Here is a 121,896-nt window from a genome sequence, read left to right on the forward strand (position 1 = left end):
ATTGAATGCATTAACTGAGCACTTACTTTGTGCCAGCTGGGCATTACTACCCCATTGTAAAGATGACAGCGAAGCTCTGAGAAAGCGGCTTGTCCAAACATGACTGTGGGCCAATAATTGACAAGAGACAGGGCTGAACCTTCCACTGCTGTTTTGCTCCCCCTGCCTGGGTAAGAAAAGGCCTGGGTGCCGCCTGAGAGCGGCTGTGGCACCTGGACCCTCCCCTAAAACCAGAGGCAGACACAGGCACAGTGGTCCACTGCTCTGCCCGAGCTGTCCCCGGCTCTCCCGGCTGCAGACAGGGCCGCGTGGAAGGGCTGCTGCAGCCTCTCTCCTGCGCCTCTCCTTCCTCTTGGTTTGGAAGCGGCTCCCCTCCCGTTCTCAGTGTGAACACCGGGGAGAAGGGGGGAGGCGGGGACTGGAGGGCATGGGGGGTACCCTGTTCCCTCGCATCGCCCATAATGAGCTCAGCCAGCCCCTCATGGGTTCATTAACCAGGACCACCAGACGGAATGGGAGCCCCAGCTGGCAGTCGGGCCAAGCAGGCTGCCTGACACACCATGAAAGTCTAATTAGGGCGTTGGCCAGGCCAGGGCAGCTGGAGCGGGCCCTGTGCGCGATGCTAATGTGACGGCAGGGCCCTCTCGGCTTCTGGAAGCGGAGAGTCCCTAGGGGCGGGCTGGACTCGCCCTTTGACCCCAGGGCACTGACCCCTGGCTGCCTCTTTGGAGCCCAGCGCGCAGGGCCTGTGCTGTGCTCCGGGTCCTTCGTCCTGGCTGTCCCGGGAAGCCTTGCCTTGCTGTCTTAAAGATCCTTCATTGAAGAGCGTCCACCTACCTGCCGAGGCCGCGGGGGCAGGTCCTGTCGTTTGTTCCCACTGCCGTGGGCCCAGTGCTGGGCAGAGCTGGGTGTTTGTGAGTGGGTGGCAGGGACGGAGGGAGAGGGTTTACTTGCTCTGTAAGGCCCATTCTGGCTGAGAGATGGGGTACAGGGAGGGAATTGATTTGCCAAGATCTTACAGCAAACTAGGCGCAGAACCGGGTCAGGAACTCAGGCCCTGTGACTCGAGTCCAGTGTTCCTCCTTTTGCTCGGTGGGCCGCGTCTCTCTCAGGCCCCGGCTGTGCCCTGTCCACCTGGGCAGCTGGAGAACGTGCCGCGGCCCAGGGAGCACTGTGTTCGGGGCTGGGCTCACCTGGGCCGAGTTCCACGCTGCACATCACTCAAAGAAAGGCTCAGACGATGGCTCTGAGGGTTTCCCTGGGGCAGGCTGAGCAGTTAGAGAACAGTAACATCACATTTCTTCTCTAACGTCACATATTTCAATTCTAACAAACGTTTTGCAAAGCACTCTGACATCTTGGCTCTCAGGATGATAACCCAGAGAAGTAGAGAGGGAACCAGTGGTTTTATGTCAAGCAAACCGAGCAACAGAAAAGCTGAGTGGCGTATTTTACCAGTGACACAACAGCGAGCCGTTGAGCTTGAAAATCCAGACTGCCTGACTTTCAGCTCGGGCTCCCCTCGCCATGAAGCCACGTGCTCCTTCATTTATTTGAAATGTGTGCATTGGGGACCTCTTGTTTCCTGGACTGTGCACAAAGATACATGAGATGCGGTCCCTGCTCTCAGATACTGAGAGACAAGAGCAGGGCTTGGGGGACGCCTGCTAGTTGGTATGGTTGGGGGGGCACCAGTCCCCACGGCCACGCCCCTTGGACCCTGTACCTGCTTGCCTCAGCCCTCAGCATTTAGCTGTCACTCCTTCTGGAAATCTTCCTTGGTTCTGACCTGGTGCCTGTATGCTCTAATGTGCTTATTTACTTGTTTATTCAACCAGTGTTCACTGAGCATCCCCCACGTGGCAGACGGTGGCTTCACAATGGTGGACGGCACAGACTGGGTTCCTGCCATGTGGAGTTTACCATCCAGTGCAGGAGAGACGTGAAGAATAAGACATAAAGCAAATAAAAGAAAGACGAACTATAACCAAGTGATTGCTATAATGGGAGTAAATATAATGCAACAAGTTCTGCTGCTCTATTCTGCGCAACAGCCATACCCCCACATTTAATATATCTCGTGATTTAATGGGTCAAGGAATTGGAAAGGGCTCAGCTGGGCTATATTTGTGCTTTCTGTAGGGCATTGACTGGAATGGTTCAGTGACACTCAGCCGGCGGCTGGTCCATTCTGGAGGGTCCCAGATAGCTGTACTCACATGCCTGGGGCTTTGGTGGGGACAGCTCTGCTGGGCCACCTTCCCCTCCAGCCAGGCCTCAGACTTTGGACAGGTAGCTCAGGGCTCCCAGAGAGCAGGGTGGTAGCTGCAGTCATCTTAAACACTAGGCATGGAGCTGGCATAGTGTCACCCCTAGATTCTATGGGCCAAAGCCGTCTTAGCCCCAGCTCAGCTTTGGGGGAGAGGAAGTCAAGCCCTCCTCTCGTTGGAGCAGTGTCATGGGGCTGGCAGCTGTCTCTCTTCCAACACACTGAGCCAGGATTGTGGTCGGGGGAGGCCTCCGGAGGGAGTGGTGCTCAGGCTGAGCCCTGAGAAATGAGGAGGAGCAGCCGTGGGACAGTGTGTGGGGCGGGCCAGGTGGCTGGGGCTGGAGAGTGAGGGGAGAGTGGGAAGCAGGGAGTCGCACGATGCCGTTTATAGTTTTCAAAGACCACCCTGGATGGAGGGGGGAAAACGGAGCCGAGGAGACCAGCAGGGGTGGAGTGTAGCTCTCTAGGTGGGAGGTGGCCTGGGTGCCACAGAGCGGATGGGAGAAGTGACCGGACACTGGGGAGTCTCGCAGAGAAGGACTGGGGGGAAACTGAGGAAACAAGGATGTCTCCTGTTTCTGGCTTGAGCTGGGCAGGACTTGGGGAGGGGGCGAGGCAAAAGCTATGGCTCTGTGGTTGTCATTGTCTGTTTACTTGTCTGTCCCTCTGTGGACAGCCACTGGGCTGCAAGCTCTGAGGTAGCAGAGGGGGTGACTGTTGACCCGGGGTCCCTAGCAGCCAGCACAAGGCTTGGCACGTGGTTGTCACTAAAGGTTTGTTGAATAAATGAACAAATCAATGGAACCCAAATGCTAATTAGCGTTGCTTGGGGGGAGGCCAGGCATGAGGGCACATTTGTCTTTTGGAGGCCTTAGGAGCTTGGTGAGGCCATGTCACCCACTCGTGTGCCTGGCACCCGGTGCTGTGCTGCCGGGAGGACAGAGTGTGGACTCACAGTGGCCCCCGTCTGCGGCGTGGGGCCAGCAGCAGGCTGGAGCTAGAGTGCTAGTTTGTAAAGCGTGGTGCTGGCCCCAGTGTCGCACCACACGGGGACTTGTCAGAAATGCAGAATCAGGGTCTCACCCAGACCTGCTGGATCAGAGACTGTGATGCTGGGCCCAGCAGTCTGCTTTGACAAGCTCTCCAGGGGACTCTGGTGACTCTTTGCCCAGCGTGATGATTCTGTGGGTGACGCGTGGTTCACGACTCGCTTTCGGGCTGTGCCGGCTTTCCCTCCCCGTCACCAGCACAGAATCCACCATCCACGGCCCTCTGGGAGCCAGGCCTGTCCCGAGCTCGCCTTTTCCTCCCGCAGGCCTGGCTCCCAGAGCCTTTCCTCAGCTCTGCGCCAGAGAGGGCCGCACGTGTGGGGCCCGGAAACCGGCCTCTCGGGGCAGGGGGATGTTCTCAGCTAAAATGAGCGGGTCGCTCCGTGAAGACAGAGGTTTCCTGGGACTGAGACTTTTTCCTCCTCCAGCGGAGTGTTTTCTAAAACAAGATTTTGAGATGTTTGGTTGAGAGAGAGGAGGAAAAGAAGGAAGCCTCTGAGAAGTTTTGCAATAATTAACCCTGCTGACTTCTTTCTGAAAGCCGTTCAACCACAGAATTCCCCGTCCCCATGATATTTGTTAATGTTTCACAAAGTAGCACTCGTTGAGACCTTGTGTGACAAACTGCTCCAGACAGAAGTTGGATTACCTCCCCTCTGGAGAAGTGACACTCCATGCAAATAGTGCTTGTATTTGGGGTGGCAGAGCCCCCTCCTGACTCAGTTTTGATCCCCCTCACTTCCCAGGGGACATATCTGATGAAAATGCCCCATCCACAGGGTTAAACCATCCAGAGGCTTAAATGTTTGCTGCTATTTGAACTGCTGTGAAAAAAAGCAACAGGGAATTCTGTTCAAATATGTTCAAAATGTTTGGGGAGAGTCAGAATTTGGAAAGTGCTGGGAGGTGCTTGGCTAGTGAGTGAATAATATTCCATGCAAATATGCAAAGGAGACTTGGAGCATCCTTCAGCTTCCCAGTTGGGAGGGAGGATTCCTTCCAGGGAACAGCTAACTTCCTATCCAGGAAACACCACTTCTTATTGGGGATAAAACATCACAGAGTTTTTTTCACAGATGTAGCATTTCTCTAAAAAGATGCTGTAATTTAGACTTGGCCTTCTAGGCGATTCCTAAAAAGAGAAACATTTTTTTCGGTAGCACATAAATCGAGCATATACATAAATGGGCAAAGGATTTGAATTAAAAGGTTTGCTCAGAATGGGGTGGGGATGGAGAAAGCCCTCAGGTGGGGCTTGCGTGTCCACTCGTAGCTGTCCCTGTGACTGTGGTCAGGATCTCGCCAGCACTGCTTTGAGCATTGCTCCTCTCCCCTCTCAGTGCTCCGGCTGGACCCTTGCCGATCGTTCCGTGCCTGAGCTGTGCAGGTTGTTTAACCTTCCCAGTATCCTTCACATCCACGTCACCGTGGGCCACGTGCTCTGCTAGACATCCCGCATGCCTCGTCTCATTGCACCTTCCTGGAAAAGGGGATCTGTGAGGCAGCTGCTGTGTTTATCTTTCTAGTTCAAAATACTGAGGTTTTGAGAAATTAACTAATTTGCCCAGAGGGACACAGGGGTAGGTGGCAGAGCTAGGATTCTAATCTTGGTATATCTGACTCCGAAATGTGAAACTGCATCCAGCTGCTGCCTTCGGGCAGGTCCCCTCACCTTTCTGGGTTGGTGCAGGGTTTCCTGACCCGTCCGTCCAGACCACATCCGCCTGGAGTGTGCCTCGGGGGCTCCCTCCTCCGCTCCGGTCAGCTCCTGCCCCACAAAGGCCGGGGCAGGGCTCACCTCCCCTGTGAAGCTGCCCTTGATCCCAGGACCACGGTCAGCTGCCCTCTGGCTCCCACGGGAGTCGTGTGTCGCTCTCATGGGGCTCGGGTCAGAATTTCAGGGAATGAGCCAGTTCGCGTATCTGGGTGTCCCACCTCAGTCGGCTGGAAGGCAAGGGGCTGTTGGCTAGTCTCTCTCTGATGCTCTATCAAAGTTCTGTGAATGAATAACTGAAAAGACCAAGACACTACCAAATGCTTTCTTTAAATATGTGATAAAAAGAGACTAATTTTGTGTAGCCTCTCGAGAGAAGTGAGGTCCAAGGATAGCACTGTCAGAGAAGCAGAATTTAACTCAACTTTAAGGAGCCTTCCCACAGCCAGAGCTGTCCACCAGTGAGAGGGCTGCCTCGGCGGGTAGTGAGTTCCTCGTGCAGAGGGGTGTACGCAGAGGCCCGGTATTCTAGGGGGGCATTTCTGTAACATGATGGATGGTCAAGAGGAGAGAGAGAGAGATTATTGATGACACGTGAACCATAAATATTGAAATATCTTTTCAATTCTCTCTCAGTCTTTCTGGTGGCCTTGGAAAGAAAGTCTCGGTTTGGTACTAGTGTGTTGTTAACACCTTTGTAATCTCCCTTTTGACAAATAGAGAACGGGCTTCAGGCGTCAGCACCTGCCTAAAATTGAATATACTGTTTTGTTTTCCTTGAATTTCCTTTTTCAGTTACCTTCTATTTATGGAAAGTGAAGCTTTTTTTTTTTTTAAACTAAGACTAGGGAAATTCTTTGTAAATAAATGTATTTAAGTAAAAAAACGACAATCCACAGAGATATATTAAGCACGGTGGTATGCAGGAAGGGCAAAAATCCCACAGCCGGCGTAAGATCGCCCCTAGGGCCCCTTCCAGATCCCCCCGGAAAGTGAACCTCTTCCCTCTCTGCCTTCTCCATCCTCCACCTTCCTTCTCTCATCGCTGGGAGGGATTTTAAGACAGCAGGCTGAGCCTAAAGAGTGGACGGTGCGCCGGCTTCGGCCCCCTTTTCTCTCTGCGGTTTTTCCAGCCGTCTCTTTCCCTGATCCCACAGCAGCTTCCCTGGAATCCTCAGAGACTAGAACCAGCAACTTCCGAAGCATTAACGAGGACGCGGTTTATTTATATGTGTATATGCTTGACACACACATACATGTGCATATCATCCTTTATACTAAAAATGAAAAACAGATGTTGTAATACAGGAGATTGTAACAAGCAGTACTGTGCAGGGGTTTAGTTTTGACTCAATTCTGTTAGGCACGTAGGAGAACAGTGACCTTTGAAGATTATATAGGATCTTACACTTTGCAAATTCCTCCCCCAGCCTTTAGCTGCTTAAATCCTCCCAGAATCCTGCTGGGGGTTGGGGCAGTCAGGGAAGGTGTCATCATCCCCATCTGACAGGCAAGGGACCTAAAGGCCAGGCGGGTGAGCCCTAGCTTAGCATCCACAGCTGACAGGGCAAAGAACTGGCCAGAGGAGCCATGGGTCAGGGCCCTTTCCTCTGCCCCATGCTGCACACACCACATGGTGCACGCATTTTGCAGGTGGATAAACCAAGGCAAAGGGAGCTTGCAAGGAAAGAGAAGTTGAGGTTGACCCCTCAAGCCTGTGTTACGGCAGCCCTAGAAAACCAGCACGCGGCTCAGTGTGCGTCTTCTCCTTCAAGACCCTGGCTGTGCCACCTGTCCAGTCTTGTCTCCACCCCTCATCCCGTCCCCTCTGACCTCTGGCCACACTCACCTTTTCTCAGAAAGTTCTAGAAGATGCTCACGCACATGGGGCCTTCACTCTTCTTGCTGAGAATGTTCTTCCTTGTCCCTGTGCCACGTTAAAGCCTATTCGGCCTTCTGGTCCTAGCTCTGGAAGGATTTTCACCTATTCAGCAAATATTTTCTGAGGGCCGACTGTGTGCCCTGCCTGGGCACCAGAGACCAGCGGTGGGTAGGACAGACGTGTGCTCGAGGAAGTGAACAGGCAAGTGTCAGGTTCCACAGTGCTGCAAGGACAGTGAGCCAGGGCTGTGTGGGTGCCAGGGGGCCCCAGCAGGAGCAGCAGCTCAGGTAAGGGCTCAGTGCCGGGAGGGAGCAGCCCGGTCCCCTGGTGCCCACCTCCGCCTTCCCCAGGGGAGGCCCGTCATAGACTCTCGAGGCTCCACACATGTCTCCTTCGGAGCCCTTCTGGCCATTGCTGTTTTCTCCTTATTTATGTGATTATTGGCTGTTATCTGAGGCCCCCCCTAGACCGTAAGCTCCACGAGGCAGGACATGTGGCTCCCTTCGCTTTCCATTGCCTGGTGCAGAGCAGGCACATAGTTACTGTTTGCTGAATTCGTGACTCACGCTACAAGCAAGTGCAATGAGTTCTGGATCCTGCTTGGGGCAGCTTGGGTAGCAGGAGGTTAACCACACCTTTCTGGCCCTGGAGCTAATTGAGGCCGCACTTTTCAGGGGCAGCTGTGCCCGGCAGCAGGCCGAGCAAGCCGAGTGTCAGACGTGAGCAGGTCCCAAAGGCAGCAGGAAGTCGGCAGCAGGGACTGGCTCCCGGGGGGCGGTGTCGGCTACAGGACTTGCCTTCCTCCCAGTGGGACGAGGAGCCCAGGCCAGTGGCTGTGGATTCATCCGCAACGTGGGGCTTTTCAGGCTTGGAAATGGGTTCTGTTTGCTAAGCGGAATTTTCCGGGCCCCAGCCGAGAAGCTGGAGAAGCCGGCTCACTGCTAATGTCATTTTCCCAACTCACCGGCTTGGCAGAGCCTGGCTTCTCTAGCTGCAGTCTGTTGGAACCTCATACCCAGCTCCCCTAGCCAAAGAAAGAAAGCTGTGACTCACCAGAAATGTTCATTGCCATTTTCTGGCCATAAAAAAATAAAATATATACATATATATGCAAAAGTTCTAACATTACGTCTTAGCTCAGCAGCTTCTGCCTGCTGGGCTGACGCTTGGATGCAAGATTGGAAAAACAGAGGATGTTCAAAATGTGCCTTAGCTGAGAGCGCTGGCCCGGGTTCATTTGGACGTCATCTTCCAGAAACGAGGCTGCGGAAGACAAAAATGGCTGCTGGCACGGAGAGCTGGATCTCAGGGCAAAGGGGTTCCACTTTCAAAAGGGACAAATGACCCCCCCCAAAAGGGGGAAGGGCAGAGGCTGAAGGTCCCTGAAGGTTGGTGTCCAGCTTTGCTGCCCTGGCCTGGGTGCTCCTTCCTGCCAGGCCCAGCACCATGGGGGTGGAGGGTGGGATGGAGCACACCACCGTGCTCAGAGGAGACCTCTCCGGCCTCACCCTGTGCCACCCCCTCCGCCTTGCTTCTTGCTGCAGCCACCCGGGCCTCCACTCGGTTCCTCAAAGGCACCAAGCTCCCGGCCCGCAAGGAGCCTTTGACCATTCTGTTCCCTCTGCCTGGAACCCTCTCTCCCAGCCCCCTTCACTAGCGCCCTCCAGCTCCTCCCTTGGAGCCCAGCTTAGTGACCCCTTCCTCAGGGACATGTCAGCGAGCCCCCAAAATCAGGCCAGCCCCCTTGCTACGGCACCAGGCTCCCCCCACCCCAGCACCTCTGCCATCCTAGCTCTGCCCACATTTGTGGGGCTCCCGAGGGCTGTCTGTCCCCCCACCAGGCCGGCCGCTCTGTGGAGCCAGAAACTGTCTGTTGTGCTCAAGACTGTGTCCCTGGGGTCTGGTCCTTATAAAATATACGACAAAAATGTGCCGAATGGGTGAGCTGCGGGAGAATGGCCACGGAGCTCTTTTCTGCTGTTTAGCCCCAGGGCGAACACCACCACTGAGCAGCCCGGCTCCAGGGGTCAGGCCACCTGCACAAAGTCCCACAGCTAGAATGGCAGACACACGTCCACCCCCTGTCCAGGTGTCTTTCTGTTCCTCTGTGCTGGGTCCCACCTGCCGCCCTTCCCTCTCCTCTGGCGTGGCGAGAGCCTGGTGCGACTGTGGCCGGGGCCACGGGTGCCAGCTTTCCACAGGTCACCCAGCCTTTAGTCTGCAAGTGAGCTGCCCTGCAGCAGGGGAGCCAGGGCTGTGAGAAGCGGGAAGCCGACCCAGCAGTCCCCCTGCGGGTGGGACGCGGGCCGGGAGCAGGGTCTCCCAGAGAAGGCACATCGCTGTGCTGCCCTCTTCCAGGTAACCGGGCGGGAGGAGCCGCGCTGGCCCACCCTGCCCCAGCCCTCCGGCCGCAGCCTTGCCAGCCTTCCTGGGGGCTCGCCCCTCCTGCCACGTGGCCACAGCATCTGTAAAGCGCTCCGTGTCATTCCGTGGTTTCAAGTATTGTCCGGTTTCCGCACTTGCCTCTCTAGCCCAGAGATCTCCATCAGGACGTTGCACAGCCTTTAGGCTCATCACGTTCAACTTGAACTCGCCATCTGCCCTCCCTGCCCCACCCGTCTCGACAGAGGCCCCCCTGCTCTCCCAGGTGCCCAGACCAGAAACTCGGCAGTCACCCTGGACATCTCTGTCTCTCCCTGCTCCCGGCCCGGGCCTGTCCAGTCGGTGCCCAGTCCCGCCAGCTCCCTGCCGAGTAGCTCTCCAACCTCTCCTGGCCCCCGGGAGCCCACGCTTTGCGCTGCGGTGGGTGCAGGTTCGAGGTGCAATTCTACCCTTTCACTCGGCTGCTCTAAACCCTTCAGGAGCTCCCTGGCGACCTCAGGATGAAGCTCAAACTCTAACGGGACTTAGAGGCCCTTTGCCAAGTGGCCCCTGCCTGGGTCTCCAACTCTACCTGTCACCCTCCCCCCACCCTGGAACACCATGCTTGGGCCCCTCACTACACCCAGCTCACCAGCGTTCCCTCCCCTGCTTCCCTCTGCCTTTGGTCACCAAGTTTCTCCACCTAGAGAGCTCCTCCCTGTGAAATTCCAACCCAGCCTTAGTTCCAGTCTAGAATGTGCTTTCTCCAGGAAGCCATGTCCGCTCCAGACCCTCCTCCCCACGGCTGCATCTATGAGGCTGTGTCTTTGCTTTCTGACCCACCCACGTGCATCTCCCTTACTCAAGAGGAGGGCTTGAGGGGCAGGGGCTTGCAGCGCTGGTTCCTGCTGCCTCGGCGGGCCCTAGCCGTGCCCAGCGCACACACGCAGGCAGTGAGTGAACGAAAGCCGGAAGGAACCAGGGCCTTTCCTCTTCCCCACGCTACTCACTGCAACCAAACAAGTCCTCAGCTGCTTTTGGGTACCTTCCTCCTCCTGCAATTCCGTCTCAGCCTGCCCTGCCTCCCGGCCACAGCTCTGACAAGGCCAGCACTGTCCTTTCTGCCCTTCCTCTTACCTCGTCTGTCTGGTCAGGTGACCTAATTCCTGGTCCCCAGACTGTCCCAGCACTCCCCCACCCTTTCCAGATGGCTTGTCTTTTCCTTCCCTCTGAAACTCACCTTCTAGCTGTGATTTCCATGAATTTTGCACATTTAATTCCCTGTTGCTGTTCACTTCTTGCATCCCAGGTTGAGCTAAGCCCCTGAAGTAATTTAGGTAACAGCTCAATTATCTCATCTCTCCTTTACTCTAATCTTTCATTTTCATCGCCACCTAGGAGGTGGTGAAAAACGAGATGAGCGATGTGTTTTCTCCCCAGACCTGCTTCTCCCCTGCAGTTCTTATCTCAGTTCATGTCATCAGCACCCACCCAGTCCCTGAGCGCCAAACCTCAGAAGCGCCATCTGCTCCTTCCCCCTCGCTCTCCTGCTTCCAGGAAGTCTCCAAGATGTTCCGCGTTCCTGTTGAGGAGTCTCTCAAGCGCAGCCTTCACTGCCACAAGGCCACATCTTTCTTCTGAACTAAGGTTACCTCCTGACTGTCCTCCTGCCTCCAGCCCCTGTCTGTGCCCACACCCATCCCCCCCCCTCCAATCCACCCTCAAGGATCTTCATAAAACACACTTTGGTTATATCCTGCCTCTGCCTAAGTAACTTCCACGAGTCCTCGCTGCCTACAGCGGGCATTCTTAACTCTGGCTGCACAGTAGAACCTTCTAGACTGTGTTTACAAAATACCAATACCAAACTCCCCAGAGATGCTGACACCTGGGTATTGGTGTTTTTAAAAAAATTCCCAGGCGATTCTAGCATGAAGGGCAAGTTGAGAACTATGTGGCTTAGAAGATGAAGTCCCAACCTGTTATCCTGGCAGTTGGTGCCCCCCACAATCGGACCTGTAACCCATCTCCCCAGCCTCATGTCCTGTAGTGGTCCACTAACATACTCAGAATTCCAGCTCTCCTGAGATAAATCACTGTATTCGTACCCACGGTTCCCTCTATCTATAATTCCATTCTCTCTCGGCCCCTCCAACCATTTGGGAAACTCCTACACATCCTTAAAGACCCAGCACAAATATGAGCTTTTCTCAAGGGTCTCTCTTCCCCAGTATCTACTATGTGGCAGGCACGTTGCTGGGCGCTGGATGTGCTGACTGCATCAGAAACAGTCCCTGCTCTCAAAGACCTCGCAAAGGGGCGAGGGCAGGAAGCCCCTTAAAGTTGTCAGGCTTGAGTATGCATCCGAATCCCCTGTGCTGGGCCCATCCCCAGGGTTTCTGCTTCAGCAGTCTGGGGTGGCCTTGAGAGCGTGTATCTCCAACAAGTTCCCAAGCGATGCCGATGCTGCTGGCTCAGGGACCACACTTTGAGAACCGCTGTTTGGCGTGGGCTGAGGGGAGTGCCCGGTGGGGAGGTGACTGAAGCTGAGCTGCCAGGGGGAGCAGGAGCAGTGGTGAGAGGAGCAGGGCTGCGGCACGCAGGTGGAGGGAAGGGCGTGTCCGCCGGAAGGCCCCTTGGGAACAAAAGCACCTTGGTGCCTGGTGCCCAGGACACCCTGGGTGGGAGGGCACCTTCTCCCGCTGCTCTGCGTGGGCCTGGGCTCTAGACCTGCACCACCTTCCGCTCCAATTCCTTTCTGCTCCTCAGCCACTGGACAGGAGCCCCTCCCGGGCAAGGCCTGTGTCACAGCCACTGTGGCTGTCCAGAGCCCACCCAAGGCCTGACACAGTAAATGCTGGGGGATTCTGGCTGGAGTTGGACTTTGGTGTTCTGGCTCTTTCTCTGGGCTACAAGCCAAGGAGAAATCTGTTTCTCCCACAGCAGTGTGTGTTAAGGCTTCATCTTCCTCCATTTTCCTCAGACAGTTCCTAGCATATCTGTCTTCTGTCTAAACCAAATGCCTTTCTCCCAAATTCCTGCCACCAAAATAGATTTTTTAGCCCATTTGGTGACAGAAAGAAAACTTCCTCCAAGTCAAGTGGTCCCACCTCACTCCCTTCCCAAGCCCCAGGAGTTGGGGAGAGCCTGGGGGGGAGGGCCAGAGGCCCTCGGGGCTGCACCCTGTGGCAATGCCGCCTGGCTCTGGGGAGGTGGCTGCGGGCATAGCGAGAATCAGAACTGCCTTCCTCAAAAACGCTGAGCGGGAGGCTGTGTTTCCTGAGAGCAGAGCCTTGGCCAGCTCCGGGAGGTGGCGCACGCTCAGGACGGGGAACAAGGCTGGCCTGGGGGCACCCTGGGGCAGCCACCCTCGGTGGTGGATGGGCCTGTCCCTGCCTTGCCAACATCCCTTTCCACACTGGGGGGTGGAGTCAAGGAAAGACTCGGGGACTCCAGCTCAGATACTGTGTGTGGCAGGATGGGGTTATTGGTTTGATGTTGGTTTTGTTTTTTAATATCCTTCCTGTTCCTGGAGAATAGAGTATATACACCCTTTCCTGAGGGGGTCTTTGCACAGTACAGAGAGTCTCCAACTTAATCACGGTTTGGCGTACGACATTTCGACTTTACCATGATACAAAAGCAGTCTGCATTCAGTAGAAGCCACATTTTGAGTACCCATACAACCATTCTGTTTTTCACTTTCAGTACGGTATTCAATAAATTACGTGAGATATTCAACACTTTTTTATAAAATAAGCTTTATTTTAGATGATTGTGCCCAACTATAGGCTAATGTAAGCATTCTGAGTATGTCTAAGGTAGGCTCGGCTAAGCTATGATGTCCAGTAGGTTAGGTGTATAAAATGCATTTCCGACTTAGGATCAACTTACGATAGGTTTGTAGAGATGTAACCCCATCGTAAGTCGAGGGCATGTGTATAGACAAGACAGATCTCAGGTTTCACTGGTATCCCAAGGTTTGGGAAACAGTGGTGTGAGGATCCGTGGTTCTCAGACTTGAGTGAGCATCAGAATCCCCCAGAGGGCTTGTGACAGCCCAGCTTGCCGGGTGCACCCGGAGTGTTGGTCAGCAGGTTTGCAGTGGGGCCGGGGAGTCTGCATTTCTAACAAGTTGCAGGTACTGCTGATGTGGCTGGTCGGGGGAGCACACTTTGAGAGCCTCTGTTTTAGCATCATACCAGCCAGAGTATGCTATGTCACGGCAGGACAAAGGTTTAGTTGTCTTGTATGTACTTACTTGTGTTTTCCTTAACCCCTTCTCCCGAACAGAACCTGAACTCCCCAGGCCCCTCTCCCGCCAGCTCTGTGGAGGGGCAAAGGCACGTGTTTCCAAGAGGCCAAGAGACAGAAGCCGATCCCTGGGGAAAGGCAAATGGATTAAGAGCCTGAGAAGATTGCAGGGGACAGGGGAGACAGGATGAGGAAGTGTTCACTTTTTGTTCTTTGCATTGCATAAATCTAGAAATCATGCAAGTATTTCAAACACAATAGGCTTAGTATTTCTTGGTCCCAGGGGAGGCAGCCTCTTCCCAGAAAGGAGGGTGTGTGGAGCAAGTGCCACATTCAGTGGGGTGGGGGACAGCACAGGACTTAGAGGCAAAGACCTGGGTTCTGCCCCAGGCTGCTCTGTGACCTTGAAGGATCACTTCAGCTGTTGTAGCCTATTTCCCCAGCTGTAAAACGAATAAAAATAAAACCGACCTTGAAGGGGTGCCATGAGAGTCAGAAGACCCAAGGTGGGTAACAACGTAAAAACCACCACGTGGATGACAGTTGCAATGTAGCCGACCTGAGCTGTCTTGGTTTCCGCAGGAAGGACCAGTACCTCCTCTCGCCCGTGAACTGTTGGTATCTGGTTCTGCATCAGACCCGGCGGGAAAGCCGAGATCATGCCACCCTCAATGACATCTTCATGAACAATGTCATCGTCCGCCTCTCCCAGATCAGTGAGGATGTCATCAGACTCTTCAAAAAGGTGGGCAAGTGGACCACCCCACCTGTCCCAGTTCTCTGCCCCAGGCTGGCCATGGCAACACTATGCCAGCCAGGGGGGGATGTGGTCTGGGGACAAGGGACCAGGAGGGCAAGTGTGTTGAAGGGTGCAGGGGCCGAGGGCTGGACTTGGCACTCCAGCCCTGAGCTTGAACCCTGGATATGCCTTTTAAAGACTGTGTGGTCTCAGCTACTTCAGCAACTACTGCCGCAGAAGTGAAAACCTTTGCGTGGTTAGGTGAGTAGTACACATTCCCTGCAGGCAATTGGAACAATGGAGATGAGCACAAACACAAAAATTAAAATCACCTGAAATGTTGTCACTCACAGACAATCACTTTGATGTCCTAGGAATTTCTTCTTTATACATACACATGCAAATACATTTTCTATGAGTGCTTATATTTATACATTTTCTAGTGTACACATACATTTTCCAAATGAGATCATATTGCATTTATGATTTTACTGATTGGGTTACCTAACAAATTGTGTAACATTCTATTACACTAGTTTCCCACGCCAATAAATATATTTCTGTTATATAACATTTTGAATGATAATATAGTATTTCATTATATAGATGTTCCCTAATTTAACTAATCTCTTATGGTTGAACACTTTTAGGTTATTTCTGTTATTTTACTCTTACAAATAATGCTGCTGCGAGCTTGTTTGTCACGTCCACGTCACTTTCTTAGAATCAGTTTCTGCAATGGGAATTTCAGCATCAAAATTTGCTCATTTTTAAGACTTTTGACAGAGTACCCCATCACTTTATATGAGAAAGGTCGTACCCCTACAAACGTCCAGAAACCTAGTGTGGAAGGAGCAGTCATTTCTCATGCCCCCGAGGTTTCTGTGTTCTGAGCTCCTGGCACAGTGCCTGGCACATGGCTAGGTGCTGTGTGAATGTTTGGAGAATGGAACTCATGTCTGCAAACTTCAGTTTCCTGCCTGTGCAATGGGCAAGTCATTTAGCTTTTGTGAACCTCATGCTCTTTGTCTGTCCAATGGGGTTAAGGTCAGCCACTTCCCAGGGGCAATGTGAGGGTGAAACAAATGAGGCAAGAGAAGGAGAGAGGCATTACTGCAAAGTGGTTTGGAGTGTGGCCTCTGAGTCCAGAATTCTTAAATTCAGGACTCTGGTTCATAGTCCTGGTTCCATCATTTGTTAGCGGTGTGTCTTTGGGCTTGTTAGTTCAACTCTCTGTGCCTCAGTTTCCTCATTTGTGAAATGAGGACGGACATAGAGACCCACAGGGCTGCTGGAAGGATTAACAGGGTTGTCATCCCCACTTACATCGTGGAGAGCAGCACCTGGCACCTAGTGAGCGCCCAGGGAAAGCTGGCTGTTATTATGCAAATGTAAGGGACTATTGTTACTAAAAGAATCTAGAACCAATTTTAGGGGTTTGGTGACCTGGGATTGTTAGAAGCACAAGGAAAGGGACAAGTTGATTTAAAATATAATCATCTCTCCATCGTCTGTGTTTGAATTGTCCACTTTGAGGATTACTTTGATAGCAAAATTATAATCACAGGCTAATTTCCTCCTGCCACACAATACGCCTCTGGTTTCCCCTGGGGCTGTGTTTATGAACATGGTCTAAGTTTAATATTTTCCTAAGCAAACATAATTAGGAAGGTAAATACAGCACAAAAAAAAAAAATTACGCAGTGCTTTGCAAAGCCAAGCTGAAGCGACGCAGACATGTGCAAGTTTGGGCTGCCGGTCCCGTTCCCAGCCCCCGCCTGCCGCTGCTGTCACGTCTTCTTTCCTGGGTGGGAGTGACTCACAGAGAAAGGGTCATCAGGGCCTTTAGGAAATGAAGGGTCTTTTTCCTGAGCTGAGCCCTGGGACAGGCGAGATAAATCTTTTCAGTTCTCATTTAGGCTGACAGCAGCCTGACTGGTGATGGAGGTTAACAGGGCGGAAAATAATGAAAAAGTGTCTACAGCTGAGCTCCTGGCTGCCTCGTTACCAGGCCTGCGCCTGGGAAACAAAGGGAACGACCGGCCACAGCGGCCGGCAGGGAGACGGGACAGAGCGAGGCCGGCCGACTTAGCACAGCTCGGCCCTTTGTGTCGTGTTGGTTGTGTCTCATCGCAGACGCAGGCCTGCTCTTTAGAATATTAGCTCCTGCAGGCCCCGAAACAACCGTGGAGGCTGGGCCCTGGTCACACTGGGGAACGAGTGGCATCCTTGCTCACCGCATGTGACAGGTGACGGTGAAGCCTCCCAAAGCTGCAAGAAAGACCCAGAGTGGCGGCTTTGGGCCCCTTGTCATCCCCAGCAGGAGGCAGCGTGGCTGGGCTTTTGGGAGTTTGTCTCAGAACTGCCTCTCAGCGACCACCCTGGGCAGGTCTCTCTGAGCCTCAGTTTCCTCATCAGAGTAATGAGATGCTAACGGTGCCTGCTTCGTGGGGCTGCTTTGACGGGTAGAGGTAGGTTAAGTGTCCAGCACAGGCCTGGTATTCAGTAGGTGCTCATTAAATGGTAGCCCGCCAGTGATCCCTAAGAATGGAACCCCCTGTGCGTGCCTGAGCTGCGGCCCTAGTGCTCAGTGGGTCCTTGATGACCCTGCCAAGTCCCTGCCCCCGCAGCAAGTGGGCGTGGCCCCCAGGCCAGGGGTCCGTCCTGTGCCTGTCTTCTGGCTGGGGCTTGACTTCATAATTCTCCATTTTCCCCTTTTGCCGCGGAATCTGTTCCTAGAGGCAGCACCTCAAATTCCAGATTCCATGCACGTGGTCCCGCTTTAAGTGTGAGCGTTGTGAGATGTGGATCAGCCGTAGGCAGATGGACCGGTGGAGATCTGAGAGGCATCTTTGGCGATCGGGGACACTTACACTTGCCCGCAGCGGAAACCCAGCTCACCCTGCTTTAAGGAACAAAGGGATCTGGCCAGTTCCCCTGGCTTCAGGCATGGGGCCGGCTCCAGGAGCATAAAGGCTGTTATCAGAACTCCTGGAGGTCCTGACTCTTCCTCTGCTGGAAAAGCCTGTTTTGTCACCTCTCCATGTCTTCTCCTCTGTGTTACCTTCTTTCACGTGTCAACTCTTCGGCCTCATGTCTGATTCTTCTCTGCTCTCTTAGTGGAGAGGTGGGAAGTGGGGCAGAGAGGTGAGAATGAATTCACAGTGGAGGTGACCCTGGAGTTGGGTGTTGAAGGATGAATAGGAGTCTGCCGAGTGGAGAAAGGAGGTTGGGAGCTCAGGGTCTGGAGAAAGGCAAGAGCACTGTGGGTAGAGTATGTCATGAGGGAGGCCAAAGGCAACTCAGGACAGAGGCTGCAGAGTGGCCATCCACAGCTGAATGGGGCTCTGGAGTGCGATCTTTGTGGCCTTCACTATGTTAAGAAAAATCAACATTTAAAATTTTAGAGATTTCACATAAAATCGGGATTTTGTGTTTCTCTTACAAAAACAGAAGCTCCGACAATACCAGATAGGCATGGGCCCATACTTGGCAGGAGTTAGCTGTGGCTGAGTAGCTGCCAGCCCCGCCAGGCTGGGCACGTTCTCTGCCCTGGCCCCCGTCCCTGCTGTTGTCCGGAGGGTCACATCTACTTGGCTCCTTTGTTTTACTGTCTCTGGCCTTTGCGCATTTGGGTTTGTGGACCATCTTTAAACATGCTGTAACAGTGGCTCTTAAGTTCTAGCATGCACCAGAGTCACCTGGAGGGCTTGTTAAAGCAACCTGCTGGGCCCCAGTCTCACAATTTCCGATTCAGTAGGTCCAAGCTGGAGCCTGAGAATCTGCATTTCTAACAGATTCCCAGGTGCCGCCGCTGCTGCTGCTTTGGGGACCACACATGGAGAATGGCTCCTTGTCCGACATCCTTGTTTTGCCTATGAGGAAACTGAGGCCAACATCTGGTAAGTGCAGAGGTGGCCTCAAAATCAGGTTTTCGACTCCAGCTCCAAATCCACTACCCCGTGTGCTGCGCCCGCCGGGGGTTCAGGCTGCATCCCAGTTGCTCCCTGTCTGCCCCTAACCGTTTCTGAGGCTGGGCCTGGAAGCCCATTCCGTTTCCAGCCTCATTCTGTTTTCTTCAGCCTCCTTAACAATAGCTGTCCATTATTCTATGCTCTGATGCCTGCAGAATTTAATTACTTGCCCTGGTCGTGATGTGAATTTGATTGTTGGAAGCTGTGGTGTTTGGGAGGAAGCGCTAATGAGGAAAGACTCTCAGCAGAGAAGAGAGGGCATGCGGGGGGCTTGTGTTTGAAAGCAGCCATTCACTGTGTGGCAACAAGGACTTGGTCTGGAGTGAGCTTTTTCGTTCCCGCCTCGAAGATGTCCATCGCATTTCATAAATAAATCAGGGCTTTTTGTGTCCAATAATTGCCTTGCTTTGAAATCGAGATCAAAAGCACCAGTGGCCTTGGATTCAAAGCCAAGTTTAATTTTTATTTTTCGGTTGCAGGGGAGAGTGAGGGTTTGCATGCTGGAGGGTCAGCTACGAGGCCTGCATGGAGAGACAGAAAGAGAGAGAGCGCGCAGTGGGCGCTCTGCCAGGGCGTGAGCAGCCTTCAGCCAATCTGCGCTGTCTCCCAGGGAGATGAAGTCGGGAATGCTGGCTCTGCCAGCACAGCCTGCTAAGCTGGTCATCAGCGGGCATTCCCAACTCTTACAATAAACATAGATTAGTGCTATCGTGACAGTAGGTAAACAACAATTACAGATAACAAACAACGAGGGAGTGTTTGCTGTGTCAGGCTCCGGACTAAGCATTCTGTATACATTTAATTCTTCAAACCTAAGAGAAAGATGCTGCCATTACCCCATTTTACAGATGAGGAAACTGATGCCAAGAAAAGCAGAGCTGGGGTTAGAATCCAGACGTGCCGACCCCGGCACCCAGACTCAGCAGTAAAGGCAGGTGCCAAAGAAGATGCAGAATGAACCAGATGCCGTGCCCTCCCCCTCCTTCAAGGACCTCAGTGTAGTATGGAAGCCAAGGCAGGAACGGTGGGGAGGGATGGTCATCACCACGGGAGTTCGTGCAGAGGGGGAGAACCTCTAATCAGAGGGAGGCAGCACTGGGAGTGAGCCTCAAAGGGCTGGGCTCTGTCACAGCGGGGGTTTGCCGGGAAGCGGGCTTTGAGACGGCCTTTCCCTTGCAGGGGCATCTCAGGGAGGACTCTCGGGCCTCCCACCTGTAGAAGGAAGGGGCTGAAAGAAGCTGCTGGCAAATGGAAAAGCTGGGCTGTAGCGCAGTCTCAGGGAAGGCCTCAGCCTGGACCCGCGGAGACCAGGGGTGGCCCTCAGCGTTGTTCCGAGCTGCGGCGGGGCGGCTGGGCCTTGGCACCTTCACGCTGACGGGCCGTTGATGTGGGCTGCCTGGAGAAGGCAGTGTGGGCGTGGGCAGTTGCCTCTTCAGCCAAGGCAGGTCCACAGAGGGCTGGGGCATCTGTCGGCAGCACTCCCTGCAGCTGGGGGGATAAGTTCCCCAGTCCTGAGGGGGACCTGAGTGGTGTGTCATAGTGTCCACTACAGATAGGCAGAGATTTGGGGAAAGTGAGAGACAGAATCCAGGCCAAAGCGAGGCCAGTGGGCAGAAAAGTCTGGGTCCTGTATCGTGAACAGGTAGGCAGTCTAGTGCAGTGGTTAGGGTTAGGGGGCAGGCTCTGACTTAGCCTCTGTTTTGCCACTTTCCAGCTGTGAGAGCTCAGTCTAATCTCTAAAACTCTGAGTTTTGTCATTTAATAACCTCCTTCATTAGGAGGTTATAAAGATTAAGAAATGATATAAAATGCCTGCCTGGGGCACGGTAAGCAATCAATAAATGTTTAGCTATTATTAGGATGGTTATTGGGACTTGGAGAAGGAACATAGTGAGAACTAAGATTGGGGATGGGAAGAAGGGAGATTTTATTCAGGGTTCACAGGTTAAACAGAGGGTCAGAAATAAGGAAATATGCTCAGGAACCCACTCACAAAGTAGTTCTAAGAGGTGGTGGTCTTGTCTCTTCTGTAACCTCTCATTTCTTTTTCTTGCCTTATTGCATTTATTGGCTGGGACCTTCCTCCAGCACTGTGCACAGGGAAGTGGCATCTTTGGCTTTTAAAAGGTGTGCTTCTAGCTCGTCACCATTTGAGACAAAAACTCTTAGCAAATTAGGAACAAATAAGAACTCCCTTAGCCTGACAAAGGGTATTTATCAAAACCAACAGCAAATCATACTTCCTGCTGACAAGAGCCAGCAAAATGGCTGCTTATAAGATTAATATACTAAAATGAATAATGCTTCTGAGTGCCGGCCACATCCAATTAGAAAATGTCATTTAAATGCATACGTTATAAAGCAAGAATGACTGAAAATTGATGCCATTGAGGCTACAAATTAGCTGCATCCCAGAAGTTTTGATAAGCGATGCTGTCATTGTCATCCAGATATAAATATTTCATAATTTTCATTACAATTTCTTCTTTGCCCATGAATTATTCAGAATTAGGTTTGTATTTTTTTTTTATAGTTTTAAAGATTATTTTAAAGCTTTCTGCTTGTTTTTAATTTCTAAATTTATCACAGCATAATAAGAAAATTAAGTCAATAAGGATTTTTTTTTTCAGTAATTGTTGGAGCATCAGCCTTATTAGATGTCAAGACTTCCTCTAAAGTGACAGTCAGAGGCACTAAAGCAGGGCTGGACAAATGACCGACAGGACAGAAAGGAGCCCAGAAACAGACCCTCCGTAGACGGAGCTCCGTGTGGGCAGTGGCATGTTGCCAAGCAGAGGGCACAGGATGACTATGTAGTAAACAGGGCTAATTCAACTGGTCATTTGTCCTTTTCTTATTATTTGTAGGAACTGATTTTATACATACACCACACACACACACACACACACACACACACACGCACACACATATACTGTTTTCATATGTAAAAAAATAAGGACCCCACTTCAGTTTACAAAAATATATTTTAGAGAGAGAAAAGCCAAAGGTACAAAGTAACACTTCAAAACTTTTGGAAGAAAATGCAAGAGATTATAGTTAAAACCTTGGGGTAGGTACAGGTTGCTTAAAGAAAACATTAAAAAGCACAAACCATAAAAAAATCGATAAATTCCATCATACAAAAATTTTAAAATCTTCCATACTACAAAAATAAATAAATAAATGGAAATACAGAAAGACAAAGAGAAGATATTTGGGATACAGAGAATTAATAGAGGGCTAATGCCCAGAATATAAAATCAGCTCCTACAAATTAATAAGAAAAGGGCAAACAACCCAACAGAAACATAGGTAAGAGATGCAAATGGGAAAGTCACAGAAAGTGAAATATAAATGGTCAAAAATATAAGAAAAGACATTCATACTTACTAGTAATCAGCAGAAGGTGAAATAAAACAAAATAAGCTACAACTTGACTCCCAGTCAATTGGTGAAACAATCCCTAAGTGCTGGCAAGGATGAGGGGCATCGGGAACTCTCTTGTGTTCCTGGAAAACTTGTAAATTGGTCCAGCCCTTTTGGAGAACAATTAGGTGGCGTCTGGTAACAGTGAAGGAAGAGGTGCAGGCCCTGCAACCCAGCAATTCCACTTCTGGGCATAACTTATTAATAGTATAACTGCACAGACACATACAACTTTGTATGAGGATATTTGCTGCAGTGGTGTTTGTAGTAGAGAAACGGAGAAATAACCTAAGTGTCTGTCATGAAGGAAATGGTTAAATAAGCTGTGGATAGTCATACAGTGGAATATTATAGAATGGTTAAGATGAAGGAACTAGATTTGCAAGTATCAATGTGAAGAAAACCTGAAAACATAATGTCGGGTGAAAAAAGCAAGGTACAATATGATATTTTTATAAAATTTAGAACATAGGTGAATAGTTTATATTGTTCATGTTGTTAGACACCTGGCTGAAATAAAGCTATACAAGTGTGGGCGGTGTGAGAATATACACCAGCCTCGGGGCAGTACCTGAGGAAAGAGGGAGAAAGGAAATAGACCAGCAACACTTCAACTGTATCTATAACACTTTGTTTCCTAAAAATAGTTTTGAACCAAAAATGGCAAAATCTTAATAGTTCTCTAATTTGAGTGGCATGTTTGTGGGTGTCTGTTGTTGTTCTCTCTACTTTTATGCATGTTTTAGACATTGGAAAAGTTGAAGTTAAAGGTGAAAATAAGGAAAGGCAGATTGGAGATGGTTAAGAAGGCCTTTGGGTGTCACACTGAGAAGCTGGGCTTTATTTTCTAGACATTAGAGATCAATTGATGGTTCTTGAATAGGGGGTGGAGTGATCAGAGCCAAGTTTAAGGATGATTAATTTGATTTGAGGGGTTTGATGGCTTTGAAAAGAGAGATGTTGGACTAAGGGAGAGCACTTACATGTTATCATACATATACACTTGCATACGTATTAGTGGTGATAGGTAATGATGCCTGGATCAGGGAGGTTGATATAGGAATAGGAAGGAAGGGATGGATGGATGAGTGGATGGATGGAGGGGTAAGCAGATGGGTCGATGGATACATGGATGAAAGAATGGATGAGTAGATGTGTGGATGAATGGATGAGTGAGGAGATGGGAGGATGGATGGATGGATGAGGAGATGGGTGGATGGATGGATGGATGGGGAGATGGGTGGATGGATGGATGGATGTGGAGATCGGTGGATGGATGGATGGATGTAGAGGTGGGTGAATGGATGGATGGATGAGGAGATGGGTGGATGGATGGATGGATGGGGAGATGGGTGGACAGATGGATGGATGGGTGGATGGATGGATGGGTAGATGGATGGATGGATTGGTGAGTAGATGGGTGGATGGATGGATGCATTGGTGAGGAGATGGGTGGATGGGTAAATGAGTGGAAAGGTGGTGGATAGATGGGGGAATACATGGGTAGAGACCATGTATTGAATGTATTTGAAATGCCAATGCAATCCTCATTCATATCCTATCCACAAACAATTCAAGTGAAACAGAATATGAGGTTATGAAATGACAAGGAAGTTAAAGTGATGTCTCTAATCAGTGGTTCAGCAGTAATAAGTGATCAACAATGTTTTGAATCCAATAAATAGGCCTAACAACATCCATAGCCACCTTGAAGGTAATGTAGAGAGGGAGAAAACAGCTGAAACCTGAGCAGTTTCAGGTTTTCATAGGTATTCGTTTTTCAGGAAGGCGGCCTTGTCACTTTCCACAACATGCAGGCTGTCACCCCTACCCTCAATCGTTAGCTTCTTAAGAGTCTCACAGCACAAAAAAAAAAAAAAAAAAAAATATATATATATATACACACACACACACACACACACACACACACACACAACACACTATATATATATATATGTATATATATATATATATATATATATAAAAATAGTAGTCTGTCCAGAAAGTATCCAGCATTGTTAATATTTATGTTACGTGGCTGGATGCTTTCTGGACAGACCTCGTATATATATGTGTCCATCAGAAACACAGTCAAGAAGGGTTACAGGTTACTCCTGGGTATGTTCTGGGCCCACAGAGATTCAGCCCAACATTCCACACCGTCCCCATCCACCTCGACCTAGAAGTCGGGGGGCGGGGCCAGGACTGAGTCTCAGATAACAGGAGATTCTGCAAAATGGCCCTGGGCACTGTATGGTACCTGATATTTATGGTGATCTAAAGCAGAGCCTTGTAAATATCAGTGTGCTTCCTATACTAAGGCAGAGACATACCCATGTTTTGGAATAATTTTTGAATGTTTGGGAAAAAAAACAACTTAAAGGCACTCGGAGTGCTAGCTTGCCCAATGGAGGCGACAGAGTGGGATGGTTGAGAATGTCACAAGCTCTATGACCCTGGGCAAATTACTCACCTTTCCTGAGCCTCTGTGTCCTAATCTTCAAAGTAGGGTCAATAATAGTGCCTCCCTGTTAAGGGCTAACACTAGGCTTAAATGAGGTATTGTCTAATAAATCAGTTAGCATTGTTCCTGGCACATGTTAAGAGATCAAGAAACAATAGCTATTATTATTATCCATAATGAAAAGTATTAGTAGTAGTAATAGCACTAAGCATTGACTCTAGTGATAATAAGTATATCATTGATAATAACATTTAGTATTATTCACAGAGATCCAGAAACTCCTAGCCTGATGACATCAGGTCACTTGTTCTAGCGATTCCTTGGACTTCTCAGGCCTGCTAGTTAAAGCAATTCTGAAAATGCAGCTTTCAGCATAAAGTGGGTCCCAAAGCGGCACTGGGGGTAACTGCAGGGCAAGAGGCTGCAGGGCGCGTCGCTGGGCTCCTGGGTGCGTCAGGGGCCACCAGTGCCAAGAACATCCAGGTGGTTCCAGGGCCTTCCTGCTTCCTTGCGGTCCGATATCCAGTCCCAGGTTTACATGGATCCTGGATGTTGGTTTTTCAGAAGATGGAGCGTTGGCACGTCCCTCGACACCCATGCAGCCTCTCACCCCTACCCTCAATCGTTGATTCAGGACTTGAATCTGCATTCCAGCTTCTTGAAAAAAATGAGTAGATGACAGCATTTGGAGTTGTAGCAACAGGGGACGTAAATTAGTGTGGGAAGGGCAGGAAAATAAGGCAGGTGTCCAGGAGCAGGGAGAGGGAGGAGAAGAAGGACAAGGCTGGGGACAGAGGGTGGGCAGAGACTAGGCTAAGGATGGCACTTGGGGCAGCAGTTGGCAACAAGACAGAGAGCCGCAGCCCGGTTACCGCACCCTAAGCCGAGCGGGAGTAGGAGCGCGCCCTGGGCTGTCGGCGCCGCCATGTGCGGGTGCACGCTGACCCTCCAGGACTGGCTGGGGAAGCCGGGTCCCTCTGAGACACGCCTTTTAAGCTTTGCTTTGGAAATAGAAACCCAATCGCTTTGGGCTGGGGCTTACGTACATCACATAGTTAAACAGGGAACGTCTGCGGGTCTCAAGTTTTGTGATTTGGTGAGAAAATAAGCCGGAGTGTGGAAAAGCAGGGGTGGGACCTGTCATGATTTAGGACTGACAGAGACAAAACCTTTTTTGGTGTTCTTTAGTTGTGTTTGTTTCCTATTCTTTGTTTGGAACCCCAGCACTAGGAAAACCCTAGAATGCCCCAAAAGTAACCCAGCATAAGAACATCTATTCAAGCAGAGGGAGAAACATGAGCCAGGCATGGCTGTGGCAGGACGGGGTGAGGCAGGAGGCCCGATGTGGGGGACTGAGGGTTACGAAGGCATCCACCTCACTCTCTGCCTTACCGGGTTTCAAAGGATTGTTTAGGATGATCTCCTTTGGAGAAATGAAAAGGTATATGTATGGGGGGGAGATTATTGTCATTAAAACCCAGCATTTTTAGATGGTATTATTATTTTCTTAGACATAGAGGGTGACATTAGCACTGGAAATGGCCCATCCTTGAGTTAGTTTGAGAGAGATAGATGGACACAGGCCCTTTGAAAAAGAACTTTTCAGATACAGCTCTTAAAGTCCTGGGACCTACAATAAGGTCTGTGAGAGTTTTCCCTCCAAACTGAAAACAAAATCAAGTCACACAGGGCAAGATTCTCATGGCAAAGGAATTGATTTCTCTCAGAACTGTGTTATGTCAAGAAAAATTTTGTCAGCTGGTCCCATCTTGACACGAATGAATATTTGTTTGTTTTTCGCAAAGACATAAGGACCAAAGATAACCACCTTTTACTCCTCTCTTGTACTGCTTCAGTGCATCAATGAGCTTAGCCACAGGCATTTATAGAGCTCCTTTTGTATGCAAGTCTCTGTGATCAGCTTTATAGGAAACGCTCTGAAGCCAGAGTTCTGGCCCGTAAGGAAATGAATCCTTTCACAGGAACTGTGTGAAAGCTGGTGCTTGGTGGAGAGTTTCCAGAAAGCTTTCTCACTCAGTGGTTGTTTTGGTATATTCAAACTGATATAAACATGGATCATGTCAAGTATTCTTTCAAATAAGCAAAAGTGAAAATGTATTGGATCCTGTAAACTGACGAAGTCCAGAGGTAAATCTTGTGTAGGCACCACTGGATCTGGGGACTGAAAGGCTCTGGCTCTGCTGTGGCAGGCGAGGGGGCTGCAGGCCGTGCAAGACTCCTGCCATCCTTTCTTGGCAGCCCCAGAGGAGAGATGATCTGAGAGTGTGGCTATGAGAAAGCTCCCAGGGAACATTTCTATTGGCTCAGCCTCGGCACATGTCTGCCTCCCATCCAATCACTGGAGACAAGGCACTGGAGCATGCTGGGCGGTGCCCGTCCCGTGCCTGGTGGGCCATCTTGTGTGGCCAGGCAAGCAGGGCCCAGGCCCACCCACAGCTCATCTTCTGTTATCAGAAGAAGGAGGAGGGAGAAGCAAAGGATGGCTGTCGTGACTGGCCTATTTCTAGCAGGGCAGGTGGGACAAAGAGGACTAGACATGCTTGCAAGTGGGGGCAAGGGCCAGGGGTGCAGGTTCCTGCGCAGGTGATGAGAAAGTACACTGGACAGCTATGTGGTGTCCAGAGGGCGTGCCTGCCTAGCAGTCTGGACTCGTCCCTGCTGCAGCATTGCGATGGCTTCTCTTGACCTGTGTATCCTCGTCCTGGGCCCTGGGAAGCAGACCATGGTAAGTCACTGAGTGCCAGCTCTGCGGTCAGACCCACCAAAGCCGAACTGGGGCTCTGCTGCTTACTTTCCAGCCGTGGGCGAGTTGCCTCGCTCAACCCTTCTAGCCTCTGGCCCTCCCTTATCTGTCAAGGTAGCACTTATCTTAAAAGTTTAAATTAGATAATGTGTGGAGGTGACTTTGCACGATATTTAACAAATGTCAACTGCTCCCTAAGTGCTAGCTGCTGTTGAGCAGGGACCGTGTCTCATTTGGCCTTGTGTCTTTCGTGTTTATTTGAGGCCAGTATCTCTTAAGTATTCAGTAAATGCCTACGTAAACTGAACCAAAGCCAGTGAGGAACCGACCACAGACACACCAGAGGCCATCTCCTCCCCTGAGAGACCACACTGGGGTCTGGGTCATAAACTCAAATGCCTCCGCGGGCCAGATGGGGACGTGTCCACGCCAAGAGCACAGCCCTATCCGCAGGAGCCGCCATGCTTGAAACAGGGCTCAATGTTGCTGGATCTTCCAGTGTTTCCAGAGAAGCTGAAAATCAGGACTTGTGAGGGAAATACCCTGACTTTTAAATGCTGGGAAAGGATCCAGATTTTCTGAATGGCCAAAAAAAACCCCAAAAACCTCATGTCTGCAGGGAGAGAAGCTGCCGCTTGGAGGCCTTGCTCTAAGGCAGGATTTCTCATTGGGGGATGATTTTGTCCCCTGGGGAACACTTGGCAATGTCTGGAGATATTATAATTTTGGTTGTCACAGCCTGGGGTTGCGGGGAGGGAATGCTACTGGCATCCAGGGGACAGAGGCCAGGGATGGGACTAAACGTCCTACAAGGCACAGGACAGCCCCCACCACAAAGGGTGACCCGGCCCTGAGGGAGGTTAGCTGCTATTAGCTGCGGGCAGAAGAAAGGGGCAAAGGAGCCAGGCAGGGCCGGGGACACCTGCCCTCGCGGTGGCTGGTCCTTGACGTGGGTCCCCCCATCTCACAGCCTATTTGGGTCTGAAGGACAGGGCGGTGGTCTCTCCACCTGGAGGAGCCAGGGCTGCCGTGGCGGAGCCTCCTGGGCTCCGTGTCACCATTTTCTGCAGAGCACACACTTCCTATGTGTGAGGGAAGCAGCCTGCCACTCCTGACCTCCGCAGGCACGAAAGTCATGTGAAAAATGTGGACAGCGCGTGCTCGTATGGGGCCACATGGGTCCCCAGGGGCTGGGTGTGGTGGTCTGCTAGAGATCGTCAGGGTTTTGGCCTCCTGTTCCTGGTGGAATGTTTGGTTTGGGTCCCTCATTCAGTAGTTTCTGGAACCATAACTGATAATGTTTCCCTTCCCCAAACCAATCCCAACCAAAAAACATAATGCCTTTGAGTGCTGTGCCGTTCAGCAACTATTTGCTGAGCACCTACCCTGTGGCCAGCGGGGTGAGCAGAGGTGCGGGCAGGCTCCACCTGGCGGCTTCCCATCCTGTTGGGGAAACACAAGAACCAGCTCCCCAGGCCCTCCCCATGCAAACCACCCTCTGTAACCTGGTGTCCTCACCCTCCCGGAGCACAGCCCTGATTGTCACAGACGCCGCTCGGAGACCTCCGGTGGCTCCCACTTGCGCTCTGGGTGAAGCCTGCTCTCCTCCGGCCTCCGTGAGCTGCCCAGCCTCCACCTCGAGCTCGTCTCCTGCGTGGTGAGAAGGCCCTGCCAGTGCTCCCGTCCTCTCCATTGCTTCACCCACGTCATGTCCCTTCGCTCCCTCCGGCCCTTTCTGCCCCCTGCCTTAGAGATATCTGTGCTCTTCTCTCTCCACTTCACCCAGCTGGCAGGTTCTTAGGGGAAGAGTTAATAAACAACTCAATTTTATATTCCCTTCTCTGGGCAACTTCCTAGCCTTGTCCTTGGTGGCTCGGGGGTGTTAATGCAGCCTGTACTTCTATTTCCCAGGGACTTTATTTGTGCCTCATGTGGTGCCAGGTGCTGCGTATGTGTTATTTCTTTTCATCCTCATGGGGACTCCATCCTGTGACATCATCCCACTTTTACAGATAAGGAAACTAAGGCTTTGAGGAATTGTCACTTCATTCATTCAAAGATTCATTCAACAAACATATTTAGTGAGCACCCACTATGTGGCAGGCTCCGGAGCATTACAGGGGTGCATGAATGGGGAAGCAAGATTTTGCTGATTGGTTCCCCCAAGAAGCAGACCCTGAGACATCTGAATTTAGCATCTAGGAGAGTGATTAGGAAGTGTGCTTGGGATCAGCCCCTTGGGAGAGCAGGGGAGGTAGCAGGGGAGGTGGATGGGATGCAGGCAGCTTCAGAGAAGCCTTAGCCAGCTCAGCAGGGCGTTCTAAGGATGGAACACCCTGCACAGCTGTCTGGGTTAGGACAGGGAGAGGCAGGCCCCTGTGTCCCACACTGACCGGTCTTTGGGTGAGGGCCACACCCAGAAGGAATGTCACCTTGTCCTCTGAGGCCATCCCTAAAGGGCGCTCTCAGCTGAGGGCTGTCTGCCCCCAGCAGTCCCAGCAGCTGGGAGTTCTGAGCCTCCATCGCCAGAGGAAGTCTCTTTGCCCTCGTGGGGCTGACACTCAAGCGGGGTGGGGGAGGGGGAACAAATGATAAATGAATAAACAAGTAAACAAGCAAGATCATGTTCAAGTGCAGCGAGGACATAGCAAAGTACTCATTTTACAGGCAGGGACGCTGAGACGCCAAGGGGCTAATGACTGAGAGCCCTGCCTCCTACCCAGGTCTCTGTGGCCCCCAAATTCACCTTCTCTACTGTCTCATGAGGCCTGCGCTAGTCGGTAGAGCCTCAAAAGTCAAGCTAAGGAGGTGGGACTTGATCCTGTAGACGATGAGGAGGCTTTGGAGGGACGCAGTGAAATACATTTCTAGGAAGCTCCACTGGCGCAGGCAGGCAGAACGGACTATAGCCTCAAAGAGACAAGGACCCGGGACTTTGTGAAGAGGCAGCCTCAGTGATCTGGGTCTTCAGTGATGTTGTGCTTGCTCTGGGAACAGGTGGCGCCTAGGACACGCTGGGAGGCAGGCCCTGGGTTTTCAGTTCAATCAGTTGCTCAGGAGGTCGTTAAAGGAGCCAGGCTTGTTTTGCTCTGCCATCCTAAGGCTGCGCCCGCTTTTGGTCCTAACATGCCTACTGGTAGCAATTGGGGCTACATGCGTGTTTTTGCTAGCACTCGGTAGAGAAGCTAAAACTTTCCCCTCGACCATGTACGTCCTTCTCTTCCATCCAGTTAAGTCCCCTACGCACCCCTGGACTGACAACACACACCAGAGTCTGCCATCTTGAGTTGGGATGGGGTCAGCTTCCCTTGAAGAACTCTGCTAGAGAAATGAATTCCGGGGCAAATGGACGGCTTGCTTGGAAGCAGGAAGGCCAAGAATGGATGTGTGTGTGGGGGGGGGACAAGCTTGCATGCAAGCAAAGGATTGCACAGTTTGAAGGCAGGACACAGTGACAGATTGGATTGAGGAGGGGAGATTAAAGAAAAGTGTCAAAGACAACTCCCAGGCTTCCAGTCGACAAGCCCAGGAAAATATTATCCCATTGACCAAAATCGAGCAGGTGTGGGAAAGTTCAGGAGTTCGCCTTTGGATAATTGAGGTTGATGTGATGAGGGGACATCTAGACCACACTGTTTTGCAACAGCTAAAGGTACAGGTCTTTGAGCTCGGGTTCAAGGTCATGCAGGATAGAGCACAGGAGAGATGCCTGAGGGATGGTGACATGGCTGCTGGTCACCAGGAAGTGGGTGCTGAAGTCAGGGGCATGTGGGGAGCCAGCTGGGGCAGCGGCAGGGGCCAGGAAGGCAGGGCCAGAGGGGATTGGGAAGGTAGGACTGTCCCCAGTGAGCTGCTGCTAGGATGGGCTCCTTGCCTGTGTGCATAGTAACAGCGTACAAGGAAGTTCACTACATTGTTGTTTGAAATAATAAGAGACTAGAGGCAATCTACATGCCCATCCCTAAGGAGCTGGTTGAATTAAGTTTGGTACATCTGGTATGTGGAATCCTAAGTGGCTGTGCAAAAAGGGGGGTGTGAGAGCACATGGGCTGGATGGACAAATCTCTCAGATAAGCACTGAGTGAAAAAGGCAAGATGCAAAGGTGTGTATAGTACGCACCCACTTGTGTTAACAGAGAACACACGGTATCCAAGTGTGTGCTCGTATAGCCATAGCATAGATGATTTCTGGAAGGTATCAGAAGAAATTTTTCATAGCAGTTGCCTCTAGGTGGGGTTCTGGGAGCCTGGGAGACTGATTCTCTCCACTTTACCTTGCTGGCTGTTAGAGTTTCTTTAACCGTGTGTATTTATTACCTGTTTTAAAGATTAGATCATAAAAATAAATACATAAGGAACAGAGTCTTGGGTGTCAGAGATGTTGGTGAGTCGGAGGACTGAGAGGAAGCCACTGGGGGATGTCGGAGAGTCTGGAGTCAGCAGTGATGGGACAAATGTCAGGGGGAGGGGCCATGGGAAACTGAGGCACTGACCGCTCATGTGAGAGAATTGTGGAGACCAGGAGGTGGCGGTGGCTGGTTTGGTTCACAAAGCACCACTGCAGAAATCGCAGGATGCTGCTGAAGGTCCCAGTGAGCTCTGCACAGAAAGTTCTGCCCAGGGTCTGCTGCGGTGTTGGATCGGGTCCCCTTCCTTTTTGGAGGTCAGACAGATCTCTGGAACGGCCCCCAAGACTTTTGCTGGCTGTTAAGCCATCCGGCACAAGCAAAGACGACCTTCAGAGGGTGACTCTTGTCAATAGAGGCCCAGAAGCTGAGAGAAAGGGCTGTAGGGTGAGGAGAAGGAGCCTGAGAAGACATTTCTGAGGCTGAGCCTTCCTCAGCGACCACTGGCTTCGGGGGCTCCTGACCTGCGTGGGGCGAGGAAGGCTGGTCTCTGCCCGTCAGCAGCGAGTCCCGCTGCCAGGCTGAGGGAGCTGGAAGGGAGAGCTGGCTGCCGCCGCTGGGCAGGGAGCAGAGAGCAGGGCTCCCGTTTGCAATACAGAAATCGAATGTGATGGCCGGGGCAAACAGGAGGGTGTCTTGGTCCCTGCAGGCTGCTGTAACAAAATTCCGTAGACTGGGTGCCTTTTAGACAGAAACATACTTCTCACCGTTCTAGCGGCTGGGAAGTCCAAGACCAAGGTGCTGGCAGATTTGATATCTGGTGAGGGCCCACTTCCTGGTTCACAGAGGGCACCTTTTGCTGTGTCTTCACATGGTGGAAGGGGCAAGGTAGCTCTCTGAGGTCCCTTTTATAAGGGCACCAATCCCGTTTATCAGGGCTCTACCCTTAGGACCTAATCACCTCCTAATACCATCACACTGGGAGCCCTCCTGGTCCTCCCTCCCCACCATCCATTCTCACGCTTCCTGTTTCCAAGAGAGCCATGAATTTTCTCTGAAATTCATTTCTCCAGGCAAACTTTTTAAGGGAAGCTGACCCCATCCCAACTTGAGATGGCAGATTCTGGTACATGTTGTTAGTCCCGGGGTAAGTATGTGACTTAACTCGATAGAAGAGAAGGACTTACATGGTCGAGGGGTACGTTTTAGCTTTTCTACTGAGTGCTAGCACAAAAAGCATATAACCCCAATGGCTGCCGGCAGGCATCTTAGGACCAAAAGAGCAGCCTTAGGATGGCAGAGTAAAACATATTGGATTTCAACATATGGGTTTTTGGAGAGACACAAACGTTCAGACCATAGCAGAGAGTATTTATCAAAATAATAATCATAATAAAATACAAAGAATCCTAAACTCTTCAGGCTGGGTAGAACCTAGAGATATTTTCTCATTGTTTTATGAATGGTGTCCTTCAATATCAGGTAAGTCACCTCACAGGAAAAGGATTGCGGTCAACAAAACTACATACTGCGGGCCCCCCTTAGAAAGTCTCCATGTATGTAAGGATATTAAAGGCACTGAAAAGTCCTGCAGTAATCAAACCTTTGTTCAACCAGCTTTCTCCAAATGCATGTAGTCACACAAGCCCCCACCCCTTGTCTAGTGTAGCACCTGGCAGTGACCTCCAGACCGTGCTTTAGAAAGTCTTGTTTTAATTTAAGCTTTTTATTTTATAGGTGAGATAGCTAAGGCTCAAAGCGGGAAGTGACTTTCCAAGGCCAATCAGCCAGCTGGGAGCACAGCAGAAGTGAGAGCCTGGATCTCTTGCCAGGGCCCTTTCTGCTAATCCTGCTCCCTTGCTGGAACAGACACCGTGACAGTGTGGACCTGCCACCAGGTCAGGATCCAGGCAGTGATAGGACGAGGTTAGACAGGCCAGGGACCAGCACAGGGGAGGGTGGAACTGAAATGCGGTGTCAAACCAAGGGTTAAGGTGTCTGTGACAACCAGGCCCTGAAAGCCAGGAAGTCCACTTCCGAGTAGTCAAGGAAGACAGGCCTTCGGGAGGCAGGAGGGCACTGACTTGCCAGTGGAAGGTGTTTCCTGGATCACCTGAGAATTCCCATTTACTCTCATGAGCCACTGAGAGGCTAGATCACTGTTTCCCAAACTGCGTTCTGTGGAACCCCAGAGGGTGATGAGTGAGCAAGGAACTCTGGTCATACCAGCTCAGGACACACAGAATTAAAGAAAGATTCTGGGGGGCTTTCCAGGATCTTTAATATGCTGTTGTCACCGTGAGTCACCAAGGTAGGGAAATGATGTGTAGGATTCTCCAGACTCTATGACCAGGGAATCCCACTCGCAGGGGCCTCTCTGTGGACGTGTGTCATGGGCACAAGTTGAGGAATTCAGGCCCAGGTCAGGGAGGCTGACGGTGATTTCGGCACCCCTTCCCGCCTCACCGGAAACATTCCTGACCTTTCTGTGTTGAAAAGAAATTGGTAAATGCAACCAGCAAACTGCTCATCCTCTGACATTTGTTCTTCCCCCTTCCAGAGCAAGGAGATCGGCCTGCAGATGCACGAGGAGCTCCTGAAGGTGACCAATGAGCTCTACACAGTAAGTTCTGCGCCGATCACCACGGTTTGGGAGCTGGCGGGAGGTGAAGCAGAGGTCTGGGATGCCCTGGGGCCTTTTTACTGTGTCTTGCACCCTGTGACAGTGGCTCACCCTGTTGGGATGTGATGATTCACAGCCCCAGCTTCTGAGTCTTTACAGCTGGGGTGGGGCCTGGGCATGACTAGTTTGTGAAAGCTCGGGAGAGATTCAGATGACCTGTAGCTGAGGGATGTGTAACCCGCGAAAGCAGAGGACACACAGTGGAGGCGGGGAGAGCCTGGGTGTGTGCAGCCTCCTGAACGCAGGGATGTGGGTTTTGGAGTCAGGTGGCACAGGCCTGAGTCGTGGCTGCCCCTTAATGACTGTGGGACCTTAGGCAGGCGTGCAGCTCGTCTGGGTCTCAGCATCCTCATCTGCAAAATGGAGCACTTCCCCAGGATCCGGCGAGGTGACGGGGCGAGCACGCCTTGCCATCTCCAAGGTATAATTTCAGAACATCACAGCTTGGCCCAGAGCTGACCTTGCTATCTGCCTGGAGTCAAGATCTAACCACACTTGAGATGGGTGTTAGAATCCGAGAAGGCCAGCGAATGAGGAGCGCATGCGCGCGCACACACACTAAGCTATGGTGCAGGAGCTTACAGACTGTGCTGGGAGGAGCTTTTGGCTTCCTTGGAGAGGCTTGGGGAGTGGGCTGGGGTAGACCCAGCAGGTAGCGTGCCAGGCCCCTCATCCCACAGCAATCAGAATAGAGTAGAACTGTTATGTTTTAAATATATAGGGGTTCCTTATAAAGCTTCTCATTAAAAGTGTGTGTGTGGTGGGGGGAGGGAATTCTGCTGCTAAGATTAGATTTGAAAACGCCTGGTACGAGGGGAAGGAGCAGGAGGCTGTGCGAAGCCCTGGACCTCAGGTCAGAAGGCCCCCCGCAGACCCCAACCAGCTGTGGGACCTTGGGCAAGGCATTTGTTTTTCTGGGCTCAGTCTTCCAGTAGGTAAAACCAGGCTGAGAGTGCCTAGATAAAAGTTGAAACTTGCAATTCTAAGATTCCAAATTAAGAAGCAAAACTTGAGTCCCTGGACAGCTTTTAGTTGGGTCATTCTTAAGGTAAGAACTGCTGCTGGAGAATACATATGGCTTTGCATCAGCTGGTCTTTGGAGGGTGAATAGCCTACTGGCTTAAAGTGCAGACTCTGAAGCCAGAGACCTGGGTTCAAATCCCAGCATCAAGCACTAATAGAAGTAATAGTACTTATTCCACACTCTTGTGAGAATTTAAGATCCATATGTAAAACATGCCTAGCACAAAGAAAACAAAAGGGCATAGTGTATCAGAAGTTCATATTATTACTTTTTTATCATCATCATTATTATCTGCACCTCCTCGGTGAGCCTGAAGTAGGCTGTTGTATACACCCGCGGTGGCGGAAGGAAGGGTGATAAATGTGCCAGGCTGGGGCCCGAGGGGGAGTGTCCTCAGAATTCTGCAGAGGGTTTGGCAAGACCTGGTGTTCCCCAGTTTAGGTCCCTTTTAGGTTCCTCAGGCCCCTCCTTGAGTAGATCACTTAACTCCACAATGTCCAAACACCTGAGCTCCACATCCGGGACCCCCTGGCCACCCCTGCGGAGACCTCTGACCTCCTTCTGACCTCCAGCTGGGCTCCCCTTCCTGGCGCCCCCTGCTCACACCAAACACCTTCCCTCTGCTTCTCCCCCTGCACTTCCCCCTGCCCATAGCTGCCCCCCTGCCTCCGCCTGCTTGTGCCATGCTCATTTCTCAAGCTCAAACCAACCCCACCACCTTCAGAGAGCCACCGCCTCCCGGCTTTGCGTTCCTTTGGCACTTGTGCGCCTACGTCCTGCCTCCCCGCTGCAGCGTGAACCCCCTGGGAGTCTGGGCGGAGGAGCACTGCACTGCAGGCCCAGAGGCTCAGTTTGAACCCAGCTGTGTGGCCTCGGCCAGGTCCCTTCACCTCAGTTTCACCTGTGAAAAACGGGGCGGGTAATCTTTGTGCCGTTTGTGGATCAGACAGGGCCAGGCGGTTGTCAGAGATCAGGAGGACAGTGGTTTCTCTCTCTGTCCCCCTGTGGGGGGTGCCAGCACAGTGGCCTATCCGGCAGGTGCTCCAGCACATCTGCCTTGCTGGCCACGGGTCAGGGCAGTGGGACAGAAATGCCCCTGGCGAGACAGGCAGGCCAGGCAGGCTGCCTCAGACAGGGCAGGAGGGGCCCTGCCCGGCCGGGAAGGGGCTGGGAGCTGGGGGAGCAGGAGGGGCCCCCAGCTGCCTCCTTGTGCTGCATGAGGAGGCGTGGGAGCCTCAGGGTGCCAACAGCACCCCCCAAGATCATTCGATGACTGCACACTGAGTCTTCAGTAGTTACCCAGAAATTCTGTTAAATTCAAGCATTTGGGGCCAACTGCTGAGTCCCCCGCACTGCACTGGGCACAGAAGGGATCGTGAACATTTCAGAGTTCGTTTCTGCCAGAGTCTTGTACATCTCGGTGCTCCCAGGGTGCCTGCCGGAGCGAAGGACGGAGGGTGGGACGGATGAAAACGTGAAAGAAACTGGTTTTGCCCACGAGGAGTTTAGAATCAGAGACATAAGAGTGGTAGAGTCTGAACTGAGGATACAACACGGGACGGGGCCTAGCACGGCCGGACATGGGCTCGCAGGGGAGGCACCCTGCCTGTGAGCTCCGTGGGGCCGGCCCCTGTCCCCACGCTGCGCCCAGAGCCCGCTGCGGTGCCGGCACCCATGAGGGGATCTGCGCATCCGGCGAGGGAGAGTGCGCATGCGTGGACGGTTGAGGGCAGGAGGGAGAACAGGGAGGGAGGACGTTCAGAAAAGTGACACTCCAGGCGGGCTGCTGTGTGTCAGGGTGATCTTTTCATCTCGGTGCCTTTGGATGAGTGGGAATTAAAGAAGCAGAGGGGGCAGAGGAAGAGAAAGGGGATTCTCAGCAGGGAGGCAACGCGGCGTCACAGCAGTGCACACTGGTCACAGGCAGGTCTGGGTCTGGATTCCTGCTGCCCCGCGTGCCAGCTTGGCCAAGCCCCTCACCCTCTCTGCACCCCCTGCGTTGGCCAGACGGGGAGGAGCTTAACAACTGTGGCCATTTAGCGAGTGCTCAGAAAGCATCTCACACTGTATTAGGCACTTCATATATATTATTTAATTAATGCCCACACATTTTACAGATAAAGAAACTGAGGCACAGAGAAGTAAATGACTTGCTTAAGACTCTTTTATCAGCTATCAATTGCTGTGTAACAAACTACCTCAAAACTCAGTGGCTAAAATGACCACATTGTATTTGCTCATGATTCTGTGGGCCAAAATTTGGGCTGGGTTCACCTGGGGCCCCTCACATGGCTGTAATTTTCTGGTCAGAAATCTTAAAAAAGAAAAAGAGCCCAAAGCGGACAAACCCCAATGTGCAAGCTCTTTTCAAACTTCTGCTTGTGTTGCATTTGCTAATATCCCCTTGGCCAAAGCAAGTCACACAGCCAAGCCCAGAGCATGGGATGGCGAAGTAAACTCCCCTCTCGGTGGCAGTCACAGTGCAAAGGGCTGTGCCTGCAGCCATGCCAGGAGTGACCGCAGCCCTCTCTGCAAACAGTTCACCCGGCCACCCAGCTGCTAAGGGCACGGTGTGCCCCAAGTCCCAGGCCTCATTGCTCGGGGTTCCGTTTGAGCACTTTCTATAATAGTTTCCATGCCTGGCTGTACAAGTCTACACGGTCCTCCTCCCCTGGCCCACAGTCATGACCACAGTACCTGAGGAGCAAATGATGCAGACAGGATTGTCCAGTAAGCCCCAGGTTTTTCCCTTTCAGTGTTCTATAAGAGAGGTGGCAGTGGTCTGTTCAGGGGGTACTACAGGGTGTGCCGGTGATGGCGATAAGAACCAAAGGCCATGCATCACCTGCCTTAGGGAGACGGCTTGTCCCCACGTGGGGCCAGGAAGGGTGCAGAGGAGACCGCAGGGCTGAGCATTTTACTCCTTCATTTGTTCATTCATTTGTTCACTCAGCAAGCCTTCCCTCTGCCCAGTCCTCATCACCTTGAGGTACTCTCTTCTCTAAAGCATGCTAGCACATGTGTGTGCATGAGAATGCACGCGTGCACACACACACACATCTCACTTCACCTCTTTTTCCCTGAGCTCCCACCAGACTGACACAATACAGCCTTTGATCATATACTGCCCTGGGAGGAAAAAAGGGCAGAGGCTGAGAGTGTGGACCAGTGTGCCAGCCCTTCCAGAAGAGGTAAAACCAAACCAAACAACTAACACACAACCAAAAAACTCCGTCTGTTTTCATTGTTCAGCTAAAAATGTGTTCAGATTTTCACTGTATCTCTAGATCACGAAACACGTCTGTTGTATCAGCAACCGACGAACGTCCAGTGTCACCCCCCACCCCAGACCCTCCTCTGTGCTTGGCACCTCTGCTCCACGCTCTCCCAGGCCGGGGCTGTGGGAGGGCCCCTGTGACGTTGTTCAGGGCCACGCGGAGAGGGCCTGAGCAGCGTCCCCGCCCAGCAGCCGCTGGTGGCCGATAGACCCTATTGGCATGAACGGGCTCTACCTTTACTTGCTCAGGTCTCTGGTCAGAGCTCAGATTGTGCGCTGGGCTCAGTGGTATGAAATCAACTCTGGGCCAACAGGCACATCCTTGCAAAGGTGTCTCTCTCCTGAGGACCACCCTCAGGTGGTGGTGAGAGCCTGAGACTGGGAGCCTGGGAACCTGGGTTCTGGTCCCAGCTCCACCCTGGGCTCACTGTATATCTTTCTAGAATGACATTCAGGTACAACCCCCACAGTGTCACCTATCATTGGACCCTCTGTCATTTACTTAATATTTTTCTTTAAATTGACCCCTTTAGCTTTTTAACTCTCCGTCTTAATTAGTGGAAAAGCAGCCTTGTGTACTGGAAGAGCACAGGCTTTAGAGTCACCTGGGCCTGGCTTCAAGGCCTCTGAGCCCCGTCCCTCCCTGGCATATGGGTCTGTTACCAGCTCATCCCATCTGGATTATTCCTCGGAGAGTGATTGGCATGGAATGTAGCCCAGTGCCTGGCACACATTAGTGCCAAATCACTGGATCCCTTATGAGAGAATGAAGCATAAATATTTTTCCTACGTAGCTCTGATTTCCTCTCTCCTCCATTCCCCATCCCCCATTGCCACCCCGAGCCCTAAGAATGTTTTCTGCAAAACCTGCAACCACCTCCTTAGTTTCCTGTCCTCCAGGCCTGCTCTCCATTACGCATGCTCCACACTAGAGCTGGAGGACTTTTCTTTTTTAAAAAATTGTTTAATATTTAAATTAAGAAATAAATAATACATGTACTTGGTGAAAAAAAAATTAAACAATACAAAAAGATGAGAAGTATGTCTCCCACCGCCTGGCTCTTCCCGGTCCCTGCACAGCTGCGGTTCCTGGGTTCCCAGTGCCTGGTTCAGCAGCCTGTCCTTGCAGAGACACGTCACTCACCACCCACACGCACAGGCACAGGCATGCCCCACACCCCGTGGTTTCCCACAAGCAGTAACAACTGGACCTACTATTCCACATCTTGCTTTGTAATAATAGTTGTATTTTGGAGATGGTTTCATCTCACTAATAATTAGAACTTCCACTCCTGTGTGGGACTTATCACAGGCCAGGACTGGTCTAAAGGATTTATGCGTGCTACTTCGTTCTGTCCTCGCCATAACCCTCCGAGGGAGGTGGTGCTGTTACCACTCCCATTTCAGAGACAGAGATCTGAGGCTCGGACAGGCCAGGGGGCCTGCCCGGGTTCACCCAGCTGGGGAGTGGCACAGCCCTGGCCGGAGTCTGTGCTCAGGCACGCCCCCGAGCTACTTGTATAACTCCGTTAAACTATATAAATACGTATCAACTACGTATCTGCGTTTATTTTGGAAGGAAATGATATTGCACATTAGCAAACGAAAGACAACTTGGTTATACGTAGAAGTGTTCTGTTAGCTGAAAATCAGGCAGTGGTGTTCACTCTAGCTTGTGCCCGCCAGAGCAGCAGGAGCGAGGCCTTACAGACATGTGAGCACCGACCGAGTCTTTCCTCCTGAGGGAATCAGGGGGACCCCAAGAGAACTGACTGTGGTTAATAATGCATCTGTGACCGAAAATCACCTCGCTAACACAAGCGGGTCCCGCCTCGCACTTTGGAAACGCTGACTCGCTGCTAGTGAGCTGGGCTTTGGTCCTTGATTTCCCCCGTCTGTGGAAGGCAGGCGTGGAGCTAGACAAACTTGGAGGCTCCTTTCAAGCTTTTATCTTCATGCCACTCTGCCCTGGGAGGGAGAGGAGGGGCCTGGCCCAGACCCAGGTCAAGGCAGCTCTGCCAGGCTGTCCCGGCCTGCCGCAGCGTGTGTGCACAGGTTCATCCAGGGATGGAACTAGTCCTGAGAGCACAGAGATGAGGCTCCCCTCTAGGTAACCTCCGCACCAGTGTCAGCTCTCCTGCCCAGACACTCATTCACTCAGAGCACATTTATTGATCATTAATGTGCCCAGGTGATGAGACATGGCTACACACTGTGACAAGTGTCTTAGTGGGGATAAGACATAGTGGGAGGGAACATGGGAGGTGGGACGGGGTGATGAAGGCCACTGGGCATTAGGAAGGCACCAGAGAAGAGATGGCATTTGATTTCTGCAGTCAAATGCTCTACCACTGAGCTACACCCCTGATTTGGCTCTGAATGACAGTGGACAGTTCCCAGGTGGAGAGAGACAGAGGGAACAGCACGTGGAATGGTGGGGGGCAGCACTGCTCACGAGTCACTGCCCTGAGCTTGGTCACCTGGGACCAGGACTTATGTGGGCTGTGGGGAGGCCACAAGGAAGGAAGTCTGCCTTTGAGGACTCATTCAGTGGTAAGGGACAGGAGTCCAGTGCAAACGGGCTTATGTAAAAATGGCAATCTATTGAATCACGTGAGCAGGTAGCTCAGACACAGCTTGATCCAGGGGTGCACATGCTGGTTTAATTGTCTCACCAGTAGAGTGTGAACGCTGTGGGGCAGAGAGCTCATCTGCATTGTTTCAAGTGCACATAGTACAGTACCTGGCACATAATAAGCTGCTCAATAAACATTTTTTTTTTTTTTGAGACAGAGTCTCATTCTGTTGCCCGGGCTAGAATGAGTGCCGTGGCATCAGCCTAGCTCACAGCAACCTCAAACTCCTGGGCTTAAGCAATCCTACTGCCTCAGCCTCCCAAGTAGCTGGGACTACAGGCATGTGCCACCATGCCCGGCTAATTTTTTCTATATATATTTTTAGTTGGCCAGATAATTTCTTTCTATTTTTAGTAGAGATGGGGTCTCACTGTTGCTCAGGCTGGTCTCGAACTCCTGACCTCAAGCCATCCACCCGCCTCGGCCTCCCAGAGTGCTAGGATTACAGGCGTGAGCCACCGCGCCCGGCCAATAAACATTTAATAATTGAAGGTGTAGCTGTCCTCACAATCTACTCACCAGATCAAAGGCAGTACAATGACACCTTCCTCATTTTATCCTGTTCTCTCCTTCCCTCTCTTCCTATCTTCCTTCCTCTCCCTACCCCTTTCTTTCTTTCATCCATCCATCCATCCACCTTTGGGAATCAGCCTTTCTCCCCCTTTTGGTTTTGTTTCCCTCCATGAGGGCTTCATGGTCTGGCAGGCTTCTCCTACGTGGTGACAAAGATGATCCCCAGCACTGCAAGCTCCCTTCCTATCAGCCTTCCCCAACACCCTACCCCCAGGGGAAAGAGAATACCCCCTTCCCAATGTTTCTGGCAGAGCCCCAGGGCAGTCTCTCATTGGCCAGGCTGAGCTCATGAGCCCAAATCATTATGGCCAGATTAACATAGTGATCACTGATTGGCCAGCCTGGGTCTCATATGCCCACCTCCAGGATTGGAGGGCTGTGTCAATTTCCCATAAACCACATGGACTGAAAATACAGGAGGGGAATTTGGGGGATTTCCGCAAAGAAAATCAGGAAGCTGTTCCCAAAGGAGGAGAACTGGATGCACATGAGCCGAGAAAAACAGCAGATGTCCGCTGAGAGAGAACTGGGGGAGGATGAGGAAGTGGCTTCTTTGGCTAGTGCCCAGACGAACACCTGATGTTCTTCCACCTATGACACTGTTCCTCACACCTATTTGGCTCCTGCTCCCCTCGGCTCACACTGCTCCTTCTGTCTGGGACGCTCCTCCCCCACCCCAAGTCTGTTCACCCAGCTAGTAGTGCTCTTCCTTCGAGGTTCAGTTTAGATGTAACTTCCTCCAGGAAGCCTTCCCGTAGTGCCTTGTCCTCCCCTTGTCAGAACACTTACTGCGCCATGTGATGGTCACTTGTATAATTGTCTGTGTACATTTTAGGAGGACAGAGACCCTATATGTTTTCCATATTGTAATATTTCCTAGTATAGTACCTGGCACATAGTGAACTGCTCAGTAAATATTTAATGATTGAAGGTACATCTGCTTTCCCCACCTCCAAATATACTCAGCAGATCAAAGGCAATAGAACTGTGCCTTCCCCATTTTACCCTCCCTTATCCCTTCCTCTCTTCCTTTCATCCATCACCCATCTATCCACCCATCCATGCATCCATGCACCCACCCATCTGTCCATTTGTCTGTCCATCTACCCAGCCATCCAACCATATCCATTGATCCATCTATCTATTGATCCAGCCAGCTAGCCAAACATTCATTCATTCATGCAAATATATATTGATACTTGCCGGGTACCAGGCTCTGCTCTAGCATAGGGAATATGATCATGAACACGGCTCTAGCCTCAGTTTTGCATTCCAGTTGGGGTAAGATAGTCTATAAACATGAAAAATGTATAAATTAAAATAAGATTAAGTTCTGCAGAGAACATAGGCCGCTTACAGTGTGGATGGTCAGACTGAAATTTGGGAACTTCTCCTTTCCTTCAAGGAGGCCTTTGGCATACATTGGCCCAAGGTCTCACCCATACACCAGTGCTGGAGGCAGAGGGCTTCTGTGCCCAGGGATGGCCCTGCCCGTGGAGTAGAGGAAACGCACAGGACTGTGCTGTTGAGAAGGTGTTTTCTAATAACTGGTACTTATCCTGTCCCGGCATGTCCCTTTCTCGATGTTGTCAACTTCCAGATTCTGTTTGCCTTCTTTTGCATTTAAATGAGGGTCTGAAGGACTGTGCAGATAACACTTTGCTGTTTCCAGAATCTGAGGATCTGGGAAGAGGCAAAAGACAATGTGTACACAGCCAAAGGCAGCATGATTACCAGAAAAGGCAATGCCTAGTGGTCAAAAGACCCAGTCTTCGGTCTCAGCTCGGCTTGGTTTGTTGTGTGACTTTGGACCACATACTTGCTATTTCTGGGCCTCAGTTTCCTTCAATGAGGGGTTAGGATATCAAGATTTCTGGAGGACCTCCCAGCTGTTACATTCTGTGAACCCAGGAAAATGAACGGGGTCTAAGCACATGGTAAGTGCTCAGTAAATGTTAGCTGCTGTCATGCTTGTTACTGTTCTCACATTGCCTCCCAGGACTGGGGTAAGGATTGACCGAAATGCTCCTTCAGTAGAGGGGATCATAGAAAGAGGTTTGCAAACTTTGAAGTAATGGATAGGTTTAAGTATTATTTAACACATTCTGGGCTGGCAATGTTGTTCTAGGCTATTGAGCTAAGGACCTTTCATACTGAAGCCCATGTTTCAGGTAATTAAATAAAGGAAACATCTAGAGGATTCAGGGTATAAATAGACTCATTTCAGAGAAGCCCCCAGGTAAGCTCTTTGGTGGCAACTGTCTGACATAAATCACCCCGGGCAATGAAGTTCACCCTTTTCTTGGGATCAGGAATTGATAAGATCACAGGGAGTTTAGCTCAAAGGTACTCGGGGCTGTGTTTTCTGAGCACAGGATTTTTGGAATGCACTTCAGAGGCTATCCTAGGAAGTCTGGCTTGTTGAAGGGCAGGAAGAGTGCTCTGCAGCTCCAGAAGAGTAGAAAATGACATAAAGGGAAGGGGGGGAGAAAGAAAACTAGGCAAAGGAAAATGAGGGAGAGGAGAACGCGCAGCTGGGGTGCTGACCTTGAGTGGATGCACACGTGCACGGATGATTGCACAGGAAGATCTGGCAGCAAATAGAAGTGCTCTCTCTTCCTACGAAATGTTCAACACAGATGACAGAGTCATGATGAGATAAACAGACTCGGAAGCTGAAATAAAAAAAGTGAATGTAGCAGGAACCGTTGAACCCAGAAAGAGATGGGGTCCAGAAATGAACAGCACCAGCAGTATTGGGGTGGACAGGGAAACCAGAGGTGTCTGTGAATGTGGAGGGACAGAGGGACGCAACGAGAAGGCCAAGGCAGCAGGTGTCCCCAACTCTTAGCCACATCTTGTTCCCAAAACCATGGCATGAAGATTATGGAAAATTTGGCAGCTGCTTTGGTGATCAGTAAGCCTGCAGTGACTGCTTGTGGCCACTAGATGTCGGGAACGCATCAATATGGCACACTTCCTGGTTCTGAGTTGTGGGGAAATGAGCTTAGTGAACAGGGAGTAGGGAGGGCTTTAGGGTAACTGAAAATCAGCAAAAGTGGGTGGAATGCCTAGAAAGGGGTCTTTCCACCAAGATCCACGCAGAAAAGTTGACTGCATTTTTTATTCATGTATTATTTGCAAGTATGGGAAGTTTTTAGGATGAAGGAAGGAGAAAGAAACGTGGAATAGAATATATTTTTTTCACATTAGCTAAAGTTCTCCAGAGTTTGCAAGCATTTTCCTGAAGTCCGGTGAGTAAGTTTAACGTTCTTAAACCCTCGGCCCAAATCAGGGATGATGATGGTAGGGCAGTGGTAGCACCTAATTACCTACGTGCACTTACTATGAGGAAAGTATTGTTCTCAGCACTTTACAAAAATTAACTCATTTAGTCCTTAGGTAAGTACTATTATTATCCCTATTTTACAGTTGAGGAAGCAGAGGTCAGAGAGGTTGTGTGACTTGCCCAAGGTCACACAGCCAGCAAATGGAAGCCTCAGGATTCAGCCCAGACATTTGGGCCCACAGTCCACTTTCTTACCTGCCCTGATCTACAATAGATGTTGCCCCGTTGACTCCTGGCCTATGGCAGAGGGGACTTTCTGAGCAACAAATCAATGCTGTAATTTAATGACAAAAGTTACAGAAGAATTACTTCGCAGTGCTTCGGATAAGTATGAATAAGATTATCGGGCTGGCCAGTAACTCACTCTAAGTTCCCTGACTTTTAAAGGGCCTGGTTAGGCAGGAAAGCACATCCCATCCCTAGGTAGAAGCCTCTGCTCTATTCGCTGCTGTGATTATCTAAACCACAGAAGAGAAGGAACAAGGCTTAGGAAACATGGATTCCAGAAATTTCTGTGTTTCTTAGCATAGAAATATGATTGTAAACTTGATATTGCAAAAAGAAAGTGCACTCCTAGTTGGGGACCAGGAGAGAACAGGGTATGGGGCTCCCGGCAGCTCTCAGCCTGCCAAGGGTATGGACGTCTGCTGAGAAAGTGGAATTGAGTTAAGGAAATAGTATGATGTGGAAGGGAAAGTGGTAGATTACAAGTCCGAGACTGGATTTCTAATATGGTTAAACATAAATTTATCATATGACTCCCCCACCCCCGTTCCACTCCCAGCTGTTTACCTAAAAAAAATGAACATATGTTCACACAAAGAATTGTACACGAACATTCATGGCAGTTTTATTCAAAATAGCTAAAAACGAAAGCAACCCAAATCACTATGGACATATGAATAGATAAACAAATTGTGGCATAGCCACACAATGGGATACTTAGCCACAAAAAAGAACTTCTGACACCTGCAGCATCATGGCTGAATCTCAGAAAAGTTATGCTGAGTGAAAGAGGGCAGACCCCAAAGAATTTTTATACGGTACGATTCCTTGTAACTGGAGTTCTAGATAGAACACACAAAACCAATCCATACTGAAAGAAGGCAAGTCGGTGATTATCTGGGGCTGGGGTGGGGTCGGGGATTGGCTGCAGAGGGGCATGAGGGATCTTCTTGGTGTGGTAGAGGTTCTGTGTCTTTTCTTTTTGGAGACGAGGTCTCTGTTGTCTCAGCATGAGGGCAGTGGCATGATCAGAGCTCACAGAAACCTCAAACAGCATGATCAGAGCTCAAGCCATCCTCCTGCCTCAGCCCCCTGAGTAGCTGGGACTACAGGCATGCACCACCACACCCAGCTAGTTTTTCTATTTTTTGTAGAGACGGGGGTCTCACTATGTTGCTCAGGCTGGTCTCGAACTCACCTCAAACGATCCTCCCACCTCAGCCTGCCAAAGTGCTAGGATTACAGGTGTGAGCCACTATGCCCGGCCAGAAGTTCTATATCTTGATTGTAGTACTGGCAACATGGATGTAAATTCCAGAGACTTTGCACTGATACTTTGCCCCTGTGGGCCTCAGTTTCCCTCTTTGTCAAACTAGGTGGTTATTGGATTAGAAAATGTCTAGAATTTCTTCCGGCTCAAAAATTTCCCTTGTTATAACAATATCCAATTTTTATCATGAAAGTAGAGTAGTGAAGAGTTATTTGCTTTATGGAAATTGTTTATATAGGCAAGGATGAGTTTATTCCAGAGAGCGTAGAATATCTGTTGGGTTATCTAATAATACTCCTGCTGGGCACACAGCCATTTTCAGGCCTCATTTACTCCAGGAAACAGCTGAGAAAATGATGTGCATGTGAGTAAGAAGGATGTGCCCCGTAGAAGTCCCATGAGTACATGAGGAGGGCTTTCCCACTGACACTGGGGGCAAGGCAAGTCACTGGTGGCAGGACTAGAGAGGACAGCTGAGGAAGGGCCAAGCCCGCCTTCTCACCTCTGAGGACCCCCCTGCCCCCCGTGCTTGGGGGCTGTGGTTACCCTTTTTAATTTCCATGTCTGGCACTTAGTAAGGACTTAATGATGATGATCTTCATCCTCCTCCTCGTCCTCCTCATCATCATTTCCGGTCCTCAGAGAGTTTGTGTAAAAGTGAATAAACGCAGGCGCTGAGTGTGCCCTGGGAAGGCGGGGGCAGAGCTGTCTGGAGCACAGAGCGTGGGAGGGGCCCCGAGCAGTAGGGCCGCGGCCACCGCGGGCTGCTGATTCCTCGCCCTCGTGTGCCCCAGGTCATGAAAACCTACCACATGTACCACGCGGAGAGCATCAGTGCAGAAAGCAAGCTGAAGGAGGCCGAGAAGCAGGAGGAGAAGCAGTTCAACAAGTCGGGAGACCTCAGCATGAACCTGCTTCGGCACGAGGACCGGCCGCAGCGCCGCAGCTCGGTGAAGAAGATCGAGAAGATGAAGGAGAAGGCGAGTGGGGCCCAGGCCAGGAGGGGCTGGGGCCGGGCACGAAGCGGGAGGGGAGGGCTGTGCTCACGGGACCCCGGGTGTGGAACGACGCCACCACCGGCTCCAGTGGGGGTCAGTGTCATGGAGAAGGCAGGGCTGGCCAGGGCTGGCCACAGGTCGGGCCTGGCCTAGCGCCAGGGTCGCCAGGGTCGACAGGCGGGAGGGTGCTCAGCGGACAAGAGAGCTGAACTGTGCCAGAGATTCACGGGCGGCAAGCACGTTCTCAGATGCGCAGAAATCAGCAGGCATTAGTGGGGCAGGGGCTTGTTCCAGAGGCCAGTTTGGTGGCTGAGGGCAGGGGGTGGGGGGTTGATTACTGACTATGTCCCAACAAGAGGGAACAGCACTGGGCCACCAGCCAGCACCTGGGAACCTGGTGAAGGGCTCATTCCGAAACTGCCATTGCCAAGCCAAAGACAAGAGATTTAGAATCACTGTATTGGTGCTTTGGTAGGGCATGGTAGAAGGAGTTCCAGTTTTAGGGTCAGATGGGCTGAGTTTTGAAAATGCCACATTAGAACACCTCTCTGAGCCTTAGTTTTGAAATCTGGCAGGGTGCCAAATAAGTCTTAGCTCTCGTATCAACTCTGATCTGTTGGTAGTGGCTGCCCAGAGCTCTGGATTGAGGTTTACGAAGACCTTTTCAGGCTTAGTTAAAAACAATGCCATCATTTAATGATGTTTGCCATGACCAGGAAATACACATGTTACTTTCTTGTCATCCTGAACTAGGTGACTTCTGAGGTTCCTTTCTTCTTAAAAGGCTACGATTTTCTTGTTGAATTCTCTGTATTCATTTATTATGTGTGATCAGCAAGTGTCCTGAACTCTTATGTGCCAAACATGGCACCAGATGTTTATTTGGGCTTCTGTGAGTCTAATTCTATGATTATATGATCCTTTAGCTCTAAAAGTTATAGGAGATTGGATGCTAACAAAACTTAACAAGACCCTGATAAGCTGGAAAAGTCAATAGAGTAAATAAAATATAATTCCAGGGTAATTTCTGAGGGCAAAGAAAACTACAATAATCAGGCAGAGACCCAATTTAAAAACGGGCAAAGAATTTGAATAGACATTTCTCCAAAAAACATATACAAGTGGCCAATAAGTACATGAAACAATTGTCTGCATCATTATTTATTTATTTATTTATTTACTTAATTATTTTGAAGACAGAGTCTTGCTCTTTTGCCCTAGCTAGAGTGCCGTGGCATCAGCCTAGCTCACAACAACCTCAAACTCCTGAGCTCAAGCAATCCTTCTGCCTCAGCCTCCCAAGTAGCTGGGACTACAGGCATGTGCCACTTTGCCCGGCTAATTTTTTCTATATATTTTTAGTTGTCCAGATAATTTGTTTCTATTTTTTAGTAGAGACAGGGTCTTGTTCTTGCTCAGGCTGGTCTCGAACTCCTGACCTCGAGTGATCCTCCCGCCTCGGCCTCCAGAATGCTAGGATTACAGGCGTGAGCCACCGCGCCCGGCCTGCATCATTAGTTATTAAGGAAACACAAATCAAACCCATAATGAAATATTGCTCCACACCTGCTAAGATGGCTAGAATAAAAAAGGCAGACAATATCAAGTATTGGTGAAGATGTGGAGAAATTGGAATCTTCACACACTACTGGAGGGAATGTAAAATGATTCTATCACTTTGGAAAACAATCTGGCAGTTCCTCAATATGGTAAACATAGACTTACTTCCCATGTGACTTAACAGTTCCATTCCTGGGTATCTACCCAAGAGAAATTAAAACATATGTCCATACAAAAACTTGCATATGAATGTTTATAGTAACATCATTCATAATAGCCAAAAGATGGAAGCAACTCAGATGTTCATCTACTGACGAATGGATGAATCAAATGTGGTGTATCCATACAATGGAATATTACGCAGCCATAAAAAGGAACGAAGTGCTGACACATGCCACAACGTGGATAAACCATACTTGAAAACAGTATGCAAAGTGAAAGAAGCCAGTCACAAAAGACCATTTATGTGTCTTTATATTGTACAATTACATTTATTGAAATATCCAGAATAGACAAATCCATAGAGATAGAAAGTATATTATTGGTTTCCAGGGGCTGAAGAAGAGGAGAATGGGGAGTGACTGCTGATGGGCCAAGGGTTTCTTTTTGAGGGGATGAAAATATTCTGAATTTAGGTACTGGAGATGGTTATACAACTCTATGTAAAAGTAAGTAGAAATAAAATCACCAAGCAGAGAATGATAGAACTAACTATGACATAGCGGGAAACACAGAGGGGTAGAGAGAGTATTGGCTGGGGGTCTGGAGACCAATTTTTCGTCCAGAGTTGTATATTAATGAGCCACTTGGCTTTTGGACAAGCCACTTCTCTTCAGTTCTCACTTTATCACCTATAAAATAGATGAGTTCAACTAAGACTCTTTTAAGATCCTTTCCAGGTATAAAATTTTATAAGTCTCTGAAGGGCTGAAAATGGTCTCAGGGTCATAGTGGGCCACTGGAAATTGGCCAGGAGTATTTTAACTCTCTGCGGGGACTGGGTACATGGCCAGTAGAGGATGTATTAATAACTGCCAGAACCTTGGAGAAAAGTCAGAGGAGATCTCTGAAGAGAATTAAAAGGTTGACCATGGAGGTGCCTCTACCAAACAGCTGGAACTCGATGTGGACCAGGAAGGTGTAAGAATGTCTAGGTGAAGGAGGAAAACCCTGTGTCTTTATGGAGACCTGTCTTTCTACCGAGCAGCAGGACTTACCAGTCTGAAAGGGGCAGCAACAGCTCTCCAACCCGCTTTCCCTTCCCGCCTGCCCAGGCTGGCCCGGGCAGGAGCAGCTCCCCTGGAGGCAGTGAGGCTCCTAGCCAAGACCTCTGGCTGCCTCACCCGCCCTCCCCACCGCTCAGGCCCAGACAGCCACTCTCCCGACCTCCCTCCCTACTGTCCTTCAGTCAGCAAAAACCACAGGACGCCTCCCTTGTGCAGGGACTGCTCTGGGCCCTGCGGACCCAGCAAGAACAAGGCAGACCAAGCGTCTGACTTCATAGAGTTTGCTTTCTAGTAAACAAAGAGGTAAAAAAAAAATACAGTTTCAGGTGGTGGAAAGTGCTCATAAAGAAACAGAGCTGGGCAGGGGGAGAGGGGGAGGGAGAGGGGGAAGTGGAGGTTCTGGGGGTGCACTGCAGACAAGCTTGTTGTCAAAGGCCTGTGTGACCTGAGACCTTGGGTGAGGAGCCGGTGACGTGAGGGAGCAGGCTGCGTGGCGATTTGGGGAGACGGCCTGCCAGGCCCAGGGAGCGCGAGTCTGCCGGCCTTGAGGCAGGAATGAACTTGGCCTCTTAAGGGATGGACAAAGGATGCTGAGCGAGCGAGGGGCAGTCTGGAGGAAGATGGGGCTCGGGAGTGGACAGAGGCCAGGTCATGGGGGCTTCACGGCCATCAGAGCAGTTTGGGGGGCCATTGGAGGTGTCTAGTAGGGGTCTTATCGGAGCAGAACCATCAGAAGGCCGCTGCTGATCAAACTGGTGGGCGGCACACGTGCCGTGTGAGGGGAGCTTCCGGGTCCAGGTGCGCACCCTCCTTGCTTAGCGTGTGCAGGCCTCCCGCAGGGGTGGGCGTGGGCTCGAATGGCGGCGGTTTCCAGAAAGAAAATCCCAAATCCTGCCCGTAAACGGCTCGGTCTTACATCTACTCCTTCTTCTTCCAGAGGCAGGCAAAGTATTCTGAGAACAAGCTGAAATGCACGAAGGCCCGGAACGACTACTTGCTGAATCTGGCAGCCACCAACGCAGCTATAAGCAAATACTACATCCATGATGTCTCTGATCTCATCGATGTGAGTCCCGGCTGGCCGGCGTCCTTAGCCACACGCGGGGGTGGCCTTGCTGGAGGGAAAGGGCCGTGAGCATTGGGGACCTGGAAAATGAGTGATACCTCACGGTTTCGACTTCATTAGGGGGAGGTGGGCCTCCAGGGGCCCCTGCACAGTTGGCTTGGCCAGTCACATGTTCAATGCCACCTTCCCAAGTGCCCCTGCACACCAGGGCCTTTTCTGGGCTGGAGGGGTCCAGGGCTGAATGACACAGGTCCTGCCTTGGGGAGTTTCCCAGCGTGGTAAAGGAGACGTTATATGGTCAGCGCCCCAAGGTCCAGCCAGCCAGACACACGTACGTGTGAAAGAAGGTAGTGGACGAGACAGAATTAGTTCCGCGGATCAGCCCCATACGGGAGGTTGTGTGGGGAAACCAGGCAGCTGAAGCACACGGAGAGCGGGACACTGGCTCCCGGCACCCGCTGTGCAGGACCTGCCGCAGGGACAGCCAGGCTTGGGGAAAGGGCACCGTGAGCAGTGGCATCGGGGAGGGCTTGTGTGTCGCCTGAGCTGGAGCCAGGACTGTTTCTCCTGTGTCCCTGTCCCTGCACAGATGGGGATCTGGCTCCACAGACGCTTAGCGAGGGCTCAGCACCGGCTGAGGGAGCCTCTTCCTGACTTGCTGAGAAGTCAGAGGGCCGCTGCCTTCCCATGGCCGCGGAGGGGGGTCCACTGTCACCATCCCAGGCAGATTTTGACTTTCCCATTTGCTCTTTCAGCCCTTTCAGCCCTCCATTTCCCGAATATTGATTGCGCACCCACGTGGTCTAGGGTTTGAGCTGCCGCAGTGGGCCAGAGCCAGTGGGTCTGTGCTCGTGGAGCTTATCCTGCCAAGGACGTGTTAACAGGCGATGGCAATGCCAAGTGGAAGGGTCACAGTGAGGGAGGTAGAGGGAAATGAGGACCCCAGAGGAGGAACATCTGACATAAACTCTGAGTGGGGAGATCATCAAGGAAGGCTTCTTGGAGGAAGTGACCTCTAAACTGAATCCTGAAGGAAGAGTATTCCAGGCAGAGGGGCCACATGTGTGCAAGCCTAGCGATGAGATAGAACATGGTGAATTTAGGGAGCCTAGTTCTGCTTTTGCCCAAACCTCAACCCCAACTCCCTCTGAGGGCTTTGGCGCGGTTGTGCGGTGGGATTCCAAAGTGCACCAGGCCTCCAGGACGCAAGACTGGGCTGTGGAACGGGAGGTAGCTGTACGTCACGGTGGTGGTCGGTGAGCACCCCCTGCACGCCCGGCTCTCATCCGCACCCTTCTGCTGCCTCTCCCCAAGTGCTGTGATTTGGGCTTTCACGCCAGCCTGGCCCGCACCTTCCGGACCTACCTCTCAGCCGAATACAACCTGGAGACCTCCCGCCACGAGGGGCTGGACGTCATCGAGAACGCGGTGGACAACCTGGATTCCCGAAGCGACAAGCACACCGTCATGGACATGTGCAACCAGGTCTTCTGTCCTCCGCTCAAGTTTGAGTTCCAGCCCCACATGGGGGATGAGGTGGGTGTCTCCCGGGGGCCGTGCTTGAGGCCGCTTCCCCCTGTTTTCCCGTATGTTCCAAAATGTCAGCCCCGGTTCCACAGGGGGGTTGCTGGCTCCAGCCCCCACCTGCAGGATTGCAGGAGCCTGGCTTCCCGCAAAGTCCCTCCCCGGTAGGTGCAGAAGACCCGCAGGGAGCCCCAGTCTGCACACAGTCCCACATTCTTCCTTTGGACACCCGGGTGAGGACCCCCCCACTCCTCCCCCAGCACGCGGGCTGGCACCCTCCGCCTGGGCGCTGCTTTCCCCGGCTACTGCGAGCACTCGACGTGCCAGACAAGTGAGTTCCCTTCAGTGCCTGTGCCGCTCGGATCCTGGTTATATGCTGAAGAAAAAACAAATGGTGAGAAGGCACTTGTCACCAGCCCCCACACAGCACAACCAGTGACCCAGAGTTCACAAAATGCCTGTGCAAGTAGTTCCCCGAGCTCTTCTGCCATCCAAGTAGGAACAAGGCCCGACCCTGCTTAGCTTCCGAGACCAGACAAGATCGGGCACGTTCAGGGCGGTGTGGCCATAGACTTGCTGAGCAATTCTGTGTCACTGCTCCCTCTGGGAGCTGGGGGGGCCTGGACAACAGTGTGGCAGACCCAGCCAGCCTCTGAATCCCAGGGGGCTCAGCTGGGCCACCCGTGGCACCTGCTTGGTGAGCAGGGACAAGGGGGCATCTGAGAAGATGGCATTTGCTGGGCCCTCAGTGGCTGTGCCCACTATGTTCTGCAGGGCTGTGCTGCTGCTCCTGCCCATCCCTCCGCCCTTAGGTCCTTTTCACCCATCACCTGGGTCTGAAAATGCTGGCCTCATCGTTACCACTGGCGACCGTGAAGCTTGGGTTGCCTAGTTAGTGGTAAATAACTAGCACTGCCAACAGAGCCCTACTGTCCCTGCTGGTCCGAGCTGTGCTCCTGGAGGGGTGAGGCACGAAGGTGTGCCGGCGGCCTAGCCCACAGGCAGTCAGAGTCCCCGATGGAAAGGTGGGGAGCGAGTAGTATTTCTCTGGCTTCTCCCTCCTCCAGCCCTCGCCCAGTCAACCGCTAGGGGAGGAAGAGCTGTGAGAGTGACTCCGCACAGCCGCCCCCTGGAGCATCACCCTGCGGGGCAGTGGGAGTGTTCTGCCGACCGTTTCCCACGCGTCCTTCCCGTCGGCTTCTCTTAGGTGGTTGCTTTCTTGCCACAACTTCCTGCCTTGAGATTAACCAATTAGGTTTGCTTCGTGAGATTATGTTAAAGCTCTTTGTAAACCTTCAAGTGCTACACAAATGCAGAAGACCCTGGTTCCCGTCTGGTGTTGGTTGCCATGGCCATGTGTGAGCTGTGTGACCGCAGGCAGGTCACTTAACCTTTCTGAGCCTGTTTCTTTCGCTGTAGAAAGGGATGTCAATGATAGCCTCTGTCCCAGCTCCACATGGGTGAGGAGGGCACTGGGCGGCTGTCATTTCTGCAGGTGTGCCAGGTCAGCGCCCAGCAGCCCGTCCAGACGGAATTGCTCATGCGGTACCACCAGCTGCAGTCCAGACTGGCCACGCTCAAGATAGAGAATGAGGAGGTGAGTGAGCCCCTCTGCCCTGTAGGGGACTAACTTACAAAGGCTCGGCTGGTCCTGAGGGGTCCACTCTGGCCATGGAGCACACAAGCCATGATGGTGCATCCGTGAGATGGAATATTGCACCAGCATTAAGCCACACCTGCTAGGATCTTTAATTGCCTGCAGGAATGCTCACACGATGTTAAGTTAAAGGAAGACAAAGAGGAAGTGGGACTCCATGTTCAGTATTGTCATAACTAGGGTATTTTTTTTTTAAGCTAAAGTGTGTGTCTATGTATATTCACAGGCATAGAAAAAAGACTTCAGATGTTCACAGTGGTGAACATACTTCAAAGTGTTAACAGTGGTGCATCTGGCTTGTGGGATTATAGGTGGTTTCTGTTTACTTCTTTGTGATTTTTTTTCTATTTTCTGCAGTGATTTTCTGTATTTATGACCAGATAAAACAGTAGGTGTTCTTAATTACCCAGAGAAATAAACAACCCAGGGCACACCCAACATGTCACAGGTCTTTAGCTGCAAAGAATGGGGCAGTCTCGCCACACCCAGCATCCCCTCCCCCCCCCCCGTCCCCCGTGCAGCGGGGTGACACAGGGTTACCGCTAGGTGGGCACCAACACAGATACCAGCTGTGGAGGTTCCCTTCTGATGTGGACTGAAGAGGCCAGACGCGGCACATCCAGTTCCAACCTGAGCACCTCCCTCCAAGGAGAATGTCAGCCAACCGGAGGCCCCTGGAAAAAGGACACCAGCACATGGGAGTGTCACCCGAGGTTGTGGGCAGGTTGATCCTTGACAGTGCAGTCATGGGGGAGGCGGGAGGACATGGTCCTGGTCTTCAAATCTCAAGAGGGCTGTCCTATGTAGAGAGGCCAGATTTGCTTTGTGTCTCCGGGAAGGACAGGCCTAGGACAAATGTGAGACAGATTGTAGCTCAGGACAGTAACGGATCAAAGCAGTCCCTGGGGGGAGGTTATATGGACACAAATTATATATTTGTTTTTCAAACCTGGCAAGAGACAGGAGATGAACAGAGTGTTTTCTTTCCTTCTTTATGCCCTACATCTCCCCCCAGAGGATTTTGAATTGTTTACATGGAGCAGTATGTGGATCATAACGTTAATGGCATTTAAATTGGAAATCAGGGCCAAAGAAAGGAAAATGAAGCAAACATTCGTCCGTGTGGGCTGCGAATGGGTGTGCATGGGCTTAGTTCCGAACCTGAGCTTCCCATCAGGCTCTGCTAGAAAGAAACTCAGATCCATTTATTCACATACTCATTCAACAAGTATTTATTCAAATAATACTTATTCAGGTATTTATAGAGCATATATTATGTGCTAAACCTTGTTCTAGATAGAGAATAAAAGTGAGGGGTACAGAACACAGTACCTCCTCTCATGGAGGGTGTATTCTATCGAGAAAAGACAGATAAAAATTAAAACACAAAGCCAAACCAATCAATAAATGAATGAGTGTGGAAAATATGAGACAGTGCTAGGCACTAAGTGAAGACATCAGTAGGTAATGTTTACGCTGAAGTCTGAATGACAGACAAGAAAGAGACTTTGAGTGACAATAATTTTACAACGAATGTAGATGCAGTTTTTCCTGTGACTGTTTTTGAAGACCCTCCGTCAGAGTAGAGGGTCTGCTGTGTAGTCCCAATGCAGCAAAGGGGTGTTGTGGGGCCAGGCCCGTGTGCCCTGCTGTGTAGCCCTGTGGTGGTCCCACGCGACTCCAGGAGAGAGGTCGGAGTCCTAACCAAACAGCGTGTGCCTCAGCAGCTGTATTCCTGGAGTTTCCCGTTGCTTGGCCTGGCCTGTGACAGAAGTGTGGTAGCAGATAGCAGGAGAGTTCGTTCGTGGAGGATGGCTGCCCACCATTGTCCAGGCTTTGTCCCCTCCCCTCTCTGAGTGAGGGGAACCAGAATATCTCTAGTGTTGTCCCTACTCAGGGAGCTAGTTTGGGGCTATGTAATCAGGCCAAGAAAAACAAACCCAGAAACCCAAATTCCTCCTTTATTCATTGCAGCATTCTTTAAGGTTCTCTCTGGCAGAAGCAATACAATCAAATGACTTTAGACTGGGCATCCTGGCTTCTCATTGCAGCCAGCCGTGCGATGGGCCAGTGACTAATTTGCCTTACTTTCCACATCAGTGTGGTGGGAATGGTCGTCTTTGTTCTGCCTGCCTTCTAAAGGCTTTATGTGGGAGGCAAAGTGACAGTTGGGAAAAGGACCTGGAAGTGTCAAGGCGGTGTGAGAGCAGAAGGTTTCTGTTGGCACGCTGTGTTTCCCCCAGGTCAGGAAGACCCTGGACGCCACCATGCAGACCTTACAGGACATGCTGACCGTGGAGGACTTTGACGTCTCCGACGCCTTCCAACACAGTCGATCCACGGAGTCCGTGAAGTCGGCTGCCTCTGAGACCTACATGAGCAAGGTCAACATCGCCAAAAGGAGAGCCAACCAGCAGGAAACAGAAATGTTTTACTTTACAGTAAGTGGCCTCCTGGACCCAGAACCCACCATCTGCTGAAATGCAGAAAGTGAATTGCCAATGGGTAGCATTGGCACTGGTCTCGGGTGACAGTTCTGAAACTTTTCTGCTCTAGAAAATACCCAAGAGAAAGTCTCGCTCCATTGGGTGAGAGGAAAATGCTAACAGGAGTCAGGTGCAAGCCCCAAGTGACAACCCTGGAGTTATGAGTATGGATTATTGTGTTGAATTGTCTTAAATTTGGGTGTGGGTTTTAGAAACAATACGCTCAGCAATCTAAGCAAAGGCTTTTGAGTTGTGAGCCCTTCAAATAAAGTCCCATATTGGTTACCTTCCATTTGGCCAGGAGCAGGGAGGGACAAAGAGAAGGGGAATTGGGGCTCTAGTTCAACATGTGTTTATTGAAAATGGGATATTAGTTTTGTAAGGGACTTTAAATCTTCCATCTGATGCTGGATTCTGTCCAACTGTATCCCTGCCAAGAGGTCATCTAGACTCTGCCTGCCCGCCCCAGGATCAAAGCTCCCTCCTTCCCCAGACAGCCCTTTCCTTTGGGTTGTGGCTGGCTTTGGGTATTATAATGTTTTCCTTTATCTTTTTTAATTTTCAAAAATCTACCTCTGATCTCCATTCTGTTCTCTGGGGCCACACAGAGCAAGGCTGATTCTACATGACAGTCTTTCACATGGTTGCAGGGAACGGGGGGTTCATCTCTCCAGGCTAAATGTATCCGATTCAGTCCTGCCTCAGGAGCTTTTGTTTTGAGTAGCCTCAGTGTCCTAGTGACTTGTTCCATTTGTTGATGGCTTTTCAAAAGCGAGATTCCCAGCAGTGGTCTGGCCAGCACAGAACAGAGCAAAATGTCCACCCCTTTGTACACCAGGTACTATGCCCCTATTCATGTGTTCTAAGATCATATTCTCTTTTTTAAAAAAATTATTTTAAAGCTAAGTTCACATCAGGTAAATCTCTCTTCCCTACATGCCGCCATTCCCCGGGCCTCCCTCCTGCTGAGGCTGTGTAGATGATGTCATGGGTAGGTCTTAGGCCTGTCACCAGTTAGGTTTCCTCCTGGTGGATTCAGTTCATGGTTCCAGACTGTCAACACCCTGATCCAGTTGTTCAACATCTGTCTCTTCAAGCCTTGTGTCATCTGCAGATCCAGTGAGCATGGCTTCTATATCTGCAAGTTTATAAAATAAACAAACAAACAAACAAACAAAAAAAAAAAACTAGTGAATATGCCAGGGCCAAGGCCGAAGACAGGGTTGTTAAAAATATGCAACGAGGCTGATATTGATTGGATTGTGGTCATCTAACCCATCACAGATGCACCAAATTCTAACTTCCAACTCCATCTTATGATAGGCCTTGTCGAATCCCTTGTTGAAAACCAGTAGTTGACACACAATGTGTCTCTTCCATCAGTATCCTTTGGCCTTGTTGAGAAGGAAAACCAAGCTGAGCTTAATGAATCAGCCCATGCCAATTCCTAACATTCTCCACTTCCACAGGGGGCCCACTGTGTTCGCAGAGAGAATTTGTGGGTTACAATGATGAGTGAGGGGTGCCATGAATATTAATTCACTTTGGCAGTAGAAGCAAAGAAATCTGGGTAGCAGAATCAGAGGAGGGTGTCCGGCCTGCTTAAGGTTAAGAAGATTCTCCAGTATCTGTGACCAAGGGTCATAAGATGTTCCGTTTTTGTTTTTTTTTTTTTTTTTTTTGAGACAGAGTCTCGCTCTGTTGCCCCACTAGAGTGAGTGCCGTGGCATCAGCCTAGCTCACAGCAACCTCAAACTCCTGGGCTTAAGCAATCCTACTGCCTCAGCCTCCTGAATAGCTGGGACTACAGGCATGCACCACCGTGCCCGGCTAATTTTTTCTATATATATTTTTAGTTGGCCAGATAATTTCTTTCTATTTTTTTAGTAGAGACGGGGTCTCGCTCTTGCTCAGGCTGGTCTCGAACTCCTGAGCTCAAACAATCCGCCCACCTCGGCCTCCCTGAGTGCTAGGATTACAGGCGTGAGCCTCCGCGCCCGGCCCCATTTTATTCTTAATACTCAATTTATCAACCTGGTTGGCTAGTATGCTTTCTCATGACTTGATGTTGTAACATTACTTTAGGCCTTTTTGAGGACATAATATTCACTTTAATGCAAACACCAGTACAATTTGATGGCATTCTTTCTTTTGTGGGTCCCATGGGTGAAGCCTGGAAGAGGCAGGCAAAGTCCACGGGCCACAGAGCCCTGGTGTGTCTGCACTAACCAGTGGGTTACGCCAAGGTGTGAGTTATGTGTTTGGGATGAGAACTTCAACTACTGAGGGCCATGAGGCATGGTGGACAAAATACCTGCTTACTCTTCAGCTCTGCTTTTTATGGTGAATTCTTGGACACGAGATAAAATCAGGTGACAGTATTACTGGAAGCATCCATAGCGAGCCTCTAGGTGAGCAGCTGACCAAACTGAAGCGTGCGTTTGAATCATCTGGGAAGCTTGTTAAAAATGTATGTTCTCAGACTTTCCCGAGTTGGCCCCTGGAATTCTGAGCCTCCGTGGCGCCTCCTCAGGTGTAAAATGAGGGGTCAGTCTCGCGATGTTGTAGAACAGGAATAATCTGCCCACAGTCACCCAATGAGCGACCACAGCTCTGAGCTTCCGTTTCCTTCTGGGCAGAATGGGCCTGGCGCTTTTTCCCTATTTGCTGTCCAAGGTTGTGGTGAGGCTCAGACGTGTGTTTGAAAACTGTCCAGTGCTCTGCAAAGGGGAGTGACTCTCAATGGCTGAGGGCCAGGTCCAGGAGCTAAGGACCATGGAGATGGAGAGAGGACACCACACCCCCCCACCAGCCCAGTCATTCCAGAACCCACTGATGGGCCAGTGTGAGGTGACCCCCATCTCACTTGTGTGTATGTCAGCCCCCACCCCACTGCCTTTCCCCGACAACCGTCCTCAACAGGAAGATGCTGGTGTTAGAGACTCTCCTCTACGGTCGAACTGGGGCTGTCCCAGCCTCCGGGGCTCAGTCCTCTCTGCCCTGTGTGCGTGTGCTGGCCGGGGCACTGGAGTGGATTTCCTTGTGAGAAACCAGCTGGTAGATCTGGGGCAGTCCCCTCTGTCCCCTTGACGTCACTGTCAGAGCTGCTGCCGTTGTTGTTCCCTCTGCTTGCAAAAGCTCCCTCCCACCCCCTTCAGGCCTTGGCTCAAATGTCCACTTTGCAGTGAGTTCTTGGATTCCCAGTCCACTGTTTCTGCCTTATTTTTGTCCATAGCATTCACCACTCTCTGGCAAAGTGGTATTTTACTTACTTTTCTGGTTCATTTCTTCTCTGTCCCCACCCTGGTAACAGAAGCCCCATGAGAGCAGGGCTCCGGCCGAATGTCTCAGCGTCTGCTCTGAGCCAGGCACAACGGCAGGCACTGGGCCTCCAGAAATGCACGACTGTGGGTCCCACTGTGCAGCCGCTCGCAGGGCAGCAAAGGCACACCCAGCAGGGCTGTGGCACTGCATGCGGGTGACGGGCCGCAGTGAGGAGAGCTGGTGGCCGTGTGGAGGCGTGGCCGAGGCCCAGGGGTGGATGTGGTTCTCCGTCCCCTGGCGCTGCCCTAAGGCAAGGCCCTGAACTAGGAGCCGGGCTGAAGCTAGCCTGGCCCACGAGTGACTTCCCCTGGGACCTTGGGGAGATCTCTTCCCTGTGCCGGCTTCACTTGTCTCATCTGTACAAAGGAGAAAATCCTGTCACCTGCTGCAGTGTGGGTTATTTTAACAGGACGGCCTCTCAGGGGCCGGATGAAAGAAAGTCCTGTTCCGGGCTCCCCCCCGAGGGTCCCATAGAGCCCTCTGGGGACGGCTCCCGTCTGCATTGCTCTTGGCGCGGGGACGGCTCCCGTCTGCATTGCTCTTGGCGCGGGGACGGCTCCCGTCTGCATTGCTCTTGGCGCGGCAGCACGGCCAGGCTTTGACGACCAAAGAAGCCCTTTGCGTTGCGTCCCGCGGCCCTTACCTGACAAACGCAGCTCTCACAGCTCCCCTCGCCCCCGGGCCGTCTGCGTGTTCCCAAAGCTTGACCCGAAAGGCCTGGAACCCTCCGAGGGCTTGGCCACCGCGTGGCAGGGCTGGGAGCTGCACGGAGGAGACGCAGAGCCCTGTTTTCCTGAGCCAGCGTCCCTGAGGGTGACGTGATGGCCCTTTGGTCTCCCTGCCCCAGGGGTCGGTTCCAGAGGCAGAGGTCCCAGTACTTGGCCCCGCAACCTGTAACTCCCCTGTGCCTCGTGTCTTACAGAAATTTAAAGAATACGTGAATGGCAGTAACCTCATCACCAAGCTGCAGGCCAAGCACGACCTACTCAAGCAGACCCTGGGCGAAGGTGAGTGGGGGCCGAGGCCGGCCGGGGCTGTGCTCCCTGCTGGGCTTTCCTGTGGCACCTCAAGTCGCTGAGCTGTTTGAGCTTGAGACACTGGGCACGTGGCAGAATGAATCCTGGTCCTGGACCCCCAACCAGGACCGAGCAGGCCGGGAAAGTCCCCTTGGTACAGATGCCGAGAGGGGTCTGGTCTCGCTGTGGAAAACAGAGGGCAGCCACCGGCCTTAGCTCGGGTGGGGGTGAGTCCAGGGCAGAGTGATGGACGGGCCTCACTCAGGAGGTGGGAAGGGATGTACTGAGGTTTTTCAGCAGATACTGTTTGCCAGGAATATTGGAGTGCCTGGCCAGGGTTCTAGGTCCAGAGAAGGAAAATCCGTATGTGTAAGGAGGCTTTGGGCCTTGAGGGCCCTGGAGACTGGGCTTAAAACCACCCACAGGCTTCCAGTGACAGTTGGAATGAAATCCAGCTGCTCTCATGGCACATGAGGCCTTGAGTCACTTGTCTTCTGCCCACTTCCCTGACCTCATCTACCATTCACCCCTCCCTAACTGTGCTCCAGCTGTGCTGAGCAAATTTCTGCCCTTCAGAACTCACCAAGCTTACTCCTGCCCCAGGGCCTTTGCATCTGCTTGTATAACCACAACCCAAATCAGAGCATTTCATTCACCCTCAGAAACTCCCTTGTGCCCCTTTGCAGTCAGTTCCCCCATTCTCTACCCGAAACAACCACTGATCTGGTTTCTATCACCACGGAATAGTTTTCTGTGTTTTAGCCGGTAAGAGCTGGGGAACTTTGGGGGGTGCTGGAAATAAATGTTCTATGTTCTGATTTGGGTGGTGCTTATACATGGGGATATACATTTGTCAAAACTCATTGATTAGGGGGTAAAGGTGGGGAAGAGTTAGTTGCAATGAGCTTTTTCTTCATCCCACCCCCCCCAAATTCTACCCATCCTAACATTTCGGTATTGGGTCTGGGTGTGAGGAGGGGCTGGGAGTGTGGGAAGTGAAGAGGGAAGCGAAACAGCAGGAATGGCGGGGAACGGGGAGAGACAGGAGGTCCAAGAGGGAGCTCGGGGTGTGCGTGTGCTGTGGGCAGCTTGCAAGACCAGCATGACAGAGGAGGATCGGTTTTCTCAGGGATGGGGCTGGCGGCTCCATGAGAGAGGTGCAACAAAAGGCAGACCGTATGAGTTGGTGACTACTTGTATTTTTGAAATCAGATGCCCTGAATTTAGGAAACTAGATGTTCTTTTAAAAAATAAGATCCTGGATGAGTCCTCTGACAGGGAGGAGAAGGCGGTTCCCTCTGGCTCCTCTGAGAGTGCTGCCAGGTGCAGCCTTTTATTCCTGTCCTTGCCTGGGTGGGCTTACCAAAATCATAATAATCATAATAATACTTAGTTCCGGTTGACATAACTTCTGGTCCGTTTGGTCCTCCATGTTTATTTAGCTTTCAACCACACCTTGCTTTAAGATTGATTGACCAGTCCCTCTTCTGAGTTTTGAGCTGATTAGCAACAAAAAACTCCAGGAAAATGCAGCTTCAGATTGATGAGGGCGGCTAAGAAAGAGCCACTGAGCAGGCTCCCCATAATCCTGTGTTTCGTAATCTAGAAAGCCCACCGGGCTTGCTTAGACAGCTGGGATGGGTCTTGATAGACTGGTCAATTCTACAAAGTGTTTTTTTTTTTTAATAAACTTTTTATTTTAACATAGTTTTAGATTTATAGAAACGTTGTCAAGATAGTGCAGAGTTTCCATATACTCCTAGTTCCCCTTATTCTTAACGGCTCACATTAGTATGGTATATTTGTCACCAGTAATGCATATTGACACATTATTATTACCTGAAATTAATAGATTACTGCATGATTGAAAATACGGAAGATGAACAAATTGAGACTGCATCTCTAGTAATTTTTGTGTATCCACTGTAGGATAAAAATATATATGGATTCTTAGGGCATTGGATGAAAGGGGAGAATTTGCACTAACTTAATTGATAAAGCTCTTGCCCCTTGGGTAAAGGGGGAGTGGAAAAATTCAACAGGCCAAAGGTAGCTTGGAATCTTAGCTAATTCGTTCTTCTGAGTGTCTGCTGATGATTCACCTCTACCTGGGCATTGCAATGCTTCTGTTCAATAGAATTCTCTTCTAAAAGTAGGGTAGGGTTACGCCTGCATCAATGGCCTTTTTATGTCATCTGAGGGCTGTTTTGTATTGGGAGGGACGACCTGGAAATTTTGAAAACAGGTGAGAAATATTGGGCTGATGGAATATTTTAGCTGAAGAGATACAGGCCTTTTTTCTTTTTGATGAAATGAAGTATGTCTGGTGCCTTAGTTTTTCTCAAGTACAGTAGACGCCCCCTACTTGTGGTTTCGCTTTCTGCAGTTTCAGTTACCTGTAGTCAACCACAGTATGAAAGTATTAAATGGGCCGGGCGCGGTGGCTCACGCCTGTAATCCTAGCACTCTGGGAGGCTGAGGCGGGTGGATCATTTGAGCTCAGGAGTTCGAGACCAGCCTGAGCAAGAGTGAGACCCCCGTCTCTACTAAAAAATAGAAAGAAATTATCTGGCCAACTAAAATATATATACAGAAAAAAATTAGCCGGGCATGGTGGCGCATGCCTGTAGTCCCAGCTACTCGGGAGGCTGAGGCAGTAGGATCGCTTAAGCCCAGGAGTTTGAGGTTGCTGTGAGCTAGGCTGACGCCACGGCACTCACTCTAGCCCGGGCAACACAGCGAGACAAAAAAAAAAAAAAAAGAAAGAAAGTATTAAATGGAATATTCCAGAAACAACTTAGTTTTAAATTGCATGCCATGCTGAGGAGCATGATGAAATCTCTATCTCGTTCCACCCTGGCCAGGACGTGACTCCTCCCTTTGTCCAGAGTATCCACGCTGTGAGTGCTCCCTGCCCATTGGTCACTTAGAAGCCGTCTTGGTTATCAGATTGAAAAAACATAGTGTGTGTGTGTGTATATATATATATGTATATATATATATATATATACATAGGATTTGGTACTATCCACAGTTTCAGGCACCCACTGGGGTCCTTGGAACATATGCCCCATGGGTAAGGGGACTACTATACTCGTTTGACAGCATGGCCCAAAGAAACTACAAGTTAGAGGAAACACAAGGTCTTTGGGGTCACCTTTACTTAGGAGTGAATTTTTGAACGTGACTGACCCTAGACACACAGGTCTTTTTCCCCAGACACACAAAGCTTCTAGGTGCTCTGCAAATTGGCATTCCTTGTTACAAATGATGTCACTGGCACATCTTGGGAGCAAGATCTGCCCTTGGCTATTGCTTTGTTGCTTTATTGGCCAGAGAATTCTTGGTTTATCATTATCTGTGAGTCTTAGATCTAAGACATTTTTATTGCTCTGGGGTTTGGGTAGTCTGTAAGCTCCAGGGTTTACACCCAAGACACAAGCAGTTTTCAATTTAGTAAAGTCCCTCAAGGGTGAATGGCTAGTGCATTGCCTGTAAAAGGGATGGGACATAACCTTTTCAGGCTGAGATTTAATAGCCTATTACAGAGCAAAATGGCCACCAGGACCAGACAGTCTGACCTTCTAGAAAATGACTGAGCCACCAGCTATAAATTTTTCTTTTAAATCCCAACAGGTCTAAGAATGTAAAGGAGAGGGCATTTTTTGATTTCTGCTGTTGGTTAGAAGTTGAGACACCATATTCCTAAAGAAGTTGGTAATGGGATTCTTGAGGGCTAGGATGTGAGTCTGAGGCTGATGAATAATATATTAGATTCCACGCCAGAGGAAAGTCTGCTTTGAGTGTGTTCTGCCATTCCACTCCACATCCTAAACCCTTTGATTCCTGCCTGCCCCCTCCTCCCCCCCCACCCCCGTCTGTCCATCCATCTATCTAACAGCACAGACATTGTGCGTGGCCAGGTCTGGGGAGACAGTGACAGATAAGGTCCCTGCTCTCACAGGGAATAGAGACCTCAAAGGGTAACAAATTGCTAAGAAAAGAATTATAATTGTGATATGTGTTGTGAACAAAAAATTTGGGCAGAGATAGAGAACAATTTTGTACGTGGGTGTGGGGTGGGGAGATCTGCTTTAGATGGGGTGATCACGGAGGACTCTTAGGGGAGGTGATGTTTCAGCTGAGACTGAAGGATGAGAAGGTGACAGCCACCTTAAAGACTGGGGAAAGTGTGCCGGGCAGAGGGCAGCATTTGCAAGGGCGGGAGATGATGTGGTGAGTTTGCAGAACTAAAGGAAGGGTGGTGTAACTGGACCACAGCGAGTCCATAGATGAGTGGACAGTTTGGGAGCCTAGAGGAGGGAGCAGGAAACACCTTCTGAAGGTCCACTCTGTAGGGAGGACTCACAGACGACTGCGGCCCTAAGGGGAATGACGCACTTGGCAGTCAGCCCTCTCACCCCTACATCCCCAGCCCATTGCCTGGCCCCTTGTGTGGGTTGCCATCGCTCTAACAGCAGGTCCTGGATCCACATGCAAATTTCACCTAAACTGGTGTCTGGTAGGAATTTGCTCCAGACCCAAGACACACAATCAAACTAAGCAGAACAAATTTGCCTGTTTTACCAAATTTTCTCCCTTTTTTGCTTCAGTCTTTGGCTCTAATCCAACTAACTGCAGTCACCCTTGTAACTGCTTGTGACTTTGGTCAGGAATTAAGGAATTGTTGTTGATTTGCCCTAAATGCTATTTTCAGGTCCTGGGTTACCCTCTTTCTCCCTTCATTGCCCTCCCTGGCCCCATGATGCTTTGTTTTCTGTAGAGAAAACAAAAGCTCGATTCTTTCTTTTCAAAGTCCCTTATTGTTAATGCTGGATGGGATGATAGAGCCTAGAGCTGTGCTGCCCGGTATGGTGGCCCTAGCTGTATGTGGCTGTTGAACACTTGAAACATGGCTAGTGTGAATTGGGATGTGGAAAACACACACCGGATTTCGAGGATTTAAAAGAGAATATAAAATATCCTATTAATTTTTTATATCTATGCATATTGAAGTGATAACATTTTTTATTATATATTAGGTTAAGTATAGTATAGTATTAAAATTAATCTCACCTATTTCTCTTTACTCTTTGTAATGTGGCTACTAGAAATAGTGGCTTGCATTAAATTTCTATTAGACAGCATTGGTCCAAAGGGTCTGAACTGGGAACAGTTCTGTCCTAGGAGTGTCAGGAAATGCAGGGGAGCATTTTTGGATGTCACAATGATGAGGGAACAAATACTACTGGCATTTGGTGCGTGAGATCCAGGGATATAAGCATCTGCAATGCACTAGATAGGCAATGAAGAGTTTAAACTGAGAATATTGAGGCTCAAAGAAAGGAAGTGTTAATAGCTTGTCCAGGCTCACACAGTGAGTTGGTAAAAGAGTTAACATTAGGACTTAGGCCTCTGCATTTTCAGTACAGTTTTGGAAGGGGAAGGAAAATATATTGTTTAATCTCTTCATTTTGATCACCACATCCCTGCCCAGGGAGCTGTCCTCTAAGGCAGCAGTCCCCCAACCTTTTTGGCACCAGGGACTGGCTTTATGGAAGGCAATTTTTCCATGGACCCGGGCCAGGGGTCGGGGCAATGAGGCAGAGCTCAGGCCACCATGTGAGTGATGGGGAGCAGCTGTAAATACAGATGAAGCTTCACTTGCTCGCCCACCGCTCGCCTCCTGCTGTGCAGCCCGGTTCCTAACAGGCCACTGACTGATACTGGTCCATGGCTCAGGGTTTGGGGACCGTATCTCTAAGACACTGTGTCCCTGAAGCCGAGAAGGAGGGCATGCTATCAGAAGCCAAGTGCCACCTTTAGGGAGTCCCTGGGTCTTAGGCAAATTCCATTGGGGAGATCCATTCTCCCTCACCCTGCGTTTGTGTAGGTGGAGCCAGATTCCCCAGACAAAGCTCAGATTTGAAGTCCGACAATCTGGATTATAATCCAGACTCTTCACCTTGGCAAGGACCTGGGAAAGTCACTTCATCTCTCCAAGTCCGTTTGCTCATGTGTTGTGACAGTGACGACACCCTGTTTAGTTGTGCTTATGACACTATTGCATGATCTACTTATTCACTATTAGAATAATTTGGCATTAAGCTTCTTGCAGGTTGGGAACTTATTCATTCATTTATTCATTCAACAATATTTAGTGAGTACATACGTTGTGCCAAACACTGTCTAAGACCTTGGTGTTATAGCAGTTTTAAGAACAGACAGGATTCTTTCTCTCATAGAACATAGTGTTTTCCAGTGGGGAAAGACTGGCAGTAGACATGTAATCAGTAATAAGCATGAAAAATATTAATGATAAGCTGTATATAGAAAGAATTTAAATAGAGAAATGTGATATAAACAAATATATACTTTAGATTGAGGAAGCTTTTCTCTGGACACAGCTTTTAAGCTGAGACCAAAAGACAAGGAAAAGCTGCCATGCAACTGTCAAGGCAAGAGAACTCTAGGCAGCAAATGCAAAGGCCTATTTGATGACCACGCAGAAGGGCTTTGGGTCTGGAGCACAGTGTGCAAAGGAGAAAGTAGCCCAAGTGCGTGGAGCACTATCTCGAAGGGTCCGTCCGCTCAATCTCAAAGGGCTTTATAAAACAGAGTAAGAGGTTTGGATTTTATCCCATGTGTAACGGGAGGTTATTGGAGGGTTCTAAGCAAGGGAAAGACATGATGTGATTTCCAGGTAAAGAGAGGGCTGGGCACAGTGGCTTATGCCTGTAATCCCAGCACTTTGGGAAGCCGAGGTGGGAGGACTGCTTGAGATCAGGAGTTTGAGACCAGCCTGGGCAACATAGTGAGACTCCATCTCTACAAAAAAATAAAAAATAAAATAAAGAGATTGCTTTGACTAATGAGTCAAGACTGAATTGTAGTGGAACAGAAAAACCAGTTAAAAAGAAAGTGGTCCAGGCAAGAGATAAGGGTGGCCTGGACTATGAAGGTAGTGTTGAAATGGAGGCAAGTGGATAGATTTAAGGTTTGAAGGAAAGAGAGTGTTTAAGGATAATGCTTAGCCTTCTGGCTTAAACATGTGGGTAGGTGACGGTCCATTTATTGAGATGTTGAAAACTTTGGAAGGTTTGAGCCATGGAAAAAAAGAGTGGGGGGAACATTCAGGGTTTGAGATACCAAGAGGGCAACTGGTGGTGAATAGATAAGGAAAATGTGGTCTGTCTATACAATGGAATGTTATTTGGCCATACAAAGAAATGAATTACTGAATCATGGCATACAGGGAAACCTCAAAAACATTATGCCAAGTGAAAGAAACTGGATGCAAAGGACCACATATTGTGCAGCTCCATTTATATGTAATGTCTTGACTCGACAAATCTTCAGAGACACAGAGTCGATCAGGGTTGCCAGGGGCCAGAGGTGGGAATGGGAAGTGATTGTATATGGGCATGAGGGATGTTTTCCTGGGGATGGGAATGTTCTCAAACTGAATTCTGGGGAGGGTTGAATAACTTTGAATATTTACTAAAAATCACTGAAATATACACTTCAAATGGGTGAATTTTAGGATATATAAATTATATCTCGAAAATGCTATTTTCTGAAAAAGAGCAGTGTATATGAGTCTGGAATTCTGGGGAAGGGGAAGAGCCAGGAGTCCTCAGTAAGCACTTGAGATCTCTTAGAGAGGGTGTATGGAAAAGGCAAGGAGCCCCGGGTTGCACCCTGGGGCATTCCAACTAGTAGAAAGAGGTTAGAGTCTGGGCAGATGAGGAGGCAGCAAGGGAAACTGAGGGACATCCTGTAGGGCAGGAAGCACACCTGGGTCCCGTGGAGTCATGAAAATCAAGGGGAGAAAGCTTTAAGAAGGGAGTGGTTAACTGAGTGGAATGGTGCTGAGAGGTCAGATAAGGTAAGGGCAGAGAAGGCCATGGGATTCAGCCTCAGAGAGATCACTGTTGACCTTAAGTGTTGACCTTAACATTCTCAGTCTCAGCCAGAGGTGAGGACAGAAGCCTAACTGCAGTGGGGCGAGCAGAGAACAGGAGGGGAGGAAGCGAGAGTACCTGTAGACAGCTCCTTGAGGGAGTTTAAAGGAGAGCACAGAAATGGTTACATAGAGGGAGAAATGGTGTCAAGAGAAGGGTTAAAAGCTAGGGCATGCATGTCTGGAACATGTTTACATGCTGTTGGAAACGGTCCAGAAGAGAGGAGCTTGGTGGTGCTAGAGAGAGGGGGGACCCTGCCAGAAACGGAGGTCCTGAGGAGGGCAGAGGGGATGGAACCCAGAGCAGGAGGAGGAGGTCTGGGCTTTGGCAGAACCAGGATGCTTCTCCAGAGAGCCAGGAGAGGAGGCGGGAGTGGACGGGGGAGCGTGGGTGGGTGGGTCTCCTGGAGGCACACAAATGGTGAACCCATCTTATTGATTTCCTCTTCCAGGGAAGGAAATGAAAAGATCTTCGGCTGAGAATAAAGGCAGGAGGGAGAGTAGCAGGGGAAGGTGCAAGAAGAAGGTGCCTATAGCTGGTACACTTCAGTGGCAGGCATATGGCAGGGGCTCCCTGAGTCTTGGCTGACATTAAACAATGCAGGTGTTCTTGAACTTTGGTAGGCATAGGAGGGATCACCTGGGGTGGCTGTTAAAATGCAGATTCCTGGGTTCTTATCTCAGAGATTCTGATTTAGGAGACCCATGGGAGAGCCAAGAAATCTGCATTTTTCACCAAAGCCCCAGATATTTCTGATACAAGTGGACAGCCGGCTGAATTTGCGAATCACCGAAAATATGTATGTGAGTAACGTGTGTGAACATCGCCCTTACAAATAGGAGGCTTTTAATAAAGAACTAGTAAGTTCTTTTCAACAGACGATACCTTAGGCATAATTAGATTTCACATTTCATAAACAAGACCAGTTGTGTTTTGTTCTTAGAAAAAGATGAATGTTCTCTGCTTGAAAAAAAAAAGCAATTAAATATCCATGTATACTTCTCTTTCCAGGGGAGAGAGCAGAATGCGGCACCACCAGGTGAGAGCCGGACAACCTTGTTTTCTGTCACCCGTAGCCTGAGGTCGGGACCGGGATGAGGTGGGGTGGGGTGCGGTGGGGGGTGCAGACACTGCTGAGAGCCAGAGGCCTGGACGGCTGATCACCGGTGTCCCCGCGGGCTGGTGCAGAGGGAGGGCACGGTCGGTGCGGGAGCGGACGGCGAGGCCACGCCCCCAGCTGGCGAGGGGGAGGGGCGCTTTCGGAGCTGCGCGGGGGCGGGGGGGGCATCTTTCCTTGGCGCCGTCCAGCGGGTGGGACGGTAACTTCTATTTCAGAGTGGCGAGGGCAGCCAGGAGAGGCCAGAGGCCGTGCGGTGGCTGTTGACCGCTCTCCCCACGTGCTACACGGCTGCTGAGCAATCGCGGCCCCGGGAAGGCCGGGGGCCACCCGGGGTCCCCAGCACCGAGGCTTTGGGTCTGGCTGGCTTTGCGCGCAGCTGGGCATACGCATGCGCACTGGCTCACAGGCGTGCGCAGACAGCCGCGCCGCGCACACCTTGCTCGGACCCCGCGGGCACTTAGGGGGGCGGCCGGAAGGCGACACACGGGCAACTTCTGCTTTCTCTCCAGCTTGTTCAACGTCACCCTTTGCGCTTTTCCCTGAGCAGACCAGAGCCAGTGAACGCTTTCCACTCGGCAGCTGATAGCCCGGGGGCTGGCTTTCCTCCCCTTGGAGAGAGTTCAGGTCCCCAGGCAGCTGTGTCACCATCCAGCTTGTTCCGTAGGGCCCATTCCCTTCTGAGGTCCCTGCGGGAGCTGTCGGGCCGCCCAACTGGAATCCAGCCCGTGGCCCACAGGCCCGCACCTTCCTCTCCTGCGGCAGCTGAGAGCTACTTTTTGCCTCACTTTCTGCGCCCAGTGACCTGAGGGCATTTTTTCCTTTCCCACAAATCCGTCCCGGTGGCTCAGATTCCTGGAGAGCTGTACATTTGGCAAGAGCAAAGGTGAACCCTCAACTCTCTCCTGCTCCCTGGGAAGGGAGTAGGGACGGCAGAGGCTTGGAAGGCGCTGCGATTTTCGGTTTGCCGAGCCCAGGGTGAGGAAGCAGAGGGCTCTGCAGAGGTTCAGCCCGGGCAGCTGTTCCTCCTGGCCCAGCACAATCTGGGAACGTCAGGGTGATTCGAGCCGGCCAGGCCCTCCCACCACATGGGGCGGCAGATGTGCAGGGTCACTTTCGAAGAACCTTTCAGAAACAAACCCATTATAATTTTTTTCTCCTGGCAAGAAGATGTTGTTATAGTCCCAAAATAACAGAAGCCATATTTTACACCAAATTCTGCTAATAGTGAAACAGATGGGGGGGCGCATTGAGCTGCCCTCACTTCCTCCCAATTCCTAGAACTCATGGGGAGAAGATTGTTTCAGCAGATTGCAGGAGAGGAGATCTGTAACCAAACCCTTGGCCAGGTCTCAGGGTCCTCCCTCAGGGGAGAGTTGAGGGTTTGTTTTGTATTTTTAAATAAAGCCCTCTGAGGTGTTCTCTTCCACACCCTCTTTGACCTAGGGCCTGGGAAATCCAAGCTAAGATTACCAGACCCCCCACCTAGATACCCTGCTCTATTTGCAGCTACACTGCACTAAATTGCAGGCCTCCCCCTATGCACTCTGGCCCCTAGAAAAGGTCAAAGACAACTTTGTTAGTAAGCTAAAAAGTCTCCCTTTAGCTCCAAAATAATTGTTTAACATGTAGAACTTGGGGCCAACTTGGAAGTGGTTTTAAAATTAATCTGAAAGGCCCTGGGTGAAATGTCTCTGTACTGTGGCTCTTTCTGTATCCTCTATGGACCCCTGCACATGGTCAGTGTCATTTCGGATGGTCATTTGAGCAGGTCCCCTCAGCCAAGTTGCTGTTGACCTTGTATATACAGAGACCAGTTTTGCACATGGGCTGCCACATGGTGTATTTTTCTCACACTTAAGAACCTTATATTAGAATAGCCCACATTCCTAGTAGCCCTTTAATTTAGGGTGGCCAGATGTGATAATGCACTTAAAAAGTGTGTTGCAAAGGGCAAAGTAAGACGCAAATGTAAGGTTTGATAATTGTGATTCAAATGAAAGTGTGGCTTCCCTTACTCAGGTTGCCATGGCCCATGGCCTGAGTGAGGGGAAGGCACTTGAGGTCTTGTCCAAACAGATGCAGTGTGCTACGCAGCCATGCACAGCCTCTAAGAGCCCGACTGCCACTGAACTACACTATTGCCACCATTTTGGATGTTGACCTCTACATCTATTGGATTGTCTAGGGAAATTTTTAATCACATCCTTTTAGTCACAGGATAATTTTGAGGCTAATTCCCGTGTTGCCAACGCGTGTTAACTTTCATCTTGGTTGAAAGGCAGAAAGGGGACATTGGTCTCTGGTTTCTCTTTCTTCCTCTCTGTGGCTTTCTCTGTTCCTGTTTTCCCTGCCTCTCTCTCTCTCTTTCTTTCCTTTTTGCTCTGCAACTGAGCAGCAGAAGAGATGGAAGGCTTAGGCTGCCCCACTTTCCTTGGCTGAGCTGTCCCCCTGCTCCCCACTTTGTGCCCCACCCAGCACTTCAGTAAGTCGATGTAGATTTGATATCATGCAAAGTTGGGATAGCTACGTTTCCTTGTCAGAGATTCCAGTCAGTGCACAGACCCCCACACAAAGAAAGAAATCCTGGTATGATTCAAATGGTCTTTTGTTTTATGGGAAAACATACTATTTTCCCTTTATTACACTTTTTAAAATTTAAGAAAAAACAAAAACTTTTAGGATGTCTTTTAAGGAACCTGTCCAATTGGGCACCCTAGATATTTTTTTATATTGAGTGTCCAACACCTGCTTTAAAGTGTTTCTATCTTGGCCATGGGAATTTTAATAAATACTTTAATGTTACTGCTAGATGTTCTATGATAAAAATCAGTTTCACGCTTACACTGGAGCCTCGAATAGGAAGAGCTGAATTCTGCTTCCAGCTTCAATCACGTTTTATTGGTGTGACCTTGGGCAAGTTTCTTCATCTCTCATAGGCTCATTTGCCTGGTGTGTAAAATGGGTTTAATAATTCTTGCCTACCTCACAGGGTTGTTAAAAGGTTATCATGCAACGTGAGATAAGGACATGATCTGGGAAAGTTCAAAAACAGAAACCCAAAACACTAGGAAAACAAGGAAAATAATGTTGCTATCCTCAAGTTATTTTTAATCCCCAAACTTAAAACCTATGGCCTCATGTCACTTTTTTGGCACTCTCTTTTGCCTTTCACATTTGGAAATTTAAAAGCAGATCTGTTGTAAGAAATCCCACCCCTATGACACACATCCTCAAAAAAAGAAGTAATTTTTAAAAAGGAAATGACATGGACTTAGCTAACCAAATTGACATAGATCCAAGATGGGCTTGAAATAATCTTGCCTGTTGTTTCTTTTCAAAATTTTGATCTGTGCTGTTACTTTGGTTCCATTGTTTGGGTGGCATGATATTTGGATTCAACTGTGTCTTTGCCCGTGCATGTCCTGGAGATAGCAGCATTTGCTCAATACTCAAACACCTGGGAGAAGTTGGTTAGCATTCCCTAGGTGGCTGGGCTACTGAAGGGGACAGGTACAACAAGCCCAGTAAACAGAGGCAGCATGGACCTCATTTATCTTGATTGGCGGCACGGTCTAGAAGATTTCTTGCCCATTCACAAAAGTCAAGCTTTGGGGGACCAGGTCTTTGCTTGTCACGTTGTGAACATTATCTGTGCCCGGCTGGGTCCCCAATTGTTTTTTCCCAAATTTGGAACCAAGCCATTTGAAAATAAACTGCCCCTCTTGGTTAGGGGCCTGCCTCCTAACCTCAAGAAGCCCTTTGTCCCAGGCAGCATTGAGTCAGGCCAACTCAGGTGGTGAAATGAGCAAACAAGCCGACACAGGCATATGCATGGTGGGCAACTCTGGAAACGGGTCCCATGTCTGTGGCTGTTTCACTGTTGTCGGTGAACTGTGGTGTGGTTTCCCTCCCTGTGGCCGAGAGTGGAGCACACTTTAGGAACTGAGGTCCTAAAGTAAAGCAAGACACTTTCAACCTGACCCCAGGGCAAGGGTTAATGGGGGAGGCGAGTCCTTGGCTGGAAATAAAAAAGGCTCCCTGAGTGCGGCCTGGTAGACACAGGCCCGGAGTTGGAGCCAAAGCTCTGCCAGCTCTCCTTCCGCGGAGGCTTTGGTCTGCCCTGTAAAATGGGGCCACACATACGGGGTTGAGGTGGTGGTAAGTGTGATAATGGATTTGAAAGTGCATTAATTGAAAAGTGTACTTGACTAAAGAACAGGATCTTATCATCATCCTGGGTCACCCAGAGACCCCAAAGAAGCTGCAGCCTCCCTGGTGGCATCAGTTTCTGCATCTCTGAAATGAGAATAATAATTACCTGGCTCTTAGGCCAATGGAACAGAGATTAGTCAAGTGTATTTGAAATGCCAAGAGGCACTGGGAAGATCAGTGCCCTGGTACATTGGGAGTTGAGACTTGGTGATGAATTCAATCCAAAATAATGAAAATTAACCCTTCCGATCACTTTTGAAAGTCTCTTGCTTTCCTGGCCTACAGATCACATCTCTCTCCCCTGAGTCCCCCTCCATCTGGTCAGCTTTGCCGGATGACAGCCTCTGGAGTTTCAGTGCTTTCTTGGACATGTCTATTTTTCTCCCCTAAGATTTAGAATGTGTTTGTGTTATGCAAGAGTCGCTCCTCCTTGGCATTGTGGGTAAATTAAGCTCCCCTAAAACATCCGAAGGCCTTCAGATGGAACATTGGAAACCAATGTGTTGGGGGGTCGGGGCTTCCATTTGCATTTTGTGTTCTCCTCCAGGCATGGGTTTTAAGAGCATCTTTCCCGGTTGTACGTTTACGTTGGTTGCTTTCTTGATTTCTTTTGTTCCGTTTTCCCCTAGGCCCCCCTGTCTTCCCCCTAAACCACAGAAAATGAGGAGACCTAGGCCTCTCTCAGTGTATAGCCATAAACTCTTTAACGGCAGTATGGAAGCGTTCATTAAGGTACTTGCTGGGGAGCCGTGGAGTCCGCGAATGCGCCCAATGTAATGGCAGCCTCTCTCCGCCCACCTCCCCGCCAGCCGCCAGCCCCGTCCTCGCCCGGCCCTGTTGAGCTAGTTCCTCGCAGCAGCCTGCCCCTAGCTTCAGTGAGAGGCTTTCTCAGAGCTGCCTTGGCCTCTGACCAGTCGCCCCGAAGTGCCCTCCCTGAGTCTCAGCCCGAGGGGGAGGGGTCAGAGCGTGATGGAGCCCAGTGACGTTCAAGTGGGGTGGAAATGGCAGACAGTGGTCCCAGCCAGCCAGCTCTATTGCTTCAGGAAGTGCCATCCTAACACCCGAGGGGAAGTCAGAGGAACCCGGTTTCCTCACTTCACACCCACATCTCCCCAGGGGAAACTGATTGAAAGTGGCACAAAGCAAATGCCTGCGGGTGACAGTGTGTTTTTGTACTGGTGATTTTTTTTTTTATTTGAGTACATACTAGCAAGGGAAACACATGCAATTTTTGTAAGAGAAAATCCTCCCACCTAGTTTTGCTTCTTGTTAGGTGGTTTGGAAGAAGGGAGAAGAGTGGAGGTAGTCCCTTTCGAATTCCAGGGTAACACTTTACACCTTAAACTGAAAATGAAGCGTTTCAGCTTGATGAGTTTCTCTTTTCTTTTTTCTTTGATGTTAAGGGTACAAGGTCAAGCCATCCCGAATGTAAGGGCTCAAGGCAAATTAACATGATGATGGAGTTGCAAAGAGCAGCAGGTGGGGACATACCGAGGAAGGGGGTGGCATTCTTAACATCACTTAGGGGACGGGAGAAGGTTCCTGCCAGATATTTGAGAGCCCACCACTATCCAGCGAAGACATAGAAAAGTAGACAGGTACCAGTCAGGAGAAAAGTAAAGGCTCTTGAGCTTTGCTGATGATTTGGGGTCATGGAGGCTGCCCCTGCTTTGGCTCCCCAGCCCTGGTCCAGATGGGGTGCAGCACGGGATTGCAGGGCAGCGAGAGGCTGGATGCGGGGTGGCCTCAGGCAGGGCAGTGGGTAGGCAGGACCAGCCTGGGTGTCAGGACTGTCTCTGCCAGTGCGCTCAGTTCTGGGAAAGTGGAAGACTAGGGCCCAAGCTGGGATTGCCCAGGGGCAGGAAATGGCGAGGGCCATTTGGTATACCTAGGAGGACAGAAGCAGAGAGGATGCCCACGAAGAGGGGTCCTGCTGGGAGCATCAGGTGGCCCAGAGGGAGTGTTCACCACTGGGTGGTGAGAGGACGAGGCTGCATCAAAGGACTCCTCTCTCTTCATCCTCCCTGCTCTCTCCAAGACTTTCTTCTCATTCACCCTTGCCCCGGAAGAGCCATGCTCCATGGCTAGGAGGGACTGTTTACTCTCCCTGCCCTCGATGAACTTATAGTGGAGCTTGGGAGGTTTTAAACACAAAAGGCAGAAAGTACAAGGAGGGGCCTGGTGCGGTGGCTCACGCCTGTAATCCTAGCACTCTGGGAGGCCGAGGCAGGCGGATCGCTTGAGGTCAGGAGTTCGAGACCAGCCTGACCAAGAGCGAGACCCCGTCTCTACTAAAAATAGAAAGAAATTATCTGGCTAACTAAAAATATATATAGAAAAAATTAGCCGGGCATGGTGGCGCATGCCTATAGTCCCAGCTCGGGAGGCTGAGGCAGTAGGATCGCTTGAGCCCAGGAGTTTGAGGTTGCTGTGAGCTAGGCTGACGCCACAGCACTCTAGCCAGGGCAACAGAGCGAGACTCTGTCTCAAAAAAAAAAAAAAGAAAGTGCAAGGGGATTCAGGATGAGCACCTGGTGAATTATCCCCACAAGGATAGGTTCAGAGCAAGAAGAGCTAAGAGCTCAAGGGCAGGAGGCCTCTGGCAGGGCCTTGAAGGAGGGATAGAAAGAGGAGAAGAATATAGGACAGAAGGAACGAAGGCTCAGAGACAAAGACACCTTCCCATTTGCTCAGGTCTTTGGAAATGGGTGATCAGTCAGGATACTTGGAAGGAACCAATTCTTATCTGATACTATCTGAAAATTGTGTTCTGTTGAATTAAATATTCTCTTAATAGAGAGGTCCTGTATATAATGTGTGACTATAAAGTAATCAGACTTTGTTCCTTCTGATCGACACATCAGAACTTAATCAACCACGTGAGTGTTTGCCCCTTTGATGTAGTCACCTGGGGAGCCACCTCCTTATTCTAAATACGTCACCATGGCTGCAGCTGCTCTGGTCAATCTTCTTTAGAGACCATAGCACAGCCTTTGTCAGTGGTGCCAAACTTTGCCTTAGGATGGGCACCTTGTCTTTAGAATAAAAAGGTCCATTTAAAGCTCAGCTTTGCAACACCGTTGAAGGTACAAAATGGCAAGAGGAATACGGCACAGTGGGGCTGGTCGACTGGCTCTGAAAAGAGCCCCCAAGGAGGGGCCACGCAGAACACCTGAGCAGTGGCAGGATTGTTGGAATAAGTGCACAGCCTCCTATGGGGATGAGTCGGAGGAATAATACTCATTTGACTGGGGGAAAGAAGGCATATTTGTTAAACACAATTGCCTTTCTTTGTGGTCACACTGTACTCATACCATATACCATCCGTGCAGTTAAACAAACTTGTCGTGTGTACCTATTATGAACTAGGTAGTCAACATTGCATACAGCACAGTTTCATGCTCGAGAGTTATGAAGTTTCAGAGAGTGTGAAGGCAGTATAATATAATTATTATTACAATTATTGGGAACAAAATTTAATTTTCTATTATAACTCGCATGCCATCTGAAAGAACATTGAACTAAGTAAGAGTCCCCAGCTTTGAAAAACCACACTCGTGAAAAGTTTTTCAATAAAATAGCATCACCAAGACTCCACAATTATGACGGTTTAAGAAACAATGAATAAATGTTGTTGGAGTTAGATTTATACATTTTTAGGACCCTACCTGAAAATCAACCCTGTTCAAAATCCTAGATTTTTTTCATCCTCTCAGACAGAAGGAAACCCCATTTTTATAGAGTCAATTTTGTTATGAGTGAATTTTGAAGCCCAGGAGGTTCACCTCTGGGGCAGGGGCAGAGTGCCCATCTTTTTTCTGTAAAAGAGAATGGTAATTACCTACCTCATGAGTTTGTGACAAACATTAAATGAGCTAATAACATGTGTCATGTTTGTAGAGAACTGGCTGGCACGTGTAAGCCTATGAAAGCATCCCCTAGCATTGTCAGCATTCGTTTTAGAATATTGCTCTTAGGAGCGCATTTGACCACACTGAGCGTTGGCTCAGTTCCAGGATTCAGGTGGGTGCAGCCAGCCTGTCGGTTAGCAGACAGTGCCAGCTGTTGAGGAGCCGGGAACTGGACCCGTGACACTAGCCAGAGAGCACCTCATAGACATGATCTTGGTAAAATGGAACTTTTTACCAAGAATGAGGTTTCTTGAGCTGAATTCCAGGGACAGTGTTGCAGCAGACACGAAGGTGTGTTTCTTTCCTCTGTGGGCAGCTGGGCTTACCTTATGGGGCCTTCGGTGGCCCTTGCCCCCTGGTGAATAGCAGTCCCTTTCTTTGGGGAGAAGCTAGGCATGGGGATGGGGTGGGCTCAGCTCCTGCACCGTGACAAGGACGGAAGGAGCCCCTGTGACCACTGGAATCTGCGGGGAGGCTAAGGCAGCCACATGGGAAGGCTGGCTGGGGGCAGCTTCCAGAAGTCCTGCGAGGCACTGTGGCTCAGGGAGGCCCTCCCCACCGGCAGACTGCGGGGCAGACTCCCAGGACCTTTGCTGGCTGCCATTGCATTTCGGCGTTCACGGACTCTGAAGGATCTGCTTACTCTAACTGATCTATTCCTGCATAATCTTTTCTTTTTCTCCTGCTCTGCTGCCTGTTTATTTTTTGTTATCAGAGGAAGAAGAAATGCTCGAACCAGGAACCAGGTATTTACTAGAAAGGCCCATTAGCCCCCTTCATCTGGATGGAAACTGTCTTTAGTACCGACTTCCAGAACAGAGCCCACCTAGTCCTAGCCTGTTGCTGATGGGTCCGTATCTTGTCCTCTCCCCGACCGCGGTCAGTCAACGACAGAATTCACAGGTGGGGTGTGGAGTGGCCAAGAGCGCATCCAAAGCCACAGTGTCTTTACGAGAGCATGTTACAGATGCCTTGTTGTTTCCTCACATTGTGAGGAGGCTAGTAATTTAACTTGGCCCCTTTTTAAGAAAGTTTAAAAAACAATTTTTTTTAATGCTCTTTAAGTGACCTGGAATAACAGAGAGGTCAACCAATCATGGACTGCAAAAGAAAATTGCCCCTTGCCCAGCCACGTGTGGCTGCAGACCAGTGTAGGAAGATGTCACTGCAACACTCCAGGTGCATGTATTTAGAATTGCATCTTACTCAGCCTTTTCGACTAAGGTTGGCCACTAGATGGCCAATGGCTGACATTAGCTGCTTCTAGAGCTTTTCCTTGTGACATGTTTACTGTTAAACAAAGTATGCATCTAGATGTTTAGCTGGTAAGAGCGTAAGTAGAACTGGTCTTCCCTTCTTAGAGTGCAAAAGTACCACGGGGAGCCAGCCGTGCTTCCCCCCGCCCCGGGGCACCTGTGATTCTGGGCCAGGTTCTGCAGTGAGAGTGAGGACTTGCCCCTGCCTTGTCATCCCTGAGCACTGGGGCATGCTGTGCAGTGGGGCAGAGGGGAGTGGAAGGCAAGGAACTCTGCAAGGCCAGACTCCAGCCCCCTCCAGGCGCTGGGTTCCCTCCCCCTCGCCCCAGGTGTGCCTGTCAAGCCTCCCATGCCCAGATTCCTTTAAATAAGACAGAGCATTTCTTTAAAACTATCATAGCTATGCCTTTTTCTGCACATAACTGAAGACTTTCTATCCTAACTGTTCGTGGAAACTTTAGGATTAGCAGTTCCTTGCTTGTTTTCCTACTAATCTGATGGTACTAATATTCTGGCTTGAGTTTAGAATCTGTGTTGGCAATGTCTTTTTCCTGTGGTGGTTGCCAAGCCCAATAAAACTCACGATTTTTTTTTTCTTAAGGATTCAGGACAAGCTATACCGCTTGTAGTCGAGAGCTGCATCCGATACATCAATTTGTATGGTAAGCTCGATCCTGGGTCAGTTTGTTCAGCAATCTGCAGAGCAGGTGCAAGCCTGTTCTGATAGGAAATGAGATTCTAATTTGTCTTGGAAGACTTCCCGTCACTGCTCTGCTTCCGAGGGGGAAATGCAGCGTGGAACAGCTGCTGTTCTGACGGCTGTCTTTTGAGCCGTGTGTGTCTGGGGGATGGAGGTCGTGGTGAGAGGACCCAGGACCTAGGAGAACTGAGGGGCAGGAGCAGGGAGGTCACTGACAGGAGAACTATTTCAGTGCCTTCCCCTCTTCCCATCCAACCCAGAGCTCTGTGCTTTGAGCCCTGACTGGCATTGGCCAATAAATCGGGTAATACTACCAGATTATAAGCTCCGTGAAAGAAATTGTGTCTGGGATTTGTTAACCATGGTATCACCAGAACACCATGGATAACTTGTGCTTGTCCACTTATTCATTCCTCCAAAAGTGTATTTATTGAGTGCATAACAGGCACAGGACAATAAGAATACAGGTATGAATAAGACAGGTACGACGCCTGCCCTGGGTGGCTTACATTTCCAGTGAAAAGGGCAAGGAAATAAACAAGCAGAAAAATAAATAATATAATTTCAGGTAGTTATAATGCCATGAAACTAATTGAAAGGGGATAGAAAATGGCTGAGGGAAGAGGGAACTGCTTTGGCTAAGGTGGTGAGGAGAGACCTCTCCGAGGGGTGATCTTTGAACTAAGTCGCAAGAGACGGGAAGAAGTCCGGGTGGAGAGAATGGAGAATGGCAAGTGGAAAGGCTCAACAGGGGAGGGAAGGTCAGTGTGGCCAGGCGGTCATGAGCCAGGAGGATGGCACAGTCTCAGGTGATAGAAGTTCAATATTGTTCACCGAAAGAGATGAACAAGTGTTTATTGAGGCCAGGCGCAGTGGCTCACGCCTGTAATCCTAGCCCTCTGGGAGGCCGAGGCGGGTGGATCGCTCGAGGTCAGGAGTTCGAGACCAGCCTGAGTGAGACCCCGTCTCTACTAAAAATAGAAATAAAAATTATCTGGACAACTAAAAATATATATAGAAAAAATTAGCTGGGCATGGTGGTGCATGCCTGTAGTCCCAGCTACTCGGGAGGCTGAGGCAGTAGGATCGCTTAAGCCCAGGAGTTTGAGGTTGCTGTGAGCTAGGCTGACGCCACGGCACTCACTCTAGCCCGGGCAACAAAGTGAGACTCTGTTTCAGAAAAAAAAAAAAAAAAGTGTTTATTGAGCACATACTATGTACAAACCAAACTCTGCCCTTTGAGAGTAAATGCTTCCTAAATTATAGTGCAGAGAATTGTTTTATATAGAAAAACAGGGAAGGGATCCCAGGCTTCCACAGTAATTCCCATTTAAAATGATGCAGGCCCTCTAATTCCTTCAATCGTATAGGCTGCTGTTACTTAGTTACTGCTGTAGCAGGCTCAGGGTCTCCTGTGGTTAAGGCCTTGGAGAAACATGTTTAAAAAATGAGCTTGTTTTTCTTTAATAATTTAATCTTGCACTCTAGAGTCTAGCTTTCCTTAAAGGCAGATGTCGGTAGGGGGAGAGAATAGCATTGATATAAACTTCTAGTGGCCTTTTCCTTTAAGCCCAGACAGGCGATCACAGTCACACGAAGCAGACGTGTCTGAGTACTTTGGCCAGCTGTATTTCACTGCAAAGGCCGTTTCTGGGCTTCCGCCAGGAGACCTTCACTGAGAATGACTCTGTTATTTTAAAGGATGGAGGGAGAAAGAGACAAGCAATGGGGAGAGTCACTGGTATTCCCAGTGGACTGATGAGTTCAAGGTCCAATGGCATTTACTCTTTCTCTTTTTCTTTGTTTCCTTTTTAGGACTCCAGCAGCAGGGGATCTTCAGAGTGCCAGGATCTCAGGTGGAAGTCAATGACATCAAAAATTCCTTTGAGAGAGGTAGGTGCACAGTGGCCATCCGCAGCTGTGGCCAGGGGAAACCGGGGTGGGTGTTAACATGTGACTTAGAGCCAGTGGTGTGCAGAACCCGGCCTGCAGCAGTTTGCAAGAGCTGCTTGTACACATCTCTTCCCAACTTTGCATTCAGTGACTTCGCCCTGGTAGCTTGAAAGCTATGGCTAGAGTATTTACACCATGGAAATTGGCAAATGCTATGATCTTTTTACTTCCCACCAGAGCTAACTGTTAAACATATACCTCCTCTTCCTCCTCCTCCTCCTCCTCCTACTGCCTATGGGTGACTTTCTCCAGTAAACTGTGCAGTGGTTGCTGGGAAGGAGGGCCTTTTAAAGACTCTGGAATATTTATGTGAGTCTGTAAAGGACACTGCATTTTAGAAAAGTTGGAAGAACATGGACAATACCAAGTGGCGTTTAGAATACCCTAATTCTTACTTTTTTATGCAGTGTTTTTTGCAAGCTACACATTGGGAGGAAGAGATCATATACTCCCTCTACCCCCAGAGAGGTGATCTAGTTCTCACTTCGACTAAGCAAGGATAGAAAAGCTTATTAGAAGTCAGACCACCAGAACAGGACACGTGATATATTTGGTATAGCCTCCCTTGGCCTCAGAATCCCTGACAGAGACAGGGGCCAGTGACAGTGTCCTCACAAAGCAAGGACTCCCTGCATCAGGAAAAACTTGATTCTACTTACACTTCTGCCTTCGCATACTCAGTGCTTATCTTACTACTATACTGGAACTGAAAATCTGTGCATTTTCATTCAAGGAAATATTTTCAAACATCGTGCTCCCCGAGCCTATAGAAGAAAGCCTGGCATTAGCAAGTCCATGTCCCCATCCCAGGGAGGAGTGAAGAGTTTGTAAACAGGCATCCCAATGTTTTGGAAAGATCACATCTCCATAGTCCAGCCCTTTTCAACTCTGATTTACTGCCTCATTCTCTGAGTGATTTCTGGTACTGAGTTTGGTCTGAGAACTCCAATCCTAAACTGATTTGCTGGCACCATATCACATCCCAGTGGGTAAGAAAACACTTTCTTGTCGATTCTCTAACAGCCTGGGGAGGCGGATGGTTTACCTCTGTTGGCTGTATTCTGAGCAGGCCTCTCCCCGGAGTCTCCCTACTTATTACTTCCCTTCCTCTAAAGGAGCTCCCTCCTGAGCAAAGTCTCTGCCTCCCAGGCCTCACAGTTCCCCCGAGGGCCAGCTCCAGAATGGAGAAGCATTCTACAGCCCCAGGCGGTTACCACCACAGCCCCTGGGCACAGACCCTCTGTGGCACTAGGCACTCTGGCTTGGAACCAGGTGGAGACAGCAAGGTCTGGCTGGAGGTGGCGCTCAGTGGCCTCCTAGGGTGTAGGGAGCTTCTGTTCTGGAGTCCACCCCCAGATCTTGGGTGCTTAGAATCAGAAAGCCCCAGAATCCCCTTGCTCCAAACTCTTACTCAGGCCTTTATTCAGTCACTCAACAAGCATGCACTGAGCCATACACCGTACAAGGTAACCGACTAAGGCCTGGAAATAAAACATGGACAAAAGTCACTCCGGGTGGGGGAGCAGGGCAGGAGACAGACAGCATGGCCGGTGCAGTGATGGGGCGAGCACGGGGCAGCCCCCTCAGATGGAGCACAGCTGGGGGAGGCTTCCTTGGGCGGAGGGAAGCCTCAGCTGAGGCTTATGAAGTAGGGGCCAGGGAACACAGGGGCAAGGAAAGGGCATTCCAGGCCAAAGGCACAGCATGTGCAAAGACAGGAAAGCAAGAGGTATCTCCCATTAGTATCCCTTAGGCACATGTCATAGGTTTTTTTCTGCCCTGAGCCTTTCTTGACACCACTGGATGGCCCAATCCAGAGTTTTGTTTCTTCATTTTCCCCAGCTGCTTAGCACCCCTGCTGTCCTGTGTTTACTGTAAATGAACAGATCTGTGGTCGGGGACATTTGCTGTTGCCATCCTCCCAGGCTCATCTCATTATACAGAGTCCCTTGTCACCCTGTTTTGCCTCTCATGGGCAAACTCACTGCACGGTGCCCCCAGCCCTGCAGGCACCTTGCCCTGGCATTTTCCTGCTTCTCTGTATCTGTAGGTAACCTTGTTGTAACAGGCAGCCCTTCCTTTCCCCGCCCCAGTAGCACTGTTTTCTTTCCTTCTTGAATGTGATTTTCTAAGGTCAGCACCTCCTGTCACTTGCTTGGGTGCTTTGCAGGGGTGACGTGCAATGCAAGAGAATTCTCTGAGCCTAACAAGCCTTGGATCGCCCCAGGCAGAGCTCAGCTGGGCAGAGATCACCTGACCCAAATCTCAGCTGCAAAAACTATTTTCTCCTTTTTCTTTGCCTCCCGTCTGCAGTCGGCCACTCTCCCCCTGCTCATCATTTCAAAAAGCATCTCATTCTCTCGCCAGCCTTGTCCTCCTGCTCCACCTGAGCCCACATCGAAGTGTGTTTTCTTCTAACAGAATAGTTCCTGGTATGTCTCTTTTAGAGAAATCCATTGCTGGCTTTTCCAGGCTGGCAGTGCCAGATTTCTCACGTACTCTTTTCTGTTCTCTGTGACATTCACAGAGCACATGCCCCAGATTTGGCTTCTCACCCCGCTGACCCTCAGGGATGCTTCTCCCACCTCTCCTTAGACTCTTCCCTCCTCCTGGCTCCCTGCTGGCTGCTTCTCCACATTCCCCTGGCGACCAGGTGGCCGGAGCCTGGGCACCGCTCAGTGTTTCTCTTCTCGCCCACTCGTCACGTCCCACATGGTCTCACTTGTGACTGAATTTTCTCTCCAAATCAGTACATCGTGTGTTTTTTCCTTTCTGGCTTTTATTTTTTAAAGTGTAAACCCTCTGATCCCTGCAGGGTGCCTTCCTTTGCCACTTGTTAAAAAAGATTTGGGTCTTGTCCTTTCTGGGTTTTTTTCCTCTCTCCAGGGCAGAAGTTCTTTCCTACATTCCTTGCACGAGGCTGTTAAAAGGAGCACGGTTTTCTTTTCCTTAAGCTTTTACAAATTGATAACATGTTGGAAATCTACTCCTGGCTTATTATTCCTAAACATACTTTCTTTTTCTTCTGACACTAGCCAGCCAGAGTTTTGTTTGGAATTCTTTTTGTTGTTCTTTTCAATAGATCTTAAACTCACTGCTCAAGTTTTGAGTTCTTCCTGGAATCTTCTGGCATGATGAAGGAGGGGGAAAAAAAGTCATGAAAAGGCAGGAATCAGCAGCTGCGCCCTGGAGAGAGCTGCGGTTTGCTCTTGTCTCCCAGGCCAGCTTTCCACCTCTCTGTTCCCCCACAAACCCTGGGCTGTCCCGCTGTGTATGCACAGGTGGGCGAGTGCCAGGAGTCTCTGTTACATGGAGGGGGTGGCCGGGAAGGACAGCAACAGCCCTCTCATCCTGTGCAGGTCAAGACAGGGTTTGGATTTGGGGCCGAAGCCATCCAGGTAGGGTCTGACTTATCCTAGACTCTGAACCTGACCCTGCTGAGATCTGTTTCCTGCCTCAGGAAGAGGGATGTAACCCGGAGATGCTGGGCAGGATGCCATATTGAGGGGCTTGAGGAGACCTGTGGCCCTAGAACTGCCCTCATGAGAGAGACGGCCTCCCAGCCTCCAGCAGCGCTGAGTGTTCAGTCTCCGGCCTGGGCATGGCCCTGCCTTGACGTGTCTGGCAATGCCCAGGTGGTCTGGGTGAGAGTTGGCCAGAGTAGGGCTGTTGGGTGCGCACTCCACCTCCCTGGGGACATTAGCTAGCAAAGCGTGAACGTGGCTGCCTCCCAGACTGGCCTGGAATTTTAGCTCTAACACTCCGTCTGGCAAAAGCCATCATTCACACAAACTATCCTGCTTGTCTAGAACTCTGGAATTCCTTTCATTCCTGGAGCCAACGTTTGACTAGCCTTAGAGAGCCAAAGTCCTGGCTGATGGAAAGGAATGTTTGGGCGGCTTCAATTGTGGACTGAGTGCCTTGCGGGAGGAAGGCAAGAACTAATGTGTGTGTGTGTGTGTGTGTGTGTGTGTGTGTGTGTGTGTGTGTGTGTGTATAAAGTCAATATGTTAATCATGCTTAGCTATGGGAGCTAATAACAGGCAATATGGAGGGAAAATCCATATGCTTTTGAATCATGAGACCCCAAGAATGATGTGTGGTGATAATAGCGAACCAGCTTAATATAGTTCGGTGTCTGAATTCCTTAGGCTGTTCCAGGGATAGACAGGGAGGCTGGGGAGCGAGGGCTTGGACACCCCTCCTCTTTCAGCTAAGACAGCTTTGTTCTGTAAGTTGGGATTTCATAGGAACGTTTTCTTGAGAAAGAAAAGAACAGTTGGAATTCTATTATAAGGCAAGGAAGGAGGGAAGGAAAGTAGATAGATACATGCATGCATGCATACGTAGGCAGGCATGTGTGCAGACAAGCAGACAGATAGATCTGAAAACCACAGATTAAAAAAAAAAAAAAGAACATCTCCCAGTCCTCACAAGACCTGGGGGCCGCCAGTGTCTGTCTGTGACTGTGCGAGTGTGGCCACACCGCCTCCTCTGCTGGGGCCACAGCTGTCCCATGGAGGAGAACAGCGGTGTCGGAACACGTATGCCTTGGTGCCGTGCAGTGCTGCTGTGAGGAGGAAGAGAGATCACGTGTGCAAATGTGCTTCTCGCTTGAGAAGTAGTGTGTGAGCATAGGCAATTATTTTTTATGTTTTCTCTCCACCTTCTCCACAAGAAAGTATTATGGGGGAAGCATTCTCACCTCCTCCGGTAGGGACCTCAGAGAGGTTGACCTGTGGAACACCAGTGTCTGGGCCGCCACACATGGTTGGTTGTTCAGGCTGGGCACTGCACAAAGCTGCCCAGCCAAGAGGGCAGGTGGAAGCTGAACTCGGGCTCACGCTCTGTAAGCTGCAGGCCCTGGTACAGGAAGGAGGGGGACCTTTCTCTAACTCATACTGGAGCATGTTGGGGCTGGCAGAGGCTTTGGCAGTGATATACATCCACTTCCTACGGAGGCAGAGTGGAATCCAAGTATGGTTTTCCAGCTCTGCTCTTCACTGCCTGCCAGTCTCAGACGTGCTCTGGGCTGCTTGGGAGGAGGAGGAGAAGCCCGTCCTGCAGACATTTCTCAACACCCCAGGAAGACACAGGTTTCTCCCTGCTGCTTTCACCTCTTCTACGGAATTCCCAGTGGTGCACCAGCTCAGCAGCTCCTGACTAAATTGAAAAAAGGTACTCCCCTGAGATACCATTCTTCCGTGTCCAATTGGCAAAACTCAGAAGACTGACAATATGCCATGGCCAGGGCTACAGAAAACAACATCCTTGAGACGATGATGCTAGTAGGAATATCCAATGGCACAGCCCCAGTGGAGAAAAATTTGGCTCTGTCTGATAAAACTACGTATGGATCTACCCTGTGACCCAGCAGTCGCGCTTCTAGGAACTTACCGCAGAGATCCTCCCCCACAAATACAAAAACACAGGAATATTCATTCACCGTGGCAATATTTATAATAGCAAAATACTGGAAGGAAGTCAAATGCTGATCCATAAAAGATTGGCTGAATAAATTACAGTCTACCCATGAAGTATAGTACTTTGCAGCTACTAAAAATAAAATAAAGAGGAAGATCTCTAGGAGCTAATGTGGAGAGATTTTCAGGATTTGTTGTTAAGTAAAGAAACAAGTTTACGTAGACGTATACTACATTTTAAGAAATAAGGGGAAATTTAAAAATTATGTATTTACTTATTTTTGCATAAGGGACTGACCAGAAACTAATGGAAATGGTTAAATGCAAAGTGTGGAGGGGAGAAAGATGAGGTATAGAGCGTCTCTGGTGCAACTTTTTATCTGGCTTTGACTTTTGGACTCTGTAAATGCTTTATATATTCAAAACTGTAAATTAAAAAAAAGGATTTAAAAAAATCAATCCCTAAAATTAAATACAAATAAAAATAAGCTGGGTATAAAATTGATAACCACGGAGAGTAACTTTTAAATACATACTCTGATCATACATTTTTAACAGCTTTATTGAATTACATACCATAAGGTTCACCCATTTCTAAAGTATACATTTCAATGGTTTCTAGTATATTTATAAAGTTGTGTGTAGTCATCATCGTAATCTAATTTCAGAATTTTTCATCATCCCCAAAATTAATTTTGTATCCATTTGCAGTCACACCCTATGTAACGCACACCCTGGCCCCCAGCCCTAGGCAAACACTAATCTGCTTTCTGTCTTCTGACCATACACATCTTATAGTGGGATATGTTTTGAGGACCAAAAAAACAAAACAAAAACAACAAAAGCCCAGGTTAGAAATCTTAGTGGTTAGTGGTAATATTGCTATTAAAACTCCAAAACCATTTTATGTGTATTGTAGGATAAGGCAGATGAATATGTTAATTATTCATGTTATTCATAACCACAATTTTCACTGTAAGAAAAAAAGATATACAAATACAAAATAAATGAAAGTGAAGAAAACCTTGTATCTTAACTATGAATAGGAAACATCAGTATGAACTCATGAAAAAAAATATTCTAGCTTCATCCACTGAAAGGGCCTAGAAGCTCTTTATAACACTTTTGTAGCAAGCCAGCCATCGTACTGAGCACCTGTAGTCCCAGCTACTCGGGGACCTGGGGAGGGTCACTTGAGCCCAGGAGTTCCAGGCTACAGTGAGCTATGATGACATCCAGCCTGGGTAAAAGAGCGAGACCCCATCTCATAGAAAAACAAAAACCAAAACAAAACAAAAAAAAACACTCCCGTAGCAATGAGTGCATCTAGCACCTAGACCTTGGTTTCTAAATACCATTAAAAAGAAAAAAGAGCTCCTTGGAGAAATGTTGGATTCCAGATCTGGGTCAAGGAAAGTAAAAGGTGATCCAGGAAATTTTTCTGTCCAGAAAGCAAAGAAGTGCTCAATGACGGTCACATTAAAATGACACAAGAAAGGACTCCCCCTGGCTAAATTTGGGATAATTTGAGCATTCCAAAGAATAGTGATGGTAATGGATCATCACACATTGAGTTAAAAAGTACAAAAATAAGTCTGCAAAGATGTTAACTAGTAAGGGGGTGAGAGGTGGGAGGACACAGGGAAAGCTCTTCTTTACAAAAAAAAAAATACCACCTAATAAATGTAAAAGAAATGACAGAATTTGAAAAATCACCATGTTTTAACAGTGTAACAGTTAATTTGGGCAAAGATCATCACTGGAGGCTATTAATAAAAATATGCAGTGAAATGCGTGGAGGACAATGACATGCACACAGTCTCAAAGTATCATGATACTTTGAGTATCAACTCACAGATCATTCACTTATTGCAAAGGGGAAAATACCTTAACAGCGTAGAGCTCTGGAGGCCACCACCTTAACCCAGTCACCAAAATTGGCATTACCAGTAGCGGAACAGGCTGATGGACATGCCTCCTGACGGGATGCACTAAGGTGTCCCCAACACAGCCCAGGTAGTATTCTTGCCAAAAATATTTAACCTCAGTCTCATCATGAGGAACAATCGGACACAGCCAGAATGTGAGGCATTCTACGACAACGGGCCTGGACTCTTCGGAAAGAGCCAATATTGTAACAAACTAGCACACAAAAATATTGGGGCCTGTTTTACATTCCAAGGACTCAAGAAACATAACCACCAAATGAATTGTGTGAACATTAATTAGATATTGGCTTTTGAAAAAATTATAAAAGATATCATGGGACAGTTGGGGTGCCTGGATGGGGGCTGTATATGCGATGTTATTTTGGAAGAATTGTTAATTTTCTTAGGTGTTATAATGCTGTGGTTATGTAGGAGAATATTCTTAGGAGAAATGTGTTGAAGTATTTAGCAGTGACATGTTGTGATGTCTACAAAATACCCTCAAATTTTGAGCAATGATAAATATAAATAGGGAAAGAGCAAATATGGCAAGATGAGTGTGAGTGAAGGTGATGGGTGTTCATTATTTTATTTTTATAACTTTTCCATAGATTTGAACATATTCAAATAAGAAGTTGCAAGGAGATGTAAACTTGCTGGTGGGGTTCATATGTGAGGGAGGCTTGCCCCACCTGCCTTTCCTCTGGTCTAGGCGGGGTTTGGCTCAGCTCTCTGCCATCTGCACACTCTCCGCCTCCTTATCAAGCTGAAACGTTGTCTCTTGTTTCCACTCAGGTGAAGACCCCCTTGTGGACGATCAAAATGAACGTGATATCAATTCAGTCGCTGGTGTTTTAAAACTGTATTTCCGAGGACTGGAAAACCCACTCTTTCCTAAGGAAAGGTTTCAAGATTTGATATCTACTATTAGTAAGTATTTCCCAGGAGGAACAATGGATTCCTTGACAAATCTTTACTGAAACTGAGCTGCAGGTTCATTTCTTTGCTAGGCACAGAGGAGGGATATTACGAAAGAAGGTTGTGGAAATAAGAAGATGGTTTATAATGAAAGGGGTAATGGGCACAGCACACCCCCGGGGTACAGAAGGGGCTCAGAGGAGAAGCAGAGGAAGACTTGGTTTCGTAGATCAGAGCCAGGAGACATATGTGAGCAGAGTCTTCCAGGAGGAGTGGACACAGGGGATCCTGGGAAGGGTTGGGGACACAGGCCAGTGGGACCAGCAGGAGGGTGACCTGGCCAGTGCATGGTGCAAGAGGCTGAAAGGATAAAATGGAGCAAGAAGGGGGATGACCTTGAATGTCTTACAAGGGTTCCGGAGCTTTTCCCCTTGGGTGATAGGGAGCCATGGAAGGCTTGGGGTCAGGTCAGCAACGTGACAAACAAAGGAAATGGTGAAAATAAGTTGACTCGGGGCTCCCTCTGATGTTGCTAGCTGTGAGAGTCCTCCTTGACTGGCACGTTTCTGTGCATCAAGTTAGGAGGAGCCCAGTCTAGGGGGCTGACATCATGGCGCCTTCACTGTGAGGTGCCCAAATCCAAGGTAGCCCTTGAGAGTAGTTTTTTAAAATAAACTTTTAATTTTAGAAAATTAGAATTTTAGTAATTTCAAATGAAGTTTTCGATTTTATTTGCTTTACAGAAAATTGCCACGCAGTTTCACTAGGGTTGCTCTTACAGGACTCTTGACAGACATCTGCAGCCAGGGAAATGTCCCAAGAGTGGCAAGAGAAGAGGGAGGCTTGAACCTGCTTGTTTTCTTACGTAACAGACCCTCCCTCTCCCCTCTGCCCTGCACATTACTTCCTGCTCATGCTTCCAGATTGACTTCAAGCTCTAAATCGTGTCTTATAAATTCCAGGCCACAAAGGCCCAGCCCTGTCTGAGCCCTGTGTCACTTGCTCAACCAGTGTTTCCAGAATCCCCCAATAGCCCAGTTCCTGTGCAGGGCCTTGAGAAGATTTCAGGTCTAGAACTGACATGAAAAGAGGTCAGAGAGGAGATTCCCAAGCATCTGCCAGATTTTTTGGTCAGTACGTAGCTTGAGAGGGGGTTCTTCATTGGACATTGATTTCATGAGCAACTAGTATGTGCCAGGCCTGTGTTGCAGGTGGTGTTTGTAAAGGGTTTAATAAAACATAGTCCCTGCCTGTGTTTGTCAGGACACAGGTTGCAGGGGACAGAAGCTCAAACTGGCTTAATCCGTAAAACGGAATGCATTGGTTCATGGACCCGAAAACTTCAGGCCTAGCTGGATGCGGACCTGCCCACGCATTTGTTCCCTGCTCGTCTCTGAGCTGGCTTCGCTCGCAGGCAGGACCTTCCTTCCTGGGGCCCCAGCTGCTCCCGCGGCTCACTTTTCTCCCGCCCACAGCCCCGAGGCTCGGCTCTGATTGGCTCTGAGTAGGCAGCACCCAAGCCCCGCCCATGGTGCTCTCTGATTGGCCAGGCCAGGATCACGTATGGTCCCGCCCCTGAGAGCAGAGCTCGCTACCCCAGTCCACGTGGGCCGACAGAGGAGGTGCGATCTGCGGGTGTTTCCTTCCGCGCTGTCTGAGGATGAAAGGGCCCTGAAAAGCCCCTTTATGTTTCAGAACTGGAGAACCCAGCTGAGAGGGTGCACCAGATCCAGCAAATCCTCATCACCCTTCCCCGCGTGGTCATCGTGGTCATGAGATACCTCTTCGCCTTCCTCAACCAGTGAGTGTCTGGCCAAGGGCCCCCCTTTTTTTCCGTATACTCATTGAATCGTGGACATGGGGCCCTTTTTTGACTGGCCCTGGCCTCCTTTGGGAGGGTGTGTCCTGAGGCTTTTGCAGGTGCTGTTTTGAAAGAAGAACATGGAACCTTCTGGATTTGAGTAGAGTCCCCCAAAAGAAAGAAATCACAGGGGCAGGATTTGCCTTTCCCAGATGACTTGTGGGTACCTCCTCTCTCCTAGCCTCTCTCAGTATAGCGACGAGAACATGATGGATCCCTACAACCTGGCCATCTGCTTCGGGCCCACCCTCATGCACATCCCTGATGGGCAGGACCCTGTGTCCTGCCAGGCACACGTCAATGAAGTCATCAAAACCATCATCATCCATCATGAAGCCATCTTCCCCAGCCCCCGGGAGCTAGAGGGACCTGTGTATGAAAAATGCATGGCTGGAGGGGAAGAATATTGGTAAGATGCCATTCCTCTTAATATAATTATTATCATCATCGTTGTTGCTGCTGTTGTATGGGAACAGTAAGAAGCCCTTCAGTTTTCTTACTGCGATAGTCTGTGCTTCCATATGCATTTTCTCATTTGAGCTTCACAGCAGCCTTACGTGAGAGACAGGTATATCAGTCAAGGTTCTCTTGGTTACCAGGAACAGAAATACAGCTCAAACTGGCTTAAGCCAAATGGGAATATATTGATTTACTTAACTAAAGAGTCTGGGAATACATGTCTTCAGGTATAGCTCGATCCAGGGGCTCAACTATTATCATGAGAACTTGGTCCTGCAACCACCACGCCTTGCCTCTGCTTTATCCTGTTTTGGTTTCATTCTCAAACAGCCTTTCCCTTGATGGTTGCAAGAGGCAGCCAGCAACTTTAGATTTATAACTCATTCAGCATTTTCAATAGAAAAAGAGCTTCTCTTTCCCAAATGTTCCAACCCAAGCCAAGAATTGTGTTTCATTGCTGGGGGCTGGGTCTGGTGAAGCAATCACATTGATTAGAAGAGGTGATGCTGCAACTGGCTGGGTGGGTCACAGGCCCATCTCAGGAAGCAGGGGAGTGGATGATCCCCACCTTAGCCTCATGAACTGAGTGTGACACTTCCCACTGCTGTCCCCTCTCTCCTAGGAGTTTTCTTTTCCAGGCTATGTGAGCTCAGCTTTTTTTGAGTGTTTCACAGTAGGTCAGCAATCACTAGATGGGCACCTCTGTGTATCTGGTACAACACTAGGTCGTAGAAGAAATATTTTAGAACCTTTTAAAAATCAGGGCTGATTACCTTCCCCAGGCTATGACTTTAAAATGGGAAGACAGGAGAAAATTTTAAAATGTGGCAAAGACGGGAAATTGAGAACATGAAATGACAGAGACCAGTCAGAGGGTTCCTACTATTTCTTTGTTCCCAATCCAGGGCAGCACACAGCTATATATTTAGGTATTACCCACACTGCTTTCAGCCAGCTGCCTACAGAGGAGTTTGTTTTTTGATTGTCAAAGCATTCCTGGACTCTTGTGTTGCCTCAGTTCTGTGGGCATATTTGGGCAGTGCTTCAAAGAAAGAAGGTGTTCCAGTCTTTTGTGTTCCCCCCCAACATGCCTCCCCACACAGGAATACTGCGCATGGTGATGTCTAATCACAGTTCTCTCATCTCATTTGAGGCAGCAGGGAACAAGTCTATCCCTGTTCTGTAACAGAAACATTAAACAGCCAGCAAGAATAATTTCTGGACAAAGAGAAGCTTTTCACACAGTTTTTGCAACCATTACCAGTTCTCTTTTCTTACTGCAATATATATAATTAGTGTTGTGGGAAGGGACCCGCAGATCTTCGTGTACTTATCAAAGAACAATATACAATAACCACACTTTTCTTAATCCTATTTGTTTCCCATGAGACTGGAAAACTATTAATTACATGGTAATTTTGGAGGAGTTTTCAAAGCCAAAAAGGGAGATTTGGCAGAGGGTCTCATCACAGTAGACAACATTCATTCATTCAACAGATGGTTACCAAGCATCTGTCACGGGCTGGGTCCTGAGCAGGGAGTCAGGATGGAACCTGGATGAGATTAACGTCCCGTGCAGCGAGCTCTGATGGAGCAGGAAGCAGGCGGTTCCAGAAGGGGGGGCTCGCTGAGCCAATCTGGCCAAGTCAGGAAAGGCTTCCTGGAGGAAGTACAGACGGAGCTGAGACTGTAGGATGAACTGGAGCCAGCCCAGTGGGGACTGGGCAAAGAATATTCTAGCCTTGGAGTGTTCAATAAAAGGAAAGTGGTTCAATGTGGCCGGAGTATAGCATGTGACAGGCGGACGGGGTGGGATGAGGCTCCACAGGTCAGATAGAGCCAGGTTATGGAAAGTTTGGAAGCCTTGTGCAGTCTGGATCTAATCTAGGTGGCAATGGAGAATTTTTCTTAATAAAATCCATATCCCTTTAAATGGCATTATAAATGTCACCTCCTCTGAGAAGCCTTCCTTTCCTTGTAGGTCCCTTCCGCCATTATTATCTCTGTCCATGTCTTTCCTATATAACATTATTTCAACCTGCACCTGTTTTGTTTACTGGCCTGTTTACTTGGGCATTTTTCTCGTTCCTCCCCCTACAATATAAGTAACATGAGGCCAGGGAACTTGTCTACCTTGCCTATCACTGCTTCCCTCCTGCCTGGCATACTGTGTGGCGTATGTTAGGACTCACTCGGTGACTTTGTAAAGAAAAACTGACTAAGTGAATGAACCCTGGCCTTGAGAAGCCCGTAATCTAGCAAGGGGTTAGCAGCTGGTGAAATTAAACCAGCACGGTGACAACTAAATTTGAAGGCCCCGGATCACTCAGCCACCATCCTCATCGTGGTTGCCAGCCTGGTTTGCTGCCACTGCCTGGGTGGGTCTGGGCTTTTGCACACAGACTCACAAGGCAGCCCTTGCTAGCTTCACTTCACCTCTTGGGGTGTCGCCTCAGCTGTAAGACAAGGGAGTCAGGCCAGATGAGAGGATTCATAGTACTTCAGAGATTCCTGTTCTGGCCTCTGGTCCTTCCGATGATAAATGCTGGGGCTTTGCCACTGCCCTCTGGATCTTACAGAACATGTAAGCATCAACAGCCTTCGCCTGAAACATAGCCCAGCAGATTCCCGGGCTAGGAGGGAGCTGGGGGCGGCATTTGGGAAGCTTCCCAGCGAGGGAGCTGGGAGTGGTTTTCAGATGGAAAAGACAGGACGGTGTGAGCCTGCATCTGAGCCGGATGAGGGCCCAGAGGTGGATTGGGCTGGCACGCATGGGAGGCTCAGGGTAGTGTGAGGGCAGACAGCCCCCCAATGAGTCCCCCTCCCATGTTTCCTTGCAGTGACAGCCCACACAGTGAGCCAGGGACCATTGATGAAGTTGACCATGACAATGGCACCGAGCCTCATACCAGTGATGAAGGTGAGTGAGGGGGGACCTGGGGCCAAGGGACCCCCCTGGGAGCCCCTCAGCATGATGCCAGCCCAACCGTAGTGCTGGCCCACATAGCCCCCTCCAGCTTTCCATGTCAGCACATCTGCCCTGCAGAACAGAGGGGGACCCAGAAAAACCTCCAAGAAAAACCTTCATTGCATGCCCCAGGTCCCAGCACAGGCCTGACAGAGCAGATCCTCATGGGCGCACATTGTGTTCACATCTCACACCCAGCCCACTTAATCCCTTCATGTGTCCTGCCTGGCCTGGGGGCAAATCCTAGGTGACGAGAGTTTCTTAAGTAGGAAGCAACCTCTGTCATTGCTAATGACAGAATTCCCAATTCAAATTGACTTAAGCATAAAAGGAAATCAGCTCATATATCTGAAAAGTCTCAGGGTTGGCATGGCTTCAGGCATAGCTGGATCCAGGAGCAGAGATGATTTTTGTCAGGACTTTGTCCCTGCCTCCTGGTTCTGCTTCCTTCTGTGCTGGCTTCATCTCCTTGAGGATGTGCTCTGCACCAGGCCTGTGCTGGGACTCGGGCACAGTGATGAACGAGATGTTGCCCCTTGAGGAGCTCTTGGTCTGTCACCAGACCTGCACAGACTGGAAGAAACTCCTCATGATGCAAAGTGATAATGCCAGACTAGTCCCCAGTGCAGCGGGCACCCCGAAGATGAAGCCAAGGGTGATGACCCTGGGAGGTATGCGGACAGAGAGAAAGGCCAGCCAGGTGCCAAGGCACTCACCAGATTCCTCCACCCCTTCCAGACAAGGAGAAGAGAGTCAGATTAGTCTCTAGGGAAACTGGACTGTGTAGATAAGTGATCTGGACAATATGGGCCCAGGGCCAACTTGTCCATTAGGCCGAGTAGGTACAGTGCCAAGGGTCCATGCTACTGGTAGGGTCCACTAAAATGTTTTAATTTCTTTTAAAATCAGAAGGAAAAAATGAATATGATATACAGTCCAGATTATATTAGTCTTTATACCAATGCAGTTGTAAAATATAATTTTTAACATTTTTTTTTATGGAGGAAGGGATCCATGTCGGCAAAAGTGCCCATGGCCCGTGAAAGTCAGAACACGGCCCTGTATGCACCAAGTGTTGCCCTCCTTTCTCCCTGTGGTAGTTTTACTTTTTAAACATCATTATTTAGCAGTTCTCTTACTTGGCCTTTGTATTTCCCTTTGAGGGACAGTCCTGTTTGCTACCGCATTTGTCAGGAGAGCTGGGTGTGTACTCAGGGGAGGTTTCTGGGAGCTGATGAAAGAAGCAAGACTGATAGGTAGGTTTTCACATTCTAGTGGGACTGTTTCAATTGCTAGTGACAGAATTCCCAATTGAAATTGACTTAAGCATAAAAGGGAATCAGCTCATATGCCTGAAAACTCCCAGGGTAGGCATGACTTCAGGCACAGCTGGGTCCAGGAGCACAGATGATTTTTGTCAGGACTTCATCTCCATCTTCCTGTTCTGCTTCCCTCTCTGCTGGCTTCATTCTCATGTGGGCTTTCCCTGTGTAGTGGTCTCCAGCAGTTCCGGGCTTTCACCATCCTTTTACCCAGAGTCCCAGTGGAAAAGAGCTTCCTTTTCATAATGGTGCCACGAAAGGTCCTGGGGTGGAATCTCACTGGACGGCCTTGGGTCACGTACCCAGGCATCCAATCGCTGTGGCCTGAGAGGGAGCTAATGGGGCAGACCTGGGTCACAGGTACAGAAAAGCAAATCCAGATATGACGTTCAGTTTTGCCAAAATCCTGAGAGGCTGAAGTCATCCTGAACTAAGGAAAGTGTCCTGCAGAGGCTTTGGAGGTGTGAAGGCTGCCACCTACTGCTTATTCACTTCACAGCAATTTGCTTTTCTCTTTCCTTCTTTTCCTTCCTCTGCCTACCACCTCTAGTTCTCCCTCCCCTGCCGTTCTCTCCATCTGTTGCTCTTTTTATTTCTGGATCTGTTTCTCTCTCCCTCTCTCTCTCTCTCTCTTTCTGACTTTTGTCTTCCTCTCTTCTTCTCTCTCCCCGTCTCTTTCTCCCTCCCCATCTCCTATCTCTGTGCCGGATGTGTGCTTGTAGCTCCCTCTTGGTCTAGATCATGCCTTCAGTCTCTCCTTCCGCTGGAGGAAAAGCACCTCTTGTGTTGAACAGGATGGGCTGATCTTTCAGAACTGAGACATGTCAGGGCTGCTGCTGGTGGAGGCAGACGTGCCTATAAGGGGCCGGGTCTGGTGTCCTTTGAGAACCCTTATAGCTCTGCGTGTCAACCCGGGTGTCAACCTGGGCGCCTACCTTCCTGGGGGCTGACATCCCTGTCGGTCCCCCTGCTGGGTTTCCCACAACTCCTTGGTCTGATGGGTAGAGGGCTGCTCCGGGCACCAGGGCTGAGGATGAGGAGGGATGGAGAGAAAAGAGCTTGCTGGGTCTGTGAAGAAGCAACCACAGGACACACCCAGTAGGCTTCCTCCCCACACCAAGAACCCGCTCTCCGGGCAGAGGCTCACAACCACCCCTGGGATGGGATGAGTAGGAGCTTTGGGTCCACTTCCCCAGAAGATCCTTGTTCCCATTGTTCTTTGTAGGGCTGCTGGTTTCTGAGAATAACAAAGGCAGGAAGAATCATCTTGAAAGGAAAATAGCCACACTGGGAGAGCCAGTTTCATGTTCCCTGAAGGCTTCCTGAATGTGTTGGGGGGAGTGTGGAATCAGGAGCATTCCTTGGAGGAAAATTAATTGCATTTTCTATGATTTGATTCTCAACTTGACTGTTATTGGTATATAGAAATGCTACTGCTTTATGTACATTGATTTTGTAACCTGAGACTTTGCTGAATTTATATATCAATTCCAGGAGACTCTTGATGGAGTCTAGATACAAAATCATGTCATCAGTGAAAAGTGGTAATTTGACCTCCTCTTTCTTGCTTTGGATGCCATTTATTTCCTTTTCTTGCCTGGTTGATCTGGCTAGGACTTCCAGCACTATGTTGAATAGAAGTGGTGACAGCGGGCACCCTTGTCTTGTTCTAGTTCTTAGGAATGTTTCCAACTTTTCCCCATTCAGCATGATGTTGGCTGTGGATTTGTCATACGTGGCTTTTATAATTTTGAGATATGTTCCTTCTATTCCTAGTTTGTTGGGGGGTTTTATCATGAAAGGGTGCTGAATTTTGTCAAATTCTTTTTCTGCATCTATTGAGATGCTCATATGGTCTGCGTTTTTGCTTCTGTTTATGTGGTGAATCACATTTATTGATTTATCTATGTTGAACCATCCTTGCATTCCTGGGATGAAGCCCAGTTGGTCATAGTGGATTATTTTTTTGATGTACTGTTGAATTCAATTTGCTAGTATTGTATTAAGGATTTTTGCATCTATATTCATAAGGGATATTGGTCTGTAGTTTTCTTTTTTTGTTGTGTCCACATTTTCTAAATGTTACATTCATGCTGACCCTTGCCAAAACTGGCAGAAATAGTGAGCTTTGAGGACAGTCTAGAGGGTACTGGGCTCAGAGAAAGAGATCTGGATTTGAAACACACAGGGAGTCCTTTATGGCCATGTGATCTGAGGCAAGTCCCATAACCTCTGGCCTCAGTTTCCTTATCTGTAAAGTGGGAATGACTGCACCAGGAGAATCATGGCATGAGTTAAAATGAGGTGACATGCATGAAGGAACTTAGCACAGTGCCTGGGATAAGGAGGTGGGTAAGGAAAGTTAGTTGACTATGTATCAAATATAAATCCTCCCTAATCCTGAAGAGAAACTGAGTTCTGGAGAATTTTCTTGACCCAACTGGTCATTGGCATCCTAAACCTCTTGGTGTATTCACCTGTTTTTTCTCAGGCATTTCATTTGGGAGATCATCAATATCTTCTTTTCTCTCAAAAACCCCGTGTGAATGGAACCCGGCAGGCTTCAAAGGTCAGATCAGGCATCCAATTATGGCTGTAGGTCCTAGGATAGATGAGTCAGCCGGTGACTGCCAAATTGGAGGAACAATTTAGTTGCTTGGGTATCTGTTTCCTTCTTTGTCTCAATAGATTCTACAACCACCTGCTGCCTGATGCCCCGTCTTGGGTCTGTTAATACTTCATGGGATAATCTGGAAGATCCATTGTGCTTGCTCTTTGATTTCCAAGATTTATAAAGAAACTGTGGTTAGGCTAAAAATCCTTGACTGTCAGAACTAAACCAAATGAAAAAATTAAAGCAGCCTGTCACTAGCAACCTTAATAATTGGAAGCTAAATGAGGAACAAGATTGCCAGATAATAAAACCACTAAAATCAGTAACAGAAGCATGTTCATACAATATGTCAATTTACAATTATAATTGTGACACCTTTCTCCCACTGATATTTTCCCATAATTCTTGAGGTTGCCTTTGACTCTTCCTGCTGTTTGTCTGTTCTAGAACAACTTGTCAGTGGTATTGTACAGATGGCTTTTTGCTTCTGTCTTCTTTCACTCTGCATAATGTTTTAAGATTTATCTATGTTGTGTGTATTAAGTTGAAGGTATTAAAACTGTATTAGTCACTTTATGCATGAACACTCCAATTCTGCTAGAATTATGGCCACTCTTCCCCATGAGGAATAAAGACCAATAGAAAACAAGAACAATGGCCAATTTATTAATATTATTAACTTGGCTTATGTTCCTAATCCCTAGTAACAGAGATGGTAAACTGGCCTGCACCACCTGGCATAGGCCTGATACCTAATGAGGACTCTGCCTTCCTCTTTTTTGAGCCACTTTATCGAGATATGGATCATATGCCATACAACTCAGACATTTAAAATGTATAATTCAGTGGTTTTTAGTATATTGACAGACATGTGCAACCATCACCACAATGTTAAAACATTTTCATCATCTCAAAAAGAAGCCCCGTGGTTTTGGCCCTTTACACTATCCCACCCCCTGCTCCCACATCCTCCCCAGCCCTAGGCAACCACTAATCTACTCTCTGTCTCAGTGGATTTGCCTATTTTGGACATTTTACATAAGTGGAATCATGCAATATGTGGCCTTTGTGACTGGCTTCTTTCTCTTAGCATGTTTTCAGGGTTTATCTTTGTTGTAACATTTATCAGGAGTTAATTTCTTTTTGTGGCTGAATAATGTTCTGTTTTATGGATAGACCCACATTTTATTTATCCATTTGTCAGTTTATGGACATTTGAGTTGTTTCTACTTTTCAGCTATTATGAATAATGCTGCTATAAACATTTGTGTATAAGTTTTGTGTGGATACATGCTTTCATTTCTCTTAGGTGTATACCTGGGAGTGGAATTGCTGGATCACGTAGTAATTCTATGTTTAATCATTTAAGGAGTGGCCATACTGTTTTCCAAAGTGACTGTGCCATTTTACAGTACCATTAGCAGTGCATAAGGGTTCCAATCTCTCCATATCTTCACCAACACTCATCATTATCTGACTTTTAGATTTTTGCCATCCTAGTGAGTGTGAAGTGGCATCTCATTGAAGTTTTGATTTGAATTTCTCTGATGCTTAATGATATTGCTTATCATGTGCTTTTTGGTTGTTTGTATATCTTCCGTAGAGAAATATCTCTTCATATCCTTTGCCCATTTTTAAATTTGGTTATTTGTCTTTTTATTATTGAGTAGTAACAGCTCTTTATATATTCTAGATGTAAGTTCCTTAGTAGATATATGATTTCTAAATATTTTCTTCCATTCCATTCCTTGCCTTTTTACTTTCCTGATGGTGTCCTTTAAGGCACAAAAGTTTTTAATTTTGATGAAATCTAATTCATCTATTTTTTCTTTTGTTGCATATAATTTTGGTGTTATATCTAAGAGTCCTTTGCCAAATCCAAGTTCATGAAGATTTATTCCTGAGTTTTCTTCTATGAGTTTGAAAGCTTTAGGTCTTACATTAGGCCTTTGATCCATTTGAGTTTATTTCATATGTGGTATAAGGTAATGATCCAGCTTCATTCCTTTGTATGTGGCTGTCCAGTGGTCCCAGCACCATTAGTTGAAAAACCATTATTCTTTCTCCCATTGAATGGTCTTGGTACCATTGTAAGAAATCAGTTGACCATAGGTGTATGGTTTTATTTTTGGACTTTTCAATGCTGTTCCACTGATCTATGTATCTATCTTTGTGCTAGTACTATTATACTGTCTTCATTACTGTTGCTTTATAGTAAGCTTTGAAATTGGGAAGTGCAAGTCCTTCAGCTTTGTTCTTCTTTTTCAAGATTGTTTTGGCTATTCTGGGTTCCTTGCAATTCCATTTGAATTTTAAAATCAGCTTGTCAATTTCTACAAAAAAGTCAGCTGGGATTCTGATAGGGATTGCATGGAATCTGTAGATCGGTTTAGGAGTATTGCCATCTTAATAGCATTAAGTCCTCTGATCCATGGGTAAGCATGGGATGTTTTTCCAATTATTTAGATCTTCTTTAATTTCTTTCAGTAATGATTTGTAGTTTTCAGAGTATGAGTTTATCACTGCTTTTTAAAAATTTATTCATCAGTATTTTATTCTTTTTGATACTAATGTAAGTGAAATTGTTTTCTTAATTTCATTTTGAATTGTTTATTATGAGTGTATAGAGATACAATTGATTTTAATATATTGCTCTTGCACGCTGCAGCCTTGCTGAACTTACTCATTCAAATAATTTTTAGTGATTTTCTTATGATTTTCTACATATAAGATCATAACTTATATGCAAACAGACATAGTTTTACTTCCTTCTTCCTTTCCAATTTGGATGCTTTTTATTTCTTTTTCTTGCCTAATTGCCCTGGCTAGAACCTTCAGTACAATATTGAATAAAAGGGAGAGTGGAAATCGTTGTCTTGCTCCTGATCTTACGGGGAAAGCATCCAGTATTTTACCATTAATGATGATGTTGGCTGTGGGTTTTTCACAGATGCCATTTATCAGATTAAAGAAGGTCCCTTCTATTCCTAGTTTGTTGAGTGTTTCATGATGAAAAGGTGTTTGATTTTGCCAGATGCTTTTTCTTCATCTATTGGTATGATTGTGCAATTTTTTGTTCTTTGTTTTACTGATAAGATGTATTACATTACATGTTATACTTTTCTGGATGTTAAAGCAATTTTGCATTCCTGGGATGAATTCCACTTGAGCATGGAGCATAATTCTTTTTATATGTTATGGCATTCAGTTTGTTAGTATTTTGTAGAGGCCTTCTGCATCCATATTTATAAGAGAAATTGGTCTACAGTTTTCTTGTGATATCTTTGTCAATACTTGCCTCATGTTGAGTTGGGAAATATTCCATCCTCTTCTGTTTTTTGGAAGACTTTGTGAATAATTGTGATTAATTATCCTTTAAATGTTTGGTAGAATTCAGCAGTGAAGCCATCTGGGCTTGGACACTTCTTTATGGGTAGTTTTTTGATGATTAAGTCAATCTTTTGACTTATTACAGATCTATTCAGATTTTCTGTTTCTTCTTGAGTCCCGTTTAAATAGTTTGTGTATTTATAGGAATGTGTTCATTTCTCTAAGGTATCTAATTGATTGGCATACAGTTGTTCATAGTATTTCTTTATGATCCTTTTTATTCCTGTAAAGTAATGGTAGTAATATCGTTTCAGTTCTGATTCCAATATTTTTAGTCTTCTTTCTTGTTTTCTTGGTTTATTTAGCTAAAGGTTTGTTAATATCAATGATCTTTTTAAAGAACCAGCTTTTGTTTTCATTGATTTCCTACTCTCTATTTCATTAATTTCTAATATTAACATTTCGTTAATTTCCAATATTTTTATTATTTCCTTCCTTCTGCTTGCTTTAGGTTTAGTTTGTACTTCTTTTTCAGTGTCTTAAGGTGGAAGTTTAGGTTATTGATTTGAGATTTTATTATTTTTTTATTTGTGTAAATTTATGGGGTACAAGTGTAATTTTGTTAGACGGATATATTGAACGGTGGCAAAGTCAGGGCTTTCAGTATATCTATCAATGGAATAACATACATTGTCCCCATTAAGTAATTTCTCATTATCTACCCTTTTTTTCTTAATATAGGCATTTATAGCTATAAATTTCCTTCTGAACACTGCTTTAGCTGCACCCAATATGTTTTAGTATGTTGTGTCTTCATTTTCATTTATCTCAAAATGTTTGCTGATTTCTCTTTTGCTTTTTATCTTTGACCATTTGTCATTTGGGAGTGTGCTGTTTAATTTTGACCTATTTGTCAGTTTCCCCAGTTTTTTCATGCTATTTCTTCTATAGAAATCAATAGCAGGAAAGAGATTTCTATAGAAGAAATAGTAATTTCATTCTACTGTTGTTGGAGAACATATTTTATATTATTTGTATCCTTTTAAATTACTGAGGTTTGTTTTGTGGCCTAGCATATGGTATAGCCTGGAGAATGCAGTTGAAAGCATATATAGCCTCCTTTCATTGGATAGAGTGTTCTATAGATGTCTGTTAGGTCTAGTTGGTTTATAGTGTTAAGTCTCCTATTTCCTTTTTGATTTTCTGTCTAGTTATTCTACTCATTATTGATAGTGGGGTAGTGGTCTCCAACTATTATTTTTGAATTGTTTATTTCTTCCTTCATTTTTGTCAGTTTTTGCTTCATGTGTTTTGATGGTCTATTATTAGGTGCATTTTGTTTATAATTGTTATATCTTCCTGATAGATCAAACCTTTTATCATTATGAAATATTCCTCTTTATCTCTAGTAATATTTTTTATTGTAAAGTCTATCTTGTCTTAGCCATTCCAGCTTTCCTGTGGTTGCAGTTTGCATGATTTTTTTCTATCCTTTTACTTTACATCTAATTGTGTCTTTGAATCTAAAGTACATCTTTTGTAGACAGCATACAGTTAGATCATGTTATTTTATCCAATCTGTTAGTCTCTGCATTTTACTTTGGTTGTTTAATCTATTCGCATTTAACGTTATTATTGACATAGTTGGATTTATGTCTGCCATTTTACTTTTTGTTTTCGGTGTGCCTCATGTCTTTTTTTGTTCCTTTAGTCCTTCTTTAATGCTTTCTTTTGCATTAAGTGAATATTTTCTAGTGTAGCATTTTAATTTCTTTAATGATTTTTTCACTATATTTTTTAGATTTTTGAAGTTTTATTTTATTTTTCTTTGCTACACAATAGTTATACATACTTGCTGGACACAATGTATGTTTTGATACGTGCATGCGTTGTGTCCTGATCCAGTCAGGACAGCCAACATATCCATCACCTTAAACATTTATTATTTCGTTGTGATGCAAACATTCAAAATCCTCTTTTCCAGCTATTTTGAAACATATAACACGTTATTATTATTAACTATGTAACCCTACTGTGCAATAGAGCACCAGAACTTATCCCTTCTATCTAACTGTAACATTGTACCTGTTGACAAATGTCTCCCCTCCCCCACCCTCCTCAGCTTCCAAGAACCACTCTTTTATTCTCAATATTTTTAATTTATTTTTTAGTAGTTGCTCTAAGATTTACCATATACATCCTAACTTATTAGAATGAGCTTCTAATTTATACTGGCTTAATTCCAGGGATATATGGAAATGTTAGTCTAATAAAGTTTTAGGCCCTTTTCCACCTTTTTATGTTGTTATTGTTATACATCTATTAATGTTACAAACCCAATGATAAATTATTATAATTATTACTTTACCATCTGTAGTCATTTCATTAGCCCAGTATACCTGTGCTCTCATCCACCTCCTTTGTGCTGTTACTGGCGAGTACATTACACATATATTACATTTCCATGTCTTTAGGCCCAACAATACATTATATTCACATTATTTTATATACTTGCTTCTTAAATCAATTAAGAGAATAAAGGAGAATAATATGCGTTTATACTTTTTAAAATAATCACATTTACTGGTGCTCTTTGGTGTGTGTGTGTGTGTGTGTGTGTGTGTGTGTGTGTGTGTGTGTAAATTCAAATTACTATACTAGATTACTTGCTTTCAGCCTGAAAAAAACTTCCTGTAGTATTTTTGTAAGGTGAGTTTGCTAGAAAACATTTTCTCAGTCGTTTTAATCTGGGAACATCCTCATTTCACCTCTTTTTTGAAAGATAGCTTTGCTGGACAGAGGATTCTTGGTTGATGGTTTTGTGTGTGTGTATGTGGTGTCGGTTTTTTTTTTTTTTTTTTGAGCACTTCGAACATGATATTCCACTGCCTGCTGGCCTCCATTGTTTCTACCAAAAAGTAAGCTGTTAATCCTATTGATGTGTTATTTTTCCTCTTGCTGCTTTCAAGATTTTATTCTTGTCTCTTTCAGTATTATTATTATTATGTGTCTGTTTCTGGACCTCTTTGCATTTATCATGCTTGGAGTTCATTGAGCTTCCTGGCTGTGTAGGTTATTGTTTTTCAGTAAACTTGGGAAGTTTCCAGCTGTTATTTCTTCAAATATTTTTTTTCTGCTCTTTTCTCTCTCCTTTTCTTCTGCTACTGCTATTACATTTATGTTGCTACACTTACTGTCCCACATTTCTCTGTTCATTTTTCCTCAATCTTTTTACTTTCTATTCTTTAGCTTGTGTAATCTCTGTCAACCTGTCTTCAAGTTTGCTAATTCTTTTTTCTACCAGTTCAATATACTATTGAGCCCTCCAGTAAATTTTTTATTTCAGTTGTATTTTCAGTTGTAGAATTCCATTTTTGAATTTATAATTAATTTCGATCTTTGTATTGATCTATTTGACATGATATTGTCATCATACCTTCCTTTAATCATGGTTTCCTTTAGTTCTGTTAACATATTTATAATGGCTACTTTGAAGGCTCTTTCTGTTAAATTCACCATCTAGTTGCTGTCACAGGCAGTTTCTGTTGCCTGCTTTTTTCCCCCAGTGTGTGGATCATACTTTCTGTTTCTTTGCATGCCTTGTAATTTTTTATTGAAAACTGGACATTTTAGATAATATAGCAACTCTGGGTGCTGGTCCCTACCCTTTGGAACTTATTGCTGTTAATGCTTGTTTATTTGTTTAGTGATGGGTTGGATTATTTGTTAATGTCTATAATCATCCCCCTCTCTCCCCACACATAGTGTTACCTCTCTGATGTTGTTTCCCGGGAAGGAACAACCTAGGGTATTCCCACTGTGACCCTGGGCTGACAGCGGATTTGGTAGGGTTCTTCTCTTTCCATGACCATATCGAGCTGTTGGACTCCACTAATTGTTGGGTGATTCTTCTGTTCTTTTCAATTCCATCCAGCTGTATTCCCTTTTTCTTTTCTGCAGACTATCTGGCCTGCAGTGTAGCCTGTACCTTCATTAAATCCATGAACTACTCTGCAATTGCCTTTCACTACAACCTCCACTGTTTTTGTTTGTTTGTTTGTTTTTTTTTTTTTGGTCTGTCCGCCCTGACTAGAGTGCAGTGGCATCATCGTAGCTCACTGCAACTTCAAACTCCTGGGCTCAAGTGATCCTCCTGCCTCAGCCTCCCAGAGTGCTAGGATTATAGGCAGGGGCCACCGTGCCCAGCCTTCTTTTTTATTTCTTTTTGTATTTTTCATGAGTTTCCCTAGGGAGCTCTTTATGCTGTCAAGCCCGAAGTCAATCTCACCCCTTTCCTTTTAAATCAAATCTAAGTCTTAATACCAGCTGGTGCTACAACCCAAAGTAATGAAAGAAGCCAAGGTCATGAGTGAGAAGAGAAGAGAAGAGGGTCCCTGTGCACGGGCCCTCAGGGAGGATGAGAGAGGAGAGAAGGCGCATCCACATTCCCGGCCTCTGACACAGTGACTCTGGCTCCTAATAAACTGTCTGATGACATGGGGTGGAGTGGGGGGGTGGGGCTGGGCAGGGGGCAGTGATATTGAGAAGAGTCTCCTCTCCCATGCAGGCAGGATTCATGGCCTATAAGAGAATTCTCTGGGATGGCATGGTTAGAGAGAGGAATTTGAGCTTCCTGTTGGGTGAAGGGTAGAGATGGGTAATTTGTAGAGACTTATAAAATATACAACCTTCAGATTCTGAAATAAAAGCAAAACTCCAACGTGTCTTTTCGTCTCCAGAAAAGATCATGCCCCGGACTGTCGTAACAGCCTCTGAACTGCTGCTGCCTCCAGCCTCTCCCCTCCAGTCCTTACCCTGCTCTGAGACTGCTTTGCCGTAGGAGGGACTCTCCTAAAGTGTGACTCCAGCCAGGTCCCTACTGAGATAGTCCTCAGCTTCTCCTTTAGCTCAAGGCCTGGCCCCTCCATCTCGTCGCTCACTGTAGAGTCCGTAGGGTACCTTCCTGGCACAATTCGCCTCTCAAAGGCAGGAGTTGAATCGAATATCAAACATACGGTGTTGTGTATCTGCATTTTCATAGTTCCACTATACAGATGCAAAAAGGCCTTGTGGTGGGAATAAACTTAGCATGTTTTAAAAACATCAAGAAGCCTCTATTAATGATATCTGGCATCTAAGCTTGCATATCAGCTCATCACTCTCTACTTGTGTGACCTGCACCTGGACATGTCATTTCAATGCAGCTTCAGTTTCCTCATCCGTAAAAGGAGGGTAGTGCCTCAAATATTATTGTAAGGATTAAATGTGATAATGTAGGTGGACCACTTAATACTAGTAAAAGCTTAATTTGTTCCTGCAAGCAACAGATAGACACTGCATGCCTACTAGACCCAGGGACTGTTCTAGGAGTGGGAAATAAAATAAAATCCCTGTCCTAGTGGTGCTCACACTTCAGTAGGAAAGACTGACAGTAAAGGAGCTATGAATATTGAAAACTACACAGGCATACATGCTCACACAGTGCACACACGTAGACACAATATGCACATACAGATACGTAATTTCAGGTTGTGATAAGTGCTATGAAGAAAAATAAAGCAAGAAAAGGTGGTAGAAAAGAAAGTGATTTGGCAGTTGGGGCAATAGCATTTGAGTACAGACCTGAATGAAATCAGGAAATGGCACACAGTGATTAATAAGTATTTGTTGAATGTGGATGAATGCAAAGATCTGGGAGAAAAACATTCCAGAAAGGGGCAATAACAAGAGCAAAGGCCCTGTGGCAGGAAAAAACTTGGCATGTTTTAAAAGGATCAAGAAGGCTTTGTGAATATTTATACTGGAGATTTTAGGGGTAAAGTGTACTGCTGTCTACAACTTAATTTAAAATTCATTAAAAAGTAAGATGGATAGATGGATGGTTAGATAGAGGGATGGATTGATATATGATAAAGCTAGTACAGTAAAAATATTGGTAGTAAAATTTAGGTGGTGGGTATATGCATATTCACTATAAAATTCTTTCACCTTTATGTGATGTTTGAAAGATGTCACAATACGGCAATGGAGAAGAAACATCGAGAAGGCTAGTGAGACAAGGGGCCCAGAGCAGGGAGGGCCCTGTGAGCTGTGGGAGGACATCGGGTTTTGTTCTAAGCACAATGGGAAGCCTTTGGAGGTTTCGGGCAGAGGAGTTTCATGATCTGATTTATGATTTTAAAAGGTCCTCTGGGCCGGGCGCGGTGGCTCACGCCTGTAATCCTAGCCCTCTGGGAGGCCGAGGCGAGCGGATCGCTCGAGGTCAGGAGTTCGAGACCAGCCTGAGCGAGACCCCGTCTCTACTAAAAATAGAAACAAATGATCTGGACAGCTAAAAATATATATAGAAAAAGATTAGCCAGGCATGGTGGCGCATGCCTGTAGTCCCAGCTACTCGGGAGGCTGAGGCAGGAGGATCGCTTAAGCCCAGGAGTCTGAGGTTGCTGTGAGCTAGGCTGACGCCACAGCACTCACTCTAGCCCGGGCAACAGAGCGAGATTCTGTCTCAAAAGAAAAAAAAAAAGGTCCTCTGGCTGCTGTGGGGAGAAGTGGCTCTACCCAAGCAGGCATAAGAGGCCAGGCAGAGGGAAAACGGTGGCCTGCCCAGGGTGGCGCAGTGGGGGTGGTCAGAGCCAGGGGACAGTTGGAAGGAGTCGCTGGTGGGCTGGGAGTGTGGCCCTCAGGAGCAACGCCCAGGCTTTGGCCTGTGCAAGTGGGCACACAGTGGTTCTGTTTCTTGAGATGAGGAAGATGAGGGAATTAAGTACCTTTGGGTGACAGCGTGTGGGAGAGTGGTGAGGGGGAGAGTCACATATTCTGTTTCAGGCAGAGAAACCCAAATAACAGACTTACTAATCAGGGGTAGCTATTATTACTGTTTCTACCACACACAGTTATATAATGGCATCTGCAAACACACATGCTCTATCTTAGCTTGAGGCTCGGCCCTGTTCCTCCTGTTTTCTTCCCCTACATTTGCTACTCCTCCCCCTCCCGTTCAATTCCACACCACCATCCAGTGATGCACAGGGTCTGGGGACAGGAAAGGCAGAAACAAGGACACCCAGGCAGCCTTCCGTGCTCCTCTGAGCACCAGCAAACCCTGCTTGGTCAGCAGCTTTATCTGACCGAGGGGGTCTGGGGGGTCTGGGTCAGAGGAAGGTCTGGGGTCAGCCCCCAAGTTCACGTAGTGGTCTGGGCTTGGCTCTTGATCTTGCAAACCCTTGGGCTTGTCTGTCTCCTGCAGCTAGGCAGGCAGTTGGGCTACCGGGCAGCTCCAGCACGCGGCTGGGTGGGAGATTCAGAGATGACGCAGAGAGAGGGATTGAGATCTCCTTGTTTGACTGAGAAGGTGACTGAGTCAAGATCTGAGTTAATTTGACCCATTTAGTGGTGCTGGCATCTTCTTCCCTGCTTCTTCCCGTGCCTCCCCCCATTACCTGTGTCAGGATAGCGTTTAAAGACATTGTCAGGGAGCCCGCTGGGGAAAGCTGGCTTAACTGTGTGAGACCCGCTCCCTGCAGAAGGCTGTCTGAGTCACTGGGGACTGGATGTGTCCTAAAGCCACCACAGCATGGTCTTCTTGAGCCAGAGGGGAGCCCTGGTGTGTGTGCGTGTTGTGGGGTCATAGGGAAGTGAACAAGGGAGTTTCCTCCTTTTGCTCTTGGATGTTCCATACCATCCATGGTCCTTAGAAGTGCATCAGTCCCTGGTAACGACCGCAGCGGCAACAACAAGTACTTAACTCTTACAGAGTGACTCTGTGCCAGGCACTGTTGCAAGCACTCCATGTACTCACTTAATCCTCCTAACAGCCCTATAAGGTAGGCAGGTACTATTATTATCATTTCCATTTAACAGATGTGGAAACTGAGGCTGAGAAAGGAGAACTAAGTAGCCCAAGGTCACATAGCTAAAAAGTGATAAAGCCAAATGTTCTGACCTTGACTCCATGATGGACAGACGGATGGGTAGGTAGAGACAAGATCATCCGTGATAAGTGGAGCAGATAGAAAGTCTCAAGGAAGCTCAGACAGGGAAATGATCTGCAGACTAGAGAGAACAGGGGTTGCTTTAGTTACTATTTTGTTCTAGTAAAATAAAAAATTTAAGTAATGTTAAACATCTTTGTGCTTGTTTTAAGATATAAAAACGTTAGTATATAAGCACCATCAGTTTTCTGCCAAGTGTGGGCACCCCTTAGAGTACAAACTATAACACAGGTGAAGTAAATTGTAGGCACAATCCCCCTGCTCCCCAAAAAGTCCCTTCTCCAAATACCATTAGCTGTGTGGTCCTAGGCAAACCACTTAAACTTTCTGCAGTTGAGATCTCTTCTCTGCACCTATCCCCTAGGCTAAACCATTAATAATTCTAATCACAGCCATGACAGCTACTATCGACTGAATACCTAGTGTGTGTCTGTACTAGGCTATGCACTTTTGTTCAGGAGCTTCTAATTCTCCTAACAAGCCCTACAGATAAGGCAACTGAGGTACCAGAGGTTATGTAACCTGCTGAGGTCACAGGGACAGGAGGTGACAGAGCTGGTCAATAGGAGTGCTTCAAGGACGAAAGCCACATATGTGCTCATTGCTTAAGTCTGTCAGGGCTGGTCACTGCCCAGAGAAGATGAAATGTTTAATGGGTAGGTACACTTGAGCTGTGGCACAAATAAGAATTCCTCCTGCCCCCAAATTAAGTTCATGAATGAGTGTATTGGTCTGTTGGGGCTGCTGTAACAAAACTCCATAGGCTGAGTGGCTTAAACAACAGACACTGATTTCCTCATAGTCCAAGAGACTAGAAGTCCAAGCTCAACGTGCTGTCAGGGTTGGTTTCTGGTGAGGCCTCTCTTCCTGACTTACACACGGCCGCCTTCTTGTTCTGTCCTCATGTGGCCTGTCCTCTGTGCGCGCACAGGGGGAGAACTCTGGTGTCTCTGCCTGTCCTCTGTGCATGCACAGGGGGAGATCTCTGGTGTCTCTGCCTGTCCTCTGTGCGCGCACACGGGGAGATCTCTGGTGTCTCTCCCTCTTCTTATAAAGACACCAGTCTTACGGGATTAGGCCCCACACTGATGGCCTCATTTAACTTTAATCACCTCAATTACACTAACGAAAGGCTCTATCTCCAACTACAGTCACATTGGGGATAAAGACTTCAACATAGGAATTTTGGGGAAACACAGTTCAGTTCTTTTTTTTTTTTTTTTTTTTTGAGACAGAGTCTCACTGTGTTGCCCAGGCTAGAGTGAGTGCCATGGCGTCAACCTAGCTCACAGCAACCTCAGACTCCTGGGCTTAAGCGATCCTCCTGCCTCGGCCTCCCCAGTAGCTGGGACTACAGGCATGCGCCACCATGCCCAGTTCATTTTTTCTATATATATATTTTTAGTTGGCCAGATAATTTCTTTCTATTTTTAGTAGACATGGGATCTCGCTCTTGCTTGAGGCTGGTCTCGAACTCCTGACCTCGAGCAATCCACCCGCCTTGGCCTCCCAGAGTGCTAGGATTACAGGCGTGAGCCACCGCGCCCGGCCCAGTTCAGTTCTTAACAGTGAGCTTTGAGGAATCTGGGAACCCTTAAAAATCACGTACCACATTTTGCACGGGTTAGGGTTCACATACACCATCTGACCTCCCCAAAGGTTAAGAAGCACTAAAAGTATTGTAAGTGGACAAAGAGGGAAAGGGCTCATGGGTAAATAGAAATAGAAATATTAAGTGTAGAAGAAAAAGAAATTCCTTCAAATATTGTTTTAATGAGCGTCAAAAAGTGGGGACCCAGGCGGCAGTGGAAAATAAGGATCTGGGTGTCAGCAGAGTGGAGAGTGGGTCTGAGCCGAGAGCCCCAGCGTCCAAACCCCAGCCCACATGTCCCCACCCGGCCTGCTGTCTGTCCTTCCCCACAGAAGCCAGGGCCATCTGAGTGTGGCTCCTGGACTGCCCCTCTGCTGACCTCAGGGACACTCTTTCCCTCACTTTCCTTCCAGAAGTGGAGCAGATCGAGGCTATCGCCAAGTTTGACTACGTGGGACGGTCCCCCCGTGAGCTGTCCTTCAAGAAGGGGGCCTCGCTGCTCCTGTATCACCGTGCCTCGGAGGACTGGTGGGAGGGCCGGCACAACGGTGTGGACGGACTCATCCCTCATCAGTACATAGTGGTACAGGACATGTGAGTGACAGTCGGGAGAAGAACGCCATAATAGATTAGTGATGTCTGGAATGGGCCCTGGAAGGGTGTGCTGCGCTGTGTGCCAGGGACTTGCTCTCCCTGATATCACACACTTGGTTTTCTGTAAGGATGGGTTAGATCTAACTTCCCTTTAAATGGCGATCCACTTAGCAAATATGCAAATTGCTCATCCCCCAAGTACACAGAGACCGCGTTTGCTGCCGCTGGTCCAGCATCCTGACCCAGCATTCGTCACCTGCCATGCCCCCCAGTGTGCAGGGGTCTTGCCATGTGCCTCTGCCTCCTTAGGTGCCCACCGTTCTACACGCCAGAGGGGGCTCTCTCAGGGGATGAGCAGAAACAACCATGCCCTCATTTCCAGTTAATAGGGTACTATTTTTTTTTATAATTTCAGGGGTTAATAAAAAAAAAAAAGAGTCCTGCATCCCAAATGCACTAGCCCTACCACAGAAAGTCTACACTTCCCATTCCTTTGAGAGCCTTGGGAGGTCCCTGAGCATACGTTCCCTATGAGCTGCGGACAGGCTCAGCAGGACTGACTGACCGTAGGAGCAGCCCCCAGGCTAGACTGCACGGGAAGGACTAAAAGCCTACATTTTGGTGGAGGGAGGAAGGCCCAAGCCGGAGGAAAGGACTGGGCCAAGCAAACCACACGAGGAGTGCCATAGTGGAGGGCCCTCGGCAGCCTCCCGGTGTCCCCAGGCCCCTGAGGACACCAGGAGGAAGTCACAGAAGGGAGAGGGCCATGGAAGGAGGCTGGCAGGGTGTCCCAACAGGCTTGTGAGCCACCTCACAGTTGTCCCAAGCCCCAGGTGGGGAGTTGAGGGGTGGAGGCACCTTCTTCCCTCCTTGCTTAGCCCCGTACCATTCACCACGGAGCCAGGCCTGCACACTGCACCTGTCGTTTCTCTGACACTCGCCCCAGCATTTAGCTTGTCCTGCCTGGAGCAGCCTGGGAGGGGCCTAGTAGAGGAGGGGAGAGCGGGAGGTAGGTGTGGGGCTGGGACCAAAGGGGTCTCCTGCTGTGGGAACTGACTCCAGGAGCATTGCTGTGGTGTGCAGAGTGGGCAGGGGCCTCCTCCCGAGCTGTGGGCACAAATTAGCTGTCACACCGGTGTTGGTTCAGCCTTTCAGACAGGTGTGAAGGAGCCTTGTACATCCCGGGCTCTCTTGCAGGAGGCACCTCCAATTCACATCTGTCTTCTTCCCAGGGACGATGCCTTCTCCGACAGCCTGAGCCAGAAGGCTGACAGCGAGGCCAGCAGCGGGCCACTGCTGGATGACAAGGCGTCCTCCAAAAACGACCTCCAGTCCCCCACGGAGCACATCTCGGATTACGGCTTTGGGGGGGTGATGGGCCGGTAGGAAACGCGGATTCATTTTTTCCTGCTAGTGCTGTGCCTGCTCGTGTCTGACTGGGGGAAGCAAGGGGGCAGGGAGGGGAGACGTGGGTGGCTGCAGCCCCTGTTCCCCACAGGCTGTGACACTGGGCACCCTGGGCAGACCGGCTGGCATGGGCCCAGAATGCCAGGTATGAAATGATCTAGCCTGGAGTGGCAGCGGAAGAAGGAGGAGGAAAGACATATGTTGGGAACTCAGTGATTTTTATTTAAAACAATAATAATAAATGAGAGAGATGCAAATTGGCAAGGATTTTTCCTGCCTCTCTCCAGTTCCCGCACCTCCTCCCAGCTTTCTGTTGAAGACCTGAGCTGTCATATTTAAAAATTCAAAGTGCACATGCTCCCTGAAATGCGCTACAGAAACAGCAACCCCGCACCTCCTCACGTGTTGGGGAAATTGACACTTGATTCCACCCACTTGTTTGGTGGGAGCAGATTTGCCAATTTCGTTACTCCCCACGTGTGGGCCGGGCTGTGTCACGTGACCTTTCTACCAGGCAAGGAGCTGCACAGTCATTCTGAGAACAGGTATATTCCCAAGTATGTGGTCGGTAAAAAAATAAATAAATGAAGAAATGGGTAGAAAAGAAAAAGAAAAGCTGAGAGTTTCTCACTGCTTTTTAAATCAGACTCTCAAAATGTCATATTCTATGTTTTTTTCCAGTGGAAGGGTCATGTGACAAACCCACATGTGTGGGTATTTGCAGATAGAGCCAAAAAAAATCAGTCACAACGGGAACACACTTTCATGAGTTTATTTCAGCAGATGTCCTGATTCAGCCTCTTTTCAGCAGATTCTGTTCAATTCAGCAAACAGCTCAGGGCACTGTGACAGGTGGTAGAATTGGGAAGGGTGGGGAAGTGGAAGGCTGGGGTAGGTAGATGAAAATGTCACGGTCCCCTGACTTCTAGGAGGATCGTATCCTCTACCTCTCTTCTCCTCTGCCTTTCCCTCCCTCATCTCCCTTCTTCCTGTTCTTCCTTTCTCAGTACTTCTTCCTCTCCAGTAGCTCTGCTTTGGTCCTGTCGGGGCACTCGCGGGAGCTGCTTAGCTTGGCTGGTGGCACTAGGATCTGAAGTGCGGATGACCACATTGGACTTGGTCCCTAGTCACAACCCATTCCCAGGACACCACCTCCCCTTACCTCCTGGCCACTTCCAGCCTTCCCTCCCCTCACTAGGTCCTCACAGTCTTTGGGGACCTCCATGGGATGCATTAAAATCTCCTGTGTGTAGAACCTTTTATCTTCAACGTGCGTTCAAACTCACTTGAAGGTGGGCAAGGAATATCATGCCCATTTAACAGATTAATAAGGTGGATGTGAAAGAGGACACAGGAAAACATGTGGCAGACTCAGGGTAAGGGTGCCCCCTCCTGACATACACTCAAATCCCTCTTTCCCTCCCCCAGAGCATCCCTGAGGTGGGAAAGGGGTATTCGGTGATGCAGTGTTTACTCTGGAACAGCTAGCTCTCCAAGATCTGAAAAGGCCTCATAGAAATAGCCCTTTTCTGGAGAGATGGGGTGTGGGTGAAACATTAGACTGTGTTCAGGTCCCAGGGGGCCCTTTCTTTGCTTGCAAGGTGCTGGTGACTTTGGTACAGTCAAGCCTCAATGCTTCAGACCCACCAGAACCCCATCCATGGAAGTGTCTGAAGTGCTTCAGAATGTATCTTGGGCCAAACTATCACCAAAGTGTTTCCAGGTTGAAATCCTACTGGCCTTGACTTACCACGTAGACAAGATTCATTTTGTGATTAGCACCACCACCGTCTGCAGCTTGGAAGCACCAAATTCCTTTGTGGGTGCAGATTAGACTGCCCCTCTGTCGCCGAGTTATGTGCCAAGCCAGTCCTGTCATGGCGGAGTTGTGGAGTCTGGCTGAATGAGGCTTTACTGTACCTGCTCTCTAGACTAGCATGTAGTGTGTGGCGTGGGGGTTGGCAGACCCATTCTCAGACTTGCCAGGGTTGACCTCTGCCCCATGCCCTCCCTGCCCCCTGGCTCCTTTGCAGAGTGCGGTTACGATCCGACGGAGCGGCCATCCCCAGGCGCCGAAGCGGTGGCGACACACACAGCCCGCCCCGGGGCCTGGGCCCGAGCATAGACACACCACCCCGGGCCGCCGCCTGCCCCAGCAGCCCCCACAAAATCCCCCTCACCCGGGGGAGGATCGAGAGCCCTGAGAAGCGGAGGATGGCGACGTTCGGGAGCGCTGGCAGCATCAACTACCCTGACAAGAAGGCGCTCTCTGAAGGGCACTCGATGAGGTCGACCTGCAGCTCCACCAGGCACAGCAGCCTAGGGGACCACAAGTCCCTGGAGGCTGAGGCCCTGGCAGAAGTAAGGGCCAGCGGGAAGGCAGCCTGGGCCAGTTGAGACCCCCAGAGGGGCAGCAGGGTGGGAAGCTGTGGATTGGGGGACCGCCTTGGCCCTATGCCAGGCTCAAGGCTAAGCCAGTAGACCAGAGAGGGTCTGGCTTCCTTCCCCCAGCGGGCCTCCCATGGGAGCCGAAGCTGGTTGGGTGCGGCCACTGGCTAGGGTTTCTGCAAAGTCTGAACACCCTCAGTGTCCAGGACTGGAGAGGGGATTGGCCAGATGGTGGGGGTGGGGTAATGGTAGGTCTCTCCACAAGATGACCTGACTGAGCTATTCATTCATTCATTCCTCTGTTCATTGGTTCATCTATTCATTCATTGACAAATATTGATTGAGCATCTATTATGTGACAGTCACCGTGCTGGGCACTGAAAGTACAATGAAGACATAGAGTGGACTCAGACCCTGCACACATGGAGTGTATAGTTTTGAGAAGAGAGAGACACCAACCAATAAACACACAGCTGTGAGATGTTACTGGGGCTGGGTGCCTTTAAGGCATGGTGCACAGCATGTGGAGAGCCTAAAATGTGGGGACTGCACTCAGGCAGGGAGACCTCCCTGGGGGGATATGACCTGAGACCCAGAGGGTGGGAAGAACTAAATAGCTGAAGCTAGAAGGGAAGAATGTTCCAGAATCTTCCAGAGTGCTTAGAGGTTTTTTTGTTGGTTTTTAATTTATTTATTTGTATTTGGATGAGAAATTTATATGGTTTTTACACTTGCCAAACAAACAGAACTGTGATTTAACAATTTACATAACTGATGTGATGTGTTTTTGACAGTTCTATTATATTTCCAAAAGTTTCCCTTTTTTCCTCTCTGGAATTGGGGGTGGAGGGCCATTATGCACCCTCTCCCCAGGTTATCTCCGCTTAAGGTAAGAGAGACACACCACAGCCTTCTGGGCTGTGAGAATCCTATTGTGGAGAGTGGCATTTGAACCCTGGTTCAACAGGGGAAGGGGAAAAGGTTGTGAGTGTGGGCTGTGTTCTAGAGGAGGCCAGGAAGGTTCCAAGAGAGTACCCAACACGAAACAACTCACCTGGCCGCTAGAACTCCTGTTCACACCTGTAGGGTCTAGCTTGGCCCCATGTCCTGATGCCCACCCCCAGGGGGTCCCTGGAGATCAGTGCCTTGGCATGGGTCCAGCAGAGGAAGCAGGCCACCACTGGTCCCTCCATCCTTGCAGGAACATCACCCTAGCAGCCACCATCATCTGGAAACTTTACCAGTTTGGAAAGTTCTGCCACTCATGATGGGGGCTGGGCTGCCTGAGGCCTGGCCCAGAGCCCTTTACATAAAGAATCAAATGCTGTGTAAGAGCACTGTTTCTGAAAGAAGGTCCCGGGACAGACTAATTCCATGGGATATGAGGAGGTGGGTGGGGGATAAGTGCTCTGTGGTCAACAAGGTTTGGAGTACGCTGCTCTGACAAAGTTGAAGGCTTATCTGCAAGACTTCTTAGAACCTTTACATATATGAATGTTCACTGTGTATCTCTAGGAAAGAGAACAGGGCACACCCCATCTCCCAGACTTCTTTGACCTTCATTCATGGACCATTTTGCAAGACTAGCCCAAAGAATGCACCTGGGGACTGCTGCATGCGTTCTCAGTGTGCAGAGGGATCCACACACTGTCTAGTTGGAAAGCTGCCATCAAAAGCCCATAGGAGAGCGTGGTGAACGACATGTAAATAGCGCAGAGCCACTGGACAGCCTCTGGCCTGCCCAACATTGGCTCTGATGGGCCCTTGACTTTGCAGGCTCCAAAGGGGAGCAGCGGCCTGGAGACCCCAAGCAGTAGGTAGAGTTACCCAAAATTTTCTGTTTTCAAAATATCTTAGGATTTAGATTTGAAACCAGTTAAACAGGCTGCCTGGGGAACTTGCAAGATGACCATTAGAGGGGGAAGATCTGCTCTGGGAGAGGTGAGGAATGATGGCCCTCCCCACTCTATCCCCAGCAGCTCTCTGCAGCTCTGCTTGGCGACTCACGGCATCGCCTCTGAGACTAATGCAAGGCTCCAGCCTAAACAACTCAGCTGATCTTTTTCTGAGCTTTCTGTCTTTCCGCTCCTGCTCTGCCAGGGTAGAGTGGTGAGGGGGTGCAGGATGGTGGGGGAGGGGTGGTCATTATATTTTATTTATTGAAGTTTCACCTCGCAGCTCATAGTGAACTGCAAACAGAGAGCGTCGTGAGGTCAATAGGGGACTGAATTCAAGCAGAGTGGGTGACAACAGGGCAGCTCATGGAAAGCAGGCTGTGTCACTGCAGGGCTAAGGTGTGGCAAAGCCAGGGAGAGGGACTACCATCTCTCCCTTCCTGCAGAACCCCCCCACACACACACACACCAAATCCTTTTGGATAAAGCACAAAAGGCTCATTCTTAAAGTTTCTAGTGTTCTGGGACAAGGAGTAAATTGTCCCAGGGAAGCATAAAAGGTAATATTAGCCATGAGTGGGGTATCAATAGTCCCTTAACAAAGCAAAAAGGGTAGGCTGGGACAGCAAGGGAGCAAGAGAGTGGGACCCTGACCCTGGCCAGATTGGAGCCTACCGTGGGGCCCAGGGCAGGCTGAGGCCCCCTGCAGACAGGGAAGGAGAGTGTAGAAGATGGGGGAGGTGGGAAAGAGGCTGGCCACGGCATCTCCAGGCTCCACTCCCCTCCATCTCACCAGACTCACGTTTTTTCCAGGATTGGTGGAAAAGCAAGCGTGTCTTACCAGTTGTCATTGCTCCATGAGGCTGTGCACAGCACCTGCCAGTGGTGATTTTAAGCAGTATCCCTCCCTGTGCCCTCCATGGCCAGGCCAGCTGGCTCCGGCCCAGCTTGGCCCAAGTAGGTCCTCTTGCATCTGTTGGATGTGGACGCATCCCTGTAAACAGTCATGGGGACCAAGGACTCTTGGGCTGGGAAGAGTTTGGAAACCACCATCTGGCAGTTTACAAAGCTTCATCATATCCATCATCTCAGTCCATCTTCACAGTAAACGTGTGGCCTTTTAACAGATGAACAAAGTGTGGTGCAGAGTGACTTCCCAAGGTTGCAGGGCCAAGAAGTGGCCGTGGAGTCTTTTCACTCAAAAGTCCAGGGCCCCGGGCCCTGTCTGAGGGCTCCTGAGTTAAATGCTGCCTTCAGCTCCAGTGTCACCTCTGGCTTGAGGGGACAGGAGCTTGGAAAGCTGCTCAGTGGGATGGTGAGCCCAGGCTGGCCCAGGGTGTCATCTCTCTCTCTGGGTCCTTTGAAGCTCTCTTACTGATGAGCTCTCAGATATTATAACAACCTTGGAAATTACTTAGGCAGACAAGATTTTTTCTTTTTAAAATTTCCATTTTTTTTAAATTTTAAATCATAATACAGAGAGGAGAGTAGTGGTCTCACTATTCTGGGGTAGACATTGCGAACATTCAGGTATATAACTTCCAAGTAATTTTTCTGTGGACAGGTATTTTTAAAAAAAAATAATAATACTGAACTTCCTGGGTTCAGACTTGGGTTATGCTACTAATTTGCTGTGTGGCCTTGGGCAAATTTCTTAACCAGTCTGAGCTTCAGTTTCCTCTTGTGTGACGTGAGTATAATGGTAGTTCCTATCTTGTAAGTGTGAGGATTAAATAAATTATTAGTGGAAAAGGGTTTGGATTGGTGCTCAGTGTTAGCTACGATTGCTATTGTTATTGTTGTTATTTTTGAGTGCTTATTGTGTCAGGTGTCATGTCAAGCTCTTCACAGGGACCATATTATTGAATGCATGCATCAACCCCCTTAAGTCCATATTCTAATCACCTGTAATTTAAAAATGAGGATTCTGGAGGCTCAGAGAGGTGAGGTAACTTGCCTAAGGTCACATAGCAAGGAATTGGCAGAGCCAGGATTTGAACCGGTGTCTGACTGACTCCAGAGCCTGCCCTCTTAACCAGTAGTCTGCCCTGCCCTTACCAAGTCTGTTTCCTGTGCAGGGCGGAGTGCAGGGGATGCCCACGTTGATTCTCTCGTGTGGTCATTAGCCACCCCGGGGGCTTAATCTCCACCCCATGAGGTTCCTGGGAAATCTCCCCAAGAGGGCACGAGCTGGTTTGCGGACAGGAAGGGTCAGCCCCCGGGCCTCCGACCGCAGTAACCCCGGCGCTCTCTGTCCCCAGGACATCGAGAAGACCATGAGCACGGCCCTGCACGAGCTGCGGGAGCTCGAGAGGCAGAACACGGTCAAGCAGGCGCCAGATGTGGTGCTGGACACCCTGGAGCCCCTGAAGAACCCGCCAGGCCCCATCAGCTCGGAGCCCGCCAGCCCCCTGCACACCATCGTCATCCGCGACCCCGACGCCGCCATGCGCCGCAGCAGCAGCTCGTCCACCGAGATGATGACCACCTTCAAGCCGGCGCTGTCGGCCCGCCTGGCCGGCGCCCAGCTGCGCCCGCCGCCCGTGCGGCCCGTGCGGCCCGTGGTCCAGCACCGCTCCAGCAGCAGCAGCAGCTCGGGCGTGGGCAGCCCGGCCGTGACGCCCACCGAGAAGATGTTCCCCAACAGCTCCGCGGACAAGTCGGGCACCATGTGACCTGCAGCGTGCGCGGCACCGCCGTGGCCCAGGGTGGCCGGCGGCTTCCACGGGCTTCCCCGCGGTCCCGGCCCTGGGGGGCAGAGGGCCGTCCCGAGAGCCGTGTCCGCGCGGAGCCGGCCCGGGAGCCCCGCGGAGCTCCGGGTGGGAAGACGCCCCGAGAGCGCCGGAGCAGCGGCCCCAGCCGCAGGGCCCGCCACGATCCAGGCAAAGTGCTAGGTGGCTTCTCCACGTGTCGTCACTGGAATTACCCTCTCGACATCCTCTCTGCATACCCATA

General features: G+C 48.9%; 1 protein-coding gene across 1 annotated transcript; it reads left to right on the forward strand.

The window, feature by feature from the left end:
* Positions 1-44,312: 44,312 nt before the first annotated feature.
* Positions 44,313-121,616, forward strand: SRGAP3 (SLIT-ROBO Rho GTPase activating protein 3). Its single transcript, XM_045530453.1, has 19 exons — positions 44,313-44,339; positions 47,074-47,259; positions 51,001-51,129; positions 52,444-52,665; positions 54,149-54,250; positions 56,554-56,751; positions 61,043-61,127; positions 70,112-70,139; positions 75,062-75,164; positions 80,201-80,261; positions 82,115-82,192; positions 90,399-90,533; positions 92,217-92,322; positions 92,564-92,791; positions 95,682-95,761; positions 113,071-113,251; positions 114,484-114,633; positions 116,692-117,019; positions 121,203-121,616. Exons 1-19 carry the CDS (start codon positions 44,313-44,315, stop codon positions 121,614-121,616), a joined length of 2,841 nt encoding a protein of 946 aa, XP_045386409.1.
* Positions 121,617-121,896: the final 280 nt, after the last annotated feature.

The sequence above is a fragment of the Lemur catta genome, chromosome 18 (assembly GCF_020740605.2).
Source record: "Lemur catta isolate mLemCat1 chromosome 18, mLemCat1.pri, whole genome shotgun sequence".
Classification (NCBI taxonomy): domain Eukaryota; kingdom Metazoa; phylum Chordata; class Mammalia; order Primates; family Lemuridae; genus Lemur; species Lemur catta.

Coding starts and splice junctions, on each gene's coding strand:
- SRGAP3 (XM_045530453.1), top strand. CDS start 44,313: ATGAAGATTATGGAAAATTTGGCAGCT. Junction 51,130..52,443: donor ATGTCTCTGATCTCATCGAT/GTGAGTCCCGGC, acceptor CCTCTCCCCAAG/TGCTGTGATTTGGGCTTTCA. Junction 82,193..90,398: donor CAAAAATTCCTTTGAGAGAG/GTAGGTGCACAG, acceptor GTTTCCACTCAG/GTGAAGACCCCCTTGTGGAC.